The sequence below is a fragment of the Carex rostrata genome, chromosome 18 (assembly GCF_964058835.1).
Source record: "Carex rostrata chromosome 18, lpCarRost1.2, whole genome shotgun sequence".
NCBI classification, from domain to species: domain Eukaryota; kingdom Viridiplantae; phylum Streptophyta; class Magnoliopsida; order Poales; family Cyperaceae; genus Carex; species Carex rostrata.
The window spans coordinates 7,348,257-7,492,435 of record NC_135935.1 but is presented as its reverse complement, the minus strand read 5'-3'; the positions used below and the strand labels follow the sequence as shown (position 1 = coordinate 7,492,435).

General features: G+C 34.0%; 7 protein-coding genes across 15 annotated transcripts; 3 read left to right on the top strand and 4 right to left on the bottom strand.

The window, feature by feature from the left end:
- Positions 1-11,394: 11,394 nt before the first annotated feature.
- Positions 11,395-21,363, bottom strand: LOC144569177 (phytyl ester synthase 1, chloroplastic-like). Of its 5 annotated transcripts, XM_078319388.1 has the most exons (14): positions 20,996-21,363; positions 20,811-20,862; positions 19,066-19,121; positions 18,785-18,943; positions 17,768-17,872; positions 17,113-17,219; positions 16,680-16,801; positions 16,188-16,296; positions 15,639-15,769; positions 14,557-14,926; positions 13,808-13,921; positions 13,268-13,362; positions 11,914-12,023; positions 11,395-11,725 (listed from the first exon to the last, which is right to left on the bottom strand). In XM_078319388.1, the coding sequence occupies exons 1-14, from the start codon at positions 21,333-21,335 to the stop codon at positions 11,535-11,537; spliced, it is 2,061 nt and encodes a 686-aa protein (XP_078175514.1). In that variant the 5' UTR covers positions 21,336-21,363; the 3' UTR covers positions 11,395-11,534. The 5 variants fall into 5 exon arrangements, 3 of the variants coding, with proteins under 3 accessions (XP_078175514.1, XP_078175515.1, XP_078175516.1); XM_078319389.1 differs by lacking the exon at positions 11,395-11,725 and having other exon boundaries at positions 11,908-12,045; XR_013515993.1 differs by lacking the exon at positions 11,395-11,725 and having other exon boundaries at positions 11,978-12,023; positions 14,550-14,926.
- A 26,421-nt stretch (positions 21,364-47,784) lies between these two features.
- Positions 47,785-52,432, top strand: LOC144569525 (zinc finger protein CONSTANS-LIKE 14-like). The gene is made up of 4 exons (XM_078319908.1): positions 47,785-48,770; positions 50,287-50,517; positions 51,530-51,807; positions 52,066-52,432. Exons 1-4 carry the CDS (start codon positions 47,955-47,957, stop codon positions 52,178-52,180), a joined length of 1,440 nt encoding a protein of 479 aa, XP_078176034.1. The 5' UTR covers positions 47,785-47,954; the 3' UTR covers positions 52,181-52,432.
- Positions 52,433-62,758: 10,326 nt separating this feature from the next.
- On the top strand, positions 62,759-65,968 carry LOC144569641 (uncharacterized). The gene is made up of 3 exons (XM_078320104.1): positions 62,759-62,913; positions 64,334-64,604; positions 65,764-65,968. The coding sequence occupies exons 1-3, from the start codon at positions 62,886-62,888 to the stop codon at positions 65,810-65,812; spliced, it is 348 nt and encodes a 115-aa protein (XP_078176230.1). The 5' UTR covers positions 62,759-62,885; the 3' UTR covers positions 65,813-65,968.
- A 1,576-nt stretch (positions 65,969-67,544) lies between these two features.
- BUG22 (cilia/flagella-associated protein) lies at positions 67,545-71,278 on the top strand. Of its 2 annotated transcripts, none has more exons than XM_078319851.1 (7): positions 67,545-67,677; positions 67,944-68,004; positions 68,389-68,420; positions 68,916-69,157; positions 69,507-69,644; positions 70,184-70,282; positions 70,891-71,278. In XM_078319851.1, exons 2-7 carry the CDS (start codon positions 67,952-67,954, stop codon positions 70,897-70,899), a joined length of 573 nt encoding a protein of 190 aa, XP_078175977.1. In that variant the 5' UTR covers positions 67,545-67,677; positions 67,944-67,951; the 3' UTR covers positions 70,900-71,278. The 2 variants fall into 2 exon arrangements, with proteins under 2 accessions (XP_078175977.1, XP_078175978.1); XM_078319852.1 differs by having other exon boundaries at positions 67,604-67,760.
- A 17,381-nt stretch (positions 71,279-88,659) lies between these two features.
- LOC144569377 (basic helix-loop-helix (bHLH) DNA-binding superfamily protein) lies at positions 88,660-92,300 on the bottom strand. Of its 3 annotated transcripts, none has more exons than XM_078319693.1 (8): positions 91,861-92,300; positions 91,516-91,683; positions 91,318-91,383; positions 90,256-90,324; positions 90,034-90,123; positions 89,709-89,843; positions 89,341-89,478; positions 88,660-88,989 (listed from the first exon to the last, which is right to left on the bottom strand). In XM_078319693.1, the coding sequence occupies exons 1-7, from the start codon at positions 92,071-92,073 to the stop codon at positions 89,392-89,394; spliced, it is 828 nt and encodes a 275-aa protein (XP_078175819.1). In that variant the 5' UTR covers positions 92,074-92,300; the 3' UTR covers positions 88,660-88,989; positions 89,341-89,391. The 3 variants fall into 3 exon arrangements, with proteins under 3 accessions (XP_078175819.1, XP_078175820.1, XP_078175821.1); XM_078319694.1 differs by having other exon boundaries at positions 88,660-88,847; positions 91,861-92,181; XM_078319695.1 differs by lacking the exons at positions 88,660-88,989; positions 91,516-91,683 and having other exon boundaries at positions 89,296-89,478; positions 91,861-92,184.
- Positions 92,301-109,287: 16,987 nt separating this feature from the next.
- LOC144569165 (chaperone protein ClpC1, chloroplastic-like) lies at positions 109,288-116,446 on the bottom strand. Its single transcript, XM_078319374.1, has 13 exons — positions 116,301-116,446; positions 115,950-116,224; positions 115,415-115,676; positions 114,631-114,746; positions 114,139-114,261; positions 113,721-113,906; positions 113,344-113,559; positions 112,777-112,994; positions 112,350-112,425; positions 112,155-112,244; positions 111,346-111,586; positions 110,836-111,085; positions 109,288-110,167 (listed from the first exon to the last, which is right to left on the bottom strand). The coding sequence occupies exons 2-13, from the start codon at positions 116,220-116,222 to the stop codon at positions 109,453-109,455; spliced, it is 2,766 nt and encodes a 921-aa protein (XP_078175500.1). The 5' UTR covers positions 116,223-116,224; positions 116,301-116,446; the 3' UTR covers positions 109,288-109,452.
- A 13,586-nt stretch (positions 116,447-130,032) lies between these two features.
- Positions 130,033-132,326, bottom strand: LOC144569166 (chaperone protein ClpC2, chloroplastic-like). 2 transcript variants are annotated; one of them, XM_078319376.1, is made up of 4 exons: positions 131,947-132,326; positions 131,460-131,721; positions 130,670-130,782; positions 130,033-130,311 (listed from the first exon to the last, which is right to left on the bottom strand). In XM_078319376.1, exons 1-4 carry the CDS (start codon positions 132,217-132,219, stop codon positions 130,240-130,242), a joined length of 720 nt encoding a protein of 239 aa, XP_078175502.1. In that variant the 5' UTR covers positions 132,220-132,326; the 3' UTR covers positions 130,033-130,239. The 2 variants fall into 2 exon arrangements, with proteins under 2 accessions (XP_078175502.1, XP_078175501.1); XM_078319375.1 differs by having other exon boundaries at positions 130,033-130,292.
- Between the last annotated feature and the right edge of the window lie 11,853 nt (positions 132,327-144,179).

Sequence of the window (144,179 nt, the reverse complement as noted above, 5' to 3'; positions counted from 1 at the left end):
TTTGGTGAATGGGGAAGAGTTAGACCCCGAAATGGAGAAAGGAGAGTTATGCTGGGTAACCCAACTATATCCCATATCTAAAGAACCCGAAACAGTCATCTTACCAAAACCTCTCCAAAAATTAATTGACCAATACCAAGACTTATTCCACGAGCCGAACAACTTACCCCCACCCCGTGCTCACGACCATAGCATACCCATAAAAGAAGGTGCTAACCCGGTAAACTTAAGGCCCTATAGGTACTCTCATGACCAAAAAGAAGGAATAGAAAAAAATTGTAGAAGAGTTGTTACAATCCTCTGTGATTAGACCCAGTTCGAGCCCTTATGCCAGCCCAGCACTGTTGGTCAAAAAGAAAGATGGAAGTTGGAGGATGTGCATTGACTATAGGAAATTGAATTCCATTACCATAAAAAATAAATACCCAATTCCTATAGTTGATGACCTTTTGGATGAGTTGAAAGGGGCAAAAATCTTTTCCAAAATAGATTTGAGGTCGGGTTACCACCAAATTCGGGTCAAAGAAGAAGACATACCCAAAACAGCCTTTTCGATTCATTATGGTCATTATGAGTTCAAAGTCATGCCTTTTGGACTAACCAATGCCCCAGCCACTTTTCAAAATCTTATGAATGACATATTCGGAAGGAGTTAAGAAAGAGTGTACTGGTATTTTTCGATGACATTCTGGTGTATAGCCAATCCTTAGAAGATCATTTGGTGCACCTGGGCGATACATTCAAGAAGTTGAGAGACCATAAGTTGTAATGCCAAAATGTCAAAATGTACATTCGGCATGAAACAAGTGGAGTATTTGGGCCACATAATATCAGAGAACGGTGTGGCAACAGACCCGAGCAAAATCGAGGCAATGGTGAACTGGCCTAAGCCCAAAACCTTGAAGGAACTGAGGGGATTTTTGGGGTTGACGGGCTATTATAGAAGATTCATCCACAACTATGGTGCCATCAGCAAACCACTGACTGACCAACTCAAGAAAAACGGGTTCGCTTGGAATAAGGCAGCCCAGAAAGCCTTTGAAAAGTTAAAACAAGCCATGACATCAGCCCCAGTCCTGGCCCTGCCCGACTTCACCAAGCCCTTCACTCTCGAAACTGATGCATGTGATACAGGTATAGGTGTCATTCTGTCCCAAGAAGGAAAACCCATTACCTTCCTTAGCAAGGCGTTGGGGCCCAAGACTGTAGATCTTTCAACCTACGAGAAGGAACTCATGGCTATTCTCATGGCGGTCCACAAATTGAGGCACTATTTGCAAGGCAACAAGTTCATCATCAAGACGGACCACCAGAGCCTCAAGCACCTCCTGGAGCAACGACTCAACCACCATCTCCAGCATAAGGCCCTTATTAAATTCATTGGCCTTGATTATGCGATCGAGTACAAGAAGGGCCGACACAATGTGGTGCCAGACATCCTCTCTCGACAACCCAGGCCCAATCAACCAACAGAATCGGCGCAAATAAATTTATTGGGTGAATCCCAGCTACAACCTTATTGGATAACATAGGTAAAAAGGAGCTATGTAGGGGATAACTTGGTGCCCCAAGTACAAACTGAGCTCAAGACAACATTTGGCCCAAGTGAGTGGGTGGATAATGAAGGCATCTTCACATATCGGGGCAAACTATACGTGGGAACTCAAGGCGAGGTGCAACAAAAGATAGTAGTAGAATTCCACTCATCTGCCATTGGCGGGCACTCGGGCATTCTAGCCACCTATACAAGAGTAAAGAGGTACTTTTACTGGCCCGGACTTAAAAAACAGGTGGTTGACTTCATCAAAAGTTGTGATGTCTGTCAAAGGAACAAAGCCGAACATGTGGCGAATCCTGACCTATTGCAGCCTTTACCGGTACCTGATAAATTATGGAGTTGCATTTATATGGATTTTATGGAAGGCCTCCCAAAATCTGAAGGTAATGTCATTTTCGTAGTAGTTGATAGGCTCACAAAGTATGCCCACTTTATGGCTTTGTCCCACCCGTATACGGCCGTGACTGTGGCCAAGGTTTTCATGAACCAGGTGTTTCGATTACATGGTATACCAACCTCCATTGTATCATATAGGGATACCATTTTCACCAGTCAAGTGTGGCGAGAACTTTTCAAAAGACTAGGCACCACTTTGGTCTATTCCACCGCATACCGCCCCCAAACTGATGGCCAAACTGAAAGAGTAAACCAATGTCTGGAGTCTTATTTGAGATGCATGACTAGTGATACCCCCAAACACTGGTACAAATGGTTGCCCCTTGCGGAATTTTGGTACAACACTAGCTACCACTCAGCCCTACAGTGCACTCATTTTGAGGCCTTGTACGGGTATCCACCACCTCACATGGAGTTGGGTGAGCCACCTGTTACTTATCGAGATCCAATAGACCTTTACCTGAAAGAGAGGGCTCAGACACTTCAAAAGTTGAAGGCCAATCTCGCAAAGGCGCTCGAGCCAAACAAATTGCAGATAAAGGCCGGACGGACAGGGAGTTCATGATCAGAGATTGGGTCTACTTGAAACTTCAACCCTACAGGCCCCTTGCTTTGAGGAAGAGCCTAAAATTGTCTTCTAGGTACTATGGTCCCTATCAGGTGTTGGGAAGAGTGGGCCCCAGTGCTTACAAACTTAAACTGCCTCAGGACAGCCAGCTGCACCCAGTGTTCCACGTATCACAGTTGAAGAAGAGCCAAGGAAACAACCCAGTAGATCTCGTACTACCACCCGTAGGTCCGGATGGAACATTCAAGGTGGAGCCTGTTGCAATCTTGGACCAACGAACTCTCAAGCTCAGAAACCGTTCCATTGACCAAGTCAAGATCCTCTGGTCCAATCTACCTTAATCGAATGCCACTTGGGAGGATGCCAACTTCCTCAAACATCAATTTCTCAACTTTCATCCTTGGGGTCAAGGATTTGCTAAGGGGAGGCAATGTTACAACTCATCAAGGCTCAGCCCACTAAAGCCTTCTAGCTCGCGAAGCCCAAAATACAAATCATGCCGATGACATGCTAGGGTCACGTAGTTTGCATTTTCTTTCACATAGTTTGCATTTTCTTTCATTTTTTTTGCGTGTCTACTTATGTGTTGTGTGTCTTTACTCATGTCGTTTGTGTGTTTGCTTTTCTTGCATTTCTATTTAAGGATGCGACCCTTGTATCTTAGGAACTAAGAATTAAATGAATGAAAACTTCTGTTATTTAAATTTATCTTTATTATTTTCTATCTTAATTTCCTTTATTTCTTTCAACTTATACAAAAAATACCAAAAATATCCGACCACACCAGTGCTACTCATCTTTCCCTAAGCCAAATCATAACAAATTGGTATCAGAGCCTTGTTCATAGGCCTAGGGAATGCCCATAACACGTCAACAAACCATGGAAGAGCAAGCCATTGCTGTCCAAGGGCTGCAAGATCAACTAGAGAGCTTGGAGAGAAGAATGACGAGTTTGATGAATGACAACGCAAATCACAAGGTACAATTAAGTGGGGATCTTGAGGAAAGGTTTAATAAGATTGATGAGTTTATGACCAAGAGTGATCAATTGGTAATGAAACATGACTTAGAAGTATTATTTGCCCAGTACTTGGGAAAGCAAGTAGTTAGCGAAGAACCTTGTCCCAATGGTGCTAGTTCCAATGCACAAACTCCACAAAATCCACCATTTACACAAAACCAAACTCCACTCAGTCCTAACCTCAATCAAAACCTGAACTCTCACAACAATCATCAACACACTATGAACCAAAACCAAAATACATTTTCCGTGCCATTTTCAAACCCATATAACCAACAAAATGTGGCAATAAGACCAAACGTGCCGTACAACCAGAACCTGATAGTGGCAAATACCCAAAATCAAATTCCAAGACACATACCCACACCGAGAATTGAATTTCCAGTATTTGATGGGACTAGACCTAGAAGTTGGTTGTACAAATGTGAGAGGTATTTTGAAATATACCAAATTCTACCTTGGCAAAAATTCGAGTTTGCTTCCATTTACATGGTCGAAGAAGCTGAAATTTGGTGTCAGGGATTGTGTTTAGAAGGGGGACAAATGACATGGGAAGTATTTAAGAATGAATTGCTAGAAAGGTTTGAACCCAAATCGAGTATTGGAGTTTTGGGGGAAATGAAAAACTTGAAGCAAGTTGGGGAACTAAAGGCTTACAGGAGTAACTTTGAAGAATTGCGGTTGTTGTTGCTAAGAGAAAACCCAATGTATGACGAGTCATTTTTCACAACTAATTTTTTAACGGGTTTAAAAGAAGAACTGAGGTATATGGTGCTCTCGACCCGGCCAAAAAGTCTGAAAGAAGTCTATGAAGCATCTTCCTATCAGGAAATGCTTCTAGATCAGCAAAAAAGGGCAAGAAATTCTATCAAAACCGCAACCGGTCCGAAAACCCTAACTCCAAATCAAAACCAGCTCAATTATCCAATAAACCAACAAACAAAGCAACAATTCAAGGCAAATCCGAGACCCTTTGACCACTCCGGGCAAAAGCTTGATAGAGACAAGTGCTTTCGGTGCTGGGAGAGATGGTTTTCGGGGCACAAGTGCCAAGCAAAAACACTACATGTGTTGCAAGGAGAGGAAGAAGCTTGGCCGGAATATGTGAGTGATGAAGAAGAATCAGAATTGCAGACCGAACTCGGCCCAGAAGAGGAGGATGCTCCTAACGGGGAAGAGGTACAAATTTCATTACATGCCATCAGAGAGGTCAGCTCCACAAACCTGATAAGGCTTAAGGGGGAAATCCAAAAAGAACCATTATTGATTTTAGTAGATAGTGGTAGCACTCATAGCTTTGTAAGCCCTCGTATACTCCAAAAAGTTGGCCTAGAATCAGAATTCACCACACCAATGTCTATAACAGTAGCCAACGGGGAAAGAATGAAATGTAACTCACATATCAAGGGTCTAATATGGAAAATGTGTGGGCATGAATTCAAATTTGACTTGAGGGTTATGGAGATTGGGGCCCATGAACTACTTTTAGGAGGAGATTAGATGAGAAGTGTGGGACCAGTTACCTTGAATTTTAACGAATCCACTATGACGATTAGAAAAGAAGGAAAATGGGTCAAGTTGCAGGGGGTCCAAAATAAATTCAAAATTAATTTGGTGAATGGGGAAGAGTTAGACCCCGAAATGGAGAAAGGAGAGTTATGCTGGGTAACCCAACTATATCCCATATCTAAAGAACCCGAAACAGTCATCTTACCAAAACCTCTCCAAAAATTAATTGACCAATACCAAGACTTATTCCACGAGCCGAACAACTTACCCCCACCCCGTGCTCACGACCATAGCATACCCATAAAAGAAGGTGCTAACCCGGTAAACTTAAGGCCCTATAGGTACTCTCATGACCAAAAAGAAGGAATAGAAAAAAATTGTAGAAGAGTTGTTACAATCCTCTGTGATTAGACCCAGTTCGAGCCCTTATGCCAGCCCAGCACTGTTGGTCAAAAAGAAAGATGGAAGTTGGAGGATGTGCATTGACTATAGGAAATTGAATTCCATTACCATAAAAAATAAATACCCAATTCCTATAGTTGATGACCTTTTGGATGAGTTGAAAGGGGCAAAAATCTTTTCCAAAATAGATTTGAGGTCGGGTTACCACCAAATTCGGGTCAAAGAAGAAGACATACCCAAAACAGCCTTTTCGATTCATTATGGTCATTATGAGTTCAAAGTCATGCCTTTTGGACTAACCAATGCCCCAGCCACTTTTCAAAATCTTATGAATGACATATTCGGAAGGAGTTAAGAAAGAGTGTACTGGTATTTTTCGATGACATTCTGGTGTATAGCCAATCCTTAGAAGATCATTTGGTGCACCTGGGCGATACATTCAAGAAGTTGAGAGACCATAAGTTGTAATGCCAAAATGTCAAAATGTACATTCGGCATGAAACAAGTGGAGTATTTGGGCCACATAATATCAGAGAACGGTGTGGCAACAGACCCGAGCAAAATCGAGGCAATGGTGAACTGGCCTAAGCCCAAAACCTTGAAGGAACTGAGGGGATTTTTGGGGTTGACGGGCTATTATAGAAGATTCATCCACAACTATGGTGCCATCAGCAAACCACTGACTGACCAACTCAAGAAAAACGGGTTCGCTTGGAATAAGGCAGCCCAGAAAGCCTTTGAAAAGTTAAAACAAGCCATGACATCAGCCCCAGTCCTGGCCCTGCCCGACTTCACCAAGCCCTTCACTCTCGAAACTGATGCATGTGATACAGGTATAGGTGTCATTCTGTCCCAAGAAGGAAAACCCATTACCTTCCTTAGCAAGGCGTTGGGGCCCAAGACTGTAGATCTTTCAACCTACGAGAAGGAACTCATGGCTATTCTCATGGCGGTCCACAAATTGAGGCACTATTTGCAAGGCAACAAGTTCATCATCAAGACGGACCACCAGAGCCTCAAGCACCTCCTGGAGCAACGACTCAACCACCATCTCCAGCATAAGGCCCTTATTAAATTCATTGGCCTTGATTATGCGATCGAGTACAAGAAGGGCCGACACAATGTGGTGCCAGACATCCTCTCTCGACAACCCAGGCCCAATCAACCAACAGAATCGGCGCAAATAAATTTATTGGGTGAATCCCAGCTACAACCTTATTGGATAACATAGGTAAAAAGGAGCTATGTAGGGGATAACTTGGTGCCCCAAGTACAAACTGAGCTCAAGACAACATTTGGCCCAAGTGAGTGGGTGGATAATGAAGGCATCTTCACATATCGGGGCAAACTATACGTGGGAACTCAAGGCGAGGTGCAACAAAAGATAGTAGTAGAATTCCACTCATCTGCCATTGGCGGGCACTCGGGCATTCTAGCCACCTATACAAGAGTAAAGAGGTACTTTTACTGGCCCGGACTTAAAAAACAGGTGGTTGACTTCATCAAAAGTTGTGATGTCTGTCAAAGGAACAAAGCCGAACATGTGGCGAATCCTGACCTATTGCAGCCTTTACCGGTACCTGATAAATTATGGAGTTGCATTTATATGGATTTTATGGAAGGCCTCCCAAAATCTGAAGGTAATGTCATTTTCGTAGTAGTTGATAGGCTCACAAAGTATGCCCACTTTATGGCTTTGTCCCACCCGTATACGGCCGTGACTGTGGCCAAGGTTTTCATGAACCAGGTGTTTCGATTACATGGTATACCAACCTCCATTGTATCATATAGGGATACCATTTTCACCAGTCAAGTGTGGCGAGAACTTTTCAAAAGACTAGGCACCACTTTGGTCTATTCCACCGCATACCGCCCCCAAACTGATGGCCAAACTGAAAGAGTAAACCAATGTCTGGAGTCTTATTTGAGATGCATGACTAGTGATACCCCCAAACACTGGTACAAATGGTTGCCCCTTGCGGAATTTTGGTACAACACTAGCTACCACTCAGCCCTACAGTGCACTCATTTTGAGGCCTTGTACGGGTATCCACCACCTCACATGGAGTTGGGTGAGCCACCTGTTACTTATCGAGATCCAATAGACCTTTACCTGAAAGAGAGGGCTCAGACACTTCAAAAGTTGAAGGCCAATCTCGCAAAGGCGCTCGAGCCAAACAAATTGCAGATAAAGGCCGGACGGACAGGGAGTTCATGATCAGAGATTGGGTCTACTTGAAACTTCAACCCTACAGGCCCCTTGCTTTGAGGAAGAGCCTAAAATTGTCTTCTAGGTACTATGGTCCCTATCAGGTGTTGGGAAGAGTGGGCCCCAGTGCTTACAAACTTAAACTGCCTCAGGACAGCCAGCTGCACCCAGTGTTCCACGTATCACAGTTGAAGAAGAGCCAAGGAAACAACCCAGTAGATCTCGTACTACCACCCGTAGGTCCGGATGGAACATTCAAGGTGGAGCCTGTTGCAATCTTGGACCAACGAACTCTCAAGCTCAGAAACCGTTCCATTGACCAAGTCAAGATCCTCTGGTCCAATCTACCTTAATCGAATGCCACTTGGGAGGATGCCAACTTCCTCAAACATCAATTTCTCAACTTTCATCCTTGGGGTCAAGGATTTGCTAAGGGGAGGCAATGTTACAACTCATCAAGGCTCAGCCCACTAAAGCCTTCTAGCTCGCGAAGCCCAAAATACAAATCATGCCGATGACATGCTAGGGTCACGTAGTTTGCATTTTCTTTCACATAGTTTGCATTTTCTTTCATTTTTTTTGCGTGTCTACTTATGTGTTGTGTGTCTTTACTCATGTCGTTTGTGTGTTTGCTTTTCTTGCATTTCTATTTAAGGATGCGACCCTTGTATCTTAGGAACTAAGAATTAAATGAATGAAAACTTCTGTTATTTAAATTTATCTTTATTATTTTCTATCTTAATTTCCTTTATTTCTTTCAACTTATACAAAAAATACCAAAAATACCCGACCACACCAGTGCTACTCATCTTTCCCTAAGCCAAATCATAACACCTCCTTTCTTGCCAACTAGAGACACTACTAGTGTTTTGGAAAGACCTTCAACTTGACTGTTATATTAGGGTTGCAACTAACCTCTTTCTTTTCCATATGGAAACACTACGAGAGTGCTGCAAAGACATTCAATTGGAGAATTCTATTAGGGTTGCAACCACCCTCTTCTCGTGCCAACTGGAGACACTACTAGTGTTTTGCAAGAACCTTCAACTAGAGTGTTGTATTAGGTTGCAACTGTCTTTCTCTTATCATTTGCAGACATTACTTGAGTGTTGCAAACACCTTCAATTGAATTATTGTATTAGGATTGCAACTACCCTATTCTTTTATCGTATGGAGACACTACTAGTGTTTTGCAAAGACCTTCAACTGAAGTGTTATATTAGGGTTGCAACTACCCTCTTCTCTTGCCATATAGAGACACTACTAGAGTGCTGCAAACAGCTTCAATGGGAGAGTTGTATTAGGATTGCAACCAATCTTCTCTTGCAATATGGGGACACAACTAGTGTTTTACAAAGACTTTCAATTAGAGTGTTGTATTAGGGTTTCAACCACCCTCTTATCTTGCCATTTAAAGACACTACTTCAGTGCTATAAACACCTTCAACTGGAGTGTTATATTAGGGTTGCAACCACCCTCTTCTCTTGCCAACTGGAGACACTTGTAGTGTTTTGCAAATACCTTCAACTGGAGTGTTGTATTGGGGTTATAACTGTCCTACTCTCTTGTCATCTGCAGACATTACTTGAGTGTTGCAGAGACCTTCAATTGGAGTGTTGTATTAGGATTGCAACTACCCTATTTTTTGCCATATGTAGACACTACTAGTGTTCTCCAAAGACCTTCAACTGGAGTGTTATATTAGGGTTGCAACTACCCTTTTCTTTTTGCCATATGGAGGCACTACTAGAATGCTGCAAAGACTTTGAATTGGATATTGTATTAGGGTTGCAACCACCATCTTCAATTGTCATATGGAGACACTACAAGAGTGCTACAAACACTTATTCTTTTGTCATATGGAAACACTACTAGTGTTTTGGAAAGACCTTCAACTTGACTGTTATATAAGGGTTGCAACTACCATCTTCTTTTGCATATGGAGACACTACTAGAATGCTGCAAAAACTTTTAATTGGAGTGTTGTATTAGGGTTGCAATCACCCTCTTCTCTTACCATATGAAGAGACTACTACTGTGTTGCAAAGACGTTTAATTGGAATGATTTATGAGAGTTGCAACCACCCTCCTCTCTTGCCATATGGAGACACTACTAGAATGTTACAAACACCTTCAATTGGAGTGTTGTATTAAGGTTGCAACCACCCTCTTCTCTTGCCACCTGGGGGCATTAATAGTGTGCTACAAAGACCTTCTATTGGAGCGTTTTATTAGGGTTACAACTACTCTCTACTAGAGTATTATAAAGACATTCAATTGGAGTGTTGTATTAGAGTTGCAAGTACCTTCTTCTCTTGCCATATAGAGACACTATTCGAGTGCTACAAATACCTTCAATTAATTTATTGTATTAGGGTTGCAACCACCGTCTTCTCTTGCCATATGGAGACACTGCTAGTGTGCTGCAAAGACCTTCAATTGGAATGATGTATAAGGGTTGTAACCACCCTTCTCAATTGTCATATGGAGACACTACTAGAGTGCTACAAACACCTTCGATTGAAATGTTGTATTAGGATTGCAACCACTATCTTCTCTTACCATCTGGGGACACTACTAGTGTGTTGCAAAGGCCTTCAATTGGAGTGTTGTATTAGGGTTGCAACCACCCTCTTATCTCGCCATCTGGAGACACTACTTGAGTCTTGCAAACACCTTCAATTGAAGCATTCTATTAGGGTTACAACCACCCTATTCTCTTACCAACTGGAGACACTACTAGTGTTTTGCAAAGACCTTCAGCTGGAGGCACTGATTTGAGTTTGATATGGATGAAATTGATCTGAGCCATCCATTTTTTTCAATTGCACCTCCGGTATCGGGGGGGAGACACGGACTCTTCACACCAGCCTATCAATTGATTGCATTCTAGACATTTATAAAATTTCCTCCCCAGATTCTTTTTGATGAACGAAACCATCACAATAGTCGACTTAAGACATCTATTGCAATAAGGATTTGATAAGTAATGACAATTTTGGCTACTCATTTTTCCTATACAAAATAAAAAATTACATTAATTAACTAACCCTAGTTTAAATTATTTTCTAATTTAAGAAACCATTCAAAATAACAATTATAATAAAAAAAAAAAAAGAGGAGTGATCTAGCATATATATGACTCCGGGAGAGGAAATGTTGATCCTTGTCCGTCAATTTTGGAAAGTTAAAATTCGCAGAGAGATAGTACAGTACTTTGGGGATATCAAAGTCTCTCAGGTGAGATAAATCGATCGACCTAGAGTTTACTGAAATATTATATAATATAACATCACCACCTAGTTCAACATATGGAGCAAATAGTGTATACTAAAATCGAGGTTCTAATTAATTAATTATTTACACAGCGTTGCTCCTGAGAATATGCCATCGGTACAATATGGTAACGAGTCAGTTAAAACAACAGCTGGTAAAAGTCACCCCCTCAATGTCATTCTCTGTTTAGCCAAACCAATGTTGAAGAGTCACTCAATACTAACTGTACTTAAATTTTAACTGATGGAAAAGGAGCGGCATCAATTCCATCGGTTGGTTAGACCGAACAGTCGGGAAAAAGTTCAAAGTAATTACAACATTGTCGCTCGTTACATACACCATCTGTGTGGAAGGAAATTCGATGGTAAATGGGCGATAATAAATTTGTTTTTTGTAGTAGTGTAAATTGAGTGTTTGATATAAAATAATGGAAAATCATGAACCATTTCAAGTATGTTGGTATTTTGTACAACCAACTGATAAAACGAGATTTGTAGTTTTACATAAGCTTTCCAAAGATTACACGAACCAAGTTTGAAATCATGAAATAAAAAATGATATGAATAAATATAAAAAAAAAACAGGAGTTGGATATCAAGGTTCAAATGTGGGTATCTCTGAATTAAAACCATGAGTAGCTCGGTAGACTAGTCTTGAAAGTAGACTCCTATAGGGGTCTTTCTCTCTCTTCTCCTTTAAATAAGACACGCACTTCTCTACCTCATATTTTACATGCAAATATACTTGTTGCGCATTCTCTCTATCTCTGAGCTCCTTCTCCATCCCTTACATTTCCACAAGCAACCAATATACATAACATTAATTAGGTAACTCAAGTTAATAACAAATGGTTTTCTTGTCCAGAACTAATATTTTGGGATGGACCAGTATGAATTTAAAGCATATTGCAGAAACATATATGAAAAACAAGATGCAATAATTTATTGAGTCATTTAAAAAAATGTAAACATACCTTTGGTTTTGATGGGCTTCTCAAATAGGAAATAAAATCTTCCTGGAACCTTAGGAGATAAAACTAGAGGATGCATCTCTTGGTTTCCCACCTCTCCTTTGTCATTTGATCTACAATTAATAGAAAATAATGCTGATGAGCCATTAGAAATGTCAGTTCTTTTGTTTAATTAACGATAAAAATGACATATCGACCTAATCAAGACAACATCAAATGGGTAGATTTCTGTGAAGATTAGTAAAACCTTCTATTGTCCCTCTTGAAGCTATTTTATTAAGAATTTCCTTCAATCTCATTCAATTCAGCAACTGACAATATTACTAGCATGGACATCCCTTTCTGTTAACTTGGAAAATCTTTTGCTCGCATGATATATGCATTGTTGTCGTGGAAACTTTTTTTGGGGGCATATAAGGTGATACACTGATACTGCCTATTATTTTTTATAAAACAAGAAGATAGAATAAAAAAAAAAAACTTATTATTGCATTCTTATTTTAAGCTTTACATGTATCTCTATTTATAGAAGAAATTTAAAAACTAGCCGTTGTACTCTTAATTACAACTACTAACCACTAACCATTATCTCCTAACTTATTAATTGTAATACACTACTCCCTAAACTAGCCATTACAATTCAAATATTAAAATTAGCTGTTATTTTTAACACTGCCACTGGGTTATATTTTTTTATGACAAACATGTGTCTAAGTAATTTGATTCGGGTAAATTGTCCCTAGTGAAAATTTAATTTGTTCTACAGGAGCAAAGTAAATTTGAATGAAAAACTTTTAACATCAGGAAAAGTTTGCCAACCTCGTATTAACTTTAATTACCTTATTAAAAACAGAGTAGTGCATTTGACACTCTATTGTGAGGATTGATGAAACAGTGCAACATATATGGTATGCTTCTCGAGCAACAGATTTATGAGGGGACCCGATGGATGAGAGCACTTGGGAGGTATATTACATACGTACACGTTGGCATGTGTAGAAACAGCGAAATGCAAGAATTTTTATAGAAATAAGGATGTCTGCACAAATACTAGTTCAGCAAATAGCGAGAGAAGCTCGGCTTTAGTTGAAGTATTGCTAACTGTTTTTACATTTATTCATAGACAATAAGGGTTTCTTATACTACCTTAATATGTTTGTAAAAGGGTGGTGCGGGCTGGTTAACTGTTGTAAGTAGAAAGATGTACTTTGGTGTTTGTTTTTTTTTATATTAATACAACACTTGTCACCTCAGGCAGTCTCTACCAGGGCATTCAAAAAAAGAAAAGAAAAAACAGAGTAGTGGTTCTAAATTGCACAACTCAAGAACAAGTGATAACAATGGATAAAAATAGTACCTCAATCTTACAGCTCCAACAGGTCCTTCATTAAGCTTTTTGTCAAGAGTATCATAGAAGGGAAGCTTCTTGAGGTCATTATAGTCCAACAATATCTAATAAAGTATTGGAGGAGCAAATTAATTAATTCAGGGTAAAGCAACGTAATATGTAAAAAGTTTATCCTTACTTTTGCCATTAGCATTTGGAACATTAATTACTAGCATTATGCCAGTCACATCCTCAGGGCATCTTAATTAGCAGTTAATGAAAATTAATCAGACCTAGGCAGTAAATACACTTATAGGTTCTAGTCACATCCTGAGGATATTAATTACCAGTATGATGCAAAACAGTTTGCGCATGTCTCTACTGAACCACAGGTGCATATGCTATATAGTGTAGCTCAGCAGCTGGTTTCATAACAGCAATTCAGTGTCTAATAAAATTCAATCAGCATCAAATTTCTACTGCCTCAAAGATACAATAACTTTACAAAATATTTGGAACTCAGCATTTCACTTGCTACTACTGCATGAACCAACCTAGGTTGGCACTTACATTGCATAAATCATCTTCTCCAACAACACCAAAAGGAATAATGGTAGCACCAAACCGAGAAGCCATACGAACAAACTCCGCCTGCTGTGGCCAAAATAATTGGTGCTCCTCCCCCTACAATTAGAACACATTTTTACATTGAGAATTATTTATCAAATTTTAGCTTCGTTTATTTTAATTGAAGCATATATGACACTAAAAGGAGCACTTACAACAATTTCCAAACATGAACTGTAGTTACAACCATTGTCAAAAAAAAAAGAACTGTAGTTACAACAATTTCCAAATATGAACTGTAGTCCTGACCAGGCTATACCGTGTACCAAATTCTATTCCTTCTAACATTGAACTGGTTACAGTTAAGTAACAGGCATGTTGTCTCAGTCCAAACTTTTTCCTGGAAGATGACTATGCATATTTCTTCACATCAAACAATATTTTTTCCTAATATGATATAAACTATAAAGCTCAACATAGGCTTTTTACTAAGATTTAAATTAACCTCAACATTGCAATTGGTTCCAACTTCCTACTTAATCCAAATCGAGGACTTAACCTTAAATGCGCACTTTTGCTTAAGTTATCCTCACTTCAATCAATAACCATAAATTTAAGAAGCTTAAACACTAAATGAGGCTAGAAATAAGAGGCCCAAAAGCAGTCAGCAGAATATTGGTAACGCAACGCCATGCTGGAGAAGTAGGTATAACAATAATTTTTCCAATGGGAGAGAGAAGATCACTTTTAACCTTTCTATGTAGAGCTTCCCTCGCTCCTCCAGGATACAACAAAACAAAGGAATTTTTTGCTAGAAGTTTATACAAATTGGTACCGGATGACGGTACACACCCCAGGAATCGATAATTGTCAAAAAAAGAATAATCAGGCATGAGCATCTCTGCATTTCGATCAAAAAAGAAGGGGTGTGCGATGGCTCTTAGTTGTATGTTTTTCTCTTTCAAGAATTGGATGACAAGCAGGGGGGATTCAAAGGCCATTAACATGTGATTCCCAATAAGCACCACGGGTCCCTCATCTGGTATTCCCGATAAACCTCTAATGATACGGCCATCATCAAGAGTTGAGAGCATCACAGGATCAGTTGCGATGGTAATTGGTCTGAGGATAAAATCACAAAAAGAAAATAATGCATGTTGTTAAATAGTATACTTACAATTTGTAATTACATAAGGGCCCTAAAATCTAAGAAATATCAAAGAAAACATTTCACTACAAATGCCAATTCTCCCCAAAAGAACCATCTAAATTGATCTCTGACGCTTCATGAAAAAGAGTGCTAAAATGAGCGTGATTACCTCAGGCAAATAAGAAAGTTCTCAAATTTAGCATTATTGCAAATACAACAAGGCACTTTTAAATGATTAAGAAGCTACAAAAAAATAGACAGTCCATATATAATGCTCGGTCACTCAGAAGAACCAAAATGCAATCTATCTCTAATAATTACTCAGAAGTCCTCAATAAGAGACAAATGCAGAGACACTGTAAAACCAAAAAGACTAAATAACTTTGTTGTAACTTTTTGATGCACAGGACAACTAAGAAAGGCAACAAATCTTTCTGTGTTCCTTTTTCTTCTGTCTTTTTTCTTTCTTTTACTTTTCTACTATGAGGTGCTTGTGTTGTATTTAGTTTTCTTCTTTTTCTTCTCCGCATAAATTTCTGTGCTCCTTTTTAGTATAATGAAATTTAGTTGGTAAATGCTACTACCTCAAAGAAAAAAGAAATCACTATAGAGAATTGATTAAATTGATGGTCTACTAAAAATTATAAAATATCCATGGGTACATAAGTGCATAACCCAATTCACCTGTACTCCTTGGTGAGATATTCAAACTCGTCAGCAGTTAAAGGAAAGAAGTCTGAAACAAAGTCAGTTTGCCGAGTCTGCCTATAGTAACCAGCACCTTTTATGATGGTTACCAGGTCTATTCCTCCTTCCTACATCATATAAATGCAACGTCATTTTCGACAACCCCATTTGTAGCAGCAGTCTGAAAACTGATTTTTTTTTTTTTTTTTAATTTCAGGTTGAACCAAAAGCATTTTTTTTGTCTATACTTGTTTTGGATAGACAATTAAATTATTTTGTTGGTTTGAACTGTTGTGATTCCAGGCACTGAGGCCAGCAAGAACCATACTAAAATTTCATCAGTACGACGTACAGACTGCAAATGACTAGATCTAAACTGAACATTCTGCCCCTGATCTTTTTCATTTCTGAGAATTTTGGGTAAATTACTTAAATGACCCAAGACCCAGTTAGAGATCGACTCTAACACAATATTGCTAGCACCAATATCATACTGTACAATTTACAATTACCAGAAAACATCATCAAAACAGAAAGAAAGCTTACCAATAGAAGAGTATGTCCACTATCCTTGAAATGGCGTACCCTGCAATTGGGTAGAATGGTACAGAGCCTCTCAGCCTCCTTGCGGCTAGGGAGAATTTCATCATTACCACTAAAAATATAGATATCAATATCAAAGCCTATCTCACTGAAAAGAGATTCTGTAAGTTTCTAAATTTAAGAAGTACACTTGTTTGAAACAGAACTTTACAATGTTACACTGAGGGAAAAGCACCATACTATAATTGCAAAGATGGATCAGATCGTACCACAAAAGTTGCGCATTAAGAGAGGACACTCATGATGCACACTTTAATTTTTAGTTATGTTATTCTTTAAAAATCACATGGTTTGATTTTTTTAATTTGTTTTGTTTAAGCCCTAGTTATTAAATTTACCATAATATATCCAAAACAAATCTCATAATACTTTGATTAAAAAAATATACACAACAAGTCCTGACTAACTATATCGCTTAATCAAATTATCCAGTACCTGGCTAGTACCAAGGTTTGGCATGTGACAGCATGTAAGCGTGAGTTCACATAACAGGATGCCTCCTTCAATATTTTCAATTTCCATACAAGGGTTTCTTTTGGTAATATATCTGCTAGAAGCTACACAAACATACATACAGCAATGTTCACAATGACACAGATATTACAATGTTTATTTATAGTGAGTATTATTATCAAAATGGTCAATTTTTTCTTGATTACTCTACTCAAATCACAATCTGGTGTGATGTTGCTATTTACTGTGTCGAAAAGTTCCACACGGATAAAATTTATTGACCACTATAGGTGGAAAGATTGTATGCTAACCGTCTATAGTTTTACAATTCAATGTTAACTATGAGATGTTATATTCGGGTTCTTAAACCAAAAAAGAGAGAAAAAAAATATAAACACTAAAACTAGTAACATACAGAAAGAGAGGGAAGCATGTCAGTCAGCCCTTCTAATAAAATGGGAATAGGCTTTTCATTAGCTAAGTTTTGCCCTTTCAAATTGGTGGTTGTTCGTATATAATTTCCTGAACACAAAATAAAAAGAAATAACATGTAAGAAATCTGTACTTACAATTGAAATATCAAAATATTCAAATGTCTTCATAATAATGAATTCAAATGAAACTAAGTTCATGTGATTTGTTCATGGAATTTGCTTAACAGACTTTGAACAAGTACTTCTGTTTTTTGTCAGAACAGGGAAGCTTATTATATTGTAATATTTGTCCTCTATGACAGAATATTAACATCCAGCTCATTCAACAACACCTGACGATCAGAACTTGTCACAAGAAATGAACAAAATTATTGACAAGGCCATGTATAAAACTCAGGTGCAATTTGAAAACGTTTGCTTGACCATCATATGATTATATACTCAATAGTTCATTTTTAACAGCTTAATGGAAGGCCAAATGACTTTCAAATTGCAGAAAATTCTATACTCGGGTATAGGAAAACATGTGTTCGATATTGTCAACACAACTTTATGTTGTTCAGCATATTTGTCTAATTATCTATCTTCAACTTAAAGATAAATCAACTGATTCAAAATGATTAGAAAAGAACGTACCTGATAATAAGCTAAAAAGAGGTGACACTGGTAAATGAAGTGGATCCGGTACTGCAGCTAGTAGATTTGAGATATCTCTGAGCCAAGTCGTCTTAAATGATGTAGCTGACCAATAAATTAATACAACATAAAAATGTATAAAACATGAAATTACAAAAGGATTCATGAAAATTTAAGGTGGAGAAAGACACAACGAGGCAACATTAGTTTCTGAAATTAAACAGGGCATCTGGCTCCCCTCTTCTTAATGAGTACACTGGTGCATAGGCTTTCCAAAAGTTTTCTGTTACTAAGGCAACATACTATTTTATAATACACTATATCATGCAGATTTCATCAGCCTTAGCATGGTCTGATTTGATTTAGTTTGGTGGAAGAGACAAGAGAATAAGAAAAAGGAGAAGACAAGGGGCTGGAGAAAGCTCATCCTTAAAAGTATATCACAGATTCCGGATCGGAATCGGTGAATCAGCCGGAATCGGCCGATTCGGTTAGAAAAATCAGACTTTTTTGCCATAAGCTTGTTTTATACTAAAAAATCGGAAAAAATTGATAAAAATATAATTTGTCAACAATTTATGGTTAAACAAACGATTACAATCAAATAATTCATTAAAATAATATAATACAAACATTTCAATACTTGTATATAGTCCAAATTACAAGGCTTATATATAAATATAGTTGTGTTTCTAACAAAAATTTGGAGATTGTTAATGGCTGTTTCGTCTGTTTCGGTGGAATTGGATCATCTCGGCCGAAATTTGACTGGAATCAATACGTTCCAGCAGGAATTTAACTGGAATTGAGCCGTTTCAGCCGGAATTGGGCCGTTTCAAAACTGGAATTGGGCACTTGCTCCAGAACAACAAAATCGAAAGGGAAATAGATGGGAGAAAGATGAAGACTTTATGCTGCCCTTTTTGTCTCTCCTTATTTTCCTTCTCATTACACACTCCGTTATGGAGCACACACTCTCAGTGTTACAAGTAAAATTTTACTTTTGCAATAACAAACCTGGATTTATTAAGAGGAGAACGAGATCAGTATTTATGTTTCTTGCTGCCACGGCTAAGGCAAGACTTGCTCCAATTGATTCCCCAACTATATAAATAGGCCTCCCTTGTAATCTGGCTTTCTCTGACTTAACAGTATTCTCTATGTATTGAACCAACCCTAAATAGAAAAGGCAGAAATTATATACGGTTGGCAGCTTTTTAATTACTTGGGAGAGGGAGGGTGCTTGCAAGATAAAAGGAATTCAAAAATGGAAGAACAAAAAAAACAGAGAACAAGACCTTCAAATGATGTCCGATCATTTACCGGTATGTGCAAACACCAAATATCAAATATCCTAAAATTTTCAGAACAGAAATGAAAAGTTCAGTTAAAACTGAGTTCTGTTGTTCATATAATTGCATTTACATTTAAACCCTAAAGCTTCATATTAGATGTCCAATAAAAAAATCATATATATAAGCATAGAAGTATGGTTCGAAAAATCGGCCGATTCCGAGTCAACTCGGAATCGGACGGGACCGGGCCGAGTTTCACCCGAGTTTTGCTCCTATGCTAGTTTCTCAGCAAAAATCGGATGAACAGTGCTTGACTCGGCCGAGTTAGGCGATTTTTGACCGATTCCGAACCGATTCTCACGAGTGCGGGCCGATTCTCTCCCGATTATGTATTTTTTTTACGTCAATTTGAGTTTATCGGAAAGAAACCTCGTCGATTTGGGAAGAAGATATGAAGGCCCTGTGGAGAAGAAAGGTCCAATAAATATATTTTAAATAGACTCGGTGTACATGTTCAATAAGTATAGTAATAGAAAAATCTTTTGATTCAAGGTGAACCAGGAGCAACGAAACAAATGGGAGATGGGGGCCACATGTAAGATTTAATGAAATCTGTCTAGCGTAAGGAGTATTTTTTGGACAGACAACCCTTTTTCTTGTTCTCTCCATTTCAGTTTTCATTGGATCCATCCATTTCATAGTTTTTTGACATTTAACATTTGCTTTTGAATTGTTTTTTTATGTTTTTTTAACTCATTTTTGTTTCCTTTTCTTTATTTATTTTTCTTCTATATATTTATTACTGTTAGAAATCAAAATTATTTTTTTTACTATTTGTTTTCTCTCTTTTTGGCTACAAACAAGCTCCTGCCGAATAAATCCGAGTTTCCGATCCGATTCCAACCGATTCATCCGATTCCAATTCCACGGTCAAGTATCCGATTCCGAATCCAAGTTTCAGAACCATGCATAGAAGGAAAAATTGGAATCGGAATCAGGATCGGTTTTTTAACTATGGAATAGAAATCGGCTAAATCAGGTCAGAAACTCGAACTTTTTTGTCAGAAACTTATTTTATACTAAAAAAATAAAAAAATGATAAAAATTTAATTTGTCAAACAATATAAAAAAATAATTTGATAAACTTATTTATACAAATTATTGCAGTCAAATAATTAACTAATACAATATAATACAAACATTTTAACACTTATATTTAAAAATAGTTATGTATGTTAAACATAAAAGATGGCTTATTGTAGTGGTAGGTTGTTTGGTTGACAACCATTAGTTCTTTTGATCAAATCACGCTGGGAAACTTTTGAAGAATTTTATATGTGCGTTTCGGTCAATGGTATGACCGGAATAAAAATGTTTCGGCCACAATTTGATTGGAATAGGACTGTTTCGGCTGAAATTGGACTGAAATCGGACTGTTACAGCCGAAATTAGATGTAAAATTCACATAACGTGTAACTCGACCTGATATCGGATTGGTACAGTCCGATTCCGATCCGGATCGGACGATTCCAGTCCGAAACGACTGATTTTTCCGTATATAAGTATGTCATGTGAATTAATCATTAGTAATTTAACTTATAGTTCCAATGTAGGCATAGCTTAATTTATAGGTAAGGTAGTGCACAACAACTACCACACCTAGCTATAGTGGCATACTGCACCAAGCACAAGTGACCAGTTCCTACACACATTTTTCTTATTTTAAGATTCACAGTACTACTGCTTACTTTCCTAGTCTCTCGTAATGTCGTACAAGCCCAGTTCCAACCCCGTCCATTCCTACAAAATTTCCATGAAAAAAGGGGCTTTGTCATGGGGATTGTTTTACTACATTTGTGATTTGTTACATATGATATTATAAAAATAAATAGAAGAAGAAGAAGAAGAAGAAGAAGAAGAAGAAGAAAGAAACCTGGCAAGAAGAGTAACAAAGGAGATCCTTCCGCACACCGAGTGCACTCAATTGGAGAGAACCACCGAACAGGGCCCACACCAGACTTGACAAGATCCCTGGATAACTTGATATAGTCTCTTACACTACGTGGTGCCACCTCTGAGCGATCTATAACTTCTCTCTCAACCGTTCCATTGTGTGCTCGGTTGATTCGGGTTGGTTTGAGAGCATTGAGAGGTTTTGCTTTTACACTTGATCTGGTTGTAGGAGAAGTGTGAGGGAAGATATGGTGGCGGCGGCGAAGTGGTAGACCTTCTCCAATGAAAAGCTGACATCCGCCACTAGCAACAGTGAACATGATTTTTCTTTAGCCTAGAAATTGTTGGGGTGTCTGGTACTGTTCTTTTGGATTTGGTCCTATATAGTCTCCTAATGATTTCATCATGCGATCGATGAGGTGGTGATTTTCTCTTAGATAAACTCGGTGCATGATACACAGCTGGTATCCCTAAGTTGTGGATCCCACAAGTGAGTGAAAATTACGATATACAAAGAGCACGGAATTAGTTTATAGGCGGGGAGATTTATGGGAGGGGAATGGCTCAAATGGGCCTGAAGGCTGAAGCCCTTCGAGTCTTGGACTATCTTACTTCAAAACGTTGTTGAATTCAATTTGATGGATGATATTGGTGCTTATCGTTTAAAGATAGAAAATCTATGTACTTTCCAAAAATATATTAATACTATAATAAAATATTAGCGTGCTACAATATTCAAGTGGGCAAAATATATAAGTTGATAGATGGCTGAGTAGCCGTGAAAAGCTAAAAAACAATTAATGGCCAGTCATATTCTCAAATTTGATCCATGAAATTTAGCTGTCGATCGAGAAAATTTATTGTATATTAGCCTATATATATGTACCATCATTCTGTCCTTATTATATGGCCAGTAAATTTAACTTGCACTCTTCGATCTCTTTTGTTAAAAGTCGTGCAAAATAGATAGCAAGTTAATAATTAACCACCACAAAAATAAAAATAAAAAAGTAAGCCAGCGAGAAATTACAAGGAAAGAACAAATTTGTTCACACTTTTCTGTCGGCATTTGGATTGTTTTGCGCTGGATATTTATGTAGATGCCTAAACCTGAATTTTAAATAACTTAATTCTTATATTTTATATCGACATTATTATTTATTTCTATGGAAAATATATTTAGTAAGCACGTTGTTTATATCTTAATGTATTAATATTTATATTTTTGTATGCGAACTTCTATATCTAAATCTCATAATTAACTAGGTGTTTATGTTCCTAGTAAGTAGTATGTAAAAAGCTTATCGCTTTTTTTCAAAATAGTCATGTTTAAGTTTAATATTTTATCAATAAAATTTAAATATTACTACTAGAATTTGTGTTTTTAATAACGTAAGATATAAATACTTTTATCATAAATTATAATTAAACACTTCTTTAAGATAATATCAACATATTTAAGGTACGGATAAACGAATGCAGTATCGGTTATCACTCATCATTGTTATTTTTTTTAAATATTAATATGTATTTTTAATTGATTAAACCAAGAATAAAATAAATGAGTTTTTTAGTTAGAAAGGGCAAACATGTCATTTTTCTATTGTATTAACCGCAATTGGTTACAAAGTGGTTTAGGGTTTCGAGAAGTAACCCTATGCAATATTTACATGATGATTAAAAGAAAGAAAAATAAAAAGAAAAGAAAATATATAAAGAAAGAAAGAAAAAATTGATGACATCACGTCCCAAACTCTACTCTACGTATACAGGTCTTGTTTGATTTAGTGAGATATTGAACAATAAAAAAAAAGAAATCACAAGAGAGAGAAGATAAGAAACATTTCATATATTAATCAAAGTCTTAAGAAAATAATGGCATGCCATCTCTGTTGGTGCATAAGCGCACCTTTAAACATGCATGCCCTAAGACCATCCTATGCAGAAATAAAACTCAATCAAGGCAGCGGAATTATCTTGTTCCATCTTGAGCGTGTTGTTACTCGACACTCAATCGAGATCAAAGGTTTGAACACTTCTAAAGCTCTTCTTGAAGGCTTGAACTTGAACTTGAGGCCTCAGATCCTTCCAAAGTTTGGAGCAATGCCTGTCGAGATTCTTCTCCGAATTTGTTTGAACATAATCTCGTCTTTAGACTTAATGGAGCAGTATAAAGAGGCTAAACCTAATTTTAGAATTTAATCTGAGAGAATTGATTGTTGCTGCCTTGGAGACCTAGCCCTTAAATACTCGTGAAAATGCTATAATCATCCAAGTCAGTTATGCTATAATTAGCTAAGTCCGTTCAGAATTTAGAATTCTAATTTGGCTTAAAAATAACCATAAATACTTTTAGAAGCATCTTAGAAATAAACCATATATGACCAGAATTTAATCTAGTCAATTTTATTATTCTAATTCATCACGAGTCCATATTGTAATATTTCTAATCGGTCCATCAACAATTAGAAATAATTACCTGAATATTCTATACGTATTTCGGACCATATCCTAATTGAAATACGTACAATGCCTAATTAACGTTACAACGTTATTCTGAATTTGATCACTTGTTTAGGCATTTATTTATGACAGTATGAAACATATAATTATGTAGTCCAAATTATAATTGTAATTTAGACGTCTCTAAATTCCAACAATCTATTCTTATAATACATCCATCTCATAATAAATAACTTAGAAACTAACATCACATAATGAACTTAAAAATTCTAACCAATTCTTGAAAACTCTAACATAATTAAAATAACATAGAAAATATAAATAGTCAAATCTAGAAAATAGTAACATAATAAAGTCTCCTAGAAAACAAATTTATTATTGATTTAATCAATAAAAATACATATTAATATTAATAAAAAAATGAAAATGACATGTTTGCCCTTTCTAATTAATAATATAAGAAAGCTCCATTTTAAACCATCAATAGCAGTTGTTACCCAACCTAAACAGAAGGAAAGAGGAAAAACGGTAATTTTTTTTTTAGAAGAAATGTGAGTCTAGCTCCCAGATTTCATTGATAAAAGACACCAGTGGTGTCAAAAAACGGTAATCGTTAGTGCGAATAATTTGAGATTTCAAAACTACTAAGCTCAAATGCAAATCCGAATAATCTACTTTTGTTAAACAAGTTTTCTAGTTCTGTCACTTATGATGTGTACTGGTAAAATTTTCTTTTTGTTGCTGCTAATAATATTAGTGTACTGGTAAACTCTAATGCTCTATGGGCTCTCATCTCATATTAATTTTTTTTTAGCATTCATCTCATATTAGCTGACGAAAAAAATTTATTTACGTTATCCAAGAATCTCTTTTCATTCATAACCTGTTCTAATAATCTCCTGTCATTTGGTTAATTTCTTAATACTGCTGATTAGCAGTATCTGTAAATATTAGCAAGTATGACAAAAAAATGAAGGTAGAATCAGTAAAATCTCAGGTACTTTTAAGGTAAGGGTATAACTGTCATTTTATTTTTTTTTATTAATATTGATCTGTATTTTAATTAATTAAAATAAGATATTAACAAAATAGGTGAGTTTAGATAAAAAAGAATAAGCTAATTAAAAAAATTAATGGGTAAAAATCTAAATCATAAGTTAAAATTTTTATTTTTATTTCTTAAGTTTAAATAGTTAATCCGAATCATTCAACATGATCTCTATATGAAAATGTACTTAGAGGCCGAATTTTACATTTTTATTAGAATTTGTTACTATTTGTACTAATTATATGTGTATAAATTTCTCTATTTGTTTTGTTGTTTGACTAAATATAAATTGGTTAGAATTGAAAAGCGGGCCTATTGGGCCATATCTTCATAAAAAAGAAACTAGACTTGAGCCTAGTTTACCTTAGACAAAAACGAAGCCCTTTACAACTCAAAGAAAGAAATAATGTAGAAACAAAATGATGGTTGTTACATACTCACGAGATAGACTAATGTATTTTCGGTAGCATATGGGTTGAAATGCACACGGTTCAAATTTGAAATTTTAAAATTCAAAAAGTCATCTAAACCGTTTATCTTGTTCTCCATATTAATATGTGCTTGGAGACCAAATTTTACATTTTTCTGAATTTTTTTACTATTTTTTAAGCCACTTTGAAAATTGCTGATCCAACGGTGGCTTAACAAAACAGTAAAACCGTTGGATTAGCGATTTTCAAAGTGGCTTAATAAATAGTAAAAAAATTCAGAAAAATGTAAAATTTGGTCTCCAAGCACATATTAATATGGAGAACAAGATGAACGGTTCAGATCGACTTTTTGAATTTTGAAATTTCAAATTTGGACCGTGTGTATTTCGGCCCATATGCTACCGAAAGCACATTAGCCTATCCATACTCACATTTAGGTTAAATTTTACGGAATTTTGCAAAACGAGATCATAAGATGCAAGAAATTGCAACTTGATTTCAGGAAGCCTTTGATGTTGAGAAGAAATCGTACAAAATCACAAACAAACTAAATTGAGTGTTTGATATAAAGTAATGGGAAATCAAATCATGAACCATTTCAAAGTTTATTGGTATTTTGTACGACCAATTGATAAAACAAGTTTTGCAATTTTACATACAATTTCTAAATATTACACAAACCAAGTGATGAAAATGTCTTCTAAAGTATATTTTTAAATTATCTTAAAAAAATTGTCTTTTTTTTTTGTTTTTTGTTTTTTTTTGTATTGAATCGTTGAGTAAAATTGCAATGTCTAATTCTTAACTGTTGTTCGGAAATTAATAATAAAAAAAAAAGTGTGGTTAACTGAATGTATCAAATAATTCTTAAGTGTTGTCTCAAATTAATAAAATCACTTCAATACGTGAAGTAATTTAAATTACTATATCATATAATTTTTGACACTTTTTACTTCAATTAATTCTACATGAGAATATCTTGATTTGTTTCATTTAATGCTACATTTAATCACTTACATACTATCAATCATCAAGTAATTTAGTATTCATTTTATTTTAACTCTGTTTTACTTGTCAATTGACAGGAATATGTGCTAATTAAAATCGTCATTTTTATGATGAATAAGTGATACTTTTTTTTATCTTTTTTTTTTACTCCAATGCATTGTTAAAATTATCTTTCGTTACCACTTACCACTGTGAACAGTATGTCTGGAAAAGCCGAAATTTTTAAATTTGACATAACTAAAAAGAATAAATCAAATAATCATGATTTTTCATAAATTTCAAATTTGACACTGCAGCAACCTTTGGTTGCAACTATATTTATCTATTTTATTTGATGATTCTTTTTGTATATTCAAATTATAAGTTGCTCTATTCATTTTAAAAAATTAATAAAAAGACAATCTAATCAACGGCTACATTGAATTTGAAATTTTGAGTAAATGCGGAAATTTTTATTAATAATCTAAAAAAAAGTTTGTACGAATCTATCTTCGATTTTTTTTTAAAGTGCCCCAACCGCCCCCTATAGGGGCGGTCCACTATTTTTTTTCTTTTAGAGGTCTTAATATGTTCATTTAAATAATTTTATGGAGTTTTAGTTTTCTTGTTTATGGTGTATGCCAAAAAAATAAGACATTTGATATATTTATTAGTAATGTCGTAACTCTTTATAACTTTGATTTGATTTGTCAGTTTTATATCACAAGTCTAAATATAACACTAATTAAGGACTTGGCGGCCTTGATTCTTAATACTTTATTTTATTCAAATATACACAAGAAAATATGGTTAGATTGTCTGAATAACCTTCAACTACATAAATATAACCATTTTTTTATTCCAAACAAGATGTTTTTGATGATTTTTGAATCATAAATATAACCATAATTCATGCTTTCGATGATTTTTTAATCATAATATAACCATAGTTCATAGAAAACATCAACAAAAATATTTAGAATAAGATTGTGAAATTTAAGAGGAGACGGTTTTGAATTTTGAAAAAAATAATAATTACCGTGTAATGAACATATATTGAACAATCATAGATAATTTCAATGATCTTTGAATAATAATTAAATCATAATCCATTAAAAAAATAAACAAACGCACACAATAAATAGTAAGTGCATTTTAAAGTTATGGTCGTTTAGAGAGCATGGGTGCGTCATCGATGTTTTGACAATAATAAAGTTATGGTTGTTCAGAGAACATGGGCACGTCATCGATGTTTTGGCAATGAAACATCGATGCATTTCTACCGTCGTTAAGCCGGAAGTAGTGATATTAAGGACCTTCCAGATCAAATATTGGGAGAGGAAAAGGAGTCCACCCAACCTCTTGGAGCCGGCAACCCCCCAGATCATATGTCTGGAGACGAGATGTCGGATGATGATTTATTGGATTACTAGTCTCCTAGGATATGAGTGCTTTTTTTAGACTTTTACTTTGCTTAGTTTTCATTTTGTTTCCATTTTAGCTTTTGATGTGGTACTATCTCTACTTGTATGCTTTTATGTTTGTTGATGGTGACTTGATGTATAACTTTTCATATTTGATTTTGGTACCTATTTTAGGTACCATATCAGGTATGCTTGATTTCTATGAAATCGGTGGTAATACCACTATTTTTCAAAAAAAAATGTAGTAAATCCAGCCACATCAGAATCCTATTATGTCATCTTCGACCCAAAGTAATATTTTTGTCATTTGGAGCAAGGACAGGGCCCTCATTTTCCGGTCATTCTGACTGATTGTCATACACATGCCATTCACCCCTCAATGTGTTGATTAGTGCTTGGATGTGATAGTAGTGACTTGCAAACCTTCAAGGACTGAGGCCTCAAAGATGGCACACAGTTAGAACATGAGAACACGGTATTCTGTCTAATTGAGGCTTCTGGCATGGGCATGTGATCGTGTTCTCATCCGTGATTACCACCATGTATTTGAAATTCACTTTGGTAAACCGGCCAGAAGTGTCAGCCATGAATGCATGAACTCTCTCTTGTATGGATGTTACCTCAAACTCGTTGAAGTTGCCAAATCCCCCAAGCATGTTCATATAATTTGACCTCTCGAACTGTTTGTTAATAAACTACGAAAAAAAATGAAATTATTTTTTTTAATTTAATAAAAATAGAATATGTTGTTGGTCCCAAAGGCACTAAGAGGGGGTGAATAGGTTTTTTTTTTATTTTTAATCTAAGTTATAAAGTTATAGTATGTCGTATAGTTATTCTTGGCGGAAACTAGAATAACTTTGTCCTAAACTAAAATATAAAATAAATAAAGTAAATAGTAGAGTTTAGAGACACTTGACACGAGAGTTGTTTACGGAGTTTGGCACTAACGCCTACGTCTCCGGGGCCCGCGACCTTCGAGATGGCACGCCTTTCTTTACCTAATGAGAAACGAATACAAGGTGGAACCGGTGAGCCCTTACAATCTTCTGGGAAGTCACACGGCCTGAACACGAGCACTAAAGGCTCAAAGGAAACAATCTGATTCGCGAGGATTCAACGATTGCAAGGTGAGCACAAGGCTTGAAGTAGTAAGTGATTTGATCACGCAAGATCACTCTAGGAGTTGTTGAATTGATTGAGTAAATTTGAGATTGATTGTGAGTATTGAAGTTTGAATGCACAAGCAACAATGACTTTCTCTAGATCTGAAAATACGAATTATTGAAGTTGGGGGCGGCTAGAGTGATTCTCCAAACCTTGGTATAGCTTCTATTTATAGAGAGCTAAGAAAAAGGAAGTAAGTGGTACTGATCGTTACAACATTACAGGGCCCGTTACAACAGTAGGGTAATTTGAACTGGTTTGGAGTACAATGGTAGAGAATCGTTGTAACGGTTCTCACAACGAAAGTCTCTGACTTGCCAACCATTGGGCGTCAGTCCTGATCGATTTAAACTGATGCAGGTCAACTGAGAATTTATTTATTCCGTTGTAACTGTTCCTGAACCGTTGCAACGGTAGGCCTCACTTAACTCAATCTCAAGCTTATTTTACCAATTTTACAAATTGATTGTACTTAATCTTTAGTTAATTCTTCTGTTATCCAATATCTTGTGCTTTATGACTACATCCTTGATGTTATATTGCAGTTCATTAATTCATCATTGATGTGTATTTATTAAATCTTCAATTGTCATGAACATGCACAAATTCTCAAGAAGGAAAAATGTAAAATGTAATTTATGTATGTTTTGCAAATCTAGTCAAACAGACAAGTAGAGGGCTCCAAAAGCCAACATATATTAAGTTAAAAAAAATACCTTATGCACACCACATGACAATTGTTGACCTTAGCTAGCTTCAAATTCCATTTTTGTCTTCCTTTGCGCAAACCATGATTGACATTTGTAAAATGTGTCCTCAATTATTGCTGCTACCAGTAACCTACAAGATAACCTGAAGACATTATTTAGCGACTTGGACCCGTTTGTCGACATAATTCCTCAACTGTAACTGCCATCCAGCACTTGGAATATCTTCTATGGTTTTGGACACTCGTTTGGGTCTTGATCCAAATACTTACCCACACCAACCATTATTATGAATAGGAAAGAGTTGGAACCAGGTTTGTGCTGAACTAGTGGACACGCTAATTTTGACCTAAATATTAAGGTCATACCGACCCTGATCAAATCTCAGGTTCTAACCAATGGTTAATTTAAGGGACACATAATCAGTACCTGGCATTACTGAAATCACAGAAATAGCCCTGATACTGTAATAAACCCCATTATGGCATGTTAAAATATCACCACCAATGTAAACAAATACCATAAGAGTCATTTTGATCTGAGTATACAAAGAAATCTAACTAAATTAATTACTAAACTACTAAAAAAAATGAAAAATTGAAACAGAGAGAAAAAAATAAACTTACAGTTCAAAAGCTCTGACCCAGAAAAGAGAGTTGTTCAGTGTGCAAAATGAATTTATCTCTCCAGAGCATATATATAGAAAAATCATCCGGGACCGCATCCCCTATATGAGGTCTCCTCTAATTAAGACCCTTTTCCTAGGTCTGCATCTACAGACTGCGGTCCCTAAGAAATGACTCCCGTCAAATTTATAATTTTTCAAAAACATATATTTTTTTTATTTATTATTTTTTGAGAAATAGTACATTTAAAAATTTTCGGCGGAGATAGCAATGAAATCATATTCATTGAACTCACATGTGACAACAAATATGAAGTTATCCCTCATTACAAGGATAATAACTTTTAAATCTTTATTATTATTTTTTTCGCAATAATGTGTAAAGAAAATGTTTTGGTAGGCGAATTGGGAATAAATAAGGCTAGGTCGCTTTTTGACGCAATGGACAGCGTCCCAAGTCCCAACGTTGCGCTTTTGTACACGTGTAATAAGATCTGTAATAAGTTAACAAATATTGCGCGTGCTAGTGCTGTATAAATTTTACTACAACACGAGGAGTTGACTATTGTGTTTCCTAATTCCTAAAGGCCATTATATTTTTATTTTTGAAATTTAAAAATTGACCCGAACTATTCAATATAATATAGTCTTGATTGAAATGTGTTCAGATACTAGATTCTACATTTTCCAAATTCTTTTTCTATTTATTAGAATTTTTTAAATAATTATGGACCATAAAAATGATTTAAAAAAATAAAAAATATAGTAAAAAAACTTCAAAAATATATAAATTTTGGTCTTCCGACACATTTTAATGTGGAGATCAGGTTAAACAATTTGAATTTGACTCTTTAAATTTTAAAATTACAAAATATGAGTATAAAATACAAGATGTTTTTAACTATAATCGAAGAGATATGGGTTCAATTTACTAGAAAAGAATTGAGTAAAAGTTATTTTAAAATAAAATTGCTTGATCAGAAGTTATAGTAAAAGGAATTTATTATAGGCAATAAAGATACAATTAACTAAATATAACACTTGACAAAGTGTTATCTCAATCTCAACCCCTTGAGTCTTTCAAATTTCTTGATTTGATTGTAATTTGACGATGCAATTTGAATTTTTAATTTGATGTCTCCGGAGATTGGGGAGGACTCAAGTGGAGCCAAGATGGGCTACTGTCTCTTCTGAATTTTGAAATTTTATGAAGAATTATAGATTCATATCAACTTTGTTTCTCTCTGAAAATTACTTTGCCCTCCCCTCCTCTAAGTTTTTTTATTTGTAATTTGAGTTAAATTTAGAGTTAAAATTAGAATAGATTTCTTAAATTCAAATTGGTACTTATAATTAGAAGTTAGAGCATTATAAATTATAAATCAGGTTATTATTCATCTAGTACCTGATTAGCCTTTCTCTCTATATATATGCATTTTCACATGGTGGAACTCAGCCCCTGTTGACCTTCTGTCTCTGTCATTATACATAGGTAACTTGATAGTACAGATTAATATTTAATTATTTATTAATCTGGCATGTAATCATTTCATTGTGATACTTTATAACAAAATTTTAATCTTGTTTATAGTTCATGAGAATCTCCTATAGATATTGAAATTTAAATGACTAAATCTTCATTTAAAAAAAGCTCATCAGATATTCAAACAATATTATCATTGATTACCAAACTTCTGACTACAAAATAAGATATAAACATATGAAACTGATATTTCATAATTGCGTAAGAGATGAGATCATACTTATGAGTGCTTCATAATTTAATAAATTTATTGAACCACACAATTTTTTTTTTGGCTGAAAACCGTAGACATTTTCATTGACAGAAAGTTACAGAGTAGCTGTTACATAAAATTATACAACCAATGTCTGTGAAAAACACATAGCTAAACAAAACAAAAAACGCATAGGGGTATGTGCATCCTGTGGATGCAAATTGATCATCCTTACTTGATTAAAGTAATAAGAGCCTAGCGATAGTTTCCTCTGTACGCATATCACAGCCGAGAAGACACTGAATCCAAATCAGACCAGGAATTGAATCGACCGGTCTAGAACAGTCACCAATTGAGAAGACATTAAATCAAATCAGACTGGGAACTACATGTAGAAGTGTCACTCAACCACACAATTGGCTACATGTAGAAGTGTCATTGAATGGATCGTACTTTATTAAAATATTGTGAATTGAACCACACAATTGGCTACATGTAGAAGTGTCATTGAATACTTTATTAAAATATTGTGCAAATTGGGATTGACGTCACCAGTGACGCACCTTGAAAACGATCAAATATTTAAATAAAATAAAAAAATGAACTGTGCGACAACTCTTATATCATGAAACTTTACTCCAACCCATGCATTCAGAGTATAGAATCACATAAACAAATATTATCCAAGATTTGGGCTCTGCTGATAAGAGACAGGTGTCTCAGGGAGAATATTGCATCGGTTGAAAAATATTAATTTTTAAAGCAACAAGATCAGACGCCTAATGGGACTTCTCATGCTATTGATTTAAAATAGCCTCAAATAAAAACACCTCATTAATGGTTTATTATAAAATAAATATGAATAAGCATAAAGAATAATAAGCAAAATAGAGACGAAAAGATGACAATATCTTTATTCATACTCATATATGTACAATACAAAATTACAAAGCCTCTATTTATAGGCTACAAATTGTAAATGAAAAACCATATAAATAAATGGAGAAATAAATTTCAACAATAGTGGCCATCAATTCCAATTGTAGTGCATGGAGTAGTGGGGAATAAATTGATGATTTTGGGAGTTACAACATAAATGACATCCACACATTTATAATATATTTATAACACTCCCCCTTGGATATCTATTATATAAGAATATGCCTCATTAAAACCTTACTAGGAAAAATCCTATGGGATAAAAATCTAGTGAAGGAAAAAAAGTACAATATTCTTCTAAATACGCAACTACAGCCTTACCAGAAAAACCCAGTGGGAAAAACCATGGTTAAGGAAAATATAGTGCATATTAGCTCCCCCTCATGACAGCATCAATCAAGATCTTTAAGTCGGCGAACTCCAATATTACGAACTAGTTTTTCGAATATTGCAGTAGGGAGTGCCTTAGTGAATAAATCTGCTGGATTTTTTCACTTAAATGGATTTGCTGAACATTAGTAACATTATTCTTTTGGAGATCATGTGTGAAAAAGAATTTTGGTAAAATATGTTTTGTTCTATCTCCTTTAATGTATCATTTCTTTCATTGAGCAATACATACAATATTATATTCATATATGATCGTCGGGATCATTTCCCTAAAAGACAAGATGCATGTCTGACAAATGTGTTGAATCACATATCTTAACCAAACACATACTCGGCTTGCTTTTGTGTATTGCTAAATTTTCTCATAAGTAGCGAAGTATATGTTTAATTATATGCCAATATCTTCGCGTGAGAGAAAAACTATATTTTGCTAATAAATATTCACTTAAGTGCTCATATTGCACTAAGGCATGGTACTTCATGACCAAATAATTCTTCATCATTTTCCCGAGGTCTAAAAGGATCTTTATTCGCATCTAATGATCTTACATCTATCAGAGTGCTCAATGAATGTTATTTATCCATATAAAATTATTTCAGCACTCTTGCAATATAATTTTCTTGATGCATAAAAATATCATTTTTAAATGTTCAATTTGCAATCCAATGCAAAACTTTGTTCTTTCCAGATCTTTCATCTGAAATTCTTCCTTTAAATAATTTATTCTTTTGGAAGCTCTTCAGGAGTTCCAATTATACTTAGATCGTCAACATAAACTTCAATTATAATAAAATCATTTCTATATCTTTTCATGAAAATATACAGACATGTCGTATCATTCTTATATCCATGTTTCAATAAATATAGCATATGCGTCCATATTGCTTTAATCGATATAAAAATTTATTCAATTTAACTGAATAATGTTCTCGAGAACCTAAATTACATGCTTCAGGCATCTTAAATCTTTCAGAGATTTTCATATAAATATCATTATCAAGCGAGCCATTTAAATAGGATGTAACAATATCCATTAGGTGCAAATTAAGTCCTTCATGGACTGCCAGACTAATTATATATCAAAACGTTGTTGCATCCACCACAGGTGAGTATATCTCAAAATTTCACCTTTCTCATTTTATTTTCTCATAAATATTTATTTATATCCTACTGGTTTTATACCTTGAGGTACAAGGACTACAGGTCCAAAAACTTTTCATTTTTCAAGAGAGTTTACCTCTACCTCAATTGCACCTTTCTATTTTGGCCAATCATTTCTTTGTCGACATTCTTTAATAGACTTCTAGTCATGATCATCAATATTTATTATGTTTAGCGCTATATTATATACAAAAATATTATTGATATCAATTTCATCTCGGTTCCATCTTATTTCATTCATGATATAATTTATCGAGATCTCTTTTTTTTCATAAATTTCAGATACCTGAGTTTCTGCTGGAACTCTAATATTACTTATAATTTCATTCTCTTCTGGAGTTTTATCTGAAATTATCATATCCTCGACTTGACCATTTTCATTCTTTGCTCCTTTTCTTTTTCGAGGATTTTTATATTTTTAATCTTTGGAACCGATTACTTTTTCACGCTTCATGCGTGTTATAATTTGTCTGTCCAACAAGGATACCGACTTTAATTGGAGCATTAGCAGCTGGTACATGTGATTTGGTCACTTTCTTTGAGTCTGTGAATGTGTCTGACAATTGATTCACTAACATTTGCAAATGAATTATCTTTTGAACATTTAGTTCACATTCTTTAGTACGAGGATCAAAATAAGACAATGATAATTCATACTAATATTTTTTTTTCAACTGATAGTTTTCTCCCCCTAAAGTTGGGAATTTTTATTCATTAAAATCACAACCAACAAAATTAGCCATGAATAAATCTACCACTCTATTATATATGGAGATTCAAATTCAATATAAATTCTCAACTTTCTTTGATATCCCATTTTAGTGCGTTGTGGTGGAGCAATTATAACATATACCGCACATTCAAAAATTCTTATATGAGAAATATTAGGTATGTGACCAAAAACCAATTATAAGGGGAAGCTTTATAATAGCTAGTTGGCATGATGCGAATATCATATCTTCTTTTTATATACGAATATCTACAGGATGTTCAACATTAATTTCGATATTGTCTAGACGTATTTTCATAATTGAATTATGCTCTTTAATCAAATCTATTGAGCAAGTAATTTCGCAAACGCCATGTTGCGATTTGATAATAAACATACATGTAACCATCTTATTGATGCATCAATTAAAATCATAAAATATTCAAATGGTTCACATGTTAGATATATTGTTCCACAAATATCACATTGTATACGTTCTAGAAATAAAACCAACAAAAAAAATTATAAGATTAAAAAATCTTCTAGTTCTTTGATGAATGTTCATAATAATTATCTATTATTTTTCGCATCACTATTGATCCGGAATGGTCCAACCGGTCATGTCAAACTATAAACATATTCTTGTATGTAAACTTCTGGTTTACAATAACACGTGCTTTAATTGTACTAATATATGTGTAGTACAAGTCGGAGGTAAAACATATGCAATTTGTTTTCAATATGCATTGTTTTTCAAATATTCAATATTTTTTCATTAGTTGTCTCAAATTTCTCTGAGACTTACAAGAATATAATACATCATTAATATAAATTTGTATTTCTACATGTAACAACAAAATAGCTCTTCTAGAGCTTTCAATCAATTTTTTTTTATAAAAATAAATAAATACCATTTCAACAATAATCAATAATAAAAAGAATAAATAAGTAGTATTTAAAAAAAAATAAACATAAATAAGCAAATTTTATCTAACATTTACATTTTTTTATGCACTACAATCAATATAAATAATAAATAAGTATTAATTCATTTCTTAAATTAAAGAATGAATAACTATTCATTTTTTATCTTACAATTTTCCGTAACAACATAAAAGATAAAAATTGAATTCCTTAGAGGTGAATTGGCTTCGGGCCAATAATATGAATTGAAAAAGTTGATAAATTGGCTATAATGGCTTTGGGCCAATTGCTCGGTGCATTTTATAAAATTGAGAATTTTCGTAATATCTCTTGAAATCCTCTTCAAGAAGATTCAATTATTGAAGAAAAAAAAATATGAACCACTATACAATATTTATACATCATATAAATCTTCTTCAAGAAGATTTTTCTTTTAAATCTTCTTCGGGAAGATTAAATAAAAAATGCACTTCATATAAAATTCTATGAATCATACTAAACATCTCAAAATAAATATAAATAAATTGATAAGTTATTTCATTTAGCAATTACTAAGAAGTATTATTTATATAAATGAAATTAAAATTACCTCAAATCTTCAACTAGTAGAGCTCTCATGCTGATAACGTGTTATAAAATAAATATGAATAAGCATAAAGAAGAATAAGCAAAATAGAGATGAAAAGATGACAATATCTTTATTGATACATTTCTCATATATGTACAATACAAGATTACAAAACCTCTATTTATAGGCTACAAATTGTAAATGAAAAACCATCTAAATAAATGGAGAAATAAATTTCAATAGTAGTGACCATCAATTCCAATTGTAGTGCATGAAGTAGTGGGGAATAAATTGATGATTTTGGGAGTTACAACATAAATGACATCCACACATTTATAATATATTTATAACAAAAATACCCCTCTCTCTTTTTTTCTTTCTTTCTTTTTGGGACCTTTTATCTGCTGTAAGAGAATCATCAGAGCACAATCCAACATGTAACACAAACATTTATCTGCGGTGAGAAAGAGGCAGAAAGTAGCACAAAATGTTACACAAATATCAAACTAAGAACGAAGGGTATGCCTACTGTATACAGACGGGAGACCACTCATTTTTCTATCACCGAAGAGGAGAAAGTATACGCAACTGATCCGTTACTTTAGTCTGATACTCAACACGATGAGATGAGCTCAGCAAGAGAGGCTTTGCTTTTTTTCCTTCTTTTTTTTGCCTTTGTTCGCTTTGTTCGTCGCTGCCGCTTACAGCACCGCTTTATTTCTTTATTGAGAGAGCATACATGTAACACAAACATGTAAACAAAAAAAACAACTATAATAGGTTTCCGAGATCAAACTTATTTTACTATCATCAAGAAAGAAAAAAAATCAATAAAATGACAAAACAGTTTTAATAGAAACAAATATTATTTTAATGTTCATATTTTTCATTCAAAAATATTTACATTAGTTAATATTATATTGGACCGTGCCAAATAATTACTGTAATAAGCCTCCAAATTTTAATATTATGCAAAAAATTATAATTATTCACATTTAGTAACATAGTATAAATCATAGAATTTACCAATTTCATTCTATAATTTACAAATGTTATATATATTCTGCCTAGAATTGCCGGATAAATTATAACACTAGATAATCAAATATTATTTGTCAACTGGCGTGTATTAGTCAAAATTTTGGTCCAACAAATTACATTTTTATGTGATTTTTGTGTTTTTTTCTCTCCTTTGTCTTTCTCAACTATATTTCAAGCTTAAATCTCCAATCCGATTATGACGTAATAATAATGTCATTTAAGCTAATTAGCAAATAAAAAAAATATAGTCAAATCCATATCAGCAATACAGTTGTACCATACTAGGAATAATAATCACAAACACAACATATTCCAACCCAAAAAAATAAAATAGGGTGCTGCTATTCTGAGGGCTCACTTTTGAATATTAATTGAAGGCACAATTTTTTTTTTAATAGTTATGCCGCTTTTGATCTTAATTAATACTTTTTAAATTGTTTTGTTAAATTTAATTATTTTGTATAAAGGAAACTGTTTAATGAGATTATTTTGACAAATTGACAAATGTATATAATTTTTTATAGAGCATTCACTCAGGGCCTGTTCGGTGCGCTACTGTGAGCGTGGGAAAAAAAAATTCACTCAGACTGAATTTTTTTTTCCCACGAGCACAGTAAAAATTAGTTCAATTCCCATTCCCATTCCCCGTCCCATTTAAACGCCGAACACGCTCTCATAATGTAAAATGTACTATTTAATAAAAGTTAATAAAGTAACATCAAATAATGTACATAAGAGAATTGAATTTTAAAATTTATTATCCATGCCATATCATATCATCTGTGTTCTTAATCGTCTGATTGTGTTTATCTCATCATTCAATCTGATTGAATAACTTATATTTTTACATGATGATCTTCTTAGTTAAATTAATAGTTTTGTTGTATTTAAAGGAGAAAATAAGCATGTAAAAATATAAGTTATCTGATCAGATTGAATGATGAGATAAGGCGATTAAGAACATGGATGATACGACATGAATAATAAGTTTGAAAATTCAATTATCCCATGTACATTATTTGATATAGAATTTTGTTACTTTTTGATATTACATTTATTCAACATATATAAGTGACTGCTCTGTAAAATATTTATATTTGTCAATAGTAATTTTCATAAAAAGATGTAGGTCTTTTTTTAAGCAGCTTGCCATCTATTTTATTGTTATCATTAAATACTTTCCTTCAGAAAATATTAATTAAAGACAAAAGAGATATAACTATATAAAAACAAAAATTATGCCCTCAATGTTCAAAAATGAGCCCTTAGAATAGCATCCCAAAAATTATTAAAATTTTGGTGGTATATATATATATTTTTTTTTTTGCTGCAATACATACATATTGACCAAAATTATAACGCCGAAATACCATAATACAGAAAAATAAATCAAAACACTCTAGATTTGGAGGATTTCTACATATATTCGGACCGCACAGCCAATCTGCAACTCATTTATAGAGAACCGCAGATTAAATTAGAAGTCTCTTAAAACTTAAATATATTCAATATTACATAGCTTCCGAGAAATCAGAGTAACTTTATTCTTCTAGTTAATTTTATTTGATTTTTACTAAATGTAACTGTCAAGAAATCAAATATGGGCCCCATGTTGTTGGCTCTTAACCTAAACCTTTCTGTGGTGGGTGCCCACTTAATTTGGGTAATTTATGACAAAACAGTTGATTATTAGCGAATTGAAATTATTTTAGTCTAATTGCATTCCGGAAGGAGCAATGATTAAGCTCAAGTTGTATTATTTTTCTCGGGTTTTGTGGGTCCCACCCTGAAAAGTTCTGATTTGGCTCATCCGTACACCTTTTATGAGCTGGAGCCTGGAGGTGTCTGTTATCTGTCAAGAAATGTTGTATTTTTCTTTGGTCTTATCATCTTTTCACGGTATAGTTGTTGTAGTTGAGCAGCTAAGTAAGAAAAAAAATATATATATATATAATTTTTGGTTTGTCGAAACTAGAGATACAGAAAAAAAATTCCTACTTCGTGATTTGATTTGAGTTTGATTCGTAGAAAATTTGTAATTAATTTAATTCGAAATTAGTTTGTTCTGAAATAAACCAAATCAATTCAATTTGAATTTTATTCAAATTTAAACTCAAATTGTGCATAGTTTGTTCGAAATTTATTCATAAACTATTTAGATTTGAATTTCAAATAATCCAACTAATGATTTCAACCATCAGTTTTTAATAATACAGGAACCAAACTTATATCAGAACTCAAAATTGTTAATATAATGATAACTTATAATATGAAAATATTTCAGCACGTAACAAATTTGACTAGGTCTATGCTGTGATTTTAATCAATTCAGTAGCGTAAAAGGTAAAGGAATTTTGGACAGGCCCATAATTCATCAGTGTGAATTCATGAAAGGTAAAAAGTAAAAAGAAATCGCGTGAATTTTGTTCAGCATGAAGAAAACTAATGCATAAAATATAAGTGGTTGCTAAAAAAAATTGTAGTTCGTGATTCGATTAACTTCAATTTGATTTGAAAAAAATCACAATTAATTTATTCGATTGAAGTTTGTTCTGAAATAAATTAAATCAATTCGTTTCGAATCTTATTCAAACTCAAACTAAAACTCAAACTGAGATAAATTTAATTTAGTCTGATTCGTTTGCAGCCCTAGGCGAAACGGAGGTGGAAAAGAAAAAATATACTTAGACAAGTTTATACTGAACTTTTTTTTTTTTTTTTGTATATTCCATGCAATGAGAAGATGTTGGCAACTTCCTAAGAAGTAGCTTTTTTTTTTTTTTTTGAATAAAAAAGAAGTAGCTACTATTGGCGCTAAAATTCAACGCCCATAACCTCCTTTTTCTTTTGAAATTGTATTGGATGCAAAGTTCAACTTTTATTTCTGAATATATAACCATAGTAGGGTTTAAATATTTCATTATTTTTGTGTTTCAATCACGCCTTACATTTTATTTTTAAAGTTCAAATAATTGATCAAAACAACGCAAGGTAATCTTCATATTAAAATGTGTTTTGGAGACCAAATTTTCTATTTTTTTTTGGAAGTTTTTTACTATTTCTTTTAGATAGATACAAGATTGTTATTTTTCACAAGATTTTGAATCACTCAAAAGTAATGAATTTGTACCTAAAATATTGTTAAAGAAGTTCCAGTAAAACATAAATTTTGATCACCAAATACATTTTGATATAGAAACTGCGTTGAGCGGTTCCAATTAAATATTTAAACTTTAAAAATAAAAATAAAAATACGAGGCATAATAAAAATTCAAAAATAAGAAAACATTTAAACCCTCTCCACACAATAATAACAAAAGAGAGGCCATGCTCCTATGCCCCCAACCGGAACTCATGTTCTTGCATCAATTCATAATTTCATATTGAAAGAGGACTGAAATGAAATCTGCTGAAATCCTCAAGGATTTCAGGGTCCCTGAAATTCCAAATCCAACCATTTAAGTTTTTCCATACACGAATCTCAAAGCAGACAGAACTTTATGCACAAATCACGAAATATATAAATGGTTGGATTGAAAATTTCAGAGTCCCTGAAATCCTCATGGATTCCAGCAGATTTGAACTCAAAAGGACTAGGACCACTTTACCTCACACTATTTTTTTTTTTTTTTTGAAGTAATATTAAATTGTAGTTGAAATTGAGGCAGGCAATTTGATTAGTTATAATTATAATTAACTGTCAGCCGCCTGGGCGGGTGGTGCCCCTCTTGGTACCAGATCCGGTCAAACCTACACGTGAAACATGTATACTCCAACACTGTTCTCTAAAATTAATTGCAAATAAATATGCTATGACTATGATCCTAAGGAGATATTTGTAGGGTTCTAAAATTTCAAATCCAACCTTTCATTGATTTTGAGATTTGTGCATAAAAAAATAACTAACTTATATAGAGATCCGTACAACTAAAACAATAAAAGGATCGTAGCAGATTTATTTCAAAATTAATTAGGCAACGTAAATGTTACGAATTGATAGTATATTATCATCAAACATAGTAGAACTAGGTGTTTTTAAGTTCACAAAATACTTTGAAGAGGTTAATTTTAAATCTATTACAATATTTTTCAAACAATGAAATTAAATTATTAAATCTAATTTACTTCACGGATTATGTATTTACATCTTAAATTTATAAAAATATGATTTAATTTAGTATAAAGTTAGGTTCAAATTAATTTATAGTTTCTTTTCTACCACTTAACTCTGTATTAAATTATTTCGAAAATTTATAAATTTGATACGTAAACAAATCACTTATGGAGTAGATCAATTTCAAATTTTTCAGCGATTTGAATTCGTTATTTGAAGTAATTCTGTTAGGTGTTGGAGTTAAGTTCAAAGAAATTGGTGAGCTTAATAACACCCTAGTTCTACTATAAAGTATTTGTATATTGAATCCAAACTAGTGAAACTAATCTATTTCAGAACTAGTGCATTTACATACAAAATTTAAGTTCTTTTGAATTTATTTATTATAAAATCAAGCGGTAAAATTTATTTTTCATCATACTTTTTACCGCTTGACTTTATATTAAATTTATTTAATAATTTATAAATTTTATATATAAACACATTACTTGTAAAGTATATTGCTTTTAACTGTTACGTTACGAAATTTTAATAATTAAATACAAAGAATTTAAAAGCAAGAATCGAAAATTGTGTTAATAAAATGAAAGTTTAAACCTTAATTAAGGTTCCTCTAAATAAGTAAATTAAGTATGAATCAAAACCGCGTTGAAATTTCGATATTTTGAGATTTTATAGGCTGAGTGTGGATGGGTTGACCCGCACTGCGGGTGGGTGCATCCGCACTCATGCAAACATGTGTTGATTTGAAATTCTGAAAAATTGACTAAGTGCTGAGTGCGGGTGAGTGACCCGCACTGCGGATGGGTTCAGCCGCACTCATGAATTCCTGTATTGAACTGAATTTCCTGAAATCGGCTAAGTATTGAGTGCGGATGAGGTTGACCCGCACTGCGGGTGGAATTCATCCGCACTACGCTCAGACTTTTTCCTGAACTCTTGCCTAAGTCCCGAGTGCGGGTGAGTGACCCGCACTGCGGGTGAAGCCACCCGCACTGCGTATGGTTTCTGTGTTAAATTTTACTTCCGAAAACGACCAAGTGCTGAGTGCGGGTCAAGCCACCCGCAGTGCGGATGGGTGCATCCGCATTCAGGGTAATTTTAACCCTAAAACTCAAATCAGACCCTCTCTCTCTCCCACTTCATTATTTTCACCATTTTCAAGTGATTTTCGTCCAAGAGAGAGGAAAAAGAGCGTGTGAGTTTCCGTTTCTTTCAGACTCCCGATTGTTGCGAGAAATCAAGTTTGGAACCGAGAAAACAGCCGAGGATCTCTCCTAACCCTCTTATTTGGTATTTCTTTCTCTCTCTATTTCTCTCGAAAAGCTTAGATTTCTCGATTTCTCAGATTTTCATTTTAAACTCGAGATTTGTGTTCGAATTGCTCGAGGACTAGTTCCTCTACACTCCTCGCTTGTTATTTGTTAATCTTTTTCCTGATTTCCTTCCGATTTGAGGATTTGGATTTCTAGGGTTTCGTGTCAAAATCCAAATTGAGCATAATCGTGAATTGATCTGTTTAATCCAACCGATTAGACTTATAATCGGAAAGGTTACCCTTTGATCCTGAATTTCTAGAACAATTAACAGCTGAATTGAGGTTTTGACCAAATTAGGGTTAACCCAAAGGTAAATTGAATTGAACCGAGAACCAAAGTAGTGAAACGGTGAATGAATGGTAACCTAAGTGGAATTGTGTAGGGTTTAAAGGACCCAGAAGTAAATTGTGTGAGTTTTAAAGGTTTTTAAGTAAGAAAGAAGGAACCGAAAAGAACCGATACCAAAGCATCAGAATTGAATTAGGACGGTATGAACCATTGGTAAACTAAAGTAAACGTATAGACCACTGAACCCGAATTAAACCAAGTATACGTATAATATAGGTGTAGGCTCGGTCGAGCAAAACTTAGCGAGGCAATTCAAGACGCCCGATCCGTAACTAAGCGGTACGCTCGTCATAATAAAGTGCCGGATTCTTGGACTTGTTTGATACTTTATTTTCAGGAATTAAACTGTGTATTCGTTTTGTCATGTTGAATATCATTGATTGCATCATTGAATTCTGTAGAGCATTTGCATAGCCCAATCAAATTAAACTCGAATTGATGTGACTTGAGTGATTTGCATGCTGGTATGGTTGTAGGTTGTGTCGATCTATTATGATCTGATTATGATTGAAAGTCACCACGATTTGATTTGATATGTATGTGAATGGATTTACGAAGTTAAGCACTTGGATCCAATGAATTTGCCAAGTCGGGCTGTATGCTGACTTGGATTCCCAGGATCCTAAATGACCTTAGGTGAACGGCCCTCGATATTCCCAGTACCGGTTGGGACGAGGGAGGGTGATTGTGTTATGAGATGTGATTGGAAATCGTGGGTGACATGTGTAATGTCTGTGGCTCGGTGGCATTCTCCTACGTGTTAATGCATTTGGAAGGTCAATTGACTATTACGACTATTGGAATGATTCCAACGAGGATTTTCTTTATATGATTTGAACCAGACCTTAATAAACTGTTAAGCCAAGCGATTGCAGATGAGTGTCAGATAAAGGGTCCAGCGGTTGGCCATCTGTAGGTGTCAGTAACCCTACATATGTGGGTTTGATAAAGGGTTCAGCTCGAAAGAACATCTGCAATTGCTACAAGCCCTAATTGATCGAGTTAAGCCAAATATATATGTTGTGTTTGAAATTCATCTTGGAAATTCCGTTAACTGTGATTCATGTAATAAATTGTTGTCGAGTAGTGGCATTCTGTTGTTTATGATTATATATATCTGTTTGCATTATTATTGTTGGGTTTCATTGTTGAATATAGAGTTTGATTGCAAGTCCAATAGTCTATCTGTGGCAAATTCGCACTGGGAATTTATTCTCACCCCCACCCTCCCGGTTATTTTACAGGTACTGGTGCGACTGATTCCGGAGAGGCACGCGAGTAGTAGGCCATAGTAGCTTATCATCTCAGGACCCTAGATATTTTGGTGTATAGTTTTAGGGTAGGCCTCATGGTTGGTATCCGGATGAGATACTTATGTTGTATTATTTACTGTCCAGACTGTGTACTCTGATTATATATTAGAAACTTGTTTTGAATTGCGTGTTGTTTGGTTTAAATTGTTAATTGCCTTGTAAGCATACACGGCGTTGTATGCTTACGGCGGGGGACTGTCACGACCCGTGGCCGCGGGGTGTGACATTAACAGTTTAGATTCATCATTTCAAATACATCTTATAGAATGTAGAGTTGAACTTATTATAAAATTTGATGAGTTTAAAAACACTCCAGTTCTACTCTTAACAAAAGCTACGTCGACTAGGGGTGGCAACGAGTTGAGTTTGTTAATTCTGGATCGAGCTAAAACCGAGCGAGTTGGATTTAGGGCATCCGAGCTAAAATCTCATCTTGAAATTGTGACAAGCTAGTCTGAGCTAACTCACGAGCTGGTTAGATCTTGTTTTAAGAAGAAAATAATTTTTACAAACTTTTTGGATCGAGCTAAACCGAGCTGAACCGAGTTAGACAATATAAATTGCACACGAATTCATACAAATTCACAAATTAATGTCTAGCCGAGCTAGTTCGTAAGTTGGTGAGCAAGCTGGGCCTCAGCTTGAACTCGTTAATTACAAACCGAACTAGTGATGAGCTGACTCGTTAACCGCTCAATCCAATAACAAACAAACTATTAACGAGTCATATGCGAGTCACGATCGAGCTACGAACTACGATTTATTTTTTTTTGGCCACCCCTAACGTCGACTTCGTCAACTTGATAATTATATATTTTTTTAATTTTATTTTTAATTAAATAGGTCTGTCAATATCATATCGTTCTCGTACACTGTTTCCACAGCGGAGCTGTTCGTCCGATCTTCTCGCAAGTTACGATTTACACGCGCTTTTTTGGTATCCAAGCGCCACTCCTTTTGCGCACCGCACGCACTGCGTTGAGAAATGAGAACTAGAGATATCAATTTGTAGCTAAAGTCGTGTAACCTTTTATATGGCAGTTTTCTCTGGTAAAAATGTTTACAGTAGCGGTGTGGATTACAGATCTTCTACCAATGTTTGAAAGTTCTCAACAGACTAATCAACAAATAGACCGCGACATTGAATTTTTTCGTAAATATTATCATTGTAGTAGTGCAACTTGTAAATAATTTACAAAGATTTAAATATCGTTTATTGCATCATAGCGGACTTGTTAAAAAAACAACACTATGTTTAAATAGCGTGGAATAGTGCGCTATAGCGTTGATAGCATCATAGCTTTTATAGTCTGAAAACGCTATAGCGGCGTTATAGCGCGCTATTTAGAACCTTGATAATTTAACATAACGCATCACACGGGACGCTTGATTTCAACAATCTTAAATTTTAATCTAAGTAGTAAATTAGTTATATAATGAACTTGTAGAATATAAATTTTTACTATTTTTAGATTTTTTTACTAGTTTTTATGATTTATGAAATATAGTAAAAATGAACAATTTTCTTTTATTTTTAAGTCATTTTTTGTTATCTTTCATAAATCATAAAAAATAGTAAAAAATTTCAAAAATAATAAAAGTTGGTATTATACAAGTTCATTATATAACCAATTTACTGAGCTACCTAGAACAAAATTTGAAGTTCATTCGAATAGTTTTTGAAACCGTAGCACGAATGACCTTATACTATCCATAGCACCCAAGCCTTACTCATAAATGAATATCAAAATAGAGATAGGATGTTGTGAAATTTCAAAATATTGGAATAACGCCACGTCCGTTGGATGTTATAAATCATCACATCCAGCTAATTCAATCCGTAAACACCGCACTTGTTAATTAACTAACAAAAAAAAATTCATGTGCCTGAATTATGAGATGATATATTTCCAGTACTTATGTATAGGGGTGGCAACGAACCGAACCGAACCAAACTTACCTTAGGTTTGAGTTTGGTTTGAATTAATTTCGAACCGAACCTGGTTTGATTCGTTTCGAACCAAACTCATTTCGAACCGAACCCATTTCGAGCTACACATTTTTCGAATCGAACCCGAATCGAATCACGAACTAAATTATTTTTTAGCAGTCCTAGTTATACCAGTAGTTTATACATTAATTTTTTCTCGCGGGACAATTCACATGGCTTCCTTTTACCGGTATGAACTATGAAATAAGTGTTTTTAAGTTGAAAAATTGTTCATGAAAAAATACATCAAAGACGGCTTTCCTAGTATGAACTATGAGAGACGACCGAAGAGAGAGGAGAGACAGTCATCTAGGCCGGAGAGAGGAGTGACAGCCGAAGAGTGAGTTAGGGAGAGGTGGAGAGAGAACTAGGTTATTGAGATTTGAGAGCGAGGGAGTGTCGGCTAAGTTAAATTATGACTTTCTATCTTGAATTTTAATTTCATCAGGTAAATGGACGGCCGATGTTATTATGAGATTCGAACCATAAAAATGATCGAACCCATTTCGATCGAACCAGGCTAGGTTTGGGTTTGGTTTGAATTAATTCCGAACCGAACCTAGTTTGGTTCGTTTCAATTCGAACCCATTTCGAATCGAATTAAACTCGAATCAAACCCGAATCAAACCCGAATCGAATCACGAACCTCGAATTTTTTTGCCAGCCCTACTTATGTAGTCCAATTTAACTGTTCTAGATAACAGTTGTTCGCTACTGTTTCAATTTAACTGCTTATTTAGATATCGATTAAGATGTAAACTTTTCACTGGATGATAATGACCAAAGCAGAAAAATTTCTTGTTGGCGTCAAGTAATATTTTTTTTAGTATAGAGATTTACTGTATAGATTAGCTGAAAGTAATAGTTTATCACGTCCTTTTTATATTCCGAAATTTCACAAAAATTCTACTGCTATTTCGATATTTATTTATCATTTTTTCTATTTATAAAAAAATCTACTGTTAGCCTGGAGACAGAATCAAATTAAGTACACAAAGGTGCACGCGCTGCTAAACAAATTCGTATCCTCTGCATTACCTCAAAAGGAATCTTTTGAGTTAATATATATGGACCGTCTGATCAGCTTCAAGATTCGTCCGAATTAAATACGCACTAATATTAAAGATCCCTATGTTTTAGGTGGAGATCAGATGAATTCCATTTACAATCGGACGGCCGATATGTATTAACTCAAAAGATGCTCTTTTGAGTTAAATGCAGACGATGCGGACCCCTGCTAAACCCCTTCACAATCTTTAAAAAAGAAAATAAAAGGAAACTACCCAAAATAGATCTGCAAGTGGGACCCACAGTGCACTTACCGAAGTACACATTACTAAAAGCGTTTTTTCAAAAAAAAAAAAATTACTAAAAGCAAGACTATAGCCGAATCCGATCCAGTCCTACTCCGATAAAACCTCCTGTTCTAGAACGGAGGACCCCCTTGGCCCTTTTTCCCTCCATCTCCCATCTCTCTCTCTCTCTCTCTCTCTCTCTCTCTCTCACTTGCAAGTTGCAACCTTTTCGACTAACCATGGACTCCTACAACTGTATCTCTTCGCCGCCAGACCTCGCCGGAGCCGGGCGGAGCCGCTGTGATTACTGCTCCTCCACCGCGGCCGTGCTCCACTGCCGAGCTGATTCCGCCCTTCTCTGCCTTCCCTGCGACCGCATCGTCCACTCCGCCAACGCCCTCTCTCGTCGCCACTCCCGTGCCCCTCTCTGCTCCTCTTGCTTCTCCCACCCCGCTTCCTACCGCCACGTGTCTTCTTCATCTCATTCTATCTCATCACATCAGTTCCTCTGTTCTGATTGTGAGGTTGGATCAGACCCTGCCCCAGTTAAGTTCCAAATCGAGTCCTTCTCCGGCTGTCCCTCCGCCTTTGAGCTGGCACGGTCGTGGGGGATTGATATTAGCTTGCCTGATCCGGGTTTGGATGTGGATCCTGATCCGATATGGTCCGAGATGGACTACTCTTCAATCCTGGCTGTTGATCCGGTGCTAAGGGAGCTGTACGTGCCGTCAGATCCACCCCTGGAGCTCTATAATAGGAGGAGAACGGAGAAGGGGTTGGAGATTAAGGATGATTTAGTGAGTCAGTTAATGGAGATGGGGAAGAGGGAGGACGATATTATCACTAGCAAGGCAATTGGACCGGGTACGCCATGCCAGAGTGGGGGTGGGGAGAAGGTGGGATCTCAAGACGATGAAACGTGGCAGGTGGATTATATGTCGCTCCTGAAGAGTGCACCCATTGGGGAGGTAGGGGAAGACGAGGAGGGAGAAGATGGATTGGTGTGGAACTCAGCGATTAGTAGGGGCGGGACTACAGAATTTGGGGCATCTCAGGTATTGAATTGCAAATCTTTCTTTTCAGCTGGCTTGCTAGCTTAAAGGGGAAAAAAGAAAAAGAAAAGGAGAAACCCTTCAGTTAGCTAAAATGTTGTTATAATTTTTTGGTATTTCCAATTTGAAGATCGCCTCTTTCCCAATTTGGTTTTCTTTGTTTAGTATTGATTAGTCAACTTAAATAATTCATTTTGAAAAACTGAAAGAGTTTTTTCTTTGTTTCCAATGCGGAACTCCATAAATAATTAGATTTTTCAATCTTTGAATTCCCACAGTTAATAATTATGATTATAATTAATTTAATTTCTCAATTGGTTGAAACAGATGCTTGAAGATTAGCACCTTGTATATGCATTTACACGTTAACCATTATAGGTTAGCATACAGAAAGTTTGCATTCAGCATTTTGGTTCATATAGTTTTTTACTATATAATTAATTAATAAGGAACAAATTTGTGATGAGACAAATGTGAGAATTCATACGGAAAAACAGAAAGTTTGAAATTTTTTATAGGGCATTATTGTAATCACATAGTGTTAGAAATCTCCAACACCAATACCTTCACAACTCACATTATTTTTATCATTTTCAAAGACATCATGCCCTTCTGTTCTCTTCAAAAAGATTTTGTGCCTTATAATAATTATATAAGATCTATTTCATTAATTAACAAAATGTCAACTTCAGACAGTACTTCTGGACCAAAATGGCATTGTCAAATTTCCTTTTCCATGTCCAGCTCAAAGAGGCTCTTCTCTTTTTATCTTCACTTTGTTTTAATGCAATTGCCCCACACCAAATATTAGGAATAAAAATCAGATTTAAATCAAATATAAATCTTACTTTCACACAGTGAACCTTTGTTTCTATATGATACTGTGTTTTGTAAATCTTACTGTAAAACAATTAAAACAAACCTCATCAATTTTAATTGAATTTGGTACTATGATTCCGTGTTTTGTATTGATCTGTTCATCACAATCAAGTAGTTGTTCTAAGTGCTTAGTTGGAGCATCTCTTTCTTGCCTTTCTCATTATAGCATACTTGACCTTTAAATATTTGTCGTTTTCTATTTATCCTCCTTTTTGGTCTAATTAGGTAAAGTGCATGAATAAAAGAAGTTATTTAAGAAACACATCAGCAAGCAAGAAAGCATCATAAAAATATAAAATAATATAAGTGAATTAAAAAGCATATAAGACTGTAGCACAAAAGGAAGCAAAGTGGACTTTGAACACGAGCAGATCCATCATGAGGTGTATTATCCATTATGATAATGGTACTCATCTTACCAGCTTTCAGCTTGTCTGGTGTACTTTTTATCGTCTTGATTCATCATTCGTCCATTAGCTGCAAAACTTTGGTTCAATCTAATTTGGGTTAATCGATGGTCAATTTCATTTAAACAGAATAGCTTAAGTGATGAGATTTTGGTTCAATTTTTTTTTTATGCGACTGCATAATTGACTGTTAATTAAGGCTAATCAGACATTTCTTTTGGTACATCTGGCAGATTTGGGACTTCAACCTAGGAAAATCACGGGATCACAAGGGGCAGAATGAACTGGAATTGGGATACAATGCAAAAAATGATGGCTTTACTATCAAGAGCTATAATGAAATTCTCAAGGATAACTGCTTTACAGCTGAAATAAATGACTCTGGTAATATATATGAAACAGCTGGCCCTGTGGGAAATGATGATGGTCTTTCTTCAAACACCCGACGCTTTCCAACACGCAATGTAAGACATCTTGTATTGCTGTTCCTGTTGACTGTCTTTTACTCCTTTTTTATCTCAGAAAATAGTTTCCTTTTTCTACAAGTAAGAGTGGATAAGATGATATAAAGTTACCTCAAGGGCTAAGTTTGGAAGTGGGAACAAGTAGGGGTATATATGGTGATATGCCTCAAGGTGATAGGAGTTATTCCCTTATCTTTCCACTTTATCCCACTCAAAGCACACTTCACATCCATAAGAGTAATTATTCCACTGAAATGGGCAGCATCTTTACTGTGATTACAAATCTCAAAGCTGCCAGCATCTAGCCCACGCATGAAATTGAGTACTGTTCCAGATGCGTGCTTCTGCTTATTCCAATTTTCAGGGCTACCCCAGAGAATACGGAATATGAAATCGTGGAAAAATTGAAGTTCGAGAAAATGAAATCCGTATACTTGATTAAAACCATACTTAGCCAGAATCAAATTTCAACTGTACAATTAAGCATTAATAATTTGTGCAATTGAGCACCAAAAAGCAATGTGAAAACAAAAATATACAGAGATTTCCATTGAAAAGTGGAGTTGCTATTCTATTGAACGGATTCTAGAGCAGATTGTATAATTGAAAGTCCCGTTACTGGCATACATATCTGTTGTACCGCCATGCACATCCAATGCAAATTGCATCCCATGCGCACAACTACCATGCATTTCTCCGTGTTATTATATTTATCCATATCCAAAGCATCTTGCCAATAAATTGGGTGCAGTAAGGATTGTAATTGGGGCTGTTACTCACGATGACAGATAACTCTTGTGAACATATATGTCATGATTAAATATGGTTGTTTCAATAGATTTCTACTTTGGTTGGTAGCTAAATTGCACCAGTGCAATAATTATTGGTTCATTCTTTTTTCTTTTTCTGTTTTCTTATATAAGCCCTACCAAGTGCCATCTTAACTTTGAGACTTATATATTGTATATTGTATTAATCCTGATGCAACCTTTTTTTTTTTGTCTCCTTCCAGCTGAGCACTACAAAAGCAGTTACTGGCAAAAGGAAGAGCAACTCGAGCCATCCAGCAGTTGATGGACCTACCACGTCAGAGACTAGAATACCAGGTGTGATTGGTCAATTTGGATCTTTAATCGATGCAGCTGTTACGCAAATTTCCTTTGTGGAACACCAGCAAAATCTAGTCAAGGGAGAGACGGTCAAACTCTTAGCTAAGCTGGATAGTGAGTCTATTGCACAGAACCGAGGCAATGCCATGCAACGTTATCGCGAGAAGAAAAAGAACCGCAGGTAACGGATGTTGCCATTTTTTAATCTATGTATTTGGTGTATTTATTTCCACTACCACCGGTGCATCAATAACATTATTTTCTGTGAAGATAGTTTTTTTTTTTAAATGAATAATGGGTGACAAGGATGTTGCTTTGGATTTTGGTGCCTAACCGGTTAGTTAAGTCATCAAGTTCAGAACTATATCCGTTTGAATGTAGGAAGTCACTGGAGGATCTGTGAACTTCTTCTAAAGATGATCTGTCTGAAATTTTATAGGTACGAGAAACATATCCGATATGAGTCAAGAAAATTGAGGGCTGACACAAGAAAGCGAGTCAAGGGTCGATTTGTTAAAGCTGCTGATTTTTCAGATGCACGAAATGCAGGCTAAAGCAAAAGCCGACTTGAAGGAAGTCTAGTTGAAAAGGTTCGGCTTGTGAATATCAATCCTTGTTTTGATCAAATGAGAGTTGTAGTTTTTAGATGCTCGTTTGTTTGTTTGTTTATTGGTTAAATTATCTTTTCTTTTCTTTTCTTTTTTCTTGCCATGCAATCCTGATTTCCATGTAGCTGTTTTTACTGGATTTGCTAGCGCAACGATTTCTGTTATTGTGATAATCCAATATAATCCTATTTTATTTCATTGATCGCCACATCAGTTATAAGAGTGAAGCTAGGGTGTAATGTGCTCACCAAGAGGGTTTGGTGAGCACAACTCCAAAAGTATATCGGATTGATTTAAAATACCAAATCCTAACCGTTGAAATCGATATACGTCATGAGTGATGCATGTACACGCAAAATTTTAAAAGTTTCGAGTTTATTTGCTACAAGGTCAAGCGGTCAAAGGAATGAACCTTTTATAAGTTAATTTATAAGTTATTTTATATATTCAATTTTTATCATTTTTTTGACCGCTTGACGTTGTAGTAAATAAAATCAAAACTTTTAAAATTTTGCATGTACATGCATCAGTCATGAAGTACATAGATTTTAACAGTGTGAATTCGGCGTTTGAAGTTGATCCGATATACTTTTGAAGATGTGCTCACCAAACTCTCTTGATGAACACATCACACCCTAGCTTTACTCCAATTATAATTCCTATATATTGATGATTAATTAAACTGTTATTGTAGTTGGGAGTTTTACTTTATTAGGTTAATATATTAACATTAGCATATCGGTTCGTGTGCTAACGGGTTTAATTAGCTTTTTCATATTCAAACGGTTGATTTGAATTACTAAATAATTTCTAAATATAAATAATTGTTAATTACAATTCACTTTTTTAAATTTGGTATTCATTTTTGAAAGCTTTATTTGTTTAATAGAAAAGAAATACAAGGAATTAAGAGCTTTATATTTACTCGGTACTGTTTAACACTAAATTTTTTGGGGCATGATAAATGTCCCCCACTCTCATCCCCCCATTATTCTCTCAATTTTATTTGTTCAATCTCGTCCACATTTCTCATGATCTATAAAGAATTTTGCGAATTTAAAACCACGAACGTCTTCTACGCAATTTTATCTTTCAAATGAGATCCATCATGACATACTTTTGAGCTCGTCATCACGCAAGTATTTATACCTCATCATTTAAGTATTTATACCTAGTATTTTACACATATGACACTGCTGACATTTAAAAGTATTAATATCAAGTATTACAAGTATTTATACCTATGCACTGAAGTATTTATACCTATGTGGTCAATTATTTTTGTTAGAGAAATGTTGACGCAGGGACAATTGAAAAGGTTGATGCGGAGATGCGGGATCCACGATTGGGGATAAATACTTACAAGTATAGGTATAAATACTTGCACAATGAGGTATAAATACTTGCACAATGAGGTATAAATACTTGTGTGACGATGAGCCCAAAAATATATTATCATGAACCTTATTTGAAAGATAAAATTGCGTATAATACGTTCGTGGTTTTAGATTTGCAAAATTCTTTATAGATCGTGAGAAATGTGGACGACATTGAAAAAAAAAAAACTAAAAACGTGTATGATTATTCTTCCCATGTAGTTTGAATGATCCCCTCATATAGTCATATCAAGTTAGACATGCAATTATTAATATCTTAGTTTGCAAGTATTAATTTATTATCTTCCAAGTATTTATACTATGAATTTAATTAAATTTGGAAGACCATAGTGTTTTGAATAAATTTAATTAAACTAGTTAGTTAAGTTAGTTTATAGAAGTTAAACACGATTGGGGAAAAATACTTATAAGTATAAGTATAAATACTTGCACGATGAGGTATAAGTACTTGTGTGACGATGAGTCCGAAAGTATGTCATCATGGATCTCATTTGAAAGATAAAATTGCGTAGAATACGTTCGTGGTTTTAGATTCGTAAAATTTCACATAGATCATGAAAAATGTGGACGACATTCGCAAAATTCCATATAAATGGAGATTTAAAAGATGGGGATGAGAGTGGGGGGATTCATATAATTATTCAAATTTTTTTGGTGAAATTTCAAAGACTTATTTTTTTTAGGAATTGAAAACTTTATTTCTTTGACAAAAAATGCATGTTGTTGATATTCGAAAATTAGTGTAGGCTACCAACCTAATTCCAAACTTAAATAATTTGTGGTCTAATGCAAAATATTCTACAAAAATGTACAAAGATGTGCATATTATTGACCAAGTTGATCATGTTTTTTGTAACATCGTTGGAAATCATAATAATAAGATTTATGAGTAAAATTCGTATTATTTTTTCTGACATCTCTTTTAAACTTTTTCAAATTTGATGAATTGTAAGAACAACACGCTATGTATCTCATATTATAAACTACGAACTTCTCGTTTCTTATGTAAAAATGGCAGTAGTTTTATTTGTTATTTGAATTATAAAAGTAAAAACTATAGGAGGTCCCCCTTGTTTCCGAGCTCCAAGTTTCTCATGAGACATCTCTATCAGGTTATTATACAAGCTTCTCTGCCTGTTTCTATAAGAGGCCCCTTTCTTTTGTAAAATGTCTGTGTTCCTTCTGTTTGTTTTTTTCTATAACTACTGTTCCTCTGTAGTTTGTTTTTGTTTTTTTGTTGAGAGGAGTTCCTCTGTAGTTCTGTTTGTGTTTGTGGGGCTATTGCATGTGTCACACCACGGCAGCGTCAACATAGATCTGAAAAGCAAGGGCCGTGTACACCCTTTTACAATTTGGAAACATTAGTTATGGGCCTAGGGTTTGGAGTTCGAAAATAATAAGGCTGAATCTGGGGCCTAACTCTGCGCATTAGCAGAAGCAGCCCATGTGAGGCTTGTGACTAGATGTGCTATCGGGTCGGGTAGGGTTTAGATACTATTATATTTGGACCCGCACTCTAAAAGTGTTCGGATTCGAATTTTGATCTATATACTTATTAGTTTCAAATCGGGTCGTGTTCAGATTTGGATACCTATCTATCCGTAGATATTTTGGATGTAGTCTTTTGGTTTCGGGTAGATTGATACCCATAGCCTGTTTGTGGATTATCGGATCCATATATTTATTAGTTTCAATACAAGTTGTGACTGGTTTTGATAGAAGCTTGTACTTACCTTAACATCTTGTTTGGATGGAGAGTAGAGGGAGAGAGGGAATAGAAAGAAAATATTTTTTTTTTCTCAAATCATGCTTGGTTAATAAAATTGGACGCTGATAACAATCCTTGCAGCCTCCACCCCGCATTTATCTCCGCAGATACTGTCAAAAAAAATATGGGGGGACCGCTCAATCATTAATGAGCGTTTAAAAAACTGCGAGTATTTAACTTGAAGCATCAAAGTATTTACCTTGAATTTGTCAGGTATTAAACCCTCTGCAATGATCTCTATTTATGAAAGAATAAATCAATCCATTAATTGTCCCCGTACAAAATTTTTCTTTTTTTTTGAATTGTCCCCGCACAACTGGGGACCGCTCAATCATTAATGAGCGTTTAAAAAATTGCGGATATTTAACTTGAAGCATCAAAGTATTTAACTTGAATTTGTCAGGTACTAAACCCTATGCAATAATCTCTATTTATGAAAGAATAAATCAATCCATTAATTGTCCCCGTACAAAATTTCTTTTTTTTTTGAATCGTCCCCGCACAATTGGAGACCATTAAATAAACAATCCTCTCACCCAATGATAAATACTCTGAGACATAATGATAAATACTTTATGTTATATAGGTAAATATTTTACATTATATGGATAAATACTTTATGTTACATAGATAAATACTTCTCGAGTGAGTCTATGATATTATGCATATCACGAGTTGTTACCGTGCTACGGCTCTATATTTGAGTTTTCAAATTCTAACGGTCGATCCGAATCGTTTATCTTGTTCTCCATATTAATATGTGTTTGGAAACCAAATTTTACATTTTTTGAAAATTTTTTACTATTTTTTTAGATATTTAGAAAATCACTTGATCTGAAAATTCTGGACCATCCAAAAACAGTGATTTTTCAATAAATCTAAAAAAATAGTAAAAAAATTTCAAAAAATGTAAAATTTGGTCTCCAAACACATATTAATATGGAGAACAAGATGAACAGTTCGGATCGACCGTTAGAATTTGAAAACTCGAATATAGAGCCGTAGCACAGTAACAAATCGTAATATGCATAGAACCATAGACTCACTCATACTTCTCAGAAATAATGATAAATACTTTTTTGAACATCAATTAACAGATAAGTATTTATTAACATGGATTGTTATTAGATAACAATATAATTAATGCGGAGATTGTTTTTAAAGGAATAATTAAAGCGGAAATTGTTATTAGAGGAAGGCATAATTAATGCGGGGATTGGTATTAAATGACAGTCTAATTTAATGCGAGGATAAAATGAAACTTTTAACGAAATTAGTGGGGGGATATATGGTAGTTAAGGAAGAGAGAGAGTGTGGGAAAAATGAGGGGGATGGGAGTGGGGGGTTTCATATAATTATTCAATAAAATTATGTTCGAGGTGAAGGGTACATAAGGAAAAAGATTTAATGTTGCATGATTATAATAAATAGAATCCACTTCTCTCTCGATTTGGAGTGTAATGGATGGAATTTTTTTTCGTTACAAATATATCCAGAGAACATGACACAAGCCCAACTCTATATCTTACATATATAATTCTCATTCAATTTTTTTTTTTTACAAACCTACAATAGTCATTGAATTTCTCGTTAAACTTCTAAATTTTAATTAATCAAACATAAAATAAGACGAAAATGAAAGTTAAATTTATCCAAACCATTCATCTTGTTCTCCATATTAATATGTGTTTGGAGACCAAATTTTACATTTTTTGAAATTTTTTTACTATTTTTTTAGATATTTAGAAAATCACTTGATCTGAAAATTTTGGACCATTCAAAAATAGTGATTTTCAATAAATATAAAAAAATAGTAAAAAAATTTCAAAAAATGTAAAATTTGGTCTCCAAACACATATTAATATGGAGAACAAGATGAATGGTTTGGATCGACCGTTAGAATTTGAAAACTCGAATATAGAGCCGTAGCACAGTAACAAATCGTAATATGCATAGTACCATAGACTCACTCATACTTCTCAGAAATAATGATAAATACTTTTTTGAACATGAATTAACATATAAGCACTTATTAACAGGGATTGTTATTAGATAACAATATAATTAATGCGGAGATTGTTTTTAAAGGAATAATTAAAGCGGAAATTGTTATTAGAGGAAGGCATAATTAATGCGGGGATTGGTATTAAATGACAGTCTAATTTAATGCGAGGATAAAATGAAACTTTTAACGAAATTAGTGGGGGATATATGGCAGTTAATGAAGAGAGAGAGTGCGGGGAAAATGAGGGGGATGGGAGTGGGGGGTTTCATATAATTATTCAATAAAATTATGTCCGAGGTGAAGGTTACATAAGGAAAAAGATTTAATGTTGCATGATTATAATAAATAGAATCCACTTCTCTCTCGATTTGGAGTGTAATGGATGGAATTTTTTTTCGTTACAAATATATCCAGAGAACATGACACAAGCCCAACTCTATATCTTACATATATAATTCTCATTCAATTTTTTTTTTACAAACCTACAATAGTCATTGAATTTCTCGTTAAACTTCTAAATTTTAATTAATCAAACATAAAATAAGACAAAAATGAAAGTTAAATTTATTTTCCTTCATTAATCATCCAAACATAAAAAGATTAAATATGTTAAATCTTCATTTCTATTCTATTCCCTTCTATTCTTTTATCTCCCCTCTCTTCCTCGACTCTCCATCCAAAGAATGTGTAATATGAGAAAGTGCTTATTTGTTATAGTAATTGTGTAATTTGAAAATTTGTCGGTTCCAACAGTTGTTCTTTTATGTCTCGTTCGAATGCTTTTCATTTTCTAATTTTAAGTTTTTTATATTTCTTATAAATGGTGTTTTCTTCAGTTGCTCAAGTTTTTTTTTTTTTGTTCTAAATGACACTAGTTAATTTTAAGTGTGTGGTTCGTAGAGTAGTCAGTTCATGTTTTTCTTTTAATCATTTATGTTGTTCATGTAATAGCAATAAGGTTTCCCTTGAATTAATATTACTATTTTTTAAACCTTGATTCTCAAAACATGATAATTTCTCCAGTGATGGCGATAAGTCCTTGTGCTCTAGGAGCTGTTGAATTGGGCATGAGCACTAGACACCAAACCATAGTGACAAATGAATTATTCGGGTTCAGTTCGACAAGATCAAAAATTCGTGATTCGGGAATAATTCAGGTATAATTCGGAAATGATTCGGAATTATCCGGATCGGAAATCTCAGTCCTACAAGGAAGGAAAAAAACAAAAAACAAAAATAAAAATAATTGTTCTTGGAAAAATTTAGAAAAAAATCGTGAATAATTCGTAAAATTCGGGAAAAGTTTGTAAAATTTGAGAATTATTCGGGTTTAATTCGGTCAAAGTCCGGTCAACCGAATAATTCGGCGTTCGGTTCAGTATCACCCCAAAAAAGAATTAAACGGGTATAATTCGGATATCTTGTCACTATGCACCAAATAATACCTGAAAGGCCCAAAGGGATATCTACACAGGCCAGATCTGAAGAATCCATATCATCTGAGGTAACATATTATTTCTGTTTAGATTATGGCCGTCTGATTAGAATCTGAGCCAATCCGGTCTAAAGTAGAAGCACGGGCTGCTTTAATAATCGTGCGGATTCTGAGTGTACAGTCCACATCCAAACATAAATATTACGTTACCTTAGCTGATACGAATTCAGATCTGAAGGGTTGAGCGTATCTGATTAATCATCTAAGGGCCCGCATGTGCTTGTCAGGCCTTATGAGACCAGTAGTTGAACTCGGTCCATGTTGATTGTTGAGAGACGGAGATCTCAGCAATTTTTTTATTCATAAAAATTATAAAATTCGGACGTACGGAAAATTTTTAGTGTATCCATCAAAACTTTTGAAATAGCCAATTTTCCCATCAAATTACTATAATATTCAATATTCCCATTCAAATTTGACATTGTTTCTTCTATACCCTTTTAATTACTTAATGTTTTATTTAATTATTTTTAATTTTTAATTGACCAATATGCCCTTTGATTTGAATTGAAGGTGTCCATTATTTCTTAATTTCATCTCCTCCTTCCACCCTGTACTTCACACGCTTATTTGAAGGAAATCGCTGATAATTTTTTTTTGTTCCATAGATCACACATAAAAGCTTTTTAGCCCTAAGTTCTCCCTCGTAAATGATTGTTAAATATATATTAAATTAGTTGCTTCTCTCTTCTCCACTGCCCATCTTTAAGATCTCTCTATCCATTAATTTTTTGGTTTGCATATTGACAGCTCAATGTTTCCATGATAATATCTTTTCAAATTTACAGCAAAAACTCGAGGTTGAAATAAGAGAGTTCGAAGATATGATTAACCTCCTTCCGAAACTGTTGCTTAAATTAAAACAAAAGGGCCTTGCTGAGGATTAATTGTCAAATCTAAATTGTCCGGAATTACTTCAGCTCTTTTATTGACGTTTAATTAGTCTGACTATTCCAAAACATTTACAAATTAAAACGAACTAGCATGTAACATATCCAATACACAAAGTTTGTAAATAATTTTTTAGTTATTTCAATTGAAGAGCATAATCTTTCTTTCACATGATCAGTAAAATAAATTCTGAATCACTAATTTCCCAACTGGCATAGTAACTCCTCAGGTTAAAATCTCATCAAGGCGATCTATATAAAAAGTTGAATCCTCTAAGCCATCAAATAAATATTAAAATTATGGAGAAATTAAGGAATAACAATGGCGGGAAACCTCTCAAAACAAGAGGGCGTAGCAGGGGAAAGAAACGCAAGTATTGGGCTCGTTATTCATTCTTTTGAAAAGACATACAGTAAATTAAATACAAGAACCCTTGGTATTTACCCCGGGGTTTGTTTATGAATTATTATATATTTTAGTCAAAAAATCTTTTGTGATAGCTATTACTAAAAATTTGAACTCCTATTTTGGTTTAAGCACACAACAGGCTTGATTTCTAAGACAAACTTTTATATGCGACCTCTTCAAATGAGCGTGAGGAGATGAAATTAAGAAATAATGGACACCTCAAACTAAATTAAAGGGCATATTAGTCAATTAAATTTTTAAAATAATTAAATAAAATGTCAAGTAATTAAAAGGGGATAGAAGAAAGAATGTCAAATTTGTATAGAGATATTGGATATTATGATATTTTGATGGGGAAATTGGCTATTTCAAAAATTTACTAAGATACAAAGAGTTGATTTTCTGTGGATTGGACTCAATGAGTCAATAAGTCCGATCTATAAAGGGTTGATTTTTTGTGACACAAAACCCTCCCTATCTACGGATACAAAGAGCTTTGTGTTGCGGAAAATTAATTAGAAAATTTATGGATCTCATTCAATGATTTCAATTTATAAAGGAGTTGATTTTCTGTGGCACAAAACTCTATGTTTATGTATAAAAGATCCATAAAATTTTCTTTTTTCCCACAACCACAGTTTAAAAAAAAAAAAAAATCTATGGATCGGACTCCTTGAGTCCGATCTTAGTATATTTGATACAAATGAAGTACTCTTTCTATTTGTGTACATTCGAATATTATAATTTCTATAGATAAAAAAATTTCGACATCTCACGGTGATCATGGGTAATAATAGCCTAGTAGGACCAAGTTTTAACTTAAAAAATATAGCAAATATAACATTATTTCTATAATAATATTACTATTACATAACGAAGAAAGTTTCAAGGTCATAAACTTTAGGATCTCAAAATTCAACAATTATTAGTTTTTTATATTTTGAAATTTGAAACTCAAGTGCGGAATATAAATGGTTGATCTTGTGTAATTTCATAAAATTTTATGATTTTTGGAGCTTTTTTTAATACTAGATTAAAATATTACACGCTGAATGCATTCAAATTAATTAATCGATCATAAATTCATAATTAACTTCATTTGTTTATTTTTTTTACCACTAACTTTATATAAAATAAATCAATAAATCATAAAAAAATTAAAAAACTTATGGTATTAGAACCCTCCTCTATAATTATATATTAATAATTTTTTTTCTTAAAAAATTATTGTAGAGTATGATCAGGCTTTACTACAATTCTTTGTCGGACTAATCGAAATACAATCCACGTAATTAAAGCCAATTAAATTATAAATCTGCATATTTTCAAGTCAGATTGATTGGATTGGTAGAATCAATTGGGTTACATTTGCATCGGTATCTTCTAATTTCTGATTTTAATATAGGAGCATGATTTTCTACATGGGTTTTTCCAATTTTTTTTTATTTATTTAACATTTTAAAATATTAAAATTTCAGTTATTAACATTTTGAAAAATATTCCATTGTTATGAAAAACACATACATTGTTTGTGCACCCTTTAGTGGTAGTACGTAAATAATGTATATACACTTTTTATTTTGATGCGCAACATTTGTTGCGTGCCACTCTTTCTTGGTGCACAAACTAAGTATGTATGTGCATAAGAACCTTTTTTTTTTTTTTGAAAATATTTGAAATATTGATATTCAATTTTAGATGTTGGTTATTGTTAAATTCAATCCAAATGGTCATTTTTGTTTGAATTAAAAAAAAATACGTGACTATCGAGTATCAAAAACTTCAATTGAAGTTTTGAGATATTAAATGACATACTTTTTGCGCTGAAACTTTGACCGTCTCGGGTTGAATTTTGGGATGGATTGTAGATCTCTTGATGAGCTTTCTGAAAAGTGATCAAACAATGAAATCAAAATTTCTATCAAAAATCATGTTTATTTAAAGTTCCGGAAAAGTTCATCGATATTATTGCAAAAATATTGATGACACGCTAATGATTTATACTCCGATTAATCTCAATAGTCGTGCATTAATATATCATTGTAAAAACATCAATGATGCGCTGATATTTTGTACACTTGTTTTGAAAAAAAAAATATCATTTAAATACAGGATTAGAACGCAGACAATGCCTACGCATTAAAAAAGAGTGCGTAGACAGTGCTGACACTGTGCATATAATTCCAGCGTTTCTAATAACATTGGATTTGTTTTTTTCAAAGTACTGGTAACTAATTTTAATATTTTAAAATGGTAAATAAATAAATTCATCAGATGATGCGCAGACAATATGAACGTTTCTGATAATATTGGAATTTATTTTAACGTACTGCTAAATAAATTTTAATATTTTAAAATGGTAAATAAAAAAAATTCGGTGGATTTTTAAGGTTCTTAACAAATCACAATGCTGACGTGTTATCTTAATCTTACTTGACTCTTAAGATACTTCATGCTCCCTCTGAACTGAAGTTCCTCAAAGCGCGTCACTGACACACGGGAACCACGCATTGCTTCCAAAAGGGACCCACACACACGTGACACGTCTGTTATTTTGTCAAAGAACGGGTCTAGCTATCGATTTGCTTCGCAGTCAAAATCCCTTTTTGAGTTTCCGTAAAATCGCCATTTTGAGAGACATCGGGATTGCGAGCTAATTGAGCACCGACACCGAAGCAAGGGAAGAGATGAGTTACGATCCTCCTCCACCTCCAGGTCTCTCTCTCTCTTTCTCTGCTTGTTAAGAACGTTTTCCTCTTTTTTATTTAAAAAAAAAAAAAATTCTATTATGCCTCAGAATTTCATCTATTTCAAGAGTAGTTGATTCTTTTGTAGTTTTACAAATTGCGAGATAAATTCGCACAAACTGTAATTCGCACAAACTGTAATTATGTAGCAATTGATTTGAGCTCCTTCTCATACAAAAGGAAGGACCCTATTGAACTGACTGATCTGTCAAAATTCGCTATTTTTGTATATCTGCCTCTAAGGAATCTAGGGGAATTAGAGAGAGATGGACATCAAAATGAGAAAGGATCGGAATTAGTGAGAAAAAAAAGCAAATCAAATTATTTGTTATTAGTACAAGATTGGAATTTTATAACTTAAACTTGTCCTAGTTGTATGATTTCAAAACCTGCATATAAATTTTAAAACAATGTCTATCTTTTCTATATGAGCAAAATCCTGAAGTGCTGTTAAGCATATATTGAATCAACCAGGGGCGGAGCCAGACTTTCGAACTATGGGAGTCAAAATACATATGGGGGTCAATAATATAACAAATTTCTGCAGAGAATGGAGGTCAATTTTATAGTATCATACTATTTTACTCACAATTATATGAAAAATCATACATAAATATACAATTTTGAACAAAGAATGGGGGTCAACCCCCATTCCTCCTTGCTCACTCCGCCTCTGGAATCAACCTTCTTTGAAGTAATATTAGTATGCACTATGTACCAGTAAATTATTGATTCACACTTGATAGTGCTACCATTCCTGGTGTACATTCAGTTCTTAACAGTACTGCTTAAATACAGTTATTACTATATTTAGTGGCTAAATTTTTTCAGCATGCTACTGAACTGCAATTCTTGGTATGGTATTGCTATCGAGGGTTCTTGTTAGCTACTCTTAATAAACCTATACACATGGAAATTTAACATAAAAGGCTTAGAAATCAGACTTATATCTGACTACTTTCTATCGTTTAGTTGGAATTGGTGTTCACGGTTTTATTGAACCAAAAGAAATGCATAACACCAAATTGGATCAGAAAAGGTTATACTATGAACAGAATACACCAGAACCAAAATTTATGTATATCATGCACGACGGCTATATTTGCAGAAGTGCTGCTTTGAAAACAACTCTTGTTATCAATTTTTTATCTTGTTTATTATTTATGATCATTTTGTAAGTCATGACCATGACCAGTACTGTCACTAGTTATCATTGCCATTACAATCATAATCATCATCATTGCTTTAGTTTCTGCTTTTTTTACTTTTTAAGTTTTATTCTTATTACTGTTATTATTTCTATCATCGTTATTATTTTTAACATCATTATTTTAGCATACACCTTTTTGAATGTTAATTTGGAGGTGCCTATTCTCTCTAATTTGTAGGGTATGGGCAACCCCATGCGCTACCATATGGAGCACCCCCCCCACCATATGGAGCACCTCCCCCACCATATGGAGCACCTCCCCCACCGCCACACCACCATCACCACCACCACCAACACCACAACTATCCGCCGCATCAATACCCCCCTCCGCCCCCACCTCAAGGGTATCAGGGTTATTTCAATGAATGCCCGCCACCACCACCTCACCACCACCACCACCACCATGATCACCATGACCACCATGGCTGTTTCTCTTTCCTAAGAGGATGGTATTTACAAATTTATCTCTCTCTGTTTTTTTTTTAACTGTCAAGTTGTTACAGATCTCTCTCTCTCTATCTATCTAGCTTGTGTGCATTATTATGATAAAAAATTGAGGTTCAGTATGTTGGTATTGTACCACTTCCCTTTCATATATCGGGGTTCCACCCTGATTGTTAAGTTCAAGTAGTGATATCATTGAATGATGCCCTATTCCTTGTTCCTGTCTGATAAAAAAATTGCAATGCTCTATTGTTGTCCCTATCTCAGTAATTGCAAAGTGGCCTCCACGTGTTAGAGAATTGATTGAAAGGTCCCTGCTGTTAGTAAGCCAACATGACTAAAATAGTATGATTAATCGGGAACTTGTAATGGACTTAATTATAAGAGTAACAGATTTTGCTTGATGATTTCTTAATGTATTATTTTAAAGTAGTTGTAGATGTATAAATTCAATATTACTATCTGATAGATGATATCATGAGCAAAGCTAGCATGTAATGTACTCACTGAGAGGGTTTGATGAGTACAACTCCAAAAATATATCAGATTGATTTCAAACGACGAATCTAAACCGTTGGAACTGACATGCTTCACGAGTGATGTGTGTACATACACAATTTTGAAATTTTCGAATTCGTTTAGTACAAAGTCAAGCAGTAAATCAATTTTTTTACTGCTTGACTTTGTATTAAATGAATTCGAAAATTTTGCGTGTACATGCATTACTCGTGAAGAAGATCAGTTCAATAGTTTGGATTCATCACTTGAAGCTAATACAATAGATTTTTGGAGTTGTGCTCACCAAATCCTCTTGGTGAGCACATCACACGCTAGCTTTACTCATATATCATCGATATGGAATCTGCTATTGCATTGTTACTAGATCTCTTTTAAGTTTGATGCCCGCGATAGGCTAACAAACAGTGGGTACTCCCTTTTCTTTATTGCTCCAAAAATGTGGGGACAATATGCAATTATTATGTTCCAAGTAAGTTCATTTTACAATAAATGAAATATTAAAATTGTTTTGTAATTTTTATATGGGCTCCTTTTGTGCAAATTTTTCAAGAAAGATTTTGTTGGATCTCAGAAAATTATTAGATTACATTTAAGATCTTATTAATTATGCAACAATTTAAATTATGAATCTTTTTTAAAATGTAGTCTGGCTGCTCTCTGTTGCTGCTGCATACTGGAGGAATGTTGCTTCTAAGTTGCGTCTTTTTATCATGTCCGTGAAGTCTTGATTAAGCTTACTATTCATGTCTTTCATATTGAAAGTTTAAGTTTATACTTGTGTTGCTTGATGTCATTCCATCTTAAAACAAATCCGGTGTATATTTCGTTGTTATTTGTATTCTTATTTGTAGTTGTAGTTGTTGTTATCTATTTGCTTATTGAAGTTGAACATACGTGACACTGTAAAACCACAGCAGTAGCGTTCTCCTATTTTGAGGTTGGATTTGTGGCTGGTTTCATCTGCGCCGGGCAATGTAATATCCATTGCTTCTCGGGGGATTCTTTTTATAAAACGTAAATAAAAAAAAAAGAAAATCAATAAACGGATTGATTACTCTACAAATTATATAAACCATCAAAACCGAGAAAAAATTTCGGTTACCTTAAAGATTACCTTGTACAAACGGTTGTACAAGGGTATACAACCCGCAACAAAAAAGAAAAAAGGATAACCAAAATAAATTTTCGGTTACATGAAGTAAAAAAAACATTGCCACTAAAATGTGAAATTTGTGTGTGGTCTAGGATGTAATGGAGTGACAAGGGAGTAACCGAACCCCATGAGGTAACCGACTCGGTTTTGATGGTTTTTGTAATTTGGAAAGTAATCAACCCTGTTTTTTGTTTTGTTTTTTAAAAAAATGGTTGTTCTTTTGGTGCCTGATTTGGACTGTCTCCCACCACTGCTTGCTGCCTTGAATGTAAGAGTGCATTGGCCATTTTTTCCGTTTTTGAATACTGCCTTAAATGTACGACCTCCCACGATTGCTGATGAGGCTTCAGCTACGCTCATTGTCGTCTCTTTTCCAGCCTTTGCTTTGTATGGAGCATTGCCATGTCTCTTTTTTAATTAATACAATGGCGTCAGACCTGCATGACAAGTTAAATAAATTATTTCAGTACTACTTGTTTCTTATATTTTTTTTTAGAGATGGGCTACGGTGAGTTGTAAAGTAAAGCGGCTATTTTACTTTGTACTCATATTTTGCGATTTTAAAGTTCAAAACGTCAATCCGAACCGTTCATTTTGTTCTCCATATCGAAATGTGCTTGGATTTTCAGATTTTCAAAGTGGCTTAATAAATAGTAAAAAAAATGTAAAATTTGGTCTCCAAGCACATTTCAATATAGAGATCACATCTAACGGTTTGGATCGACGTTTTGAACTTTGAAAATGAAGATATTACTATTCATGCCTCAAAAACCTCAAAATTACGTACCCCTAAAATTCATAATATCATATTAACCTCTCTAAAGTTTAAGAACTCACAAGTATATGCAATTTATTGTCTTTTTTTTTTCATTAAAACTCATTTTAAATTTATAAAGTTTTTATTTTATGTTTTATTAATACACACACACACATATATAGACCGTGTAGAAAAATATTCAGTTTTCTAATTTATTAGCCTTTAAGATAAATTGTTCATTTCTCTACTTATAACATATGCATGGTGACATTTAAACATACTTCACAAATAAGAAAATGAATCATTTGTTCTTACAAATCGGTCATAATTATAGATGACAAAATATTTTTCTTAAACATACTATATTTTTTTTTAATAAAACGTAAAATAAATACTCTATAAATTTACAATGCATTTGAACAGAAAGACAAAATTGGTTTGAGTTGTGAGTTTATAAAATTTAGAGAGGTAAAATGATATTATGAAATTTTGAGGGGATAAATACGTAATTTCTAGATTAACGGTGCATGCTTCCACGCTATCTCCAATATCTATTCCAAGTTCCAAACTCAATTAATCGAATTTACCTTTGCGAGATCGAATCGGTAGAAAAATTAAATCTGAAAAATCAAATCGGCGTAACTCTGATGTGAGTCTCTTCCGATTCAACCATTTTTTCGCCTAAAGCATAGCCAATCCTTCTCTGTCTCTGATTTAGGGTTTATGATTTAGGTGTCGAAGTTTTAGTATCCTTGCTGGTTGATATTATTAAGGTTTCTCACCAAATTGTTGTAGGATTCTGGTAATTAATTTTAGTACATCCTGACTGGTAGTCTGGTACAAGACAAAAGTTAATTTACTTGGTTACTTATATTTTAGCAATCTTTGACTTGGAAATTTTTGCAAATATTGCAGCTTGATAAATGTTCAAGAATACATTCCAGTCCGGATTTCTGTCAATTCTTTACAGTCTCGGGTACGTTTTATCTTAGCATCTTAATTTTAACAAATTATGAATTTTCATGCCTGTACCCCTATAAACACTAAACATAGATATATCATGTATAATCTCTATCTTTTTTAAAGGTTACCCATAATATACTTCGTGTTCTTTGTTATGTGTGGAGTTGTAAGAAGGCAACTATAAATGGGTACCTTTTTTAGGTCATAAGGAAAGAAAACAGCACCAAAACAGCACTTGATATTTACTATGCTTTGAGGGGCAATTATGACATTGCTGACTTCATATGGTATATTAAATGTTTTGTATGGGTACACCTGAAATATTATTAGTCTAACATAATTTCCAACAAATGCAAATTACCCGGCATTGAACTTTGTGATTTGTTCATTTGACCAGGAGCAAACCTCTTCAGATTTGGGATAAAGAAGGTATTGAAATTTCCATCTATTCTTAAAATTTGAATGGCTGTAGTTTTGGGTAATTTCTCGTTAGTTAACTAAGATATATGCCATGTTATAAGTTGATATGCCGTTTCTCACTGTTTCATTTTTCCTGCCCCTAATTTAAAGAAAAAAGTTGCTATGACCTAATTTTTTTGTGATACTGGATAAGTTTGGTGACCTCCTAAAACCCAATTTTTGTACAGTATGATGGTTTGAGGAACAGAAAGTTTCTTTTACAAATCATATTTTAAGGTAGTTATGTCAGTTGGTATTTTATTCTTGACTAAACTCAAATTGAAACACAAGTTTAGGTGCAGATTTGGAATTAGTCTGTGTATATTTTATCTTAGAATCGCTCATCCACAATTCATATCCGGCAAGCGAATGCCCGAGGAAACACGAGAATTTTTTTTTTTTGAAAGATGTAATTTGTATCAAGTTACTATTTTGTGAATTATATTGCATTTTATATACTGGCAGTCTCTGAGGGGCATGTCAAGAGACTACAAGATGACGATATTCAATCAAACGTGCTTGAAATACTTGGCGCAAATTTACAGTCAACTTATATCACCTGCCCAGCGGACCCCACTGCTACTCTAGGCATAAAGCTCCCTTTTGTGGTACTGATTGTGAAGAATTTGAGCAAGTATTTCACGTTTGAGGTTCAGGTGTTGGATGACAGGAATGTAAGGAGGCGATTTAGGGCATCCAATTTCCAAGTAGGTTATTCTATGGCTTCCTTTCTGTTTTAATTAAAAAGGCGTACCTGTTTATATGACCAAGAAATAATTTAATAGAATATTGCATTGAACATTTAGATGTTTTGTATTGTTAACTTCGAAGAAACTTCGAAGAAATGGGACAAATAATAAGAATGGATTCAAGCAATGTTCTGTTGGTTCCTTTGTAGAGAAGCCTAGCAAATTAAAGTTTATACTCGATTTATATCTAATAACACCCAGTTAGTTTCTGGAGATTTATTCTAATATAACTAATTATTTAATATTTTAAGAAAATTCACTCTTCACACAAAATGAATTAAATTTTAATATCTTGGTTTTGGCACAGAGCGTAACGAGAGTGAAACCGTTCATCTGTACAATGCCTCTGAAGATGGAGGATGGGTGGAACAATATCCAGCTGAACCTATCTGATCTAACCAGGCGTGCTTATGGCACCAACTATGTTGAGACACTCCGTGTCCAGGTTTGTCACCCCGTATTGAACCCCTAGATATTATACTAATGTATTGTTTCTAAATAACACCAGCAAGCATGATGGTACTGAAAATTTTGGTCAAATTCAAGGAATACTTTCTTACATACCCTGCAAATATTTTAATATTTATTTGTGCCTCTCAAGAAGAAACCATCAACGAACAAATTTGGAGGAGGAGATCACTGTCATGCATGCCCTATAAATCATTTTTTCGAAGAGAAACCATCACTGTTATGCACCAGCTTTTGAACTATAAAAAGAACAAATTTATAGTGTGACAACTGAACTTTGGGTAACACTTGACAAAGCATGCCATTATTGGTGGGAAACAATGCTCCAGAATTAATTGGAAATGCCGTTTACATAAGTCACTATACTACTGCAACACCAGAATAGGTACAACTGTACAAGTGTGTTAGGAAGTACCCAACTAGCCACTAATGCTAATATTTAACCAAATTAAGACACAATCTACAAATTTTGCAATTAAGGTTTCATATTGACGTATATATGATCAACTGTACCAGGTGCATGCAAATTGCCGGCTGAGAAGAATATACTTTTCAGATCGACTCTATTCAGATGAGGAGCTTCCTCCGGAATTCAAGCTCTACCTTCCTGTTCAAGTCAGTTTTTATACCAATCCACTAAATTAAATCAGTAAATTACACGTGCCCTACAAAACTTTACAAGTTCCATTAATACCCCAGCAAACCAAGAAATATTTCATCTGTTCCACTAAACATAGCAAATATCACCCCATCATCTTCTAGTTTTCTCAAGACTAGATGATGCACTAGTATGTTGTGCATCTTTTAATGTCATGGTAATGGAGGGTTACAAGACTGGTGTTTCCTGTTATTTTCATATGCATGATATTTTTTTATTGTTAGAATAACCATGAAATTGGGTTGCATAACCCTTATAGGGAGTAATGACCACGGAAATTTTCATTTTTGCCCTTGAAAGTACATAACAAGGTCAGTTATCATATAAAACAATAAATCTATTGGCGTATCCTAACACATGGGAAACAGCCAAGTACCTTCCCTTTTATCTTTCATAAAATACAGTAACAAGCTCTACTTTCTCTCTTTCATGGAGACATGGAGAGAATAAGAGTAGAATTTTTAATATGGGTTTGTGGGGTATCCCCATGCTTTACCCAACATGAGTTAAGTTTAAAAAGATCCTCGTGTATTACTCATGGTTATTTCTCCCTGCTAATTTTCAGAAAGCATAGTGTTCTTGGGAAGGAAGCAGAGGTCAGGTAATTCACTTCGACCAATCAGCAACTTACAAATGGTCTAATCTCACATCATTTTTCTAAATCTCAGATGGATGTAATTTGTTAGGAGCTTGCGATTCCTACAATGGAACCATTTTTTTTATGGACTTTCATCTAGTTATATAGTGTAACGAGGACTTGGTTGATGGAACCATGTTTCCTTCTTCTTTTAAAAGCAACGCCTCATCACTTCTTGTGCAATTAGCTGTGATTTCTATCAAATATGATTTGTGGTATGATCTGGTACATGTTTCATGTTTTCTACTGACGTATCCAACAGGAGCCTTAGTAAATTGCCTGAGTAAAGTCCCAGTGATGATGAAGCTTAGATTTATTTGTTCTTCTTTGACCAGTATACCATCAAATAACTAAATTGAGTGCATTTTAGTTTTCTGTGTACATTTTTTTACACTGAAATGCCATTTTGCAATAGCCGTTAGGCCTATATATTTTTCCGGCCTGGTACTGGCAGTGTTTGAATGTAAAGTTCCAAATGAGCATGAAGAGGCCCAGTACACTTTGGGCCTATTAACACATCTTATATCGCGGGCTTTGAAATATAGTTTATTATTTATGTAATGCCAATACACCTACCATATATCGTCTCCCTGGTGAAATGATCCCAATTGCTTCGTTTTCCATCTTATTCTTTCTTATGCTTTTTTTCTTATTTTATTGCTCAGATCCTTGGACAATCTGGGAACCAGAGCATAGTACCTCTTTTTCTCTTTCTTTTGGTGATTAGGTACCAGGTACGTACCAACTGAAAGAATTTCCTTTTGATTAGGTAAATTAGGATCTAGTTTCTAGTAAACTAGCCAAACTGCCCAGACAGAAAATGAAGAAAATAAAAGGATAAAGAAAGCAAGTTTCCAGGCGTTTTGTTCTCCATATTTGTTAAGCATTTTTAGTAATCTAGCTTCTAGAAGTTGGTTTCAGTTTCAGTTAATCGAGTTAACTTGCTTCGTTGGGTCAGTTTCTACATCCTACTGATGTAAACATAGAACGAGCGCGCGCGCGCGCACACACACAGGTTTCAAATAGATAATATGGTCTCCTTATATGAATGCCTCTTGTCGACCCAACCACATGCACCTGCTTGGCTGCCCCTCTCTTTCTCTCTAACACATTTGACTTCCCCATGAAGACAAAGTCATCTCTTAATTTTTTGGCTTACAATACTACTACATGCTTCTCTTCATTCCTTTCATTAGTAGGTCATGCATGTGTTTGAGATTTGACAGGATAACGACTGCTACCAATAACAGTATATATATATAACAAAACAATAGGGACAAGATAATGTCTTGTCTGCAGATGCATCCCACAAAATCTACAGTAAAGGAACTCCTAGAGATACCTATAGTTTCATAACACAGTTATGTCAGTCATTATTCAAGCAGTTTGATTTCTTTAGTCTTTTCTAATTAATTAATACAGCCAAGATATATACTCCTTTGAGTTAGCATATATAATCCTTACCAACAGGCCTTGATAGTTTTGGATTAGCATGCATTTTCTTGTTTTCTATGCAGCCATCCATGCATGAACTTATAATAATGATATTAAATAGGATGATGGATAGATTATAAGATAAATGCAACCGGATAAATTTCTAAGCCCCCTATCTTACATGCTACCAACCTAAATGGCCCATCTATTGCTCATCTAAGCACATGCATTTGCCCTGCTGGTGTTCTTTTTCTTGATCCTATGGGGCTATTATCAAGATTTTAGGTCCCAAAATTGGACCACTGACAGTCTGACAACAGCCCCACAACCCCCTCCCTCCTAGAAAAAGAAAAGGGGAACATTATTCTATGATCTGTGCACTAATCTGATGCAATGATCAGAAAAATAAATGAGAGATATTGTTATGAATGTTACCTTATTATGAGCTTCTATCTGATTCATCCTATGTTGTTTTATTTTTATTTTTCTTTTCTTTTTTTGCCTGAAATGCTCTTTCTCTTCTGACTTTGAACAAAAAAAGGTACCTGATTTAAGTTGAGGGCTCACTTGCCTATATATATATATATATATATATATATATATATATATATATAAGCAAATTTGATCTGGTTGGGTGAAAGTCAAAGAAGTCTCTATTTATGAATGTACATTAATGGATGAGGTTGCAAATCATTTGAATTCCATATAACCTATGTTGTTAATTAGCTGAAATACAGAGAAAGCTGTTACCAGTAACGAATGCATGCAAGTGCAAATGGGATGCTAGGAGAAACTAGATAGTTGGCAACTCAATATACATCTTTGATAATTTTATTACTTGATGTTTGCCTAATTACTCAATAGCTATGCAATAGGTGTCAATTTGCATAGTTGTTCTTCACGGGAAGGTATAAAGATGAAATTTGGTAATATTTTTATACAAGTTTACAAAAATATTAAACACAATTGAACTTGTAGGTATAAAGATGACATAAATTATATTAACAAATAATTGTAAATTGTTGATATGATTAAAAAATATTTTTATATACATTTTATAAGTAAAAATGCTCTTTGAGCATTTACATCCCTAAAACTTAACTGAGTTTCTAAATAATTGTTAATCACTTTTTAGAAATTAAGATCTCTAAAGTTTCTAACTCTCACATCTATGAAATTAATTTTAGAGTTTCTATTAAGCCACGTTAACAACAAATTAAAATGAAGAAATTATTTTAGTCAATCATTTGACCAACATAGATTTTATAAATAATTTCCTAATAAAAAAAATTTGTTGTATAGTTTCTAAATAAAAAACTTTCTCACATCTCTAAAATTGAATTAGAAATTGTCATATCAGATTAGAAACTATGATAATTTCAGAAATATAGATGTTCTTGTATATATGAGCTGAATTTTTAACAGTTCCAGCAAAGAGAATCAAACTTGGCACTCGACACATGTAGTTGCATAGTACGCAAAAGAGCAGTTTGGATCCCACAAAAATCATCATTGTGGGACTAACCCTCCATACCATGTGTTAGTTTTTTTTACTCCAAATTCATTGCAACTGAAGTTTTGCAAAAGACAAACCGGCCACTCTCTTCCCCACCTCACTAGAATTGCTTATTAGTTGGTTCAATGTACCGAATTTAAGTAGGCCTACAAATTCTTTTTTGCATAAATATAAACCAAATTAAGTGAACAAAACTAATTAATGATTAGTTGAATTAATTATGAGGAGGGATCCACTTACAATATTTGAAAGCTACAACATTTTACAACAATTTTGTTTTACAATTTTTAAAGTCCAAATAGTCGATCAAACCGTTAAACATGATCTCTATATTAAAATATACTTGAAGATCAAATTTTACATTTTTTTTATTTTTTATTATTTATTAAGTATTTTACAAAACTGCTGTAGTTTGACAATTTTGGACCACTGAAAAATAACAGTTTTGTAAAATACTTAATAAATAGTAAAAAAATTTAAAAAAAAATGTAAAATTTGATCTTCAAGCACATTTTAATATAGATATCATGTTGAACGGTTTGGATCGACTGATTGGACTTTGAAAATTGTAAAATCAAATTGTTGTAAGATGTTGTAACTTTCAAATATTGTAAGTAGATCCCTCCTCATTAATTATAGCACGAATCAAATAAATCAAATTTTATTGTTTGTTTGAGTGAACAGAATTAATCTATAAATATTCAATCTGTCAGCAATAATATATATGTACTGACCAGCTAAATTTTATCTAATAGAACAGAATATAAAATAATGTTAATTAATACTATTTTAGTGTTTACCAATATTTTGATGTCCTTTATTGTTCACTTTTTATTTGATTTTCAACTGTCAAAATGAAAAAAAAATAATAAACCGAATTATCATAACTTATTTAAGAGACATGAATAAAACAAAACAATTTTGATTCGGTCAAACAAAATTAACCATATAATTTCAGCATTCCCAATACAACTATACACTTGACAAGCACAAATAATGATAATTTAAGTAAATTAAAGACCACGTCATTATATAATATTTGAAATTAGCCTTATGCTCTTAAATATTTTGTGAAGCTTTTAGGTCACCATTTTACTTAGTTAATTTGTAACAAGATGTGATCAATATGGGGTGGAACTTTAGTACATAATTAAGATATGTCATGTATCAATGCACAGCAATTAGATAGATAGATAGATAGATAGATAGATAGATAGATAGATAGATAGATTATTTGTAATGCAAAATTTGAAGTCAAATGATGGTATGAAGATTATTTATAACACAATTGTGTGTGTGTGTGATATCATTAACTCTTAATAGCATGGAGTACATGTAATTACTTGTAATGCAAAATTTGAAGTCAAATGATGGTATGAAGTATTGAACTTAAATCAAAATATAAAGATTTAGGTTGATTGTTCATATGCTTTTGTTTCTTCATGCCATATAGGGGTATTTTGTCAAAAAAATTAGAGGATATGTATTTTATTCGATGATTTTGGAAAGTAGAGTATTTTATAAAATTTCCCTATAATTAATCGTATTATGAAACAATTAATGAGAACAATAACTATAGGGTTTACATAAATAAAATCTACCAAATATGAAATAAATAATCAAACACAACAATTGCAACTCTTATTTTTTAGTTTTTAAAGTATCGTGCATCTTAATTGCAAATAATTACAAATAATTCCAAATGCGAATGTGATATATAATATCATAATAACAACACAATTCATGAACGTGGAATAATTATTAATTGAGAAAAGTTACCTTAGTTGAGCAAAACTAGGATGTGATGTGATGTGCTCACCAAGAGGAGTTGGTGAGCACATTTCCAAAAGATTATCGGATTGATTTTGAACTACGAATTCAAACCGTTGAAATCCATAAACTTCGTGAGTGATGTATGTATATGCAAAAGATTTAAAGTTTTGAATTTATTTAGCACATGGTCAAGCGGTCAAAACAATGAACATTTTTTATAAGTTATTTTTTAATTGTTTTATGTATTAATTTTTCATCATTTTTTTTACCGCTTGACGATATACTAAATGAATTTGAAACTTTAAAAATTTTGCATATACATGCATCACTCATGAAATGCTTAAATTTCAATGGTTTAGATTTGTAGTTCGAAGTCAATCCGATGGTCTTTTGAAGATGTGCTCACTAACCCCTTTTGGTGAGCACATCACACCCTAGTTTTGCTCTTATAAGTTATATAGCTAAAATTTGCAATTGTCAATTGTAAAAATATAAAAAACAAAACATATTAAATTAGTAAAATTGGTGATAAATTGCATAGATAAAAATGACTTGATCTTGTTTGAGAGTAGTACAATTTGTTGATATGACACATCATATATATTACAATTCATAAAAATGAGCATCATGAATTTAATACAATCACTTCATTGTGATCATATCTTTTTATATCAATGATTCACAAATTTACATTTAAATTAATAACGAGTTAGGTTAATATGACACTAGTGTTATATCAAACTAAATAACACCACATCTTAAACTCTTAGATCTGTTTTAAGATTCGTACAAAATGAAGTGCTTGAACAGTAAAAGCGGATAGTACGAATCTTAAAGCAGATCCAAGGGTTTAAGATGTGGTGTTATTTAGTTTGATATAACACTAGTGTCATATTAGCCTAACTCATTAATAACATTAACTATTGATTATATTCTATCTCAAGGGTGGCGTGTTTAACATTACATTATAAAATTTAGAGTTTATTTTGTACACGATTAAGATGGTGAATAATCAACAACTCATTGTTATAATTTGGTGTCTTAATTAATTTTTGGACCTTTTAATAGTGCACAAAACGAGCTATACATTTTTTGAATCTTATACACGATTAAGTTGGTTTATTTTGTTCACGTTTCTCATTGAACTTTTTTTTTTTTTTTTAAAACAAAATACTATGAATGTAGTGGAGCACTACAGTGACAAATGAATTATTTGGGTTTTAGGGTTTAGGGTTTAGGGTTTAGGGTTTAGGGTTCGACGAGTTTGAAAATTTGTGATTCGGGAATAATTCAGATATAATTTGGAAATGATTCAGAATTATCCGGATCATAAATCTCAGTCCTGCAAGAGAGCAAAAAAAATAAAACAAAATAAAATATTATGGGAAAAATTCGTGAATAATTCGTAAAATTCACGAATTACTCGGATTTAATTCGGTCAAAGTTTGGTCAACCGAATAATTATGCGTTAGGTTCGGCATCACCCAAAAAACAAATAATTCAGATATAATTAGAAAATCTTGTAATTATTGGCAGTATAGAAGGTGACACAGCCTAAGGCCACAGAAGAACTGGATTTAAAAGCACTGTTTCCCATTCAAGTATTCAACCCTTTATTTTATCATAATTTGTCCACTATTACTTTCTATTTACTATTTGTACTTTGGCTTATCTGTTTGAACAGTCTTTTCTCTGTCTCTCTTTTAAAGTTCTTTCTTAGAAGACATCTGAACAATGATCTGATCCTAGCTTTGTTAGAATGCTGATCTCTGATCAATATATCTAATATATCTAATCATGTTACTGTTGACCTGTCAATTAATTGTCATATCACACTGCTAAGGAACTATCGTTTCAACGCTCCAATTAATTAATTTCCTCTTGCTTGCCCTTTTTTATACATCATTTAACCTTTCTGACCGTGATATACAAAAATAAATAGATTGTGGAACAGTAAAGTGTTAAATATAGTAGTGTTAAATATAGTTATGTCAAAAGCTTTTTTATTTAGATACATTGGAGGTTGGAAAGTAATTTTAGAAATTCAATAGATTTGTGAGATGAAAGAATATAAAAATTAGAGGGTTCAAATAATTTTACTTTTTATGTCTATATTATGGTTCTACTTTTTATTTTTCTAATAATATTGTTTTAAAACTTATGCGTCAAAATAAAACCGTTAAATGTTATCTATATTGTTTTCTCTAGCTACATGCACATATTAAAATTATAACTTTTGGGTTTTGTTTTCATGATAATAAATATCTAGAATTTATTCATGTCAATGTTTTTATGATAAACAATAAGTTGAAAAATCAATATCTATAATTTATCCATGTTAATGTATTTTTTGCAGCTTTTGATACCGATCAAAACAAAATCAAAATCTCGTAATCTTTTATATATTCATAGAGAAAATGATATAGATCAATTCTAACATTTTGTTTTGATATTTGAGTTTTAAATTTTAAGTTATTAACTTTTAGAAAATGAAAACACGATAAAAACACAAAAAGGAGATATTTAAACCCTCATATAAAAATAAATAGTAAGACTCACCAAATGTATTATATTTTAGGGATACTTCACAAAGATAAAAGTAACAAAAAGTGGAAGGAGCCGGTCCTAACAAAAGAGCTTTCTAGAAAGGATAAATCTTAGCCGTCGTTGCTCCCACAAAGTGGTGTGGCTATCGGATGAAAGCGGATCCGGTCGTAGATAGAGATAGAGAAAGAGGTAATAGATTGTTTTTTAGAGTAGATAAATATAATTAGTTGATTAGAGTAGTTTACGTGATTTCATGAGAATAAATGAGTTTAGATCTAAAAATGAGGATCATTTGACCCGTTGTAAGTTTGTTTTTTTATCAATAAAATTATTAGTGTGCATTTAAAGCCACTAACCTAAAAAAACAAAAGGAGATATTTAAGGACAATTCATTGCGTGTTAAGTTATAGTACTTTTGGTTGTATTATCTTTGTTGCTTCCATGCTAAAAAGTTCTTTGCTTCCCTACTTGGTTTAGAAAATGAATACATATATATATTGTAATTAATGCATTTTAGCAGTGTAAATTAATTCAAATGATGGGCCAAATTTGGGTATAAAAACACATTAAATTCTCATGTCATGAGGTAGTGATGTCGGCAAGGAATTAATTAATTAAGGATTTCTAAACAAGATATTGATTGGTCGCTATCCAAAAGTAAGCTATTATAGTGGGAAAGAGACGCCGGTTTCGTACAATTAATTATAAGCTCATGTATATAGTTTGTATTCTCTTCTGATAATGATGGAAAATTAGTTGATGCTTGATAGTTGCTACAAGATTGGAATAATAAAAAAATATAAACTAAATATATCTTTATTTAATGCCTCGAATATGTGGTGAATACAAAGATCCAATCAGGACTTATGCAATATATATATTATCTATCCTGCTAATTATTTCATTTTATTAATATATTTTCTAATAAAATTGTAAGATGAGTGCACCTCTTGAGTTCATGTCCACCCTGTGTTCATTTTTTAACAGGGGTGGATTTAGTATGATTGAATGGGGTCAATTAATCTTTATTTTTTTTTTCAAATTTTTATTGTTTATATATAATTTTCTATATAATTTAGAGTAAATGCTATGAATATTGTAATATTGACCACATTCATAGCATGAATTTTTTTACGATTGACCCCCATAGCTTAAAAGTCTGACTTCGTCCCTGTTTTTTGAACGTATTCGTTTCAATTTTTTTAACTAATATGTTCACAACAAAAATGAGACACTTTTCGCGAGGATAAAAAAGTGACTTTTTGCGACGGACTACTCTCATTGTTCAGCTTTTTCTTTTTGCGACGGATGACCGTCGTAAAAGCGCTTTTTCTCTCGCAAAAAGTGTCTACTTTGTTGTAGTGGTTACATCTAACCTATAGGCTGTTGAAGAAACCACAAAAAATAAACAATTACATCTCATGGGGCAAACACTTACACTCCGAAACTCCGAAAAAAGAGAAACAATTCTCCACCTTAATCATGTTCTTCTAAAGACAGTTCTATGTCAAAACCAACTCATAAAACATAAATTTGAAGTGCAGAACATAATATCATATATCGATCCTAAGCAAGATCACCAATTAATATCTCTGTTAACACAATACTAGACTCTTCCGAAAAAAATACCACATTAACACTATTTTTACTCTAATATGAAAAACACTATTTTCTCTCTATTCTTATTTACTAATCTCAATTCCTATATTAATTCTTACACTAATTCCAATTCCTTTGTAGACTCAGTACATTTTTTTATTCTAATAGTTTCGTTCACCATACTTTTAAGTTGTTATAATTGTCTGGCAAAATATTTTTGACAAAGAAAATCAATGGTTGAATATGAAATAATTATCAATATTCCAGATAGCAATGATTAAATTCTAATAAAGATAGAGAATCTCTATATATAATGAAAAATGGAAAAATATTATAGGTTTTTTATGCAAGAAAACATATTAGCGGGGATTAATTATAAGAATGAGATCCGGAGAAGAGATTTCATGCATAAAATGTTGATATCGTATTATTTTTTATCGATATTCTAACATTCAAATTTCAATGAAGAATATGAACTCGTGAATTTGTTCTATCCTAATTTCTTTAAAAAAAAATGTCAATTTTGGTCAATTTGGACTTTGGAGTATTGATTTTTTTTATCTCAAACTAAACCACATAATTGCATTTCTCTCTCAAATAGAATATTTAATGGTTCCTGATTGTCATATAAAATTTAAAATTTGAATTATTAATAAAAAAATAAAAATTATGGTTATGATTGAGTACTATAAATATGGACATTGAACCTGTTATTTTGTTATAATATTATTTTTGGACATATTCTATTGTTTGTATGTATTTATTTTAGACTGAGTATTTAATGCTCAAGGTGCAAGGCTTTTTTTTAGAGCAATATATATATATATAATATATATATATATATTCTTGCACCTTGAGCATTAAATACTTGGAAAAGGATGTGACTAAAAATTAAATGACATCTTCTACAGCACAAACACTGTGCAGGTTATAAATTTCCTGGGGAGAGTTATTCCTCTACTTAATTTAAAGTGGCTATATATTCATATATAAAGATTGAAATATATTACAGGTATTATTGTTAGAAATATACTATCCAAAAATATTATATTTATTAATAGCATATATAGAAGTAGCTTATAATTTTTTATAACTAATAAACTTTGAACAAATGATGACAAGCTATTCATGCAGGAAAAAAAAAATTAATCAATATATTCACATAACTATAGATGTTGTGTGAACTTTGGCTCAACTTATTCAAAAATTAGTTTATGATTGGAACTGCCAGCTTAAAATTAATAAGAGTTTTTTACATGAAGTTACAATATTTAGGATTAAGCTTGTAAAATAGTACAAGTTAAATTTGACAAAAGAAATTTGGCTTAAATCAAAATGCATTCTATAGGAAAATTAATAATCTTCCACTAAATATTTTTTTTTGTAATTGCGTATCTTGTATCTTGTTCGAATAAGACACTTATATATAATAATAATAAAAAATGAAAATAAACATAAATATAAAAAAAAAACTTCTAATTTCAAAAGAAAAGCAAATAAAAAAATTTAAAGTATATGTTACTTGAGATTTATTTCAATTTGAACTTGGGATTAACCTGAACTTCTCAAATATTAATCAACTTTGGAAAATAATATGATGTATTTTTTTTTTTCAGAAAAACCTTCTTAAACAAAGCAAAGTAAAAGATGATCATGTAATTGCCCTCATAAAACAAAAAACACCAATGATTAGAGTAGTGTTGTAAATAACAGTATGCGGTCGTCGAACAAACAAGGTACCGCCAAGTGATTAATCGAAAATAATCGGTCATAATCGAAAATAATCGGCCGATTAGTCGGAAAAATTTATGACAGTTTGGTCACCGCCAACGACTAATTGGTCGATTAATCGGCCTAAACGGACGTTTTAACCTATGACCTCCCAAAAAGACTAACATATGAGAAGGCTTGCCATACAAGATGTGGTCCAGTGTGGTCACAGAAGATACTGGTAAAATGAAAAGCAAAGGCAAGTAAACAAGCAAGAAGGTCCGAACTCCGAACTACTCAAGCAGGAAAGATCAGGTTAGGCTGATGCACCGGGTCCACACGACATGTGGTACAGCGTCCCATACATCTCGTGGTCTGCACATGTTTGTACCCCAGTCTATTTATTTATTTTCTTTTGAGAGAGAAAGACAGAGAGAGAAACATATTTTCATAACAGAGACTGAAGCAATTAAACACTGAGTCACTGACCAACCAACAGTCAACAGACCACACACAACCTTCTCTGAAGACAGCCACACACTTTGCCCCATACATCCTTGCCTCCAAATCTGGGCCCTTTTCGGCCCTGACCGGCCCGGCCCCACACTTGTCCTCTCAGCCTACATTTGTATTTTACAATTGACAACTAGTAACTAACAAGTGATGCTTACCAGTGATTTTTGTTTTTTTTTTTTAAATAGAATGAATTCTAATAATTTTAATAAAAACAAGAATCATTGATTTGGTTTTTATAAAAAGCTAGGGATCGGTGGTGGGAGAATTTAAATTTTATGGTGGAGCTGTTTTTTATAAAAATCAACTCAATGGTGCTTATTTTATTAAAATAATTAAAATTGATTCTATTTAAAAAATAATAATCCTTACCAGTTATAACTTATGACAACAACACAACGGTGTAGTCTGTGAGATTTGAGATTTGTGATATCTAAATATTGGTAAAATTTGTCATTAATTACACTTACACATAAAAATACACACTGAAATTTTTTGCCAGTATCTTTCCAGTTTTAAGGGTAGCTAAGAAGCTAGGATCATTGTACTTTTACCAGGAGTTATATGTAATACAAAACAGTAAAAAAAATTTTAATTCTATGCCCAATTTAATCAAATGAAACATAATTAATACCCAATTAAGACAAAAATACAAGTTAAACAAAGATCATTAATTGCCATTATTACATTGTTTCTGTCTTTATTTATTGTAATGTTGTTAGAAAAAAGATTGATTGCTGTGACCGGACCCGACCCGACCCAAATCAGACATGACCCACCTGTATCCTTGCTCATGTCGGCTGAACCTAATTAGGTTTTGCTGAGTTGCAAATCAAAGATCATTATCCATAACAAAACATAAATCCAGAAAATTCAAATTTTGTGGGGCTCTTGCTCATGCTTTCACTATTGTCGTCAAAAGTAGGGATGTGTTTCCAAGTTTCATTAATATATATAAATGGTTTTTCTTTGTAAGGATATATCTTTTTTAAGTTGTATTATTTGTCCCTTTTGTCATGATTTTATTTATTTATTGTCTACTATGAAACTTTTTGGTGGTGGTTATTGGTTACACTTTGCTTGGAAAATTGAATTTTCTTTCCTTTAAATTCTCTTTAATTAATCTTCTTCTTTTTTTATCAGGTGGTGGTGGCCAATAAAATGTATTGGTTTGATTTCCTGTCTATAGCATGGAACTGTCACAAACCATTTGGGGTCACAGAGACACATGACAGTATGGTACCCTGCCAGATAAATGAAATTTTTTTTATTATCATCAATTAATTTATCATATTTTTTTTTAATTCTTTAATCAGTTTTTGGATTATCTTCAGAATCCTATCAACCACTGTAAGAAGTGTTTTTTACCTGGCTTAATGAGATTATATTACATATATTTGCACTTTGATTAGATTAATATTATTTATCAAATCAGTTTATGTAACGAAATAATAGTTATAAGAGAATGGAAATTGCAAAAAAAAAAAATGTAAAAACTAACATAATTAAACGATTTTATAAATAAATTGTATTGTAATATATATCTGGTAATGCCTACAAATTTATATATAAGAGAGAGAACAAAAATAAACCTTATATATATATTATAAGTATGGCTAAATTGCTACCGGTAGCACTTTGATCTAAGTGCTTACGGAGTCATATCTTAGTATTTGATGTTCAAACAACAAATCTAAACAGTTAGATATTCAATCTATATTAAAATGTGCTTGGAGACCAAATTTTACATTTTTTGGAATTTTTTTACTATTTATTAAGATGGTTTGAAATCGCTGTTTTTTAATAATGCAGAATTTTAATAAAAACAACAATTTTCAAACCATCTTAATAAATAGTAAAAAAATTCCAAAAGATGCAAAATTTGGTCTCCAAGCACATTTTAATATAGATTGAACATCTAACGGTTTGGATTTGTTGTTTGAACATCAAATATGAAGATATGACCCTGTAAGCACTTAGGTCGAAGTGCTACCAGTAGCAATTAAACGAGATGTTTTAATTTGCGCTCATATCTCTAGTTTCGAAGTCCAAATAGCCGATTCAAACGGTTAGATGTTTAATCTATATTAAAATGTACTTGGAGACTAAATTTTACATTTTTTAGAATTTTTTTACTATTTATTAAGATGGTTTGAAAATCGTTGTTTTTTAATGGTGCATAATTTTAATAAAAACAGCGATTTTCAAACCATCTTAATAAATAGTAAAAATATTTCAAAAAAATGTAAAATTTGGTCTCCAAACACATTTTAATATGATTAAACATCTAACGGTTTGGATCGGCTATTTGGACTTCGAATTAAAACATCCCGTTTAATTCGTGAAGTAGCGTAGCCTTACTATATATATATATATATATATATATATATATATATATATATATAGAGAGAGAGAGAGAGAGAGAGAGAGAGAGAGTATGGCTAAATTGCTACCGGGGTAATATTTTAGTATTTGATGTTCAAAATGGGTACAAAATTCAATGATCTGAAAACAACGATTTTGTAAAATACTTAATATATAGTAAAAAAGTTCAAAAAAAATGTAAACTTTGATCTACAAGCACATTTTAATATTTTCATCCTGTTGAACGGTTTGGATCAACTGTTTGGACTTTGAAAACTTTAAAAATGTAGTGTGTAATTCGATGTCACCAAAAAGGATGTAAATGGATCCCCTTCTCTCTCTCTAGATATATATCCATAAAAAAGTTACCAAACCCAAAATTATATCATATATAAAATAATAATAGATCATTAAAACTATAAAAAAATATTGCAAGCTACTCTTTAACACCTCATGAACTCGAAGCAACATTAGGTAACAAGTTTGCATGAAGCAAGCAATGTAATCAGTTGGTCAGAAAGCACAAAAACATATATCAAGAAGAATTTGTTGGTACACCTAAACCGGTTTAATTTTGGAGATGATCGGTTAGAAAAAAACAAATACATCCTAATTAGCCGGTATAGTATGTTAGGTTTAGAGGCGGAGCTAGACTTTCTGGCTATGGGGGGTCAAACTAAATGAGAGTCAATCATATAAAATTTTCATGCTGCAAATGAGGATCAATATTACGGTATCCGTAACATTTTACTCTATATAGAAAATTAAGTACAAGTATAAAATTTTTGAAAAAAATAGAAATCAATTGATTCCATTCTCAAAGGATAGCTCCGCCTCTGATTAGGTTAAACATGAAACGAGCGTTAGAGCCACTTTAAGATAGGTGTCATGATTGAGGCTATATATAAGAGATTTGGAGGATTAGTCCCTCTTTTTTTTTTTTTTTTTTACAGATTTTATATCCTTGACATTACCTCAATTGTCTAGTTTGGAATCTGAACCGTCCGATCAGAGTTCAGACCAATTTGATCTAACTTGAAATTTCACGGGACCTCTTTTTATATTTGTATACAGATGTTGATCAAATGGTCCGGATTCTTTCTGTAGTAACTAAAAAAATATGTTCAAAATTGAGTTATTGCATATGATCTTCGGAAATAAATCTTTTGTTATTCCTTGGAAATAACATGAATCTGTTATTCTGATCTCAATTGATCAAACTTTTTCATTCACAAACCTCAACAAAGTAAGTTTTTCATACATGAATCTCAATAACATTCAACGGTTGGAATCGGAATAACATATTTGTGTTACAGAGAAATGTTGTAATATAATATGTGCAAAAGAGAAAAATAATTATTTTAATAGAAAAAATGTTGCCATGTTACTCCATACCTACAAATATATAATTACATAGAGAATAAATGAAGTAAAAAAAGTTCTGAAAAGAATCACTAAAATCAAATTAATGTATGTGATATCAAATAATAATGCATAATTTTTTTTTAAAAAGAAAATAATACATAGTTCGTTCTCATTATAAACAAATATTACAATATATTTCTTAAGATAAAAATATTAGTTGGAGATATGATGAGCATCATGATTACATCTTATATAAAATCAATTTTACCATCAATTCTTTCTCTACATTGTGAATTTTTTTTTTTAAATTCTAAAGAATGATATGGATTGTACCTATTTTGACCCTGATATTGGGAATCACAATAGGGGCATTATGTAATTAATGTCAAGTCTTTTCTTGACAAATTTGAGCACACTTTAATGTTAATGAAGAGAAAAATTGCAAAGAAAAATATGTAGCGTTTCAAAAAAAATATATATATTATGTCAAAGTTTAAAAAAAAAAAACCCTATAGTTCAAAATTTGACTTTATTTCTTTAATATGTATATATATTTTGGAAACAACCCGCCGGTCAATTAAAAATTTAAAAAATGATCCTTCAAGCGCACATGCCTGAATACGGCCTAAGTATTAGGCTTGTCATTGAATTCGTACATTCATTTGTTGGATTCTCCTGGACATATTAAGTCTTTTGGAACATCTCTCTATCTATTCCTATTTTAATGAAAATGTACTAGCTTACAAAAATATATACAAATAGATTATAGAAACTATATTCAATAAACTAAAATATCTCTTCATTTTTAGATGGATTAATAATATAAAATATTAACTTTTTTTTAATTGTAGTAAAATATCAACTGTGTACCTATCATCGGTAGGCAGTAGCCTCACCACACTTGTTGCCTGGAGACTGGAGTCGTACTAAAATGTTGCCAATAAAATATGGTCACTTTTTAGACGTTGGTACTAGAAGATATTCTTTGCTCATATATATATTGTTAAAATATTTGGTACATAGTACTTAGGTTATAAATGCGACGAGTCAAAAAAGTTCTCTGGACCTACCTCGGTGAACCATTCTAGCATCTGTTCTACCAGTAATTGTCTTCAGTTTATAGAATTTTTGTCCACTAAACTTTTTTTTATTTTTAAAATTAGTCTTTAGTTCAGTTAGGGTCAGGCAAAAAAACTCGAACTCGTAACTCGCTCATTTATAGCTCGTTTAACTCGGCTCATTTACAACTCGAGTTGGCCAACTTGTTTAATAAATGAGTTGAGTTCGAGTTGGTCCCAACTCGCTCATTTATAACTCGAGTTACATAAAGTTACATAGTATTGGTCACAATAAATTTCAAAATAATCAAACACAAATCTCTAGACTGTTATTTGTGCTTTGAGATTCGTGTAAAATATGTTTGAACTTGTATTGTAATACTATCACTGGTTAACGAGTTACAAACGAGTTGTGAGCCAACTCGAGTTGATAACGAGCTGAGTTCGAGTTGGCTTTACAACTCGTTATTATCATCTCAACTCAAGTTGGCTCGCTCGTTTATTAAACGAGCCGAGTTCGAGTTGAGGGTAACTCGCTCAAACTCGGCTCATTTACAGCCCTAAGTCCAGTACTAAAGATAATTCTCTTCATGTAAAGGATCGCAGGTTCAATACTCAGATGGTCGTGAATATTAAATAGTTTGATGGATATTAAGTGACTAAAAAACTTTTACTTTTACGAAAGTAAGATTCTATATATTATATGTTCTATATATATCAAATTATATGATTAAATTGAACGGATATGTTTCATGAGCAATACGGTTAGTATAATCTCACGGATACTACTATTGCTAATAGAAAAAACAACTTTATGTCGGTATATTCTCGTAAATAGTCACTTTTTATCCTCACGGACAGTGTTATATTATTGTATATATATAAAAAGTACAACCCGAATGGTATAATATTCTGAAAAATAGTGATTCGAACTCTCAGTCTGAGTCCACTTACAGCATTAATTGAATATATATATATTATCTGAAGCATTAAGGTGTGAAATGAATAAAGGTGACAATTCATATATATATATATATATATACTGTCTGATAAAGTATATATAGGTTGATTTTTAGAAAAACCATTTCAAAATTGATAATCAACAGTTGAGAAATTGTTCATATATATATATATATATATAGAGGTAGGCTAATATACAATCGATTGTTTCTGAGGTCTCGTACAACCAAGTCATTTTCCAATTTTTAAAGTCCAAACGATCGATCCAAACCGTTCATCTTGTTCTCCATATTAATATGTGCTTGGAGACCAAATTTTACATTTTTCTGATTTTTTTTACTATTTATTAAGTATTTTACAAAATTGTTGATCCAACGGTGGCTTAACAAAACAGTAAAATCAGCAGCCACCGTTGGATCAACAATTTTGTAAAATACTTAATAAATAGTAAAAAAATTCAGAAAAATGTAAAATTTGGTCTCCAAGCTCATAATTGATGTTGCGGCCATTAATTGATCATTAATTGATGTTCTTTTTTCTTTGGTGACAGGAAGAGACGAAGAGTTTTACCAGGATCTTTGCTCTCAATAGATCTCAACGTAAATGTAAAATGAAAATGAAGGGTTGATCAACGGTTAATACAAGGTTTTTTCTTAATCAAGGGTTAATTAGGATTTTTTATAATTTAATAAGAGATCATTTTGATTTAGTTAAGTGGTGGGTAAATAAGAAATGGTTGGAAGAGTTAAGTGGTAAAAAAGATAAATGCAACTCTTGAGGGGTAAATAAGAAATTGGAGATGACTTTACGGGTATATAAAAAATTATCCCTAAAAAACAATAGTGATGAAGGGAACAAAATAAGTGATGCTCCTGTAATTGCACCATATATATCAATCACATAACTGTAGCCATGAAAAGAAGACATGCACCATCAACGAGTCAACAACAGTGACCCAAAGGGGCCATTTGTACAAGCAAATGAACAGCAACATAGATTTTGTATATATCTCTACTCTCTAATTTCTTTGTACAATCTTTTCTGGCCTAATCAGAGAGAGATGCAAATTCATAATTAAAATAATCTCAACATGTCAAGCATATATCCTTGAGCCTATATTTTCAAGCAAGAAATTAGTAAATATCTTTCTGACATATATATCCTTGCTTTTCATCTCCGGAGATATACCTATATATAATAAGATTGATTGAATTTTAGATAAAGAGAAATGATAAGAGAGATGTATACTAAAAATTAAGAGCAATAACATATAGTCTCTTTTCCATGAAAATTACAATATAAAAGTATCATCTCATAATTCTTTTTTCAAATAATATCTTAATCTTAATGCTATATTTTTTAATATCAGTTTAATTAATCACACACACACACATACATAAAGAAGAATAAAAGTCGACCTATTCATATATAATGTTGAACCCACGAGAATTAATAATTATTTAATTTGCCATGATCCTTCACTACTACCATATGGACCAACCAAATAACACATATTTAATTTTATCTGTAGAATTTTACCTTCGAATAACCTAGTGGTAAGTCATTTCTGGCATGTTTTTTTTTTTTTCTCTAGCGAAAAGAACACATATTATTGAAAACCACTTGATTGACTAGGTCCTGTCTTTGTTCTTGCTGGATCACAAAATTTCCATTCTCCTGAAAAGAAAAGAAAATAATAGTTAATTAGTTATACCGTATTATAGATATTAATATCATTTTTCTAAAATTTTATCAGACTCTTCTGTATACATACAAGAACATATATAAACTCAATATGGTTCTTGTTGATATATAAATAAATCAGTATCTTTTATATATGAGAATATTTTTTTTTCTTTCTCTTGTGTTTTTAAATTCCACAAAAAAGAAGAAGCCAATTTATAAACCTGAGAAAAGGAAAGAGCCTGTTGGCTTTGAAGAGCAAAACATGTATTGTTGTCCACCAAATTTTGGATTTGAGAAGACTGAGGTGTTAGAGAAGGCAACTGCATTTGCTCTTGGAATAAACTTTCCATAATTTTCTGAAAGTATGAAGATTTTGATTAATGAAACATGTAATAAATATGCCAAACTTGTGCTGCTCATTGGGCACTTAGATAATTAATATATATGTAAAAATACAAATTATTTTGGTGTATAACTTATAGCATATTTTATTATTGGATTGAAGAAACAATAAAATTTTGAGCAATTTCAAGTAGCAATGTGTACCTCTTGGTGTTCATGATTGACAAGGGAATCGGAATCTAAGCCCAAACCATACAATACAGGGCTCATCGAAGCAATCCTCATCGAGAGAAACTATATTATACAAAAGAAATTCAAAGAAGTAAAACCAATGACCATGTCTTCTCTTTGTATATATTGATCTTAATAATTCTAGGAGGATTTTAAAACAAATGATGATCATGTGGATTGAGCAAAGTTTTGTACCTCAACTTGGTTTTGTAAGGATTGTACATAGTTGATGATCTCATCCAAAATTAAAGCCTTTCCTGTCACCTAAAATTAAGAGTATCACATAAACAAGAACAAAACTTAATATCAAGCAGTATATGAATAATTTTTTTAAGTTAGATACTATAAAACAGTTTATATTTTTTTTACTAAAGAAATATAAATTGTTTTCAAGATGAAAAACAAAAATATTAAACAGTATTGCACTCACTAATTTTGTAGAAACACTACTATATATATATATATATATGAGGAGGGTTCAAATGCACCCAAAAATTTGTGCACCCAAATGCACCCTATCTTTCAAATCCTTTTTCTCCATTTTCGAAGTCTGAATAGTCAATCCGAACCGTTAGATGCGATCTATATATTAAGATGTGCTTGGAGACCAAATTTTACATTTTTTAGAATTTTTTTACTATTTATTAAGCCACTTTGAAAATCGTTGATTTTACATTTTCTAGACCATTGGATCAGCGATTTTTCAAAGTGGCTTAACAAATAGTAAAAAAATTCCAAAAAATGTAAAATTTGGTCTCCAAGCACATCTTAATATATATATCGCATCTAACGGTTCGGATTGACTATTTAGACTTTGAAAATGGAGAAAAAGAATAGGGTGCATTTGGGTGCACAAAAATTTGGGTGCATTTGAACCCTCCTCTATATATATATATATATTCAACTAAATATAGCAGGTCCACACCTTTTGTTTCACACTTGTATGATGTTATGGTGAAATTAAGCACTTTGAAGAACAATCAAACACCTTCACAATGTGAACATGGCTGGAAAGAGAGAGACTACATTTAAATTTAATCATAATTTTATCCTATAATTTTTTTTACAATATGTCAGACCTATATATATATATATATATTCATATTTTCTCTTATCCATCGACCAAACGTTACCAAATATGGGGTCCATGCGCATTAAGGCCTGATGTGTAACAAGCATTTATTTTGTCTATATTTGAGTTATAATGCAATGTGTGAAAATTGAAATTAATTTATAATAAGATGAATAGATCAAAACCTTGTCGCAACCAGGGACAAGGCCTTGAAGCATCCTCATCCTCTCACTTATTCTCTCTCTTCTCACCTGAAAAAATATTAAGAAAATAATTAAAGTAGGAACCAAATGTTGTAAAGTAAAAGACAAATGCAAAAAAACAAACAAAATTAATACAACTATAGTAGAAGAGAAGAGAAAGCATTGGTATTAATTAATTACCCTTTCAGCAAGGCTGTGACTATCTGTAGCTTGGCCTCTCCTTGCTCTAACATGTATATATCCTGTATTTTTCTCTTCATTTTTATTGCTAGTTTCACTGATCTGTTGCTCTTTGCTATTACCATTTTGTTTTCTTCCTTTTCTACCCTTGCAGCTTCCTTTGCTCGCCTTTAATTATCATGATAAAAGCGAATTAACAAAATATATATTACTTGCATGCACAGTAAATATATATATATATCATGTTGAAAAAATCAAGTGTAAAGGAATCAATCAGATATAGTTTATACATACTGCTGATCGATAGATCTTACGAATTATAATATTTTTAGTAATTTAATTTACCTTAGTTGGAGTAGAGCTTAGGCTGGTACAGTCTACCAGTTTTCTCTTTCTACCCATGGAAGCTTGAGAGTTGCTAGTTTGAGTATCTGAGCTGCAACTAAGTAGGTTAGAGGAGGCATTGTTGCTCATCTCCTCCAGCTTGAAGAGGTAACTAGAGGGAGAAGAAGAAGAGTCTATCAGAAATGGGTTCTGCTCTTGGTAGAAGGATTCCATTAATGAGTTTTAGAGAGAGAGAGAGAGATCTAGAGATAAGAGGTATGGAGAGGAGGTGATTAGGCTTGTAGAGGCAGCTACGATGGCAAGGCTAGAGGTTTGGTTTGGGATGGAAAATCCTGTCTACCTTTTGGTTTATATAAAGTTGGAGCCTACTCGCTATCTCTCTCTTTCCCTGCAAACCTTTTTTGTGTCTTGTTAGGAGAGAGATGGCTACTATTGCACTAAACTCTGAAGTCAATCAATTAAGCAACCAATTAAATTATTTCTGGTTTTGGATCACCTCCAGTTTAAACTTTTAAAGCGCCGGTAGCTGCGCAGTGAGTCTCCACTGGTACTGTACATGGTATAGCTATAGCTATAGCTGCCCCTAGGCAAATTGGAAATATATATGTTCATATTATTAATTAACCTTTTTGGCGTTATATATATATATATATATATATATATATATATTATATGAAGAGAGATCCACTTGTATCTGTTTTTGGTGATACTGAATTACATTCTATATTTTTAAAATTTAAATAGTCGATTCAAATCGTTCAACATGATAGATATAAAATATGCTTGTAGATCAAATTTTATATTTTTTTTGAATTTTTTTACTATTTATTAAGATGACCACAAAAATTCAATAGTCTGAAAACAACGATTTTGTAAAATACTTAATAAATAGTAAAAATATTCAAAAAAAATGAAAAATTTGATATGCAAGTACATTTTAATATATCCATCATGTTGAATGATTTGGATCGACTGTTTGGATTTTAAAAACTTTGAAAATGTAAGGTGTAATTGAGTGTCACTAAAAAATGGTGTAAGTGGATCCCTCCTCATATTATATTAACCAAATGAGATTATGGTATAGAGCGTATAATAAATGTTCAACACCATCTTCATATGCAAACTCAAAATTTACAATTTTTAGAATTTTATTTCTACCTTTTTAAGTAGATAAATAATCACTTTTTTGAATGTTCTATAATCTTTTAGGTACAATAATTTTTTACATATCCAAAAATAAAAATAAAAACTCAAAATAATTTGATCTAGCTATAAGTACATTTTTTTTAGTAAAGCGGGATGTCAAACCATCCAACTGTTTATAATATTCATAAATGATTCTCCATCTAAGTTTCAAACCTGTGACCTCCCACACGAAAAGTATTATTGCCTTAGCCACTATAAATCAAAGGCTGGTTCTCGCTGTAAGTACATTTTCATATTGATAAAATATTAAACAGTTCAGATCAACTGTTTAAACTTCAAATAAGAATATTAATACATAGTACTAATCAATATGCACTATATATGTACAGTGTCATAACCTCTCTCCTATTAGAATTCACATCCCCTCAGGTTACCTGACTGAGTACAGTTATATTGGACGGTCCAAAATTATAATTTTTAACTTGGCACTAATCTCAAAGCACAAATAATACGGCCCCCTTTGTCATCCTGATTCCTGAACAGGCACCGGCTGATATTAAATCTGAGCCGTCTGTTTCAATTTTGTTAAGTCAGGTACCTGAGAGGATACGGATCCCTCATATTAACCTACCTTGATTTGCCGCCTTAAAACAATTCCAAGTTCTGAAGTGCACGACTTCGATAAGGTTCTGATGCGCAGTGTTCTGCTGCTATTCTCCATAAATGGTAATTGGAGAGGTGGATGTACACAATGTACAAGGTAATTCTGGGGGTTTCGATTAAATTAATTGTTGATATATGCACTAGCAAAATGATAAAATTTGAAAATTTTGCAATCATAATATTTTCTTAGTGGATGAGAAAATATATATTTTCTGTTGGCCTTGTGATTTAGGCAGTTCTAACGTGTGTACTTGTGATATTTTTTTAGTATCATTGATAATGTAGAACAATTAAAAGATTAAAATTGTAGACATGTTCTTTAATTATCATTAGATTAGACATGCATATATTGATTTGAATCAATATATATATATCAAACAATTAAAAACGCTTTTATTACTTTTTTAAGAGTAGCTGGAGACTTAATTCGCCTACTAGAATTGACAAAAAAGAGTTTAATTTATACACAGGAGAAAGTGGAAATGATAACTAGAGAGATACATGCAAACATAAAACCAAATTTTTTTTAAATGGTACAGCAAATTCTTAAATAAAAAAAGGTAAAAAAGAAGGCCGTCTTGTACTGAACTATACTTCTGTGGATCTCGCTTTTTATGTAGACTAGGGCTAGCAACGAATTGAACCAAATTGAACTTATTTCAGTTTGAGTTTGAATTTGAATTAATAAGATTCGAATTGAATTGATTTGATTTGTTTCGAACCAAACTAATTTCGAATCGAATTAATTGAGAACTATAAATTTTTCGAATATAAGTCAATCGAATTACGAACTACAATTTTTTTGGCATCCCTAGTTATACCGGTAGTTTATGCATTAGTTTTCTTCTTGCGAAACAAAATTCACACGGTTTCCTTTTACCTTTCACGAATTCACACTAATAGATTATGGGCCAGTTCAAGATTTCATTACCTATTACGATACTAGATTGATTAAAATCATGGATGGACCTAGTCAAATGTAACTTATTTCATTGTTAATTTGTTATGCTGCTGAAACATTTTTATATTATAAGTTATCATTATGTTAACAATTTTAAGCTGTGATATAAGTTTGGTTCCTGCATTATTAAAGATTAATGGTTGAATCCATTAGTTGCATTATTTGAGATTCGAACCTAAATAGTTCGTGAATTAATTTCGAATGAATTATACCCAGTTTGAATTTGATTTAAATAAGATTCGAAACGAACTAGGTTTAATTTGTTTCAGAACGAACTAATTTCAAATCAAATTAAACTCAAATTGAATCACAAACTACAAAATTTTTTTGCCACTCCTAATGCAGCCACACATGTTTAGCTTTTTAAAAAGAACCCAAAAATATAATACTGATCAGATAATAGTTTCATTGGTATATGATTTTGTTTGCACCAATTACCGCAATTTATTTATTTTTCATTTGTTATGCTATTTTTTTTTTTTTAGGGAAGTTTTGGCGTGCTCATAATGATATTTCGTCCGCACCTGTGCTGCCGATAAGCGAGACATGTTTCACCTTCATGCACCTTCTAGTTTCATGTGTATTTAACAAGTCCAATTAATTATCAATTTTGTTAATATATTCACTACTTGTTATTAGATTCAGTTAGACTATTTTTTTTTAGAGAAAGATTTAGTTTGGTCGAAATATATGATCAATCAATTTTTTTATTTTATAAAATAAATATAAGTAATTAACACAACAGAACTAGAACTATAAATGAGACGAATTTGAGCGAGTTACCTCCAATTCTTGCTCAACTCATTTCGTAAATGAGCGAGTCAATTCGAGTTGGAATGTCAATAACAAGCTGTAAATTAAGCCAACTCGAGTTGACTCACAACTCATTTATAACTCTTTTGACCAGTACTAGTTACCGTTATATACTTGTAAGAGTTTTACCGATTTTTTATTTATATTCAAAAAATAAATAAAATTTAAAAAAATAACCAAACCGGTGGTGAATTTCAAAAACTACCCAAACCGGAAAAAAAATTCCGGTTTTAGCACCAATTATCGGAAAAAAAATTTCCGAAAATTCCTATCTAAAACCGGAAAACAAATTTCCGATTTTTGGTCCCAAAACCAGAAAAAAAATTCCAAAATTGGGATTTCCCGTTTTTTTTTTTATAAACTCATTTACATATATACATATGCATATGCATATACATACATACATACATACATATATATATATATATATATATATATATATATAGAGTTAGGCTGGGGTGCTATGGATAGCATAGTGGCCTCTATGCTACGGCTCAATATTCGAGTTTTCAAAATCCAAACAGTCGATCCGAACCGTTCATCTTATTCTCCATATTAATATTTGCTTGGAGACCAAATTTTACATTTTTCTGAATTTTTTTTACTATTTATTAAGTATTTTACAAAATTGTTGATCCAACGGTGGCTGCACAAAACAGTAAAACCATTGGATTAGCGATTTTCAAAGTGGCTTAATAAATAGTAAAAAAATTCAGAAAATTATAAAATTTGGTCTCCAAGCGGATATTAATATGGAGAATAAGATGAACGGTTCGGATCGACCGTTTGGATTTTGAAAACTCGAATATTGAGCCGTAGCATAGAGGCCACTATGATATCCATAGCACCCCAGCCTAACTCATATATATATATATATATATATATATGGGATGGGCTACGCTACTCCATGTAGTAAAACGCGTTTGTAGTCCACGCCGTATTTTTATTTTGAAAATCCAAACGACCGATCCGAACTGTTAGATGTGATCTCCATATTGAAATGTGCTTGGAGACCAAATTTTACATTTTTTGGAATTTGTTTACTATTTATTAAGCATTTTTCAAAATTAATAAATTGTAAAAACATTCAGAAAAATGTAAAATTTGGTCTCCAAGCACATATTAATATGGAGAACAAGATGAACGGTTTGGATCGGTCATTTGGATTTTGAATTTTAGATTTATGGTCCAATGCACAAACCCCTCCATGCATTGCAATGCACCATAGCCCATCTCTCTCTGTCTCTCTCTCTCTCTCTCTCTATATATATATATATATATATATATAATATATGTATATGTATATAATATATGTATATGTTTATAATATATGTATATGTTAGTTTGTAATAATCTAGAAGTCAATAATACGATAATTTATCATAAAGCTTTGTTCATGAATTGGATGATTAATATCATTTTGTTGCCTTGAGTATTATTGAATTTATGGATCATTTCGAGTTCATGACTGAAATTGTGAAACTCCATAATATAGATGATATATACTCTTAATCTTAAAAGGTCACTAACCAAGGTAATTAGCAGGAACACTAATTACCACTATAAGGTTAGTATGTGGATTGAAAGATGGTTAAGTTTTACAAACCATTTGACACAAGATGTCATTTTAATCACATAGATACATGTTCTAGGAACATGGTATTTGACAGACCCCGAATGAAAACATTAAATAGAATTGTGTTCGTGTCATTTATGTTTTTCATTCAGTGTCACGTTCTAAAGTATGAGGTATTTATCGTTCCCACTAAGAAATATATATGTGTGAGTGTTATCTAACACTGTCCGTAAAAAGCAGTCATAACGGTAGCATTTCGATATATATAGCTTAGCTGAGGAAGTGATAGTCTGCCAAGAATACTACTTGTCCCTCGTATCTCTATACGAGTTATAGCATCACTGGGCCCCTTGATAGAGTAAGATTATCAGCGCGCGGTATGATTACAAGAGTAATCATATTTGATAATATGCTCAAGATCAAGAAAAGATTCAGTTAGCAAGGATGACACACATCTACCTTGAAACTGATCTGATAGCTATGAGACAGAGGAACAGACACAAGTAAATTGTTTACTGGATCGTGATATTGTACAGTACAGCATCATCTGTGTAATTGGATGGTCATGATGTGTTGCCAGACGCCACCCATGATTATAGAAGTTAAAACGGTTTTAACTCTATTTACCAACATAACACAGATCCTATTGGGTCACACCATATAGGAGTTAATCGGAGAATCTTATTTTGATTGATTATAAATTGGTTATGATCAATGATAAGATGGTTATAATTAATTATACGTGTTATAATTAAATTATAAATGTTATGTAAAAATAACAAGCAAAAACATTGGTTAATTTATAAACGTGTGTGACACGTTGTATAAAAGTTAACCGGTTAATTTATAAATGTGCAGGACACATTGTATAAATTATCGAAACAACAACCGCAAGAAAAATATATATAATTATTCAGAATAATTATACGAATATTATTTGTGTTCGAGCCGAGGGCATTTGGATCTTTTCAGTTTCGACCTTATCCGCATGACACGTCATCGATCCTATCCAGATGACATGTCATCGATACCGAAACAAATAACCGAAAGAAAAATATATATATAATTGTTCAGAATAATTATACGAATATTATTTGTGTTCGGGCCGAGGGCATTCGGGTCTTTTCAGATTCGACCTTATCTGCATGACACGTCATTGATCCTATCCAGATGACATGTCATCAATCCTATCCACAAGGGCAAAATGGTCATTTCACACCTATGCCACCTTGCATGTGTAGAAGCATGGAGAAGAATGTGGAAGGGTGTGGAAGGGGTATTTTGGTCATTTCACATATAAAAGGATGAGGTGTCAATGGCATATCTTGTAAATAGGCCGAACTTGGAGGACATTTTGGTCTTTTGCAACCAACTCTAAACACTATAAATAGGGGTGGAGGGGTAGGGAGAGAAAGATATATTCACATATATACATATGCACATTCACATGTATCTTTTCGTGCAGAAACGAATCGGTATTTTCTCTCTTTCTCGGTTTCTCTCCCAAATAGTGTTTCGGTTGAGAAAAGAAAGTTATACGTAGTTGACGTATAATCTTGCGGGTTGTTGTGGAGAATATTTACGGGTTGATGAATAGTGTTTTACCGAATTTCGCGGTATGTCAGTTTTGCATATTGATGAAACTGAGCAACCGAAAATTCGTGTTTACGGGTTTTCGTCTTATTCCCGTGAATAGTGTTTTTGCATAATTCCGCGGTTTACGGTATTTCTGGCAGAAGAAATAAACCGCTCTCCGGTTAGTCCTGGTGGATAACCGATAGAGGTATCACACGTGTGATACTCCGAGTCGACTCCTTCCCTGGTGAGGCTCTACTCGCTCGGTCTGCATTCCAACTGTGATTTGGAAACAAGGTATAAATATGTTATATTAATCTATTTAATTTGTAAGTAGATTAAAGTTTTAGAAATCAATCATGGAGTAGATCTGTAAAAAGGATTAAAAGGGTCCTTGCAATGAAAGACTTCAGAAGGAACTCTGCTTTGGTCTTTCCGGCATATCCCTTTTAATTCACGGCTTGAGTTAGAAGTAAAAATTTTTGTTTTACGTTCTTTCCGCAGCTTAAGCCTAAAAGGGTTTTGGTTACCGCGAAACCCCAAAAGTGGTATCCGAAAACCCTACAGTATATGTATATAATATATGTATATGTATATAATATATGTATATGTATATATGTAAATGAGTTTATAAAAAAAATAAAAACGGGAAATTCCAATTTCGGAAAAAAAAATTCCGATTTTAGACATGAATTTCCGGAAAAAAAAAATTCCGGTTTGGGTAGTTCTCGAAATTCACCACCGATTTGGTTATTTTTTAAAATTTTATTTATTTTTTGGATATAAATAAATAAATCGGAAGAGTTTATCTAAACACAAATAATTCAAATGATTTAGTAAGAATTTTTCTAAACATAAATAATTCAAACATAATTAACAAGACAACTAACAAAATAAAAAATCCAAACAACATCTTAAGAGTTATTTAGAAGAGCATGGGATTTATTGTGACAAATTTTGTGTAACTCAAGTTATAAATGAGCGAGTTGGGGTATGCTCAAACTTATATAGCTCATTTATTAATTAAACAAGTCAGCCAACTCGAGTTGGAACTGACTCAAGTTGTAATTGAGCGAGTTAAAGCAAACAGTTAGCAAGCGAGTTACGAATTTGAACAATTTTGTACAGCCCTAATCAGAATTATAGATTTAGTGTAGTAGTACGAACACACATCTTTATTTAAAGATACATATATATTTATTTTTCGAAAATAATATTTAAAAAATGTTAGAGTACACCACAGTTCTTTTATTAAAAAAAAGAACAGATAATTAGCACGCCAACTTTTCAGATAAGCACTTTAATGAGCAATCGATCTCAAATAATGAGACAAAACATAAATATTATTATTTCGGATTGAAATGATACATTATACATTTATACTAGACTTCAAGAAGTAGTAAATGAGGGATCTAATAATTAGGGGTGCAAACGGGTCGGATATTACCCGTCCGAATCCGGATCCGTATCTGAATTTTTGCGGATTCGGATATTCGGATACGGATAGTTGCAGATTTGGATACGGATACAGATTTTTTTTATGCGGATTCGGATATGGATACGAGTTGAGTTTCAGAATCGGATACGGATACGGATAATTATCCGGATCCGGATATGTTAAGAGTTGAGAGAATTTTTTTGTGTCTATTTATCTTTTGTATTAGAATATCTTTAAAGATGATCTTTTGTGTTGGTACTTTTAATTAAAGTTATATTTATGTTGGTGAATTTTAGTTAATTAGATATATATTTTGTAATGGTGTAGCAAGTTAATTAGATATATATTTTGAATTAGAAATTCAAATTATATTCGTATCTGTATTCGTATCCGAAAATATCCGATCCGTATCTGTATCCGTTTAATATCCGATCCGTATCCGATTACTATCCGATCCGTATCCGTATCCGGAAAAAATACGGATACGGATATGGGTTGAGCACTATCCGATCCGTTTGCACCCCTACTAATAATGCTATGAATCAAGGAATAGCTTGGAATAGCTGCTAACCCAACATTTCATAGGAATAGCAGAATAGCAGAATAGCAGCTAACCCGAGCTATTCTTTTGTTGAGAATAGCGTTTTTTTTCATCCAAACGTGTTGTGTTGAGAATAGCTCGCCAGGAATAACAGCTATTACTGGGGTTAGCGCTATTCCTGTGTCATCTAAACGTATCATGTCGACCAAAATTATTCGTTAGAATTAATTTAAAATCAAATATCAGACAAGTAACATGAAATGTTGATCTTGATTTATTTCTAGAGTAATATTGCATTTATTTACGTCGAAAATAAGAAATTTTAAAATTCATTTTTTTAAAGATATAAAACACGGAAATCATTAGTTTAGTATAATCAAATTTAGACCGCCGATTTCTCCTTATCTTTGACTTACATAAAACAAATTCAAAATTTTATTATTATTTAGATGAAGGCAATACATAAGAAATAGATGGAATTGGGTTCACAGTTCATATAATCGTTTGAGAAAAAAAAAATTGTTGTCATGAGGGGCACCAAAAATATAGGCATTAGATCCTTTCTAGCTAAAATAAAAACATAAAAATGCCTGCAGACTTAGAGCACTGGCACAAATTTTGTTTCTTTACGGAGATGTTGCAAATTCAATTCTCAAAAATAACATCTAAAAAATGATGTACCGATGTCCTTCAATAAAAAAAAAAATGTAAAACAGTATAAACAAATTAGGGCATGTTAATTACTAGCAAAAAATGCTCATAAATATAATTTTACTAACCCTACTTTGATTTACATATGTTTCAATATATAATCTGAATATATAATTTAAGGGTGCATTTCAGTATTTAAACATGAGAAATTTAGTACTTTTCTTTCTTTCGTAGAAGAAAAACTACTTTTGAAGGTTTATATTATTAGTAGATGAAAACAAAAGGTCTGCTCTAAACCAAGGTTCTAAATAGCGATTATAACGGCATAGCGGGGAGACAAAAAAAAAAAGCTATTGCGAATAGCGTAGCTATAGCGAAAGCTATCACACATAGCGATTTTCCCTTTTCAAACTTTATATTCTATATTTCTACTAATTATCAACATAATCAATATTAGAGAATTGATGTAACAACTAAATGACAACTAATCTAAGTCTATACTTTTTATCAATTACGCAAATAAGAATGAAAAAAATCTAAAAAGTAACATTATTTAATAGTTTATACTTCATGGTATTACATATTATAATAGACAAAGAGCAATTAATTTTATAAGGTAAATGAAGTCAATATACATATTTAAACATTTTATAATTATAATAATAATCAAAATCAGCTTTCAATTGAAACGAACGATAATAATTTTACAAACGAATACTATAAAAAGAGTAATCAAAATGAATAATTAGTATTTGAATATTTCTCGATATAGAATGATAGAATAAATCACAAATAAAAATAGAAGCATATAGTTTGGTTTAGTATACTTATCGTAGAAGACCATGTAGCATTAGAAATAAGAATAGAAGTACAGAAGTCCATATAAATTGCAAAAAAAAAATCATGTAGCATAGCGGTAGCTATAGCGGGTCTCATATAGCGGTAATAGCGGTCAGCTATTATAGCTATAGCGGTCGTAGCTGAGTTAGCGCAATTTTCTCTCATAGCTTAGCGTTTATGGTCCGAAAAAGCTATAGTGTAGCTATAGCGCCGCTATAGCTAGCTATTTAGAAGCTTGCTCTAAACATATAGATCTGGAATCAGATATTGGTATGCTATATTTTGTCTTTTAAGAATTAACATCAATTTTCTAACTATGGGATAACATCAAAGGCGGAGCTAAGAGAAAAAAATGGAGGCTAATTAATCCTTTTTTGTCAAAATTTTTGTATTTATTATAATTTTTTATTTAATTTAGAGTATTATGATACTCTAAAATTGATTTTTATTCTACATAAAAAAATTGTATATGATTGACCTTATATGTATTTGAACTATGTGTGCTGGTGTATGTGGTTTTAAGCACCATAGCCTCACTTCTTTTATTTATGTGTGTTGCCGGATTACATCCTATATTTTTTTTTCTTTTGAAATCCTTGGTAGAAGCTACCAAGTATACATCCGACATTTTCAAAATCCAAAACAGTCGATCCAAATCGTTCAACATGATGGATACAATTTTACATATCAAATTTTACATTTTTTTGATTTTTTTTACTATTTATTAATAAAGATGGGTACAAAAATTTAAGGATATGAAAACAACAATTTTGTAAAATACTTAATAAATAGTTAAAAAAATTATAAAAAAAAGTAAATTTTGATCTGATCAAATTTTCGATCGACTGTTTGGACTTTGAAAACATAGGGTGTAATCCGATGTCACCAAAAAAGGGTGTAATTGGATCCTTCCTTATATATATATATATATAGAGAGAGAGAGAGAGAGAGAGAGAGAGAGAGAGAGTATGGCTAAATTGCTACCGGTAGGACTTCGACCTAAGTGCTTACGGGTCATATTTTAGTATTTGATGTTCAAACAACAAATCCAAACTGTTAGATGTTCAATCTATATTAAAATGTGCTTGGAGACCAAATATTACATTTTTTGGAATTTTTTTACTATTTATTAAGCTGGTTTGAAAATTGTTGATCCAACGGTGACTTAACAAAACTAAAAATCAGCAGCCACCGTTGGATCAACAATTTTCAAAGTGGCTTAATAAATAGTAAAAAAATTCAGAAAAATGTAAAATTTGGTCTCCAAACACATATTAATATGGAGAACAAGATGAATAGTTCAGATCGACTTTTTGGATTTTGAAATCTCAAATTTGGACCGTATGCATATGCCGCCATATGCTACCGAATGCATATTAGTCATGTTGGATTTTGACAGTTCAAACCCATTGATTAGTTTAAGATGCGGAATGAGCGTAAAACAAAAATTTTACTTTTAACTTAAGCCAAGAATTAAACGGGGTATGTCAAGAAACTTTCCAAGGCGGTCCACCTTCAGTATTCCTTTGACATCAAAACTCCATTTAATCATTTTACAGATCTACTCCATAATTGTTTTCTAAAGCTTTAATCTATTTACAAATTAAATAGATTAATATAACATATTTATATCTTGTCTCCAAATTCTAATTGGAATGCAGCAGACCGAGAAGACCGAATCTCCAAGGCGGTCCACCTTCAGTATTCCTTTGACATCAAAACTCAATTTAATCATTTTACAGATCTACACCATAATTATTTTCTAAAGCTTTAATCTATTTACAAATTAAATAGATTAATATAACATATTTATATCTTGTCTTCAAATTCTAATTGGAATGCAGCAGACCGAGAAGACTGAATCTCCAAGGCGGTCCACCTTCAGTATTCCTTTGACATCAAAACTCAATTTAATCCTTTTACATATCTACTCCATAATTGTTTTCTAAAACGTTAATCTATTTACAAATTAAATAGATTAATATAACATATTTATATCTTGTCTCCAAATTCTAATTGGAATGCAGCAGACCGAGAAGAGCGAATCTGAGGAACGTCTCGCCTCGGAGTATCAAACGTTTGATACCTCTATCGGTTATCCACCAGGACTAATAGGAGAGCGATTTATTTCTTTTGCCAGAAATATCGTAAACAAACGATTCAGTTTTCCGATTTTCAAAGTCCAAACATCTTATCCAAATTGTTAGATGTTTAATCTATATTAAAATATGCTTGGAGACCAAATTTTATATTTTTTTTGAAATTTTTTTACTATTTATTAAGATGGTTTGAAAATCGTTGTTTTTATAAAAAAAAAAAGTCAAAAAAATGTCAAATTTGGTCTCCAAGCACATTTTAATATAGATTAAACATCCAATGATTTGGATCGGCTTTTTGGACTTTGAAAATAGGAAAACCGAATCATTTGTTTCAGAGATAGAACAAATGATTTTCAAACCCCTCTCTCTCTCTATATATATAGAGAGAGAGAGAGAGAGAGACAGAGAGAGATGGGCTATGGTGCATTGCAATGCATGGAGGGGTTTGTGCATTGGACCATAAATCTAAAATTCAAAATCCAAATGACCGATCCGAACCGTTCATCTTGTTCTCCATATTAATATGTGCTTAGAGACCAAATTTTACATTTTTCTGAATTTTTTTACTATTTATTAAGTATTTTAAAAAATTGTTGATCCAACGGTGGCTTAACAAAACAGTAAAATCAGCAGCCACCGTTGGATCAACAATTTTGTAAAATACTTAATAAATAGCAAAAGAAATTCAGAAAAATGTAAAATTTGGTCTCCAAGCACATATTAATATGGAGAACAAGATGAACGGTTTGGATCGGCCATTTGGATTTTGAATTTTAGATTTATGGTCCAATGCACAAACCCCTCCATGCATTGCAATGCACCATAGCCCATCTCTATATATATATATATATAGGGTCCGGCTAATTTGCTGCCGGCAGCATTATAGCCGGAGGTGCTGCCACCATTTTTTTATTTTCTGATGTCCAAACAACAAATCTAAACCGTTAGATGTTTAATCTATATTATAATCTACTTGGAGACCAAATTTTATATTTTTTGAAATTTTTTTACTATTTATTAAGCTAGTTTGAAAACTGCTGTTTTCAGTAAATTTCTGCAGCATTGAAATCAACAGTTTTCAAACTAGCTTAATAAATAGTAAAAAAATTCCAAAAAATATAAAATTTGGTCTCCAAGTAGATTATAGTATAGATTAAACATCTAACGGTTTAGATTTGTTGTTTGGACATCAGAAAATGAAAAAAAGGCCGGCAGCACCGCTGACAGAAATGCTGCCGGCAGCAAATTAGCCACAGTCTATATATATATATAAAATGATCGATTGTTCCTAGCCTAATAAACAATCAATTGTTCCTAGCCTCTCGTGCAACCAAGTCGTTTTCCAATTTTTAAAGTCCAAATGATCGATCCAAACCGTTAGATGTGATCTTCATATTAAAATGTGCTAGGAGACCAAATTTTACATTTTTTGGAATTTTTTTACTATTTATTAAGCCACTTTGAAAATCGCTGATCCAACGGTAGCTTCTGATTTTACTGTTTGGTTAAGCCACCGTTGGATCAGGGATTTTCAAAGTGGCTTAATAAATAGCAAATAAATTCCAAAAAATGTAAAATTCGGTCTCGTAGCACATTTTAATATGGAGATCACATCTAACGGTTTGGATCGATCATTTAGACTTTAAAAATCGGAAAATGACTTGGTTGCACGGGAGGCTAGGAACAATCGATTGTTTATTAGCCTACCTCTATATATATATATATAGGAATATGCTAGCATGCTATGCATAGCATAGAACCCCTCCATGCAACGGCTCGGATTTCGAGTTTTCAAAATCCTAACGGTCGATCCGAACCGTTCATCTTGTTCTCCATATTAATATGTGTTTGGAGACCAAATTTTACATTTTTTGGAATTTTTTTACTATTTCTTTAGATTTATTGAAAATCGCTGTTTTTTTATGGTCCAGATTTGCTGAAAACAGCGATTTTCAATAAATCTAAAGAAATAGTAAAAAAATTCCAAAAAATGTAAAATTTGGTCTCCAAACACATATTAATATGGAGAACAAGATGAACGGTTCGGATCGACCGTTAGGATTTTGAAAACTCGAAATCCGAGCCGTTGCATGGAGGGGTTCTATGCTATGCATAGCATGCTAGCATATTCCTATATATATATATATATATATATATATATATATATATATATATATAGAGGTAGGCTAATAAACAATCGATTGTTCTTAGCCTCCCGTGCAACCAAGTCATTTTCCGATTTTTAAAGTCTAAATGATCGATCCAAACCGTTAGATGTGATCTCCATATTAAAATGTGCTACGAGACCGAATTTTACATTTTTTGGAATTTATTTGCTATTTATTAAGCCAATTTGAAAATCCCTGATCCAACGGTAGCTTCTGATTTTTACTGTTTTGTAAGCCACCGTTGGATCAGCGATTTTCAAAGTGGCTTAATAAATAGTAAAAAAATTTCAAAATATGTAAAATTTGATCTCCAAGCACATTTTAATATGGAGATGACATCTAACGGTTTGGATCGATCATTTGGACTTTAAAAATCGGAAAATGAATCGGTAGCACTTCGGCCGAAGTGCTACCGAATGCATATTAGTCACACTCTATGTATATATATATGTATAGAGAGAGAGAGAGAGAGAGAGAGAGATAGGCTAACATACAATCGATTGTTCCTAGCCTCCCGTACAACCAAGTCGTTTTCCCATTTTTAAAGTCCAAATGATCGATCCAAACCGTTAAATGTGATCTCCATATTAAAATGTGCTAGGAGACCAAATTTTACATTTTTTGGAATTTTTTTACTATTTATTAAGCCACTTTGAAAATAGCTGATCCAACGGTAGCTTCTGATTTTACTGTTTGGTTAAGCCACCGTTGGATCAACGATTTTCAAAGTGGCTTAATAGTAAAAAAAATTCAAAAAATGTAAAATTTGGTCTCCTAGCACATTTTAATATGGAGATCACATCTAACGGTTTGGATCGATCATTTGGACTTTAAAAATCAAAAAATAACTTGGTTGTACGGGAGGCTAGGAACAATCGATTGTGTGTATATATATATATATATATGAGGAGGTTTCAAATGCACCCTATCTTTCAAATCATTTTTCTCCGTTTTCAAAGTTCGAATAGTCAATCCGAACCGTTAGATGCGATCTATATATTAAGATGTGCTTGGAGACCAAATTTTATATTTTTTGGAATTTTTTTACTATTTATTAAGCCACTTTGAAAATCGCTGATTTTATATTTTCTGGACCATTGGATCAGTGATTTTCAAAGTGGTTTAATAAATAGTAAAAAAATTCAAAAAATGTAAAATTTGGTCTCCAATCACATCTTAATATATAGATCGCATCTAACGGTTCAGATTGATTATTCAGACTTTGAAAATGGAGAAACAAGATTTGAAAGATAGGGAGTATTTGGGAGCATTGCAATGCATGGGCACCCTTGTGCATTGGACTATAAATCACGGCTTCAAAGTCCAAATGACCGATCCAAACCGTTCATCTTGTTCTCCATATTAATATGTGCTTGGAGACCAAGTTTTACATTTTTTTGGAATTTTTTTACTATTTATTAAGCCACTTTGAAAAATCTGAAAATCTGGATGAACAGTAAAAAACAGTAAAAATTTCTGGACCATCGGATCAGCGATTTTCAAAGTGGCTTAATAAATAGTAAAAAAATTTCAAAAAATGTAAAACTTGGTCTCCAAGCACATATTAATATAAAGAACAAGATGAACGGTTTGGATCGGTCATTTGGACTTTTATAGTCCAATGCACAAGGATGCCCATACATTGCAATTCACCATAGCTCATCTCTCTCTATATATATATAGATAGATAGATAGATAGAGATATATATATCGAAAGTTATTCCGCCTCTGAATAAGATAGGATGCACATTAAAATTTTGACATGCATTAGAATTACTAACATAATTAAAGATGATTGTAGCGTGTGAAATCTTCCTTAACTAAGTCTTCTTTTAACAAAATCTTCTTTTAACTAAGTGCACTTCGGACTGTTTACGAAATCTTCCTTAACTAAGTGCACTCGATCCGCAGGGGCGGACCCAGCATAGACCGAGGGGTAGCCGCCTCCCCTGAATTTCGAGTTTTAGTAGTGATCTATCAATATCGATCAACTTTGCCTCTCCTGGAAATTTGGTTGCCCCTCTCTGAATGTTTGATTTGTAATTCAAGTTAAATTTAGTGTTAAAATCAAAATAATTTTTTTGAATTATGATTGGTAATTAGAATTATAAATTAAAGCATAATAAATTACAAGTCAGAACATTATAAAATATAAAATGAAAGCATTATTTTTTATCTAGTAATAAATTAGTTAATAGATTTAAATCCGATAAGCTATTTAAATCTTATTCGATATTTTTTGCCCCTAGTAATGAAAATCCTAGATCCGCCCCTCCACATCGTTTAGTAATTCTACAACATTTATGGTTCTTTGGGACCACACACACACACACATATATATGCACTCAAATACTCAATTGCATTACAATGACCATGAAACATTGTTATTTCCGAAAAAATGGCTATAAATTTGGAGTAAGATCGATAGTGTAAAATAGGTGTCTAATATCTTAAATTTATAGACAGATAGGGACAAATATCTAAAGGGCCGAACAAATGGGCCTCATAACATGTGCACTCAGGAATAGATGGACCAGCTATCATTCTCCTTCTCCTATCTTTGAAATCACGGGTTGGAGGTCAAGCACCCGATATTTCTCCTCCTCCGATCGGCCTTCTGATATTTTTTCCCTATTGGCTCGATTTTTCATTCCAATATCTTCTGTAATGCATACCAAGTATTCATTTGTAACGGGTTCAAGTACCACGTATATGGATAAGAAAATGATTCATTTCGTATTGATATATTGTCTTTTATGCATTGGATCTGACCAACGAAGATAATGCAAAAATTACAGATATTGAAAAGGTATTGCAAATATTCGTTGCGCCCTTCAAACTTTTAAGGTATACTGAATTTAGGAACGCTGTTTCATTCCAGTGTTTTGCATCTTCACAAATAAAATATGCACAAGCCTACAGTTGCAGTAGGTGTTAGTCTTTAGCTATATTGGTCTGGAAGAATTTAAAAGCTCTAGTCTATACATTCTAGGCAAAGTTCTACATGTGTTTTGCTTAATTCTGTTTCAAGCTGTGTTGATGTCTTTTTCTCCCAAATTAATATACACAAACTGAACTACAATTTATTAAGTATACTATGCAAATATTAATAAAGTACACATCAGACAGCAACAGGAGGGGGTGATGCTTCCGGAAGTCCACTTCCAGTAATTTCACTTGCACTAACACCACTTTTCAAAACTACAACCTTCTTGTCAGAATCCACGTCCACTATAATCGAATCCCCCTCCTTGATCTCTTCTGACAATATCTTCTCAGCCAAACTATCTTCTAGAAGCCTCATGATAGCTCTTCGCAATGGCCTTGCACCATAACTCGGACTATAACCTTCGTCCACTACTCTGTCCCTAAACCGCTCAGTCACTTGCAAGTCGATCTCCTTCTTCTTCAACCGCTCAAACACCTCCTTCAACATGATATCAGCAATATCCTTTACCTCTGGCTTGGTGAGTTGCCTGAATACAATCATCTCATCCAAACGGTTGAGGAACTCAGGTCGGAAATATTGCTTCAATTCCTCCGTGACCAAACTCTTGATCCTGTTGTAGCTGTTGTCTTGCAGATCACCATCAACATCGAAACCGATCTTGCGGCTACCTTTTTCAATCACACTGCTGCCAACATTGGATGTCATTATTAGGAGGGTGTTCTTGAAATCTATGGTCCGGCCCTTGCTGTCAGTGAGCCGGCCATCTTCTAAGATTTGAAGCATCATGTTGAACACATCCGGATGCGCCTTTTCAATTTCGTCGAAGAGGATCACGGTGTATGGCCGTCGCCGCACTGCCTCAGTCAGCTGTCCACCTTCAGTGTAACTGCAGTGGTCACAAGAGTCACAGGAAAAGTTTTATTTGAATTAGGAATAAGAAAGGAGATTTTTCAAATCTATCAGAAAGGAAAAGTAGCCTAATTGTAACAGAGCTCATATAAAAAATGGCGGGGATCCCTGAACAAGGTTTATCTTGATGACCTTATTAATGCTTTTCCAGATCATGCAAAAAAAAAAATTATAAATATAAAAGAAATTATAAATATATTGTTGTTCTTATAGATTGGTTGTGTATTAATTTTCATGTAATTTAAAGAAGTTTTCATGTTCCATCAAATGCTGTCTATGGACCACTACCAATTTCATGCCATTTGATGAACAGTGATACTTGCAAAAAAATTATCATTTTTCTTGTATAAGATATGTATAAAATATAGATTATATTTTACTTGTCGGATTTTAACCATATGTTATTTTTACGGTTGTCAAGATTGTTAATTCGTTGTCCATGGTACCCCCCCACAATAAGAAAAAAAAAATCTCATAAATTAATGATTTTACTGCCAGTTGGTGGTGCACCTTATATAGTGATATGGAGCTGTTGCAAGCAAGTATACCAAGAAAATTATACTATTTTTTCATAGCTCGGCTACCCTGAAAAGTAAATGATGCAGTAAATAGCTAATGCCATGTGATAGGCCATTCCAGCATTACCCGACATAACCAGGAGGGGACCCGATAAGCTTGGAGACGGTGTGCCGCTCCATGAACTCGCTCATGTCAAGGCGAACCATTGCTTCCTCTGACCCAAAATAATATGCCGCAATCGCCTTTGCAAGCTCAGACTTCCCGACTCCAGTGGGCCCTGAAAATATGAAACTCGCGATCGGACGGTTTGGATTCTTCAACCCAACACGGGCACGACGTATTGCACGGCTTATCGCCTTCACTGCCTCATCTTGGCCTGTTAAGTTTTCAAAAAGAAAATAATAAAATCGAGTTACTAGTCAGTTAAAACATCCAGACATTATGTCTAGTCAACCGTGTATGAGAATTTGCTACCAGAGTTCAAATCCCTCTAGATCCTTACTATGAAATAATATTTTACTGTTAGTATTTATATGGGTGATGGTCTGTACAGAAAATGCCATGTGAGGTAGAAGCACCAACTAAGAATGCAAATTAACAAATTAATATTCTTTTAGTAGGGGTGAGCAACATCACCTATGATGCGCTTATGTAGGGTCTCCTCCATCTTAAGTAGCCGATTAGATTCATCAGTTGAGACCTTCTCGACTGGTATACCAGTCCACGAGGAAACAATGTGTTCAATGTCAGCCTCAGTGACAATCGGGCCTGACTCATTGGTCGATTCAGACTCAGCTTTGACTTGTTCCTTTCCCTTATCAACCAGCGCTGTGATTTGTGCACGCAATTCAATCTCTTTGTTGCGTAGCTCGCCGGCCTAAATTTAAAAATTATTCTTATGTTTTCAAGTTTTCAAGAGGAAAATTTTGACAGTCTTTTCTGTTACATATGAAAATCATTTGATACTTTTTGCACTTTCATTGGACTGCTGCTTCTATCACACAAGTATTGTAACTAACCTAAAAAAAATAACCAACTTATTTATAAAATAAAGATAACGAAAAGAAAAGGGATTAAATTTTAGATGTTCCAATTCCTGAGAAACTCTACATTGTTACTAATTCCAAATTCAAGTACCAGAACACACAATTAAGAAATCATTGTAGTTAAAAAACGAGCATTTATAGCTATATAAAGAACAAAACTGACTTATTTTTTAATGGAAGTTAAGAAAAGAAAAGAAAAATTATATGTTCAAAGCGCTAAAGAACTCTGTATTGTTACTAAATTCCAAATTCAAATACTGGAAAGCACAATTTGGAAATTGTTGTCTAAAAACCTCATTAGAAGTGCTTTGATAATCAGATGTGCAATCTTTCCAAGGTAATCGGTAATACTGTTGAATTAAAAGAAAAAATGCTAAATTTTGACAGAACGATGCATACCTTTTCGAAGTCTTGGCTTCGGACGGCTTCATTTTTCTCCTTGGTTATTTTCCGGAGCTCCTTGTCGATTTCTTTTGCTTCTTCAGGAAGCTTAAGAAAAACATATAAAGTAAATAAGTAAAAGCACAAAAGTTACTCTTAACATTTATTTAATTAGATTAGTAATTACAATCAGATAAAGTCTCTTCTCATTACCTGTGCATGACGAAGCCTGACCCTTGACCCAGCCTCATCAACCAAGTCTATTGCTTTATCAGGCAGGAAACGATCGCTTACAGATAAGGAAAAAAAATGTAAGTATTAATAATGATAGTTCAAAATACCCTTAACTAACAGTGGTTTATAACACAACAACAATTCGCTGAATGTATTTTGGGAACATAACAAATTTTATGCCACCCAGTTTCTGAGCACGCACGTAGGGCCAGGATGGTACCTATGCAGGGGTTAAACACCAATTTGTAAGATTTTCTTCCCCTTCATGTGTTCTTTTACTGATTTTTGAATTTCAATTGATCTGAGGTTTAATTGCACCATTTGAGCTGAGGTTTATTTAGGTTTGATCAGGGCTTGGCTCTGTTGTGGTTAAATTTGAATTCTGGAATAAGTTTGGTATAGTTACCTTATGTACTGGTATGAGAGATGTGCGGCAGCGGTAAGGGATTCATCAGTGTACCGTAACTTGTGATGGATCTCATACCGTTCACGTAGTCCCTTGAGAATCTCTATTGTTTCCTCGACTGATGGTTCTGGCACTTTAACAGGTTGGAAACGCCTCTCCAGTGCAGGGTCCTTTTCAATGTGTTTCCTATATTCGTCTATTGTTGTTGCCCCTATACACTACACAACACAGAAGACGAGGAAAGAAAATATTATTCCCTTCTTTTTCTAATTTTGTCTTGGATTTATTACATAACATGTGAGGGAAACCAAGGATAAATTGGCAAAATTGAGGAGAATTCAGGCTTTCCTGAGCCATAATCGCATCCTCAAAGTTCAATTATCGGTAATTGGTGCTATTTTTCGAAACATAATTAGTGCACTTCAAGCTCAATCAGAGAGAGAGAGAGAGAGAGAGGGGTACATTCTGAACATTTTGGCAGCTCCTGCCAACATTTTTTAAAAAAAGAGAGAAGTACATTCTGAAATTCTATACCTCAATTTCAAAAAAAAAAAAAAAATCATATACCTGAAGTTCGCCTCTAGCTAACGCTGGTTTTAATATATTTGCTGCATCTATGGCACCTTCAGCGGCACCTGCACCAATCAATGTATGAACTTCATCTATAAAGAGTATAATCTCGTCACTTTGCTTTATTTCCTCCATCAGTTTCTTCAGCCTCTCTTCAAACTCCCCCCTGTATTTCGTACCGGCCACCAGCAGACCCATGTCGATGGTTATTACCTAAGAGAAACAGGTATCACATGACACGAAATCGATTTTTATACCATTGGTGATTTATCAATGCTTGACCCAACCAATACCATGGTATTAATGTACCACTGCACTATGCAACGATTACTTTTAGGTACGAATACAGTTCAATTAACACAGGAATGTTGTACCTGTTTTCCCTCGATTGTTTCAGGGACATCTCCATTTGCAATTCTCTGGGCAAGGCCTTCAGCTATGGCAGTTTTCCCTACACCAGGTTCACCAATCAAACAAGGATTGTTCTTTGTGCGCCGGCCCAAAATTTGTGTTACCCGCTGAATTTGTTCTTGCCTCCCCACCACCGGATCTAGCTTTCCCTGTTGAAAACACTCGTCAACTTCATTTACTTATATAATTGAAGAAAGAGCTTTTATAGCTGTATCATTGAATTAAATCACTGCAAACTGCAGTCCAGTTAATGCAAAGCAACTGACAGATGCTACAAAAGTACAGCATTGCAACGCTGATAGGGGAACTAAGTCGTTGGTGTCCTGTAGTGACTAACTCAATCACACATGACACAGTTATTTGACGAAAGGAAAAGAGTACCTCCTCAGCTAGCTTAGTAAGATTTGTTCCGTACTCTTCTAGAGTAGGCATTTTATTGCCACTGCTGCCTCCACCAACACCAGCACCAACTGCTTCCGTGCTTTCTCCTACCATTCTTACTACCTAAAACACAAAATTTAACTATTAACTACAACTACCACCATAATGGTTAATCATGATCTAGTAGTCTTTAAATCCAGGAAATTTTAAGATTATCACAACAGCAACAAAAACATTAGTAGCAGTAAAATTAATAACAGTACATCTGAAGTGCATCATGGAAAAATTCCAATATAGAGTAAAATTGTTGTCTGCAGCTTTAAATTAATGTGAAAAGATTAAGATTTGATTTATAACCCTGGTGCTTGAACTGAATAACTCCTAATTTGATATCATATAAAATTCAACAAGAATTCTAAAAGCTTGATTGGAGGGTGGTTAACTATCACTTCTCTCTAGTACAAAAGTTTTCAACGTACTAGTTAATTTTACCTGTGTACGGATACTGTTTGGGTCTGCTCCTAGGCTCTCGAGCACGCGTGCCGCTACACCTTCTCCTTCACGGAGTAACCCAAGAAGCAAGTGCTCTGATCCTATATAGTTGTGACCTACAAATTGATGAAACTCATTTAGTCGAGAAAAAAAAAAATAATCAGGGTAAATTATCTTTCAAGTATCATTTTTTATTGTTTTATTGGTTCCTAATAATCAAGATTGTGCCATTTTGATCTGGGACATCAATTTTTAATTTAGAAACTGATTAAAAAAAAAATCCTTCAGTACGCTTATGCGGTATCCCTTACTTTTTGACTGATACCAAAATTATGGCATTGACATGAAAAGTGAAAATTGTAATAAAACAGTAACCACCAAAAGGGGCTAAACCATAATATCAAGGAAACAAAAGGGAATTTTCAGTCTTCAGGAAAATTTAGAGTTTACTCTATTTTTATTTCAGAACCCAATCTAAGTATTTCAAAATATTTTGTTTTTGGCCGATAAAGTGAAATTTTACATGGCAATTCATGCCAACAAATTCATTCTTTGGATTTAATTGATCCTCAGTTGTACAAACAATGACTCAGATTTGCACAATTTAGGACCACAGTTACCTCTTGATAATTAACGCCCCTACTATAAGCATCACCTATACTTAATTTGATCCAAAAGTACGAATTAGAATTGTGCAATTAAACACCAAACTAAACTAACATCTAATTTCACAAGTAATGGTATTTATGTGATCAAATGGAAGGTTAATAGCAGGTTTACTCACCCATTTGACGGGCCTCTTCTAAGGCAAGTTCTAGAACCCTTTTAGCGCGTGCTGTGAATGGAATCTCCACGGCCACAAAACCACTTCCCTTTCCAATTATCTTTTCTACTTCAACCCTTGCATCTTTCAAATTTATACCCATGGATTTCAGCACTTTTGCAGCTATACCGGTTCCTTCCCCAATTAGACCCAAAAGTATCTGTTCGGTACCAACAAAGTTGTGGCCCAGCCGCCTAGCCTCCTCTTGAGCAAGCATAATTACCTGTTTGGTTTTAGCAAGAATTATCATACAAAATTTTGAGCTGATCTAAATCAGTACATATGTTCATACTGGTATCTTACATTAGTATAAAGGATGAGGTTGAACAACTACAACTTAAAATTACAGTTAATTCTGCTCTGTAATTATGTTTTGATTTGGTTGAATCTATACTATCTCTTAATACACAAAACACATATAAAGGGTAGAAATTTATCCATCAATAGAGTATTTGAATTAATAAAAAAAACAAAAAAGGAATTAATTTTAGATCACCTTAATAGCTTTTTCAGTGAATCTCTCAAACATGGCCACAGTGCACAGTTTCCTTCTAGAACTTCTTGTTCTTCCTCTGTGATATTTCACCTCTTGATTTCTTAAAGGGAAAGATCCAAAAAATCTATTAGAATTCCTAACCGAGTTTAAACTCGCAGTTATGAAAATTCTAGAAGAATTCCCATTCCTTCGCCAAGTGCCTCTGATTTTGCTGTCATCTCCAGTTGTTACCCCACTAGGTAGAACTGCTAGCTGAACCAGTGCTCCCGCCATCTCTGTACAACAATTTTTTTACAATTAGATCGATGTTAAGCTTATCTCGGAGAGAAAGAGAGAGCAAAGGAATTGCACCTAAATTGATTAGAGACGGAGAGATTAAGGTATGAAGAGAAAATATCTCAGGGGTATTGGAGAGACGAGAGAGAGTATAGATAAGAAATGCGAGATTCCTTTCAGTCGGTGTTGTGGAGACTTTTATATAGATTTTTTATTGCATTAGAGGGGAAGTGAGAGAAATAAATAGTTGGGGGTGTCGTTACGTAAAAACAAGGCCACGTGGCAGCTCCAAAACCGTGTTTCATGATATTTTACATGTATTTCATAAAAATAAAAATAAAAGATATTTTACTAAGGAGATCTTATGTGTGTGGGAACTACGCTGTACAAATTCTAAGAACATACAACTCCCTCGATATTTTTTAAAACACGCCCTGCCTTTTTCAACATAGCTGTAGTTAGAAGCATATTCAGAATTTTTGTCATGATAGGACACTAATAACAATAGAGAAAAAATATTACCGCAAGATAGATCGAGTACAATAAGCACACAAAAGAAGGCAAACACAAGATTAGGGGTGTACAAAAAAACCCGAGACCCACTCGACCCGCTTGACCTGTCCGACCCGACCCGTTTTTTACCGGGTTGAGTTGTTATTGGGTCGGGTACGGGTTGAAATTTGATAAACCCGTTACTCTGGGTCGGGTCACGGATTTACTCTTACTAACCCGTTTATATCCGGACCCGACCCAGAGTCATTATTTCCTTCGCTAGCGACCCGGCTCTCTTTAATCCGCATTAAATCTCCGTCTCTCCTTCTCTCCAAGGAATTCATGTAATCCTGTGAGATTTAGTTAATCATTCATTCATTCTGCTCTAATCAGTATATGCTTAACTCAGTTGTTTTGCACTGGTACCAGTTAGTACCACTCAGTTTTTTGCACTGGTACCAGTTAGTACCACTGTACCAGTTAATACCACTGCACTGTACCAGTTAGTGCTGCTGCTTGTGTTTGATAAAAATTCAATTCCAAATTTTAATTAAATTGAAATAATCTCATGTGAGATACTACTCTTGAGGAATATTGTTCAAACAATACAAAATTAAAAAAATTTCGAGTTAGCTACCAAATTAAGCCAAACTACATTCAAGTAGGGACAGCACTTCTGTTTCTCCTACAATTTCAAGCCTTTTGTACATTTAAATTATTTGCTTTGTTTGCTTTCTTTTCATTTAATTAAACACATTTTAATCAGATTGTGTAAGTCATATTCGATTATTGTATAATTGAACCAACATCAGATTGTGCAAGTCATATTCGATTATTGTATAATTGAACCAACATCAGATTGGGTATATCAGTATTGCTATCCCTGCATCATAGCTCATATTTAAAAATTTAATAACTAATATTTTTTTCTCTGTACAGGCTGATATGGGTGCTGAACTGCTGATTTTGAAGTTTACTATGGGGTTTTATGCTTAATATACTTCAGTTGTCACTTGTCAGTTTGGGTTTTTTTCAACTTTGTATAATTTGCTCTTTTGTATCAGGATTGCTATGATGTTTTGCTTTATATTAGGTTTGCTATGCTGGTGTTAGTTTCTGTTTTTGAATATGTTTAGACTTGATGGGGTTAGTTTGTTTTTTAATATGTTTAGACCTGGTGTTAGTTTGTTCTTTACTTGACTTCATTCAGTAGAGACCTGATGGTGTTAGTTTGTTCTTTACTTGGCTTCTGTTTTTTAATGTCTCATTCTCACTTTGAATCAGTCCAGAATGATAGCTTTGAATTTATAACCCGTTTAACCCGTCTAACCCGTATGTAAAAAAATAGATGGGTTGGGTTGGGTTATGGGTGGGTCAAGTAAAGAATTTTTTTAACCCGGTGTAATCGGGTTGAGTTCAAATTTTAATAAAATATCATCGACCCGCCCGTTGTACACCCCTACACAAGATATAAGGTGATTCGGTCGAGTCGACTCCACCTAGTGTTTTGCAAACAGGCAGGGCAGGCAGGCTGGGCTGGGCCCCGGCAAAATTCGTGGCGGGCGATGGGTACAACGGACACAGGTACAACAGGCCGAGCATCACGGATTTTTTTTTCTCAAAAACCCTGCCCTTCCCATTTCAAACCCGTGCCCATCTCAGATTCGGGGGCAGGGCGGTCCAGGTTCACGGGTAGGCAGTTTTTTTTTCTGTTTCGGCCTCTGTTCCGGCCAGGAACAGAGACCAAAACTGTTTCTTTTCTTTTTTTTTCTTTTTTTTCTATTTTTTCTCTTTTTTTTTCTTTTTTTTTCTTTTTTGTTCTTTTTCTGCTTTTTTTTCTTTGTAAACCAATAAATTATAAATCAAAATTCATTTAAACTAAAATTTATTTGACATGGTTGATTAATTTTAAGTGATCACTTTCCAGTTCGATTAATTATCCTTGCTTGTATCTTTTTATTTTTTATGAACATAAATACTTCATAATTTTCAATATTAATTTTCAAATAATTATATTTTCTTATTTCATATTTTTTTTTGTAGTTCATTTACGTTTAAATTTAAAAATAGTTATATCCATTTTAATTGCTTATGTAATTATATCTTTCCTATAAAAATAAATAATACATATATACAAAACGAAATAAGAAAATCAAAAGATAAAAATTTCATTTTGTTGTGAATTAAAGTCATAAATGCCCAATTTTTGAAAGAAAAAACTAATTGAGATATATGAAGGGAAAATAACATTGAAGTAAAGAAAATTCCAACTAGCAACTGATAGCTCGCGTTTGAAAGTAAAAATAATACAACGTCAAGATAATCCTAATCGAAATCAGAGTTCCATTGCTTCTTTCATTTTCCCTTTTGCCTGCTTCACTTAGACTTGTCTAAGGCGCAGGGTGGGCATATAAAATGCTTGAACCTTATATCCTCCCTTGTGCGTGCCGGGTAGGCGCTAATACAGGAAGGGTGGAAAGCTTGCAAACATTCCACGGAACATAACATCTCACTCCTCGTCCCATATTGGTGACAGTGATTGCAAAAATCTATCTTTTCTTTGTTTGTACGTTGTTGGGACTTTTCATGAAGGTTCTCGGGGTTTTCTTCTTTCATAAGTTCCTCGAGATCTCTTGAGCGGAAGTAGGGGAGGGCTCGCGTACGAGATTCCGCTGAGGGCTCTGCAATCGGGCTGAGGGCTCGCCTATGAGATTCCGCTGTGTTGGCACTCATTCTTAATAGAATAAATTCGGTTAGAATTAATTAATGAATAAACTAATGAATATAAATTCGGTTAGAATTAAATCATTAATAATGTTAATAGGTCTGTTTGCATAAATCTGAATTCTTCTTTAAAATGAATATTTATATTAGCAATTCTTCATTAGTAATTCTTCTTTAAAATGAATATTTTTTGGAAAATACAGGGCCATTCCAATACATCACCAAAACAATTTTAGTATAGACTCTTTTGTTGCCCTCCAAATCTACAAGGGTATGCATTTTCAAAATAAATATAACTTATTAAAAAATAAATCTAACATTTAAAATCAAAATAAATCCTAATTTAAAAATAAATCTAACATATTCAAAAATAAATCCCAATTTGAAAAATAAAATCAAACATATTCAAAAATAAGTCCGAATTTAAAAAATAAAATCTAACATATTCAAAACAAATCAAATTACTTCACATATTCACAAAAGTTAATCTAACCTTTCAAAAAAACAAATCAAATTACTTCACATATCCTACTCCTATCAAGGGGCCCAGTGTTACCATCACTCGTATAATAATACGAGGGACGATATTACTTTTGGTGAGCATCTCTTCCTCCGCACAAGTCATGTATACTGAAATGTCACATTTATAACTACCTTTTACAGACATCGTTTGATAACACTTACGAATACACATTTCTCATGTAGGAAAGACCACACCTCATTTTGTAGAACTTAACACTGAAATGAAACTGTTAATGACACAAACACATTACCGTTTAACATCTCATTTATGGTCAATCAAATACCATGTTCTTAACATGTATCTATGTGATTAAATGACAACTCTTTGTCTATAGTCTGTGAAACTTAACTATCATTTAATCCACATACTAACCTTATAATGGCTAATTAGTGTTCCTGCTAATTACCATGGTTAGTGACTATTTAGAGTATTTATCATCTATATTATGAAGTTTCACAATTTCAGTCATGAACTTAAAATGATTCATAAAGGCAATAAAACTCATAGAACAAAATGATATATATTAATCATCCAATTCATGAACAAAGTACAAATTATGATTGACTGCTAGATTACTACCTAACAGAGCCGCCAGCCGCCATCATCTTTGGCGTAGGTCAAAGAGGAGATAAATAGAGTATGGAGCAATTGGGCCTAAGGCCTATTTGAGCCTAAACCCAACACCTTCGTCCCATTGACGCAGCCTCATCTGATCGTGCCTTGTCTCGACCACCACAATCCCTCCGCTGGTATGAAAACTTGACCCGATTTCATTTTATCTGCTTTATTAAATTAAGATATGTTTCTTTGTTTGTCTCTGAATATGAGAATTAGAGTAAATGGAGAATTCTTACTTTCAGTTTCGTCCCAAAAAATGCCTGATGAAATGCCAAAATGAAAGTAAAATATTATCTTTTGTTTGTTTCTTGCCTTGCTTGTCTCCTGATATGAGAACTGGTGTAAATGGAGTTTGCAATTTAACTATTTTCTAATTTATTTTTTGTTATGTAAGAGCTTTGAGTTTGCAATTTGTCTCTTAATTTAAGCATGTTATGTTATGGTAATGAGTAAGCTAGGCTGAAATTTGAATATATTTAAAACATTATAGGTGTTACATTCCGAAATTTTAAAACATGATTAAATTGATAAATCGATCATTTGACTTAAAAAAATGATTTAATTAGATTCGTGTGAACAAATAGATAATTGAATTCTGAATAAGTGTATAATTATACGAAATTATTCGTACAAATAAATTATAGAAATTATAAAACTCGTTCATTCAGGATGTTTAGAGATTTAATCGAATATATATAATTATATAAAAAGGAGATCGAATTATTCGAATCTGGAATTTAGAATTTAACATCTGAAATATTATGAACCTTCGATTCGAATTTATAAAAGAAACGTAATTCTTAGATCAAACGCTCAAGTCATATAACTTCTGAAATTTATAAACCTTTGATCTAATCTTGCACGAATCCTGAAATTTATTCATTCCTTTGATTTTTGAATATAATTGAAAATGATGACTTAATCACATTTAATTAAATTTTCGGGTCCATGGAATTCACACCATCTGACTTATCTCATATTTGCGTGACTTTTTGGAAAATCTCAAACTGTTTAGATATGTTCAGCACGAATCTTAAAGCAGTACAAATAATAAAACCCTTCTCTCTTTCACTTCTCTCCCTCCCTGTCTGTGCGTGAAACCCACGCCAAGCCCCAGCGCCCCCCCCTCTGTTACGCCAAGCCCCAAACCCCAGTGGCTCCGCCCCCTCCCGTCGCCGGCGAACCCCACCGGACCCGCCTCTGATCTCTCCTCTCTTCCTCTCTGCCCGTGAGAGCCACAGCCGCCCCCTCTCTCTCTCGGTTTCTGCCCCCCCTCCCCTCCCATGAAACCCTAGTTTCTAGGGTTGAGGATGTGTGCTGCCTCGGTGTTGGCTTGGTGTTGCCTTGGGGTGCTATGGTGATTTCTAGTGCTCGAGTGAGGTGGCCGCAAGGCGAGACGAAACCCTCGGAACCGGTCGATCTCTTTTGACATTTTCTATTTCGGGTAATTTCCAAAATAAATTCTAAACCTCTTGATTGGTGTCTAGATGAACCGATTAATGTCGTAGGATGTGAATTTGCTAGTTTTCGAGTACGGGTTGTTGATTTTCCCGACTCGATCGATTTGCTCGAATGAATTAAGTATAAGGGATTATATTGCAAAATGATTTTATTAATAGTCGGAATTGTAAAATATATGACCATAGTGATTTGTATGAATTAAAGGGAATTGTAGTTAGGATTTTGTAAAGAGAATTATAGTTAATTACACCTTTGCTCGGGTTGTTGATTTTCCCGGTAAATGGTGCTGACTTGAGGCTTGAGTCGTGTTATTAATTTCTGATGCGCCTGTTCTGATCTAACCTGTGGCTTGTCTCTGTTTTGCTGGTTTTATGGTGCATGGCTATGTTGTGTGTATGAATGGCGAAGTGCTGGTACCAGTGGTACCAGCCCAGTATACTACTGGTATGGTGTTGATTTTGTGTGTGTACCAGTCCTTGACTTGACAGGGACCAAAAATGTAAATAAATTAAATTGAAGGTTGTTTTGTGCAAAATACAAGCCTTGGGAATCTTTATAAAAATAAGGGGTATGAATTATAAAATATAAGGCCTATGTGAGTTGTATAAATATAAGGGACCAACTTGTAAGATGTAAATTGTTTGAGGCTATGGCCGGCCTATGCATTAGAAATGTTATAAATGGACTTGGAGTAAAATGTGAATTGTTAATTAGCGGCTTAAACTCTTGCTAAATTATGGGCCTTTAATTGAATTGAATTGGAATAAAAAAAATTGATACGTCAAAAGGGCCGACCATATATATATGTAAATTTGGAATTGGACTTGAATTAAAATGATTATAAATGAGCCGAAATGTATAAAAGAATTGATGAATTAAAAGACGACTTTTGGAATTTAAGTTTTGAGAATGTAACCGAACTAAACCAAGTAATCGTATAATATAGGTGTAGGCTCAGTCGAGCAAGATATCGCGAGGTAATTCGAGACGCCTGATCCGTAACTAAGCGGTACGCTCGTCATAATAAGGTGCGGGATTCTTGGACTTGTTTGATACTTTATTTTCAGGAATTAAACTGTGTATTCGTTTGTCATGTTGAATATCATTGATTGCATCACTGAATTGTGTAAAGCATTTGCATAGCCCAATCAAATTAAACTCGAATTGATCTGAATTGAATGATTTGCATGCTGGTATGGTTATAGGTTATGTTGATCTATTGTGATCTGATTTTGATTGAAAGTCACCACGAACTGTGTATGTGAATGTATGTGAATGGATTTACGAAGTTAAGCACTTGGATCCAATGAATTTGCCAAGTCGGGTTGTATGCTGACTTGGATTCCCAGGATCCTAAATGGCCTTAGGTGAACGGCCTTCGATGTTCCCAGTACCGGTTGGGACGAGGGAGGGTGATTATGTTATGAGATGTGATTGGAAATCGTGGGTGACATGTGTAACGTCTATGGCTCGGTGGCATTCTCCTACGTGTTAATGCATTTGGAAAGGTCAATTGAATATTACGACTATTGGAATGATTCCAAAGAGGATTTTCTTTATGTGATTTGAAACCATACCGTAATAAACTGTTAAGCCAAGCGATTGCAGATGGGTGTCAGATAAAGGGTCCAGCGGTTGGCCATCTGTAGGTGTCAGTAACCCTACAGATGTGGGTTTGATAATGGTTCAGCTCAAAAGAACATCTGTAATTGCCACAAGCCCTATTGGATTGAGTTAAGCCAAAATATATATTGTGTTTGAAATTCATCTTGGAAATTTCGTAAACTGTGTTTCAGGTTGATTAAATTGTTGTCGAGCATTGGCATTCTGTTATTTTTGATTATATATATCTATTTGCATTGTTATTGTTTGGGTTTCATTTTTGAATATAGAGTTTGATTGCAAGTCCAATAATCTAAACTGTGGCAAATTTCGCACTGAGAATTTATTCTCACCCCCTCTCCCGATTATTTTCAGGTTGATTACACGGACGCAGCAAATGAGGATATTGGTAATGCATATAAAAGATCCACTGCCTTGCGTGTATATGTGACGCTTGATTTATACACGCGGCAGGCTGTCAGACCCGCGGGATTTGGGGTGTGACAATAGGCTGATGTAAGAACTTGGAGTCTAATACACTTAAAACATAGTGATACAGTTGACTCTTTATCATTTATTTTCGATGCTTGAATGTCATACTAGGCTGAAATGTTTTGAACAAAGATGAAGCGGATGATTTGTTGATACATGAAGCGAGAGAGCAAAGTTTTGAGCCTTCTAAAGGGATGGAGTTCTCTAATCAGAGAGCAACATATGATTTTTTACAACACGTATGCATACATAGTTGGATTTAGTATTCGTTTAAGGAACTCGTACAAGAATACAAAAAGGATAACCACTTCAATGAGATTGGTTTGTTCCAAAGAAGGTTTTACTATACCACAAAAACATCAATTGGTCGAAAGGTTGGCGACGGATGGAGGGTCAATTACAAAGACACCATAATTAATAGTTTGATTTTACTAATATTTTCATTCTTATTTCCCAATTGTAGAGAATGCTGATATTCAAGGGTCAAACACAAACGTTTGGAGTGCATGATCATGAAGACAATGATGAATACAACAACGAGTGTAAAAGTGAAAATGACAACTTGTATTGGCAATGTTTATTTCGGTATAGAAGGGAATATTAATATTTTGGTATAGAAAGAAATAGCTATATTTTGATATAGAAAGGGATAGTTATATTTTGGTATAGAAATGAATAGTTATATTTTGATATAGAAAAGAGAGTAATATTTTGGTGTTATGGCATTGCTTGTATACTTCCATTTAGTAATATTAAGGTATCAATCACTTGTTTACTTGTGTTGTTTTACTTGTTTATCTGTGTTGCTTGTTTACTGCTACAGTATATTTTTCTTGTGTTGTTTATTGCTATACTTTTTTTACTGAAATCCATGATCATATTTTTCTTGCAATTTAAGATTCTATTTATTGTGCTTGTAATTATTTTAATTTTTTTCATTACTCTAATCATTTGTACTATTGTATAACATTTTGACATGTATGTGAATCAAAGAATATATAATTGCAAGAAAAAAATGATATTTTAGAATTTAATCAAGAACTAGATACACAAAATGGCGAAAGTCAAGTTTAACTGAAAATACAAAATTGCTTACAAATTCACAAATCCAACCCAATACACATCTTTGCCTTTTATAGGCGAAATTGAATTAAAAAAAATTCCAATTTCACTGATTAAATCCTACTAATCGTAAATCTCAAGGTGGTTTAGGTATTTTAAATTTAGATAAGATGAATATCTCCCTTCTTGCTAAGTGGTGGTTTTGATTTAAGTATCCCACAATTAGTGGTAAATGAAAATCTATCCTTATAGATAAATATAACTCATCAATGTTAGATAGTATACTAACCATTAGGATTATAGTTGACTTTGGCATTAATAGATCTGTTGATAATGGCCAGGATACAACCTTTTGGCTAGAGAGATGGTATGGTGAGTGTACCTTATATTGTTTATTTCCTAATCTTTTTCGAATATCCTCGAATCCAACTATTTCGATTTCTGCTGTTGTATCTCCCACTTATCTTTCTCTTCAGTTTACTAGGCAATTAACAGGTATTCTCCTAAACGAATGGCATCAATTACAATCTAGTATGTCTTACTCTAGAATTTTTACTGATACTTCAAAACCAGATTCTATTGCTTGGAGATGGACACAATCAGGTCTCTTCACTACACATTCATTGTACATGTGGTTTGATTATGGTGGTAAGAAAAATACTATTTACACTATCATCTGGAAAACAAATATTCCTCTTAAGATTAAGATATGTTTCTTTGTTTGTCTCTGAATATGAGAATTAGAGTAAATGGAGAATTCTTACTTTCAGTTTCGTCCCAAAAAATGCCTGATGAAATGCCAAAATGAAAGTAAAAGATTATCTTTTGTTTGTTTCTTGCCTTGCTTGTCTCCTGATATGAGAACTGGTGTAAATGGAGTTTGCAATTTAACTATTTTCTAATTTATTTTTTGTTATGTAAGAGCTTTGAGTTTGCAATTTGTCTCTTAATTTAAGCATGTTATGTTATGGTAATGAGTAAGCTAGGCTGAAATTTGAATACACTTAAAACATTATAGGCTGATGTAAGAACTTGGAGTCTAATACACTTAAAACATAGTGATACAGTTGACTCTTTATCATTTATTTTCGATGCTTGAATGTCATACTAGGCTGAAATGTTTTGAACAAAGATGAAGTGGATGATTTGTTGATACATGAAGCGAGAGAGCAAAGTTTTGAGCCTTCTAAAGGGATGGAGTTCTCTAATCAGAAAGCAACATATGATTTTTTACAACACGTATGCATACATAGTTGGATTTAGTATTCGTTTAAGGAACTCGTACAAGAATACAAAAAGGATAACCACTTCAATGAGATTGGTTTGTTCCAAAGAAGGTTTTACTGTACCACAAAAACATCAATTGGTCGAAAGGTTGGCGACGAATGGAGGGTCAATTACAAAGACACCATAATTAATAGTTTGATTTTACTAATATTTTCAATCTTATTTCCCAATTGTAGAGAATGATGATATTCAAGGGTCAAACACAAACGTTTGGAGTGCATGATCATGAAGACAATGATGAATACAACAACGAGTGTGAAAGTGAAAATGACAACTTGTATTGACAATGTTTATTTCGGTATAGAAGGGAATAGTAATATTTTGGTATAGAAAGAAATAGCTATATTTTGACATAGAAAGAGAGAGTTATATTTTGGTATAGAAATGAATAGTTATATTTTGATATAGAAAGGAGAGTAATATTTTGGTGTTATGATATTGCTTGTACACTTTCATTTAGTAATGTTAAGGTATCAATCACTTGTTTACTTGTTTATTTGTGTTGCTTGTTTACTGCTATAGTATATTTTTCTTGTGTTGTTTACTATTATACTTGTTTTACTTTTTTTACTGAAATCCATAATCATATTTTCTTGCAATTTAAGATTCTATTTATTGCGCTTATAATTTTTTTATTTTTTCATTAGTTTAATCATTTGTACTATTGTATAACATTTTGACATGTATGTGAATCAAAGAATATATAATTGCAAGAAAAAAATGATATTTTAGAATTCAATCAAAAACCAAATACACTAAATGACGAAAGTCTAGTTTAACAGAAAATATTAAATTGCTTACAAATTCACAAATCTAACCCAATATACATTTTTGTCTTTTATAGGCGAAATTGAATTAACAAAAAAAAAATTTCCAATTTCACTGATTAAATCCTACTAATCGTTAATATGTGCTTGTCCTAAAAACAATTTTCAATTTTCCCTCTTCATAGAGCAAATGTCTGATAAAATATATCACCGGGTCACTTAAAATTTCTGCAAGCAAAATCCTCTCAACCAAATTTTTTTTATTTACCACCCCAATAAATCAATATTAAATCATTACCACTTGTTTATTCGGATTTCTTCATATTCCACCACGAACTCAGACTGGGTGTGCGGACGGATCTCAATCGGAACTCATACCCAGTACGCGAACGAATCGGTGTGCATACTGAGTACGCGAACGGATCAATGCGCGTACTGGGTATGCGAACATATTGCATTTCGGCCGGGACACTCTGTTTTGGCTTTGGCCGAACAATACACTTTCTACATTGCTAGGAACAGCCAGGAACAACTCTGTTTTGTCCAAGAACAACCCTATTTTGGCCTGTTTCTGTAGACAAGGCTAAATCAATAATATTGATGAATTAACAATTTTTTAACATATATATTTTTGTTGAAGTACAACTTATGTTAATTTTTATTGCAGTAGAACTTATGTTTTGTTCAAGTCGAAGTGATTAGTTTGAATGATATAGAACTTATGTTTTGTTCAAGTTGAATTTATCAGAATGTAGTGACAGGCGTAATAAGATCATAAAAGACAAACGTAACCAAATAAAAATCATAATAACTAAATAACATTCTGAATAACATAATAACTAAATAACAGTCCAAATAACATCCCAAACAACCCAAATAACATAAATAAAAGTGCAACTATTTGGTCGGTGGTGTGAACAACTTATGAGCAATCTTAATTCTCTTACCGCGCCCCTCCTCATCTTCCTGCTCCAGTTGAAGGGATGGGATCAGAACAGATACCCAGTACGCGAACAGATCGGTGCGCGTAATGGGTATGCAAATGGATCGGTTCGCATACCCAGTACGCTCACCGATCCATCCGTGTACTGGGTATGAGTTTCGATTGGGACCGTCCACACACCCAGTCTAAGTTTGTGATGGAAGCTGAAATCCAAATAAACGGATAGTAATGATTTAATTATAATTTATTAGTGTGGTAAATAAAAAAATTTCGGTCCTCTCAATGTCTGCACAAAAATAAAAGTAAAAAAATACAAAATCAATATCAGCTACTGGAGTTGTGAATATATCTATCATATACAATTAGGGGTGAAAACGGGTCGGATATTATCCATCCGTATTCAGATCTGTATTCGAATTTTTGCAAATTCGGATACGATTAATTTGCGGATACGGATATGAATACAGATATTATTATTCGGATATGAATACGAATTTGGTATCACTTTCAGAATCGGATACGGATACGAATACAGATAATTATCCGAATCCGGATATTTAGTCTTTTCGGATATCCATTTTTTGAGTTTATTATCTTATTGTTTCTTGTTTCTGTTTCCCAAATCTCCATTTCTAGTTTCCCGCTCCTCTCAATTTCTTCCCACCGTTAATAAGAGCATATTGATACATCTTGCAAGTAGTGGGACCATGGCATGCACCTCTTTCTCTCCATCTTTGTTTATTGTGGCAATTTTCATGTATAACCCTGAAAATATTTTAATAAGAAAACATTACAAGGGAAATATATTTTTCGAAAACATGAAAATTGAGTAACTGTTTGCATGTACATTCTAAAATTATAATAAAGTACAAAAAAAAATTTATCAAAATTGATTAAATTATACATTATGCATATAAAAAAGCTAGAATTCATCCGTAAATTGATATCATGATATATGCTAAATTTGTACTCTTTTAAATTTGTGTCAAGACCTGCTAAGGTGCCACCAGTATGTATGATATCTTTCATTGATATCCTGAGTAAATTGATATGCTAAATTTTCAGTCTATTTTTAACAGGAAAAAATAATTTGTTATATAATATGTTAATTTTGTTGTAATATCCAAACAAGAATTCGATTTATATCCGTATTCATATTGGTATTCGACTAATATCCAATCCGTATTCGTATCCGACTAGTATCCGATCCGTATTCGTATCCGACTAGTATCCGATCCGTATTCGTATCCAACTAGTATCCAATCCGTATTTGTATCCGACTAATATCCGATTCGTATCCGTATCCAAAAAATAAAAATAGATACAAATATGATTTTATCACTATCCGATCCGTATTCGATCCGTTTTCACCCCTATATACAATACAACTAAATAAAAGAACTACAAAAGAAAAAAAATTACAAAAAACAAAAACAACCATGTTCGAAGGTGGAGATTCAATTGCAATTGACAAGGTAAGGACAGAAGAAAAAATATATATATATATTCACTATTACACTGAAATTGGAGAAGGCAAACTGACCACTTTCATAATTGCGTAGATCTCAGATTCTTTGAGATTAGCACCAACCCTCTCTAATCCAGCTTGAGTTCTTCAAAGGTGATATGACAACTTGACGCCGCACAGAACGTATGATTTTCTATAGGCGTGTGATACCAATGATCTTCAGAGATTAAAATTCAGAGAACACCAAAATAAAGGGGAGAATTGTCTCTCCTTAATTTTTATAACATAAATAATTTCAAGAAAAAATTGTCCGCTCTATTCACCCACAAGCCGGACATATAGCTACTACTCAATGCAGAAAAAAAAAAAGAGGAAAGTAACTAATATTAGGTAGTATATAATAGAAATAATGCAAATTACTTGAGCAGAAATTAGACAGTACAGCCAGAGGCTAAATTCAGAAATAAAAATCTGAATAGAAAATATTACCATAAAACTAAAGTAAATAAATATATTGCTGATTTGCTTGCTGAAATTAACCTTCTGATTCAGGTGCTCCTGCATCACCACTATTGTCAGTGTCTATCTTCTTCAATATTGCATTCAACCTCCCAGTCTCCGCAATCAACTATACAGGTAAATACATTCTATATCAAAGGTGAAAACGGAAAAATACAAAGAAAAAAAACAAATTACATAATATTAAGATTATCACAACAGCAACAAAAACATTAGTGGCAGTAAAATTAATAACAGTGCATCTGAAAGTGCACCATGGAAAAATATCATATGGGAAAAATTCCAAAATAGAGTAAAATTGATGACTGCAGCTTTAAATTAATGTGAAAAGATTAAGATTTGATTTATAACCCTGGCGCTTGAACTGAATAACTCCTAATTTGATATCATATAAACTTCAACAAGAATTCTAAAAGCTTGATTGGAGGGTGGTTAACTATCACTTCTCTCTAGTACAGAAGTTTTCAACGTACTAGTTAATTTTACCTCTGTACGGATACTGTTCAGGTCTGCTCCTAGGCTCTCGAGCACGCGTGCCGCCGCACCTCCTTCACGGAGTAACCCAAGAAGCAAGTGCTGTGATCCTATATAGTTGTCACCTACAAATTGATGAAACTCATTTAGTCGAGAAAAAAAAAAAATAATCAGGGTAAAATTATCTTTCAAGTATCATTTTTTATTGTTTGATTGGTTCCTAATAATCTAGATTGTACCATTTTGATCTGGGACATCAATTTTTAATAGAAAACTGATTAAATAAAAAAAAAAATCCTTCAGTATGCTTATGGGGTATCCCTTACTTTTTGACTGATACCAAAATTAAGGAACTGACATGAAAAGTGAAAACTGTAATATAACAGTAAGCACCAAAAGGGGCTAAACCATAATATCAAGGAAACAAAAGGGAATTTTCAGTATTCAGGAAAATTTGCAGTTTACTCTTATTTTTATTTTGGAACCCAATCTAAGTATTTCAAAATATTTTCTTTTTGGCCGATAAAGTGAAATTTTACATGGCAATTCATGCCGACAAATGCATGATCTTTGGATTTAATTGATCCTCAGTTGTACAAACAATGACTCAGATTTGCACAATTTAGGACCACAGTTACCTCTTGATAATTAATGCCCCTACTGTAAGCATCACCTATACTTAATTTGATCCAAAAGTACAAATCAGAATTGTGCAATTAAACACCAAACTAAACTAACATCTAATTTCACCAGTAATGGTATTTATGTGATCAAATGGAAGGTTAATAGCAGGTTTACTCACCCATTTGACGGGCCTCTTCTAAGACGAGTTCTAGAGCCCTTTTAGCTTGTGCTGTGAATGGAATCTCAACGGCCACAAAACCACTTCCCTTTCCAATTATCTTTTCTACTTCAACCCTCGCATCTTTCAAATTTATACCCATGGATTTCAGCACTTTTGCAGCTATACCGGTTCCTTCCCCAATTAGACCCAAAAGTATCTGTTCGGTACCAACAAAGCTGTGGCCCAGCCGCCTAGACTCCCCTTGAGCAAGCATAATTACCTGTTTGGTTTTAGCAAGAATTATCATACAAAATTTTGAGCTGATCTAAATCAGTACATATGTTCATACTGATATCTTATATATATTAATTAGTAGGGATTAGGTCGAACTACTACAATTTAAAATTGCAGTTAATTCTGCTCTGTAATTATGTTTTGATTTGGTTGAATCTATACTATTTCATAATACACAAAACACATATAAAGGGTAGAAATTTAAGATCACCTTCATAGCACTTTCAGTGAATCTCTCAAATATGGCCACAGTGCACAGTTTCCTTCTAGAACTTCTCGTTCTTCCTCTGTGACATTTTAACTCTTGATTTCTTAAAGGGAAAGATCCAAAAAATCTATTAGAATTCCTAACTGAGTTTAAACTCGCAGTTATGACAATTCTAGAAGCATTCCCATTCCTTCGCCAAGTGCCTCTGATTTTGCTATCATCTCCAGTTGTTAACCCGCTAGGTAGAACTGCTAGCTGAACCAGTGCTCCCGCCATCTCTGTACAAAAAAATACTTTATAATTAGATCGATGTTAAGCTTATCTCGGAGAGAAAAAGAGAGAGAGAGAGCAAAACCCTAAACCCTAAATTGATTAGAGACGAGAAAGAGTATAGATAAGAAATGCGAGATTCCTCTGTCCTTGTTGTGGAGAAATTACATATTTTTTCTTTTAAACTTTGAAATTACATATTTTCCCCTCTAAATCTTAAAAATTTACAAATTTATCCATTTTATTATTTTTATATTAAAACTCATTCTAAATTTATAAAATATCTATTTTACTCTTTAATAAAAATATAAAATATTCATCAGACTCAAATTAAATTTGAAGCGTTCCTCTACCGTCCGATTCGCATGCATCACATTAAAATTTGTGCGTATCACATTAAGTTTAATAACAAAATTTATTAATAGTAGCAATTTGTAGTTTCTGCAATAGTGCAATGTACTAATTGTAAATTTTATAACAAAATTTATTATTATATACCAAGAGGAATTAAACAAACAAACTTTGAGTTAATACGTTACAATTCACAAATCAAAAAGGGAAATATAGTATTAAAAAGCCTATTAAATAAACCCGATTTTTTTTAGTTACCATCTCAATATTTCAAAATTCTGACTTTATTATTGATTTCTACAAAATTTATATGTTATTACGTGCGCACCGTGGTGCTGCACATAATGGTGTGGGTCTCAAATTAATGGTAAAATAGATAAAACTTATGCGCAGTACTATAATACGCACGTGGTAAATTTTCAAATTTTACATAAATCAATGTAAAGTTAGAATTTTAAAATATTGAGGTGGACATTCAAATAAATTCGGTAGATAAAATAATTATAATAATAATAATAATAATCATCTTCATCATCATCATCTTAAAATACCACAAGAATTACAACGAGAATTTGTATCAATACATGCTATTTTAAAAATGAAAAGATATCCCAATCAAATAATAAGGTTTTGGAAAGTTTTTGAAAAAATGAAAATATTAGGACATCTACATGTGACGAGAATAGGGTTGTAAATAAATCGAGTTTGAGCAAGTTACCTCCATCTCATATTCAGCTCATTCAGTTAATAAGAGAGTCAACTCGAGTTGGGATGACAATAACGAGCTGTAAAGCCAACTCAAGTTTAACTCATTATTAAATCAAGTTGGCTCACAACTCATTTGACCAGTCAATTTTCTTAGTTATAGTTATATACTAGTAGGGGTGAGTAAATCGCTCATAACTCGTGAGCCGCTCATAACTCGCTCATTAAAAGCTAGCCTAAACTCGCTCATTTATCCGCTCATTTAAACTCGCTCATTTACTTAATGAGCGAGCATGAGCATGACCCAACTCGCTCATAACTCGCTCATTAAGAATTTGCCACATCTAATCCCTGCCACATTTAATCATATGTAATTCTGTGTAACATCAACCTTGCCTCATTAAGATTGATAGATAGTGAGGATAGTTTCATATTTAATCATGTGTAATATAGTGAGCACAATGTAATATTTTATCCTGTGTAATATACTAATATTCATAGTTTCATATTCATTTTTTTTTTTTTTGTAAATCGGCAGAACCAAAACCTCCGCCTAAAGCCCAAAACAAGTAATAGTCATAACAACTCGCTTATTTACTTAACAACTCGTTCATTTAAATGAATTATGACAATTTGTTGAATTTTGTTATGATGACTTTTAACAAATTTTGTTATGCGTGGGCATACTATATAATTTTGTTATGAGTCATAAGTCATAACTCGTGAGCCGCTCATAACTCGCTCATTAAAAGCTCGCTCATTTAAACTCGCTCATTAACAACTCGCTCATTTACTTAATGAGTGAGCATGAGCATACCCTAACTCGCTCATGCTCGCTCATTAATCACCCCTATATACTAGTAAGAGTTTAACTAAATACAAACAATTAAAATGACTTAGTAGAGTTTATCTAAACACAAACAATTCAAACATAATTAACAATACAACTAACAAAACATACAATCCAAACAATAGCTTAGAAGTCATTTAGAAGGGCATATGATTTATTATGACGAATTTTGTATAACTCGAGTTGTTAATGAGCGAATTGGAGTATGCTCAACTCAACTTATTTATTAAACGAGTCAGCCAGCTCGAGTTGGAACTGACTCGCGTTGTAAATGAGCGAGTTACAAGTTTGGACAATTTTGTACAGCCCTAGACGAGAAGGTGTGGCGAGTACGTAAGGTGAGAAATTTAATTCGAGGACTTATATTTAATTTGAAATTTCATCTTTTAATATAAATCATTAACGGATGAGAATATCTACGTGCTTAACATAAGAATGAAGATGTCTAAAGATTGCACTTTGAATCTTTTGAAAGACTTGCACTCACTTTTTTTTTTCCTTCGATCAATCTCGATCAATTTTCTAACAATCAATGAGAATTTTATGAATCTAAAACTACCAATGTTTTTAACTTGATTTTCTTTTTCAAATGAAATCTATAATAAAGTACTTTTGAGTAATATTTGTGTTATTAGTTTTTTTTTCTCCTTTATATATACTATGTATAAAAATTTAATATGCTAGATTTAAGAATTTGCACTCTGTAAATGCACTAGTAACTTGTTAGAAGACAGATCTTTATTAAAGATAGTTAGAATTGAGAAATTTGACGGAAGATTGAATATGGAGGGCAATTATTAGGTTTCATTTAATTAGGCCCAAAGTATATTTGATAGTTTGTAATTGAACTTTGTAGAGTGTACCGTCATAGATGTGAGTGAAATGGAAACTTGTTCAATTTTTTGGATCCTGATAACAATCCTGCAGTCTCAACTCCGCAAAAAAATCCTGCACAAACTGTCAAAAAAGTCATGGGGGGGACCACTCAATCATTAATACTCCGCAAGAACTGTTAGTATTTAACTTGAAGCATCAAAGTATTTATCTTGAATTTGCAAAGTATTAATCCCTATGCAATAATCTCTATTTATGATTGAATAAATCAATTCATCAATTGTCCCCGCACAAAATTTTCTTTTTTTTTGAATTGTCCCCGCACAACTGGGGACCATTAAAATAAACAATACCCTCATAAATACTTGTCAGTTATCCCCGCACAAAATTTCTTTTTTTTTTTTGGATTGTCCCCGCACAACTGGAGACCATTAAATAAACAATTCCCTCACGCAATGATAAACACTTCTCAGACATAATGATAAATATTTTATTCTACATAGATAAATATTTTATGTTACATGGATAAATACTTCACATACATAGTTGCAACTTTTAGTAAAACATTAATGATAAAATACTTCTCAAGCATAATGATAAATATATTATGCTAAATGGATTAGTACTTTATGTTACATGGATAAATACTTCTCAGACATAACTGCAACTTTTAGTAAAACATCAATGATAAATACTTCTCAAGCATAATGATAAATATTTTATGTTGCAATTAAAAGTAAAAGAGATGAGTTTAGAGAAATTGACACACGGGATGATAACGGAGTTCGGCAAAACAATGGCCTACGTCTCCGGGGCGTCGCAACCTCTTTCTAGGTGCGCCTTTCTATTACCCAATATGAAAGGATTACAATTGTGAACCGTGAGCCCTTACAAAACGGGAAGTCACGGCCAACGAGAGATGAGCGCCGGCGAGCCCTTACAACCAAGGGAAGTCACACGAGCAACTCGAGGTTTGAGCCGGCGAGCCCTTACAAATAAGGGAAGTCACACAAGCTACTCAAGAACAAGAGAAACACTCAATAGATCACTCTAACCTAATCTAATTAGAGATTAGTGAAGTGGATTTGAGGTTGTTTGAGATTGATTGAGAGATATTGAAGTTTTAAGCTCAATCAACAATGGTAGAACCAAGCTCTCAGAAAATCGCCTCTTTTGAAGTTTAGAGACGGCTAGGTTAAGTGGGGAAGAGACCCCACTGCTCTATTTATAGAGACAGCTCCAGAAAGAGCAAATTGAGCTAAAACGTTACAACGTTTTATCTTATAATGTGATTTTAGGTTTTTAATTTTCTGACAGCTCAGCTAATCGATCCAAAACGTTACAACGGTTGTAAAACGTTACATAACGTTTTGTTCTGTAAAATCTTGATCAAAAACAGAAATTGTTTGAAGGCTGAATGTTCGCTTCTCAGAGTGTGCTTACAAAGTTTCAGGTACAACAAGTTGTACCAGTTTAAACCTTGAATTTACTCTCGTCTAAGGTTGCAAGTGCACAACCCTATCCGTGTAGTATATTAAGGTATCGATCCTCAGGGACGGTTTAATTCGATTCTAAATTTCTACAAATCCGAGTTAGGTACTAGAAGTTTGAAGAATTGGGTTTGATTTGTTTCAATTTCTAAATTTCAAAAGACAATTCAATTAAAGGTAAATGAAAGCGATTAAAAGATTTGGTTTTGAATCAATTATAAAATGTGTTCTTAGGGTTTCAGACTTCATCTCCAAACTTTTCCTTCTCTGGACCTATCATACAACTCGCATCATCTCTGATGCGACCTGTGTGATGCGACTCGCATCATCTCTGATGCGGGTCGCATGGCCCTCGAGCAGAGCTGACATGAGTTCGTATCTAAGTTGATTTCTTGTGCGAGGCTTCGACCTGTGGCTCTCGCCTACTGGTATCTAACCTAGATTGATTGTCTGGTTAACTAGAAGTATCTATAACCTCTCGATAATAGAAATTTCACCTCTCGGTTACTATTGATCTTAGATCTACTTCAAGTGCTCAATTACAATTGCAAGATACATCAAGGCCTAATTACTAGAAGAGATGCTATAGACATCTAACAGTAGACAATCAAGAATCAATCAAGAAATCACAATCAAGCAAACAATGAATACTCAAACAACAATCACACAAGTTCAACATTAGATCAAAACATCATTCAACTCAAAGAAAAGGTTTGGAGATTACATCTTAACCCTAAGAAACAGGGATCTACTCAAGCATAACAAAAGTAAACATGAAAGAGAGAGAGAATAGGCAGATCATAATGGAGCTCGAAGATCCAAGGTGGATTGGAGAGGATCTTGCAATCTTCTCTTCTTCTCCTCTTCTTCAAGCAAGCTCCAATCTCCTTCTTCTCTCTTGATCTTCGCTCTTTTTGTGTTCTGGAATGTAGAGGGGGAAAAAACCTCTCGAATTCTGGCATAGGACCTCCTTATATAGGCAACAGAGTTGACTTTGGGCTTGTCAGATTTAATTTGAACTGGGCGGCAACAGTTGATGCGACTCGCATCAGGTGGATGCGACTCGCATCAGATGGTCTTCAGGAGAGAGCAGTGAGGGTCGCATCGCAGGTCGCTTTGGGCTTGGATGCGACTCGCACCAGGTGAATGCGAGTCGCATCAGAGCTTCCTGAAGTCTACCAATTGCCTGATTTTGCCCAATTTCGCCTGATTCCTGCAAAGTAAGAACCAAAACTTAGCAGTACCACATTCTATGGATATTCAATGTAAAAGGTACCCTTTGTTGGTTCAAAATATAGATTTTTCGTATGGAAACAAGTCGAAATGATAGGTCTAATAATGTGATAACAAATTCCCCCAAGCTTAACCTTTGCTTGTCCTCAAGCAGAAATCTAAAAATTGGTACCGGTTTGGACTCTAAATGCAAATTTCCTAAATGCAAGAATTTATATGAGTTGTTTCAATTGGGAACTTTAAAAATCATGTTGGTATAACTTGGACTTTCCTAATTAACCTTGATTCTCCACACAAATCGACCAACCAAACTTCAAATTCTGAAATATTTGAATACTTGTAAAGCTGAGCACTTGAATCAATCAAGTTATCATTTATCTATTTAACTATTGTCCTCATTTGTGGAGATTTTCCCTTTTTAACCCCCCCCAAGCTTGGAACAAGCTTAGGTCAGAAAGTTGCAGACTTCGCGTGTTGATATGTGCAAAATTTTCTTTTTTTTTTCTAAGTGGGAGACGAGCTCAAAGGCGCCCTAAAAGGACTTATTGCCAGTACTCTTATGTTCTCCGTCTTTTCGTTTCTTCTCTTTTTCTTTTTTTTTTATATTTTTTTTTTTATTTAGGAGATGAGCTCAAAGGCGCCCTAAAAATGACTTATTGCCAGTACTCTTGGTTTCTCCATCTATTATTATATTTTTATTCTTTTGTACATATCATGAATACACACATCCTTTGATATTCATTCATACCAAATGATATCCCAAACTTTCTTTATCAATAACCCCCATTTCCCTATTTGAGAAGGCACAAGTCAATTTCTAAATGAGTTTCTCAATACATTTCAAGTTTTCATCATTACAAATGGTCAAAACATTCGTCCTCATCAGTTTGTTGGTCAATTATGGGATAGTTCGAATCTCCTAGGGTCATCCTGATCAACACCAACAATTATTCAAAAAGTTTCCAATTTACACAATCACACAAATTCCTACCTAAAAATGCAATAAACAAGTAAACATGGTCTAAGTAAGAACGAATAAATCCTAAAAATCCTAAAGTCACCCCCCCAAGCTTAGTCTGAGCATTGTCCTCAATGCTTCAAGACTCTAGGATAAAGCAAAAGGAAGGGGAGAAGAAAAACAAACCTGCTCAGTCATCGGAGGGGTCGAACCTCCAATCGCGCAGAACATCCTCAATGTCACCCACTCTGCGCTGTAAGTCGTAGAGAATGGCACCCTGCTCAGACCTCATGTCATAGACGAGGCTGTAGATATCCTGGATAGTGGGTGAGGGAACTGGTGGTGGATAGGAAGGACCAGCATATGAAGTGGAGGGGCCAGCATGATAGGTAGATGTGCCTGCCTGGAAGGGAGATGTGTCTGCCTGGAATGTGGAATCATGGAAGTGCATAGGAGAAGTGTAAGGGTGGGTAGGAGAGAGAGGGACATCTGGCATGGCGACGTCATCATGGACTGGAGAAGTAGGCTGGATAGGAGGAGAAGGTGGCGCCGGCTCGTCTGGCAGGGGCTCGGTGAAAAACCAGGTGCTCTCATCATCGAAAGACAAGGGTGCAAGGCGGAGAGGCATCAGATGCAAGCCATGACCCTTCAGAGCCCAGAAGTACCGAGAACGGTGGCCAGCAGGACCGCGCTCAATCTTTAGAAAAGTCGCCCGCTCGTATGCTCTGGCATCCAGGGTGAGATGGCCAGTAGAGAGAGTGAGGCCTGCGGTCGAGACGCCAAGCCTGTCAGCGATCAGGGTGACATAGGCGCCAATGCGAACAGCGCCACCCACCTTCGTGTTGCGCTGGAGATCCACCCAGTGACGGACCATGAACAACATCAGGTCCGGTCGCACCAACTCAGCCTCAGGACGGAGCATGTGGTCCATAAGGCAAAGGTCCTCCTCATTGACTCGGGCTGCAGTCTCCCCGCGTGCGAAGATAGAGCAGCCGATGGTGCGCTGGATGCACCGCAGTACCGGGTGAGAGATGGCAATGCTGCGGTACTGGGCACTGGTGGCACTCATCATCCCAGAGATCAGACGCCAGAAATGAGCCTTGTCGAACCCCACACGATGGTCAAGGAAATCGGTATCGGGGTCGCTGTCAAATCCGAACCACTCACGGAGTCGGACCAGAGTGAGCCGGTGCGTCTGGTTGAGCATCTGGAACTTGATGTAGTAGTTGCCATGCACATCCTGACGCAGCTTGAGAGAGGAGAGGAACTCGAGGGTAAGCTCGGTGTAGCAGTTACGCTCGATTGCCCAGAAGGCGGGAGTGAACCCGATCCTTCCAGTGAGACGAAGGAATTCCTCGCGAACCCCAAAGGCATCCAAAGTGTCGAAATCGACTCGGCGAGTGTTCTCATAAGTGCGCTGCCTGAGGTAGAGAAAGCGTTCCAGCATACCATGGCTGGAGAGAGTGAAGTGAGGGGCTGGGTAGTCTGCTGCTCGGGGGGTTTCCCTACCCGAGATGGGGTCAGAGTCATCAGAGTTGTACTCTATAGTGCCCAACCCAGCCCCTGCCTGTGCGGGAGAAGGGTGATAGGAAGACTGAGAAGAATGAGAAGAAGAAGAGTGAGAGGAGTTACCACTGGTGCGAGCTGAACTGGCGCCTAGCTGAGACCAGTCTTGGTCCTCAGACTCTGAAGGGGAGGGAGTAGGGTCCGGTATCCCCTGTTGGATACGGAGATCCCTCTGTCGGCGGAGCTCGGCTTGACGTCGCTCAAAGTTATGCTTGGTGCGACGCTCGTTGAATGTGGGAAAATCTGGTGCATCTGACATGGCTGTGATGCGAGTCGCACTGTTGTTGATGCGAGTCGCCTTGAGATGATGCGAGTCGCACTGGGAGTGATGCGAGTCGCACTGACTGGTATCTGGTGGCAGGGACGATCCAGCAGAGGCGGAAAAAGAAGGAAGGAGAGGGTTTTGATCGTGCGTGGAGAAGGCGATGGAGAAAAGGGTGAGGAGTAGGTGTTTCGGCAGGGAGAGATGGAGATGGGTGCGATCGATGGAGAGGAGGTGAAGGCCGGCGGATGGAGAAGGGAGAGGCTAGGGTTTTGGGTTGAGGGGTCGGTTGAGGCTCGCACGGAGTTGATTCGAGTCGCAACGAAGAAGAACGAGGAACAGGAGAGGTGGGGTTCGCTGGGCAGAGGAAGAAGAAAGGAACAGGAGAGGTGCGGGTGAGGGTTATATGGTGAGACTCGCGTCGTTTGGGCGCACCCCTTCTGATACTGCGTCTGTTCGCATTGATGCGAGTCGCATCATGTGGGATGCGAGTCGCATCGAGTGATGCAAGTCGCATCGGAGATGATGCGAGTCGCATCAAGTGGAAGTTGGTAATTCTTTTCGGTAGAAAGGAAAAATAGCTAACTAATCTAACTAAAAGTAAACTGAAAAGGCTTGGGTTGCCTCCCAAGAAGCGCTTGTTTCAGGTCTCAAGCTCGACCTTCTTTGTGCTAATCCTCCGGTGAGACGGGATCAGAGAGGTCTTGAACAACCCGCTCCTGATAATCATGATCTGCCACATAGTGCTTGAGACGCTGACCGTTCACTTTGAAATCCCCACATGTGTCATTCCCAATTTCAATTGCGCCGAAATGGTGCACCCTTCGTACCACAAACGGACCTGACCATCTGGTTTTCAATTTCCCAGGAAAGAGTCGTAACCTGGAATTGAACAAGAGGACCAGATCGCCTTCCTTGAAGTCGCGAGACATGATGCGCTTGTCATGAATTCGTTTGGTTTTGTCTTTGTAGATCCTCGCATTCTCGTATGAGTGCTGACGCATCTCTTCCAATTCGTGCAAATCGAGGATACGCTTCTCTCCAGCTGCTAACAAGTCCATGTTGATAGCACGAGTGGCCCAGAACGCTTTGTGCTCAATCTCAACTGGCAGATGACACGGCTTTCCATACACCAGCTTGAAAGGGCTCATCCCAATCGGTGTTTTGAATGCTGTACGGTAGGCCCAGAGCGCGTCACTCAATTTCAAAGACCAATCCTTCCTTGTTCTTGCCACGGTCTTCTCCAAGATAGATTTGATTTCCCTGTTGGAGATTTCAGCTTGGCCGTTCGACTGAGGATGGTAAAAGGTGGAGACCTTGTGCGTCACTCCATGTCGCTGCAGGAGATTGTTGAATTGACGGTTTATGAAATGCTTCCCTCCATCGCTGATGACATCTCTTGGCACTCCAAAGCGAGGAAAGATGACATCATTGAATAATCGCTTCACCGCGCCTGAGTCAGCTCTTCGACAGGCCACTGCCTCGACCCATTTTGAAACGTAGTCAACCGCAACTAGAATGTACTCATTTCCACATGAAGCTGGAAATGGTCCCATGAAATCTATGCCCCACACGTCGAAGACTTCGACCTCAAGAATGGAGTTGAGAGGCATCTCATTGCGATTAGTGATGTTCCCAGTGCGTTGACACTTGTCACATGACATCACCAAGGTTTTCGCATCCTTAAAGATAGATGGCCAGAAGAAACCACATTGTAAAACCTTGGCGGCCGTTTTGGAGAACGAGGCATGTCCGCCATAGGCGGATGAATGGCAGTGCTCGAGAATGGAACGTGTCTCTTCATGTGGTACACAGCGTCGGAGGAGGCTGTCGATCCCTAACTTGAAAAGAAAGGGATCGTCCCAGAAATAGAATTTTGCGTCAGATTTTAGCTTTTTCCTCTGCTGGTAAGTCATGGCGTTTGGGAGGATCCCAGAGGCAAGGTAATTGGCCATGTCTGCATACCAAGGGTCTGGATACCTGCTCAAGCGGGTCGCATTGACTCCCATGCGAGTCTCATCATGAAGGATGCGAGTCGCAAGACACTCCATGCGAGTCGCATCAAGGTGAGCCAGAGTTGAAGCGGAGAAGAGCTGCTCGTCGGGAAAGGAATCATCGATTGGCAAGTCGGCAGAACTCTCGTCATCCAAACGGAGTCTGGAGAGATGGTCGGCTACGGTGTTTTCGACCCCTTTCTTGTCTCTGATTTCAAGATCGAATTCTTGCAGGAGAAGAATCCATCTTATCAGTCGAGGCTTTGCGTCCTGCTTTTTCAACAAGTACCTGAGCGCGGCATGGTCGGTGTAGATGATGATCTTCGAACCAACCAGATACGACCTGAACTTGTCAAGAGCAAACACAACAGCAAGAAGTTCTTTCTCGGTAGTCGTGTAATTCATCTGGGCAGGGTCTAGCACCTTGCTAGCGTAGTAGATGGCACATGGCATCGATCCCTTCCTCTGCCCAAGAACAGCTCCTACTGCGTAGTCGCTCGCATCGCACATGATCTCAAAGGGAAGAGACCAGTCAGGTGGTTGCAGGATAGGTGCTGAGATGAGAGACTCCTTCAAGCTGTGAAAAGATTTGAAGCATTCTTCAGTGAAGACAAAGTCAGACTCCTTGATGAGCAGATTGGTCAATGGCTTAGCAATCTTGGAAAAATCCTTGATGAACCGACGGTAGAATCCAGCATGTCCAAGAAAGCTTCGAACTCCTTTGACGCTCGTCGGAATCTCTAGTTTCTCGATCACTTCGATCTTGGCCTTGTCGACTTCGATGCCTTTTGAGGTCACGACATGTCCAAGGACGACTCCTGACTGGACCATGAAGTGGCATTTCTCCCAGTTCAGAATGAGATGGACTTCCTCACATCTCTGCAAGATCTTGCACAGGTTGGTCAGACAAGTGTCGAAGCATGTTCCATACACCGAGAAGTCATCCATAAAAATTTCAACCTCTTTCTCAATGAAGTCTGAAAAGATGGCCATCATGGCTCTTTGAAAGGTTGCTGGTGCATTGCACAGACCAAATGGCATCCTACGGTACGCGTACGTACCGTAGGGACAGGTAAAAGTGGTCATTTCTTGGTCTTGTGGGTGAATCGGTATCTGGAAGAAACCAGAGTAACCATCCAGATAGCAGAAATAGGAGTGATCTGCAAGTCGTTCGAGGAGTTGGTCAACGAATGGCAGAGGGAAATGGTCCTTGCGTGTGGCTGCGTTCAGCTTCCTGTAGTCGATGCACATGCGATGTCCCGTCACCACACGGGTTTGGACCAGTTCATTCTTCGCATTTCTCACCACCGTTGCCCCTCCTTTCTTTGGCACCACGTGGACTGGGCTCACCCATCTACTGTCAGAGATAGGGTATATAATACCGGCGTCTAGAAGCTTGAGAATTTCTTTCTTGACTACCTCTTTCAGGTTCGGATTGAGCCGTCTTTGGTGCTCAACAGATGGCTTGTGATCATCCTCCAAGAAGATTCGGTGTGAGCAGATGGACGGGCTGATCCCCTTCAAGTCGTTGATCGAATACCCAATCGCCCCTCGATGAAGTGTCAATTTCTCCAAAAGCTTGGCGGTTTGTTCGGGATTCAATTCGGCGTTTACTATAACGGGGAGAGATTGATCTGGTCCAAGGTACTCGTACCTGAGGTTGGCTGGTAGAGGCTTGAGCTCAAGAGTGGGTTTCTCTGCCTGGGCTTTGATGCAAGTCGCA

What these genes read in the sequence shown, in the direction of transcription:
- BUG22 (XM_078319851.1), top strand. Translation starts at nt 67,952, where the DNA reads ATGTTCAAGAATACATTCCAGTCCGGATTTCTGTCAATTCTTTACAGT. An exon ending in TTAGGGCATCCAATTTCCAA is followed by an intron (nt 69,158 to 69,506) that starts GTAGGTTATTCT and finishes GTTTTGGCACAG; the next exon opens with AGCGTAACGAGAGTGAAACC. An exon ending in TTGAGACACTCCGTGTCCAG is followed by an intron (nt 69,645 to 70,183) that starts GTTTGTCACCCC and finishes CAACTGTACCAG; the next exon opens with GTGCATGCAAATTGCCGGCT.
- LOC144569166 (XM_078319375.1), bottom strand. Translation starts at nt 132,219, where the DNA reads ATGGCGGGAGCACTGGTTCAGCTAGCAGTTCTACCTAGCGGGTTAACA. An exon ending in TCACTGAAAGTGCTATGAAG is followed by an intron (nt 131,722 to 131,946) that starts GTGATCTTAAAT and finishes AAAACCAAACAG; the next exon opens with GTAATTATGCTTGCTCAAGG. An exon ending in TGAACAGTATCCGTACAGAG is followed by an intron (nt 130,293 to 130,669) that starts GTAAAATTAACT and finishes TTACCTGTATAG; the next exon opens with TTGATTGCGGAGACTGGGAG.
- LOC144569165 (XM_078319374.1), bottom strand. Translation starts at nt 116,222, where the DNA reads ATGGCGGGAGCACTGGTTCAGCTAGCAGTTCTACCTAGTGGGGTAACA. An exon ending in TCACTGAAAAAGCTATTAAG is followed by an intron (nt 115,677 to 115,949) that starts GTGATCTAAAAT and finishes AAAACCAAACAG; the next exon opens with GTAATTATGCTTGCTCAAGA. An exon ending in CCTACATAAGCGCATCATAG is followed by an intron (nt 111,086 to 111,345) that starts GTGATGTTGCTC and finishes AAAACTTAACAG; the next exon opens with GCCAAGATGAGGCAGTGAAG.
- LOC144569641 (XM_078320104.1), top strand. Translation starts at nt 62,886, where the DNA reads ATGAGTTACGATCCTCCTCCACCTCCAG. An exon ending in CGATCCTCCTCCACCTCCAG is followed by an intron (nt 62,914 to 64,333) that starts GTCTCTCTCTCT and finishes TCTAATTTGTAG; the next exon opens with GGTATGGGCAACCCCATGCG. An exon ending in TTCTCTTTCCTAAGAGGATG is followed by an intron (nt 64,605 to 65,763) that starts GTATTTACAAAT and finishes TTTAAAATGTAG; the next exon opens with TCTGGCTGCTCTCTGTTGCT.
- LOC144569525 (XM_078319908.1), top strand. Translation starts at nt 47,955, where the DNA reads ATGGACTCCTACAACTGTATCTCTTCGCCGCCAGACCTCGCCGGAGCC. An exon ending in CAGAATTTGGGGCATCTCAG is followed by an intron (nt 48,771 to 50,286) that starts GTATTGAATTGC and finishes TACATCTGGCAG; the next exon opens with ATTTGGGACTTCAACCTAGG. An exon ending in GAGAAGAAAAAGAACCGCAG is followed by an intron (nt 51,808 to 52,065) that starts GTAACGGATGTT and finishes GAAATTTTATAG; the next exon opens with GTACGAGAAACATATCCGAT.
- LOC144569177 (XM_078319388.1), bottom strand. Translation starts at nt 21,335, where the DNA reads ATGTTCACTGTTGCTAGTGGCGGATGTCAGCTTTTCATTGGAGAAGGT. An exon ending in TCTTTTTAGCTTATTATCAG is followed by an intron (nt 17,220 to 17,767) that starts GTACGTTCTTTT and finishes TTTTGTGTTCAG; the next exon opens with GAAATTATATACGAACAACC. An exon ending in GAAGCCCATCAAAACCAAAG is followed by an intron (nt 11,726 to 11,913) that starts GTATGTTTACAT and finishes TGGAAATGTAAG; the next exon opens with GGATGGAGAAGGAGCTCAGA.
- LOC144569377 (XM_078319693.1), bottom strand. Translation starts at nt 92,073, where the DNA reads ATGGAATCCTTCTACCAAGAGCAGAACCCATTTCTGATAGACTCTTCT. An exon ending in GTCACAGCCTTGCTGAAAGG is followed by an intron (nt 91,384 to 91,515) that starts GTAATTAATTAA and finishes ATATTTTTTCAG; the next exon opens with GTGAGAAGAGAGAGAATAAG. An exon ending in CCTTACAAAACCAAGTTGAG is followed by an intron (nt 90,124 to 90,255) that starts GTACAAAACTTT and finishes TGTATAATATAG; the next exon opens with TTTCTCTCGATGAGGATTGC.